This window comes from Miniopterus schreibersii (genome assembly GCF_964146895.1).
Source record: "Miniopterus schreibersii genome assembly, chromosome: 22".
NCBI classification, from domain to species: domain Eukaryota; kingdom Metazoa; phylum Chordata; class Mammalia; order Chiroptera; family Miniopteridae; genus Miniopterus; species Miniopterus schreibersii.
The window spans coordinates 14,672,606-14,802,041 of NC_138124.1; the positions used below are offsets into that span (position 1 = coordinate 14,672,606).

The window sequence follows — 129,436 nt, forward strand, 5'->3', positions numbered from 1 at the left end:
CCGAATTGGCGCCTCCCTTTTTCCCCTCCTACCTAGCAGGTCTACACCTCTGCAGGCCACACCTTCTACGTGGCATTGTCATGTGAGCCCCGCCCCATGGTATTAAAGTCCTTTGCAGACTCTGGTTTCACATGGTCTATTGTCTGTCAGGCGTGTCAACCAGAACCCACAGCCAAACGTAAAGGAATAAATCCCGAAGAACAAAGAGGACAGGAGAGGAAAGGACAGTGGGAGAGGCGTCCAGACCGAGGACGTCACCATTTGGTTCCAGGTCAGGGCACAATCCCCTCGATGCCCAGCAGGGGGCGCGCAGGAGGCAGCTGATCAATGACTCTCTCATCATGGATGTTTCTCTCTCTCTCCCTCTCCCTTCCTCTCTCTGAGATCAATAAAGATATATTTACATTTCAAAAAAGAACAGAGAGCCCACAGAGCTCCGTCTCCCAGGGGCCATCGCCAGCTGGCAGCAGGGCCGGGTGGCCGGGTGGCCGAGCACATGAGCCCTGCAGTCGGCCCGGCCCCTCGGTACCTGCATGGGGCTGTAGACCTCGGAGCTGTCGAACATGAGCTTGAAGTAGTTCAGGCTGCTCAGGGCCGCCTGCCAGGGCAGGTATTCTGTCTCTTTGCTCAGGAAGAGGGTGTTGTTCAGCGCCAGGGTGACAGGAACCATGCGGGCACTGGGGACAAACAGAGGGGCTCAAGTTAGCAGCCCCAGCCAGTCCTCCCCGGAGCCTAAGGTCCCGGAGCCCCAGCTGAGCCAGCTCCAGCATTCACCAGGGTGGCGAATGTGGGTGCTGGGTGCTTCCACAAACAAGGCCGGCCCAGGCCTTGCCCTCACCCATTGCCAGTCACAATCCTTTGCTTATTACCACCATTTTAAAGATGCGGAAACGGAGGCCCAGAGAGGTGAAGGGACTTGCCCAAGGCCACACAGTTCTTTCCTTGGCCGACCTCTTGTCTGATTGTCTTGGCCACCTGGGCCTTTCTCCCTCCCACCTCCTCCTCAGGTTGCGTGAGCACATCCGGTTCATAAATGTCCATGTCTGTCAAAGAGCTTAGCGCCGTAGGCGGTCCCTGTTTGTTTACCCATGCTGTTTGTCACCTGTCCTGTCCTTCCCAGATTGTTCTAGCACCTAGCACAGCAGCCCGGCTCTGTGGAGACCAGGAAAAGCGCGGTCTCCAGAAGGGTGGGGACCACGGGAGGGGTGCACGGAGCCCACCTCCCTTGCGCTGTGTGCCTGGCTCACCGTGAGGACAGCTGGTTCTCACTATGGAAACCCACTTGCTCAAGTCACGAGGCCTCCCCGGCAGAGCCAGTCTGGGCCCGAGGATGTAAGGGGACACTCACCTGGCCAGGTCAAAGGCGTCGTGGATAACCTGGGCCCGATTAAGGACCGGGATGACCTACAAGGGGCAACAGAGGGTGTGACCTCAGGGTGCGGCCTTAGGCTAGGGCTGGGGCAGGGGACAGGGTGGGGGTGGCAGGCACCCACCGACAGGTCTGTCTGCAGCTGATTCTGAATCTTCTTCCAGTTTTCCTCATCATAGTTGACCTGGTAATAGCCGGTCACATTGACGTTCAGTAGGACCCACTCGTTGGGGGAGGTTTTGAACATAGGCTCGACTGTGGGGAGAGACCAGAGCTGGGGTGGGGTTGCCCGGGAGAGCCTAGGGGAGACCCTTGGCCCTCCTGTCTCCAGGCCTCGGCAAGAGCAGCCTCCTGCAGCCTGGCAACAGCTGGCCCGGGAGCCTCTGGGGAGATGCCGAGGAGAAGGGGCTTCCAGAAGGCTGCCCAGCCGATCTCTGCCTCTGGCTGCCTGGGGACCTCAGTGCCTGGCACTGTTTCAAACATTTCAAGTGCACGGTCCCCTTTAATGCTCACACAATTCAAATGGGGGAGATATTGCACTCAGCCCCATTTTAGAGGCGAGGAAATGGAGACCAGAGAGGGATGGTAACTTGCCCAGGGTCACACAGCTGGGCAGCCGCAGCAGAGGAGAGGTTAGGGCCCAAGAAGCCAGCTCCATTTGGGGAGTGAAATGATGAAGGGAGCCCCTGCCGAGGTTGCCACAACCCCCAGGACATGGGCCGGGAGCTGGGGGGGCGGTCGAGGGGAGGGCCTGCTGTCCACAAGGACGGGGCTGAATTACTTTTGGTGGCATTCTCCAGCCACATGTGATTCTGGCTAGCGCCGTTTTTCAGAGATGAGACGGGAACGATCCACAGGTACCTGCCACGAGAGACCCGAGGTCGGGGGGTGAGAGGCGGCAGGTCGAGGCTCCCCCCTTCTGCCTGCCCCTGGCACCAAGTGGCCCATCCTCCTGGCCCACGAAGGGGAGCCTGTCGACAGCCACTGGGGCTGGGACCACAGCAGGCCAGGCCCCTGGGAGCCCTCGCTGGGACACCTGCCCTGGGACCCCACCGTCTGCTCACTGGAAGGCTGAGGGGCGGGTGACGTTGGACTCGGGGTCCAGGAGGAAGTGTTTCTGAGAGATGTTGCCCGTCTTGGTGTCCACGGTGACGACGGGGAAGCCCATCTGCAGGATCCAGCGGTCCATGATGGCACTCACAGGCTGAGGCAGCTGGACCTGTGTCTCACTGTCCACGGCCTGCACCAGGACACAGAGGCCAGGGAAAACCAGTGTCACAGTCAGAGCCGGGCGAGAGCCGGGGACACGCACAGGGGGCCTGGGGACAGGCTTAAGGTGGTCGTCACTATACTCCTAGGTCTTTTTTATCTTTTTCCATGCAAATACATTACTTTTTTTTTTTTTTTCTTTTAATCTTCCCCCCGGGATATTTTTTCCATTGCTTTTCAGAGAGAGTGGAAGGGAGAGAGAGGGAGAGAGAGACAGAGAGGGAGAAACTTCGATGTGAGAGAGACACATGGATTGGTTGCCTCCCACACGCGCCCTGAGAGGGGCCCGGGATGGAGCCTGCAACCGAGGTACATGCCCTTGGCTGGAATCGAACCCGGGACCCTTCAGTCCGGAGGCCGACACTCTAACCACTGAGCCAAACTGGCCAGAGCCAAATGCATTGCTTTTTGTAATAACAACAAAACTCCGACGACATCCGTTAATGACTGAGAAAATAGAAACAAGAACAGGGCAAGAGCCCGGCCGGCGTGGCTCAGGGGTTGAGCATCGACCTAGGATCCAGGAGGTCGCGGTTCGATTCCCGGTCAGGGCACAGGCCCGGGGTGCAGGCTCCTCGATCCCCAGCAGGGGGCGCGCGGGAGGCAGCCGATCCATGACTCATCATTGATTTTTTTTTCTCTCTCCCCCCCTCCCTTCCTCTCTCTGAAATCAATAAAAATATTAAAAAAAAAAAAAACCTGCACAAGAAAGCAGCCAGAAGAGCATGTGAGAGGGTGGGGCTGAGAAAGAAGGGGCTCAGAGAAAGAGGGAGTTGGCGGGGCAGCCGTCATGGAGGAGGGCTCACCTTTGCAGGGCCGCAGGAGTGGGAAACTGAGGCAGGGCAAGGAAGAGAGTGGAAGTGGAGGGGAGGGACTGAGCCAGGGAGGGTGGAGGGGGAGGCGCACCAGGCTCATGGCAGGTGGAACGTGGGCTGGAGGTTGGCCAAGGGGACACTGGAGCCCAGCTGTGAACTCTGTGATAAAGCCCTGGGTCCCCCCCTCAAGCCCTCAGACCAGACCAGCCTTGGGCACCTGGGGGCTGGGGGGCTGGAGGGATGACAGTGGGGAGCAGCTGGCCGGGAAGCCTGGGGCGCGGGGTTCTGGAGGGGCCCTTGGGGTTGAGGAGGGCCTCAGGGAAGGGCTGGGGCAGCTGGGAGGGGCAGGAAGAGATGGGGAAGGAAGGAAAGTGGGCAGACTCCAGGCCAGGAGAGGCAGGGAGGGGAGGCGGGAGGGTTGGGGGCTCTCAGAGGGTTTGCCCTACACACAGGGGCCGCTCCGGGCCTGAGCAGACAGGAATGCAAGGTGGGGCCAGGTGGGAGGGTCCCCGGTTCCTGCTGAGGGTGCTGGGGTGCAAAGTCGTGCCGGGGAGGGGCCGGGAGGGCACAGGGCAGCCAAGACTGCTGAGTAGGTTGAACGACTGGCTCCAAAGTTCCCGGCAGAGGGGGGGCTTGGGTGTGGGAACCGGAAGGGGCCCGTTTCCTCAACACTAAGATGAGCGGCTTCTTGGGCTCCCACCGTAGAGCTCACTACAGGGCAACCGAGGTACGTGCCCGTGGCCGGGGCCGGATTCAAACCCGGGACCCTTCAGCCCGCAGGCCGGCGCTCTGACCACTGAGCCACACTGCCTTGGGCCTGACTCATGGTTCCTCACACCACCTCCTTCAAGGGACCATCACAGGGCCCATTTTACCGATGACCAGCCCAGGCTCCAAATGTCCTGGCTGGGCTGGTGAGCAATGGGGCCGGATACATTCCCTTAGGCAGGCACTACCCCCAGGGACGTCCAGCATCTCAGGACCCCCAACAAGATGGCTCGGGGGCGGGGGGGCTGTTACCCACCTTCTGTAGGTGCTCCCACAGGTCCTTGTAGGTGGTGCTGTTGTAGGCAAAGGTTTTGAGATAGGACTGTGGAAAGACAGGCCACAGTGAGGGCAGAGCTGGTGTCCCCCAGGCTCTGCCACTCCAGCTCCGTGGTTGGCTGGGCTTGGAGACAAGGGGCAGGGGCTGGAGGGAAACCTCCCCACCCGCACCCCCAAAGGCTGGCCAGGCCCACTCACCGCCAGGCCCTTCTTGAACACGTCCTCGGACAGGAAGCTGGACAGCATCCTGAGGACAGAGGCTCCCTGGGGGAGAGAATGGGGGCTCAGAGAGCTGTGCTGAGCCAGCAGGGGGACCCTGTGACCCCTTAGGGCTGGGACAAGTGCTCCCAGGGCCCCGGCTGCCGTGGGGGCCCTGCCTGGGGCCTAGCAGGGAGGCTGGGGCAGCACCTTGCTGTAGGAGATGGCGTCGAACATCTCGCTGATCTGGGCGGGTGTGTTGACCTCCTCAGCGGGGGTGGACAGCGGGTGGGAGGAGGCCAGGGCGTCCACGGCCATCACGCGGTAAACCTCGTTCTGCACTATGATGTCTTTCTGCAAATCCCCGACGGCCATCAGTTACACTGCCCTGGGAGGGGTGGCCCAGGGCCTCCCCCAGCCCCACCCCCAGGCCCCAGGGCCTCACCAGGTTCCAGCTGGGCTCGGCGCGGTCGGCACCCAGGTATTCCACGTAGGAGGCGAAACCCTCGTTCAGCCACAGGTCGTTCCACCAGGCCACAGTGACCAGGTTCCCGAACCACTGAGGGAGAGAGAGAGAGAGAGAGAAACATCAATGATGAGTCGTTGATCGGCTGCCTCCTGCTCGCCCCCTGCTGGGGATCGAAGGGATCGAGCCCACAACTGGGGCCTGTGCCCTGACCAGGAATCGAACCCAGATCTCTTGGATCTTAGGTCGATGCTCGACCGCTGAGCCACGCCCACCGGGTGCTGACGACTCTTCTGACATTATGATGACCCCCCTCAGCTACCCTCCTCCCAGGACCTGTGCTGTCGGTTGCCTCCCAGAGCCCCCCTTTCTTTCTCTGCACTCCCCATGCTGGGCGGGCTACCTGGTGGGCGAGCTCATGCGCGATCACGGTGACCACCCTCTCCTTGTTGCTGCTGGAGGAAGACTTCGGGTCGAACAGCAGGGAGTTCTCCCGGTAGGTCACCAGCCCCCAGTTCTCCATGGCGCCAGCGTTGAAGTCAGGCAAGCCGATCTGGTCTGGGGAGGCCAGGAGGTTGGCAGGATGGCCTCTGGATGCTGAGCCCCCTCCGTTGCCCCATCCCCCCCCACCGAGAGGCCCCTCACTCACCAGATTTTTTGAGTGGGTAGGGTGTGTTGTAATGTTCGGCAAAGAAGCTTAGGATGAGGCCTGTCACGTTCAGGGCATACTGGCCATGACCCGCCTCAGTTGCACTCGGCCGAGCCCAGATCCGGATCTGCAAAGAAGATGGAGGTAGGTCAGGGGCCCCTCTTGGGTCCTGGTGTAGGTGAAGGCCGAGTCCCAGGGTTTGGACCTGGTTAAACTAGGAGCCTGGTCAGCAGAAGAGAAGGCCGGAGGGGCAGAGTGTCTCTGAGGGGCTTTGAGTCCTAAGGAGGAGCCTTAGGGGGAGGGTGGCAATAGTCACAGCCACGGTCTGCCTGTCTGTCTGTCTGTCTGGCACCCGTGGGTTGGGAACTCCCTTCACCAGGAGGGACCCATTTTTCAGATGCAGAGACTGAGGGTTAGGGAAGTCCCCGAAGATGATTCGGAGCTGGGATTCAAACGCTGCTCGGACAACTCAGGGGCTGGGACACGGATGGACACACACAGGGCTGTCCCTCAGGGGGGCCCACCCCGGTAAGGACAGGGGGGCCCAGCTGCTTACCAAAACATCCTTCTCGTTCGTCTGCACGTAGGTGAATTCGCTCACGATGTAGGCCAGCAGGTAGGTGGACATCACAGGTGTGGTTTGGAACTCGGTGACATTCCAGGTAGGGTCTTCGTTAAATGGGACACTCTCGCCTGGGCGTGGAGCATTCAGGTGTATGGGCCATGCGCCCCCTCTCTCCCGCCCCGCACCCCAGCCGGGGGCTCCCCAAGGCTCTGTGATCCCAGGACGGGCCTGCTCACCTTTGGGCAGCATGTTGGACAGGGCCGTGAGGTTATTGGGGTGAATGAGGGTGATGTTGAACCTGGCTTTCATAGCTGGCTCGTCAAAACAGGGGAATGATTTCCGGGCATCTGCAGACTGCATCTGTGTCGTGGCCAGCACCCTGCCCAAAACAAGGCGTGAGAGGGCTTGCCGGTGGCACGCCTGTCCCCGTGGGGGGGGGCAGAAAGGGTGCACGGAAGGCTGGTCGGGCCTCATCCAGGCAGCCTCCGGGCCCCGATAGGTGGGCTGAGTGGGAGATCAGAGCTCCCCCTGGACTCAGGGTCAAAGTCCTAGCAGGCTCCATCCCTCTATTAGCTGGGAGACCAGATTTCTCTCCTCTGAGTCTCAGTTTTCCTGTCTACACAAGGGGCACTTTCATCAGTCACCCCTGACTCCCTGAAGTGGGGTAGGGAGGCCACCCGGAAAGGGTTCGCTCTCTCGGCAGACGCAGCTCCCGGTTACTTTTTAAAATTTAAAATATGGCCCGGCCGGGCGTGGCTCAGCGGTTGAGCATCGACCTAGGATCCAGGCGATCAGGGTTCGATTCCCGGTCAGGGCACATGCCCGGGTTGTGGGCTCGATCAATGACTCTCTCATCATTGATGTTTCTGTCTCTCTTCCCGCCCTCTCCTGTTCTCTCTCTGAAGTCAATAAAAATATATTAAAAAAAAAAAATTTTAAATATGTCATTATTGATTTCAGAGAGAGGAAGAGAGAGAGAGAAACACCCATGATGAGAGAGTCATGGATCCTGCACACCCCCTGACGGGGATTGAGCCCCCCCTCCCATCATAGGTCGAGGCTCCACCGCTGAGCCGCACCGGCCGGGCCCAACTTACTTTTTGATGTTTCCGTCCATGTACTCGCTGCGGTAGAAACCGGCCAGGTCATCGGCCAGCTCTCCCTGGAACGTGCTGTTCATCTCGTACATGGTGCCTTTCTGCAGCGGGCCCTTCAGGTGCACCACCAGGTACTCGGTGACCTCCACCAACTCAGTCTTTTCGATTTCAGGGGCTGTGGTGCCCCCCAAGGCTTTCAGGGTCACCTTGTGCCCCTGGGGGGTGTTGGTGTAGTTGAGCTTCTTGCTGTGGATGATGATCGTGCTGGTGGGCTCCTCGCACATGAAGTGGACAGTGCTCCAGCCCTCGAAGATGTACAGGCCTTGCCCATTGGGGGTGAGGTGGGGCCTCAGCTTCACCTGGTAGGAGTCGGGCACCAGGGACTTGGGGAGACGGTATCGGTTCCACGGCTTGCTCTGGTCCAAGGTGGTGGTGGCTGTGGTGGTGGCCGTGGTGGTGCCAGAGGGGGCAGCGGTGGTGGGGCTCCCGGCGGAGACCTCGGCATTCTTGTTTTTCTCTTGGGCATACACCACGGACAGGGCGACGATGGTGCACACGGCCGCCACTCCCAGGACGATGCCCAGGATGCCTAGGCCCTTGGAAATGTAGAAGCCCTTGGCCATGGTGAGGGTGGGGAGGGAGCTCGGGAGGCTCAGGGTAGGCAGAGAACAGGGCAGCCTGGGGCAAGGCTTATATCCCAGAGGGGAGGAGCCCCGCAGCCTGCAGACTGGGCAAAAATTAACCAGGGCTCAGGCTGCCGAAGGTCACTAGGCTGGGCAGGGGGGTGCTCTGCCCAGGCTCTGGAGAGGAGATCCAGGAACTGTGCACCTGCTGGAGGCAAAGAGTATCCGGTTACAGGCTGCTGGCCACCCCAGAGCCCGGCCGTCTGGCCCGCCTGACCGCTGGTGAAGGGTAGCCGGCAGGCCTTAGGCCAGCGGGCAGGGGAGCAGCGCTATCTAGGTGCCAGCTGAGTGATGGGGACAGAAGCGGGGCGGAGGTTAGAGTGCGGGAAGGACTTCCCAGGAGCGGGAGGTGGGAGAGGCCCTTTCAGGGCCTGGGACACACTGGGTCTGCCCTATGGCCGGGAGCTGGAGGGATGCCCGGCTCCTCGGTGCCTTGCTCCCAGCCTCCCCGCATTCCTCTGGGGCAGGCAGAGGCCCCTCCTCTCTGTCCGTTTTCCTCAATTCTCAGCTCGCTGAGTAGAATGAAACAATAAGTCGTTTTTGCCTTTTTAAGAGAGGAAGCTGGGGGAGGCTTAACCTCTCGAGCGGCCGTGACCTTGGGTAGGTAGCTTTAGCTTCCTGAGACCTCTGTCCTCATCACGATGGCGTTCACCGCTCTCATTCGCTGGACAGATTTAAGGAGGAAAGATAGGAAACGCCAGGCAGCAGAAGCTGAAAGTCATCCCCTCCTTTCTTTTATTTTTATTTCAGAGAGAGGAAGGGAGAGGGAGAGAGAGAGAAACATCGATGGGGAGAGTCATTGATGGGCCGCCTCCTGCGCGCCCCCTGCTGGGGATCGAGGAGCCCGCACCCCGGGCCTGTGCCCTGACCCGGTCAAGCCCCTATCAGCTCCGTCAGCACCACAAACCTCCTCCTCAAAGCCCTGTAACTCAGTGAGTTTTCCACCTGATCCCTGTGGTTGATGATTTGGGCCCTGCCTATGATTTCCCCCCCAGGCTGGAGGCCCCGCGAGAGCAGGGCCCGTTGGGCTGCTTCTGCCGACCAGCACTTGGCGCATGCCTGGCCCATAGTAGGTGCTCAGCACGGACTTGTTCAGTGAATGCACACACGGGCGAATGAACAAATGAACGGGTCAATTCGGGAGTCGCCTTATCGAAGTCTTTCTGGCCCATCTCCACTGGTGTCTCTGCCCCTATTCTTTTTTTTTTTTTAAATATATCTTTACAGAGAGAGAGGAAGGGAGAGGGAGAGAGAGATAGAAACATCAATGATGATGAAAGAATCATTGATGGGGGGCCTCCTGCATGCCCCCCGATGGGGATGGAGCCCACAGCCCGGGCATGTGCCCTAGCAGGGATTCGAACCTTGATCTCCTGGATCCTAGGTCGATGCTCAACCGCTGAGCCACACCAGCCGGGCTCTGCCCCTACTCTTTCCCTGGGAGAACTGCCTGCCCTTCTGTGAGCCCACCTCCGCTCCTGGCTGTCAGGCAGGACTCCTGCAGGGGCCAAACGGGCCTCAGGACTCACATCTGTCAGCTCCTCGAGGACTCCATTCATCTGCCACTCCCTGAGCCCGTGCGAGGGCTCGGTCAGTGTAGTCACCGACGCGGACATGAATTCATCCAGGCCCAACTGCCAGAGTGAGCAGCTGCCACCCGTCACCCGGCCAGAGGAGGCCAGGGTCTGAGTGCTGGATCTTCAGGGCAATCCTGGGTGCCCATTTGTCAGAGGGAAGGTGCTCCAAGCCCTCAACATTTCCCTCTTTTTCTCTAGAGACCTGGCCCCAGGACCCTGGCTGGTCCGGGCGGCGTGGGCTTCCCACTGCAGCGACGGGCAGCCACCCCCATCAGGCCTGGGCCGATGGCCAAGGGACACTAGTGGGAAGCCAAGTGTCCAGGGCAGGGCCGCAACTTGGGCATGGTGACGCCCAAGGGTGACGTAGCACGTGCTCCCAGTCCCCTCCATCAGGGCTAGAATTGGCCAAGGAAGGCCATCTGTATGGTGCCCCTAAGGGCTGGCACCCGGGACCCGTGCAGCCCCGGGAACTGCATCTCACCACGGCCCCGACGGGGCCTGCAGCCCCCTCCCACCTCTGTGGCAGAAAAAGTCACAGATCCAGTTGTCCTAACCCGTTCTCCAAACAAAGAAAGAGGCACAGCCTGGCCCACCATAGGTTTTCCTGTTTGCTTTGGAAGCGGATCATGGGCCCAGCTGGCCGGATCTCTCGTCTCTGGGAAAGAGTGTCTGGTCTTCAAAGGTGGCCCAGCAGGCAGCCCGCTGACCTGCAATGAGAGGCCCCTGATCTGGGCACCAGGCCAGCCCAGCTGGGGGGGCGCAGAGAGGGGCAAGTTCCACAGCCCCTCTTCTGTAATACTGAAAAGGGACCCCCCCCTCCTTCAGTCCCTGCTGTGGCCAGGCCTGGCCATCTCCACACCCCACAAGACAAACCTTGGCACAGAAATCTTCCTCTCCTGCTCGAGCCCGGTCTCCGGCTCCTCACTGCCTGCAGAATGAAACCTCCACTCTGGCTTGAGCCTTAAGCCCTTCTGTGAACTTGACCCCCTGGCCTCTATTTCCAATGCCCGCTGTGGCCCCAGCTGCCGAACCCTCTGGGAGTTTTCACATCCTTGCGCCTTTGCTCATCCTGTCTCCACTGCCAGGGATGTCTTTTCTCTCTCTCCTGTCAAACTCCTACTCATCCTTCAAAACCCAGCTCAGACGTCACTGCCACCCTCTCGTCTGGGAGGCTCACTTCAGTGAGGCACCCCCGAGGGCCCCCGAGACTCTGAGCGCAAGGAGGATAGTATCTTCCACCCCAGGCAAGCGCCTAGCACCCAAACGGTGGGTAACTTGTGCTTATGGAACCGATGCTTCAAGCAGACAATAAGAGACAGTGGTTAAAGATGGATGGGATTCAGGGTAATTCAACCCCTTGGTCCCAGCGGCAGGTTTCCCTTCCATCTCCCACTCTCCTTGGGGTCCCAGACTGTGCACACAAACTACCTTTCTGAGTTTTGCCTTATCTGTGAGTCTCCTGTACATGATCTAATAGTTTTCTTTAAATCAACTCAGGACTCACTCTCCTCCTGAGCAGTACTGACCATGAATTGATGGCTGTGTGTGTTAAATTGCATTTCTTTCCGATACACATTTCAGTTCAAGACCCCTGACTTTAAAAACATTCAACTGAGTAGCCCCTAAAATAGTCCTGCCTGGCTACACGCACTCTGGGAATCACTGCTCCATCCCGCATGATGCTGGGGGGGGGGGAAGCATCTGTCTTTGGAGACAAAAGTTCCTCTAAATTAAAATATATATATATATATTAAGGTCAACAATGGTCATGTGAGAGAGTGTTTAAGGCAGAGCCACACCTGCAGAAGACATCAAGGGAAGGGAAAAGGCAGCTTCATCTCAGGTAGGGGGGCAGGTTGCCTTCCGAAAAATGCCAGGAGCCTGGAAGGGGCGACGGGGGAGGCCCAGCAATCAGGCAAATGACGGTGAGACACAGGCTCTCTCACGGACCTACTGCGGCCCTGGGTGAGCTAATCACGCTCACTCAGCCCCCGCCCGGCCTCCCAGCCTCTCAGCTGCAGGGTTAGGTGAGCTGGGAGCACGGGGACAACTTGAGGCCCATCTGTCTGCTCTGAAGGAGCAGCGAGTTGGGGAGGCAAAGACTAGACTGGGCCTGGCTGGCGTGGCTCAGGGGTTGAGCATCGACCTAGGAACCAGGAGGTCATCGGTTCGATTCCCGGTCAGGGCACAGGCCTGGGTTGCAGGCTCCTTGACCCCCAGCAGGGGGCGAGCAGGAGGCAGCCGATCAATGACTCTCATCATTGATCTTTCTCTCTCTCTCCCTCTCCCTTTGTCGCCCTGAAATCAATAAAAACATATAAAAAAATCAAAAGGACGAGCCTGGGGCCCCAGCACAGGGTACACACTGGCTCCTCTGGCCTCTGACCTTCTCCAGGCTTCTGAGGCCTCCACCCACAGCTGTAGGAGGCTGGGCCTGGGCCAGTCCCCAGGGTGCTTCCTCTGGGAGCCTGGACACTGTCCACCCCGTGAGAACCTCGGAGGGCCCCTGACGGGAAGCCAGCTCCTGTCTCAGCCTCGGAGGCCCAATGCGGGGTGCTCAGGAGGGAAGGAGCAGAGGGAGCCTCGTGGAATGGGGGTGGGGGGGTGCGCCAGCCATGGAGGAGCCATTCTGGGCTGTCAATCCTGCCTGGCCGCTCCCATCTGTTTCACTGAGCACCTACTATGTGCCCTACCAGGAACAACCACCACCAGTTGGCAGCGGAAGAAAGCCAGGCACAGAGAGGTTAAGTGGTTTGTCCAAGGTGCACAGCTAGTTAGTGGCGGGTTCTGTAGGCTTAACTACACACGCTCCCCAGAGCATCTTCCTATCCCGCCCCCCCTCCCGTTTCTACTGTGCAGAGCCCTTGAGGTCTAGAGACCACAGGAGGCGGTCACAGGCCTTTCAGTGTCACAACACTGGAGACCCGTCCCCGCTTCCTCTTGGCCACGCCCTCCTATCTTCCCACCGGAGCCCCACGTGTCCACTGCCCCACCTCAAAAAACAACAGATGACCTCAGGGCCCATCCAGTCCGACTCCCCTTTCACAGGTGAATAGACTGAGGCCCAGGGGGGCCCAGGCCATTAGACACTAAGCCTCGGTCAGATCTCAGGACCGACTGGGACTAGAGCTCTGCCCACCCGGGGATGGTGCCTGGCGGGCGTGGTGGCCCTGGGGCCGGGGTGGCGGGAGGAGAGGGCCCAAGTCACAGAACCCAAGGAAGGGCTGGCTCACCTGGGCCCCCTGCCCGCTGCGCGGCTGGGGGTCTGGAGGTGCAGGGTCAGGACCCCACGGGCCCCATTGGGAGGACCCCTTCCCAGGACAACGGCGGGCACCGCGGGGGCTTTGATCTGTCTCCCCAGCGAGTGCCCCGCAATCCCGGAGCCTCCGTCTGCTCGGGGGGAACCCCCCCCCGTGGGGTGCTCGGAAGGGTGGAGGGAGACCAGGGCTGTGAAACGGGTGCTTAACAACGGGAGTGAGTGTCTCTCCTCGCCCGGGGCCAGGGAAGGGCTTTGGACGGAGACAGGATTTCAAAGATTCTTGAAGAGGCCCCCGGGGCCATCTCCTCTGGCGGCTGTCCAGGTCCCCAGGGACTCTTCCCTCTCCCGCTCCCGCTCCTGCTCCCTGGGGACAGAGAGCCCAGCCTCAGTGCCGGTCCCCTCTCGTCCCAGCCGCAGACCCCAGCAGGGCGCAGTCCCCCCTGCCAGCCCGGGCTCCCCACCTTCGCTCCCCCAGAGGCTCCAGCAGCCCCCACCCTGGGCCACCTCTCCAGGGGCAGGTCGCCTGCCCCAACTGGCAGCAGAATCTTGGGCAAAGGAATTTTGGGCTCTCCCCAGGCCTCAGTGTGCCCGCCCGAGAAGGGGGCGTGGGCAGCAGACGCGGGGCTCCCTGCACACGCGCGCGCGCGCCTGGGCCCCACTCACGCCCGCTGTGGCTCCCCAGCACCCCGTGCCCGCTCCACGGCGCCCCACTTGCCTAGGTCCCCGGAGCCTCCTCTCTGAGGATGTGCGACCAGCGACCCGCTCGCCCCACGAGGGCCTGACTCCTCCTGTCTTAGGCTTTTTAAAGGGAAGTAACCTGACCCGACCACTACTCCTCCCAGGTTAACCCTTTCAGGCCCCCTGCCCACAGATGGCGCCCGGATTTGCCTGTCCGGACCCGCCTGCCCGCCTGCGGCTCCCTGACTGCCTCCCATGGGGCCCCGAATGGCTCCTGGCTCTTGGGTTCCTGGTCTCCTGCTCCCCCCCCCACCCCAATACTGAGTCCCCCTGTGGCCGCAGCCCAGGGCCCGGCCCCTCTACATCTGGACAGCATCTGACACTGGGGGAGGGGCACAGAGCCCAGCCTTTCCAGCTGGGGTGGGGGGAGCCCCAGGCATCCAGCAAAAGAACCCGAGCATCCCACCCGCCCCGAAGATGGGTGTTCCAGACAACTGAGTCTTGCCAGGATGTTAAACTGACTTTCATGACTCCCAGGGGAAAGGGGGGTGGCGGGGAGCGGTCATCAGAAAGAAGGCAGGGAGAGCGGAAGCTGGACTGAGCAAATAAAGTGGCTGGAGCCGGGGGACGTGCTTCTCACCCCAGATTCTGCTTGCAGACGGGGTGCGGGCAGGCCAGGGGCAGGGGCCTCTTCTTCTCTGAGCATCTTTTAACTGGGCACTACCCGATCGTATCCGTATTTGCTTCCTGCGGTTGCTGTAACAAATTAACCCAAACTCAAAACACATCTGGCCGGCTGGTGTGGCTCAGCGGTTGAGTGTCAACCTAGGATCCAGGAGGTCGAGGTTCGATTCCCGGTCAGGGCACAGGCCCGGGGTGCAGGCTCCTTGACCCCCAGCAGGGGGCGCTCAGGAGGTGGCCTATCAATGACCCTCATCATTGATGTTTCTCTCTCTCTCTCTCTCCCTTCCTCTCTCTCAAATCAATAAAGACATATATTCAAAAAGAAACAAAAAAACCCGCATTTCTTAGCTGACGGTTCTGTAAGTCCAGCCCAAAGTGGGTCTCAGGGGCTACACTCAAGGGCGTCCGTAGGGCTTTCTTTCCGCCACCCGCGGAGCACCTGGGTTTCTCTTTTCTTGCCCTTTTCCAGCTCCTGGAGGCTGCCCCCCGCATTCCTTGGCCTGCGGCCCCCGCCGTTTCCAAAGCCAGCCAGTGGCCCGTCCAGTCTTCCTGACATCACATCGCTCTGGCCCCAGCTCCTCTCCTGCCCCCTGCTTCTGTTTTTGAGGATCCTGGTGATTACACCGCCTCCGCTCGGAGGGTCCGAGATAACCTCTCGATTTTCAGGCGGGCAGATGACAATTCTAATCCCACCCGCGACTTTAATCCCCCTCCTGCCGCACAGCGCATGTCACCCGGGGGCCTGGCAAAAGTAGGTTTACAGCTGTGAGGATGCGAGGCACAGACTTTATTCTCGTGTTATCCTGTGTTAATTGTTGTGTTAATTTTCCGTACGAGCAACTTGTAAACCTACATTTGCCCCACTCTGTCTAGAATGACTAAACTTTATTATTATTTTTTAAAAATATATCTTTATTGATTTCAGAGAGAGGAAAGGACAGGGAGAGAAAGAGATAGAAACATCCATGATGAGAGAGTCATTGATCGAACCCGAAACCCGGGCCTGTGCCCTGACCGGGAATCGAACCACTGATCGCCTGGATCCCAGGTCCACGCTTAACCGCTGAGCCACGCCCGGCCGGGCATGACTAAACTTTAGACACAGCAGAAACGGATAGGACACCAGTGTCCCCCGGGGGCGGGGGGGACTGGGCCCTCAGAGAACAGGGTGGGGAACAGATTCATTGTATCCTTTCATGCTTTTGAATGTGAATACAAAATATAAATACAATTAAAAGTGTAAAACAGAAAGGTCAGAGGAGTCACGGATTTTTACGACATAAGAATTTAAAAGCTTTTATGTTTATGGATGAAACGATTTCATCGCCTGGGGTTTGCTTTGAAATAATCCAGGTGAGGTGGGGAAGTCAGGGCTGGCTGTTCAATCCAGCACGATTTCAATTAGGGGAGCCCTGGCCCGTTTGGCTCCTTGGTCGTCGGACTGAAGGGTCCCGGGTTCGATTCCGGCCAAGGGCACGCACCTCGGTTGCAGGCTCGATCTCAGGCCCTGGTTGGGGCGGGTGATGGAGGCAGCCAATCGATGTGTCTCTCTCACATCCATGTTTCTCTCTCTCTCTCTCTCTCTCCCCCTCCCTCCTGCTCTCTCGAAAAACAATGAAAAAATATCCTCAGGTGAGGATTTAAAAAAAAATATATATAGGGGAAAATCAGGCCCTGGCTGGGTAGCTCAGTTGGTTGGTTGGAGTGTCGTCCCAATATGCCAAGGTTGAGGGTTCGATCCCCAAGGAGCTGCCAATGAATGCATACATAGAGTGGGACAACTAATTGATGTTTCTCTCTCTCTCTCTCTTTCTTCCTCTCTCTAAAAGTCAATTAAAAAAATAAAACATAAATAAAATAGGGGAACATCAGAAACCACCTTATGGCTCAGTCACTGGGGATCATGTAAATCATGTTTTACAAGCACTAGGAGAATCCGATTTCATTAAGTATTTAATAAGACCTTTCTAAGCATTACACAAAGCCCAGCAACCACAAAAAGAAAGATTGAGGGATCTGACTACACAAAAGTAAAAATTTGCATTGCAAAACCCCACCACAAACAATATCAGAAGAACTTCCTACTGGGGAGGGGCGGGGACACATGCCTTTTCCTGGTCACTGCTAGGGCTCCGAGGTGGGGACGGTGTGAATTCATTATGCTGCTCTTATTAGTTGCGAGCATATTTTCAAATTTCTGTAATGAAGAGCTAACAATAATTTTAAGTATAGCCCGGCCGGCGTGGCTCAGCGGTTGAGTGTCGACCTAGGATCCAGGAGGTGGTGGTTCGATTCCCGGTCGGGGCACAGGCCCGGGGTGCAGGCTCCTCGGTGCCCAGCAGGGGGCGAGCAGGAGGAGGCCTATCAATGACTCTCATCATTGATGTTTCTCTCTCTCCCCCTCTCCCTTCCGCTCTCTGAAATCAATAAAGACATATTAAAAAATAATTTAGGTATATACAAGCTTCTCTATGGCAAAAGACAACTATCACACTGGACTATAATATTTGCAACACACAAAACAAAGGATTAATACCAACAACATTCAGCAAGGTCCTACAAGGCCACTTAAACAAATAAAAGACGCCACAGTTGAAAACTGGGCAGAGGATTAGATTTAAAATCTCACGGGAGAGGAAATTTGAAAAAAGAAAAAGAAAAAAAAAAAAGGCCAGTCAACACATGAAAAGATGTTTGACCTTAGTCACATTCAGGAAACAATCGCAAAAACAGCGAGATGTCAGCGTTGGCCCTTGACACTGGCAAGGGTTTAGCTGGCTGGTCACACCCAGCGTTTGGCCAGGGTGTGGGCCACCGGCACGTCCAGGGGCCCCTGGACCGCTCGAGAATTGCTCAGAGCCCTCGGCAAAGACTGTTAAGAATTTAAGTGCCTCGACCTTTTGACCCAGGGGCCCCCCGCTTTGGGGGAATTCACCCCGATCCCAGGGGAACCCGACCAGAACCGAAAGCCCCGCGTGTCGGCCCACAGGAAAAGCTACGCGCCAGTTGGGACGAGTTAATTCTGTCCCTACTGCGTTGGGGTGGTGTCCGTAGCCCATTGCTGTCTCACAGCAAGTGCCAAAGTAACACACTGACTGACGATGGCCCTGTCGTCGCAGGACCGCCCGGGGCACTTGTGCGGTGTCACCGGGGTTGGGGTGAGCGCAAGCTTGTGCCCAGCGGTGAACCGAGCTGCCTTGTACCTGGGAATTTTTTGAATTGTTAGAACAAACATATACTATTTTTGTAGTAACCAGCACCAGCACCAAAAACATTACGATACTATTTTTTTTTTTTTTTTTTAAATAAAGAGACCAGGCCCTGGGGGCGGGAGGGGGGCCGGCGCTGCAGCTGTGGGCGGAGAGGACAGTGCCCCAGTCTGCGCTTCCCGGAGCGGAGGTTTTATTTTTAATTTCTTATTGCTGTTGTTTTCAAGACTTCAGTTTGGGTGTTATGAAATTAATTAATAACATTTTTTTTGAAGGGAAAAAAACACCCCCGCAAAGCAGCTTTTATTTTTATTTTAAATCCTTACCCGAGGATGTTTTTTCCATTGCTTTTCAGAGAGAGTGGAAGGCGAGGAGGGAGGGAGGCCAGTACCCCGGTGCTGCCACTTGGGCGAAGCTGGGGACTTGGGGCCCAGAGCGAAAGCACCCGTGAGGACCCGTGAGAACCAGGGCAGCCTGGAGCAGGGCTGGGCCCGGGCTGGGTGTCGGGGTGCTGGCAGGGCGTGACCCGGGGCCCTGTGGCTCAGGGAGGGGCCTGCCAGGAACGCCCGCTCAGCTGTCCTCCCGGTCCCCGCGCAGCTCACAGCTCAAGGCCAGGCGTTGTCACCCAGATAGACACCCGCCCGTTTGGCAGTTTGGACCCAGAGATTTCCCTCCAATCAGCGTGAACTTTAAACAGCTGACCGGCCGCCTGGCACTCGCCGGGGCCCAGCTGGTGGAGAGGAGGCAGGCGGTGGCTGGGGACCCCGTGGCGGGAATTTCAGAAAATGCCCCAAGGGGCTGAGTCCAGCAGCATCTGCGAGGGAGCCACCGCCTCGGAGGGCCGGTGCTGAGGGAGCGGGTCCGGCCACACTAACGAACAAAGTTCCAGAAACGTTTAGCAGGTGGCAGCTGGCACCCCAGCCTGCATGTTACACAGGCACCTCCCTGGAGAGCAAGGACGGCACCCTGGCCGGGTCACACGAGTTGCCCTCTTCACGCCAGACAGGGCGAGATTCAGGCGGCCTGTGACCACTGGGGAGCCACTCGGCGCCTTGGAGAGGGGTCAGGCTGTGCCCACCCGCCACGGGCCTGCTCGTCTTCAAACTCCTCTTCGTCAGGGAAGCTTCCAGACTCTACCACCCCCCTACAGCTTTACCCAGGGGTGGCCTCCATAACGGGCCTGGGACCCCACGGGTGGGCCGGGCCAGCAGTCACTGTCCCTACCATCCCTCTGCAGACCTAGGCTTTGAGGCCCACCCGGTCCCCTCCCCCAGGACTTGAGATCCACGTACCAATCTTCTCCCAGGGCACTGCATCTACACCGACTCCCCTTCCTCCTGCACCCCCCCCAGCAGCCAGTATGGATGGAGCCCTCCGCGGTCCACACCCACTCTCCCAGTTAATCCTCACGACAGCCCCGAGGCAGGAGTCGCAGAGGCTGTCCCAGAGCTGGAGGGTGACGCCCCCCTTCCCCGATCCCCACTGGGCCAGACAACCCCTCCACGTCCCTTCCTTTCACCGCCTCAGTTGGGGGGCCTGGTGGGGGCAACTGCAAGCCCAGGCCATGTCTCCTTAGCTCCGGGCCCTTGGCCCCAGCAGGGGCGTCCAAACATGGAAACTCCTCCCTGGACTTGAGATCCCTCCACTGTCTAGACTCTCCTCTCACTTCCCTGTCCACGGGCTGGGCCAACCGTCGCCTCAACCCTTGGTCACAGCGCTCAGCCCCTGGCTCCCACCGTCTCTGGGACGATGCTCATTTCCCCTCCTGCCCACTCCCAGGTTCCCAGCAGACGGAGGACCCACAGATCTGAGCACAGCCTCAGCGGTCCATTCATTCAACAATTGTTTATTGAGTGCCGAGTCCCAGGCACTGCTCACAGCAGCTAGGACACGGCACCGACAGGAGCCGCCTCCACCCCCACCCCGAGGGGCACGCATGCTAGCAGGGGACAGACAGTAACTGCAACCCCAACAGCCAGGGTGTGAGCATCTGCGGAAAGGGAGGCGGAGCCAGGAAGGGCAGGGGTGCTGAATGGGGTGGGGGTGCCACTTCGTTCACACGGGTGGTCTGGGAGGCCCCTGCTCCCTACTGGAAGGTAGCTTTAGTAACAAAACCCAGGAACTTCTTAAATCCTCTGAACTGAAAACACTTGTTTCTACCAGGAACAGGGGAGGGGGCTCAGTGGCTTAGAGGAGCAGGGGGAGTCTCACTGAACAGTCTTTATCCTTAATTTTTGAACTACGCGAACTAATTACCCACATCTCTGCTGGGCCTGGTCACGGCCCTGTGCTTGTCACAATGAGGAGGAAGTCGGCACTGCATGTCTCAAGTTCCTATTAACCAGGCCTCTGCCACATTAAGACCCAGCCCCACTCCCCTCCCCCCCTCCGTTGCCCTGGCTTCACCAGAAACGAAACCAGGGAACTGTGACTGAGACCAGGCTGCTGGCTGAACCCTGTCTTGTGCACCAGGCTTTGGTGGGGTTTTTCCTTAGTGTGGCCACCTGTCCATGGCTTTGCAAATAGGATGTAGCTGTGACCAGTGCCCCAAGTGAAAGATGAACCACTTGAGACCCAGGGGGTGTCGGCTCCTAGCAGATGTCCTGGTCTTCAGCCTCCCAAGCCCTCCAATCTTCTGCCAAGGAGGTCCCCATCTCCTCGTGGTCATTGTAACTGAATGTCCACCGGCGTGTGGTCAGTGCTCACAGGCGCCGAGTGCTGTCCTTGTGGCCCACACCTTGGCCCTGATCACAGCCTGCAAACAGGACCCCTTTCAAGGAAGTAGTTCCATGAAAATGATTAACCTTTTCCAAAAGACTGTTTCAACTCTTCCCCATTTCAATGAGTGTTTTAAAAAGGAAGCGCCACCCAAAGAGAGAAGAGGCCCCAGCCAGGTGGCTCAGGGGGTTGGAGTGTGGTCCCAACACGAAGTTGCGGGTTCGATCCCTGGTCAGGGCACACATAGGAATCAACCAATGATGCATGAATGGGTAGAACTGCAACCTGATGTTTCCCTCTACCTTGCTCTTCCCAAAAATCAGTTAATTGAAAAAATTAGAAAATAAACAAAGAGGGAGGAGAGGTGGTCTGGACAGGTGGCCCTGCTGGGGATCATCTCACAGGGCTCCACAGCAGCATCGGGAGGCCTGAGAACACAGCCTAGTCTCCAGGCAGCAAGCTCCCTATTCTCACAGCAGCTCGATGCCGTCCCTGAGGCCTGGCTGTGCTGGAGAGATGGCTGTCGGGTGCTCTCCTGATCAGCAGCAATGTGGTGGGCGTGCACCAGGCCTGTGATCGGGATTGCTTCCTGCACCTAGTACCCGTGAGGGCAGAGCTGGGGCGAGAGCGCTGGGAGATGTACTCTGCAGGAGTGGTACTTGGAAGGCTTGGCCACACGAAAGGATTCTGGGGATGACAACCTGGCAGAGCCAGGTCTGAAGGGCCAGCCCTTATCCATCACCTGCAGGAGTAAATGCTATAGGACCTCAGGTGGACAAGGTCTAGTGGGGTCCTGGGAAGCAAGGGGGCCTCTCCATAGGCCCCCAATCCTTGGAACAGCTTCATGCGGGAGGGAGAGAGGGCAAGTGGCTTGGACACATTGACCCCTCACTAGGGAAGCCAGGGCCCCCTCACATCTGCAGTGGTAACCTGTCAGAGACTGGCCCGGTGGCACATGTGGGAAATGAGCCCTTGCCAGCAGGGACACAGGACTCCCCGTCTGGGCCCCCAGACAGCGCGGGTCAGGTCCCAGGCTTCTCTCCCAGGGCTCAGAGTGGGTTCAGCTGCAGGGGTGGCGTGGATCTGCTTGTTTCACGGAGTCCAGTTCAGCCCAGTCTTCAAGCCTCAGACAAACTGGGACAAATTGGGGACCTTGATGTTGAGGTCGCCGATGTTGATGTTCCGTGGAATCTCTGGCAGGTTGATGTTTTTCACGGCAGACACAGCCCGGGCAGGGGCCGCTGAGAGGCCACCCTGAGGAGAAATGAGAGGTAGGCGTGAGATGAACCCCCAGTGTCACCAACTTAATGCTCAGAAACACCAGCAACGGAGGCCTCAAGAAAGTCCAACCTGAGCATGCACAAGGCCAGCTCTGCCTCCCTCCTCTCTCATAAGCCAACAACTCCATCTTCAGGTGAGGTGGGGCAACAGGGACTAGACCCCAGCTCCTGAAGGTCATGGCTTACGCTGCTTTATTGGTCCAGTTCCTCCCAGCGCCCAGCCCACAGCCGGTGCTCAACAAATGCTTGTGAAAATAACACGAGACAGTTTAATAACCAAGCTACACTCAGTATCAGGCACTTTTAAGATTACAAAACAAAGCAAAACCCTTTCCTCGAGACTGAGGGATCTTATAAACAAGCGCAGTCACGGGGAGATTTTTACAAGGAAAACGAATGTCACGGCTCAGGGCACCTGCTGGCCAACTAATAGTGTGAGATGGAAAAGAACAGACGGTCTAAATGTCATGTGGCAACAAGGTGGGAGGAAGGACCAGCAGGAGGCTGGGTGGACCCAGACCTGCAGGGACTGGTAACAGACTCAGACGGTCGAGGCGTCTACAGCCAGCCAGCACCCTCTAGGCTCTTGCCGCTGTGCAGAGGGGGAGATGCTGTGCACAGAGGGGGAAATGTTGACAAGGACCCTCAAAATCCTTCCCTCCTCCCTGTCCACCTTCTGGATCCTGAGCCCGATCCAGCCCTCACCCAGCAAGTCTCCATTTCTTCTGGTTTCCAGCCCTCTCGCCTGAGTCACTGACTATTTCTGGAAGCCTCCCAGCCCGCGTTTTCTGGAACTGCAGTTGCCACAATAGCTGTGGTCTGGAAGAGCTCTTCAGCAGGACTGCCAGTCCTCACTCACAGAAACAAGCACCCCTGCTTTCGCAAGACCAAGTTCCGTTGCAGAGCAGGGAAGCTGTTCAAGGCACTGGAAAGTTAAAGCGGCAACTTGTTCTGCGACTTTCGCAGCATGGGAAGGTGGCCGACCCCTGTAACCTCTCCTCGCCAGCGAGGCTGATGAGGTGACGGAGACCCCGGGGGAACAGGACGGATTCACTGGGAGCTCCTGCACTATGTGGGAGTGGCGGGGGGTGTTATTGTCAGACCCAGCCCAAACTCCACAGTGGCTTTTTATGAGGCTAACTGGAAACAGGAAATTGGCAACTCCGAGGTATGAAAGACGCCACAGGAGTGGCTGCTGGGAGATCAGGCTTGTCTAGCACATAAACTGGAAACCACCCTACAATCAGAGAAGGGCGCTGGGCCCTTTGTGTGGCGTGGAGAGGAAGAATTACAAGCCACAAAACACGGCCATGTGTCGTGTCCCGCCCCCCTCCCCGAGCTGCTTGCCTTCCCCACCATCTGGCTTTCCCATGCACACTTTCAGCCTCATTCCTACCTGGCCTTTAAATCTGTGAGCTCTGAGGGACTCAGGGAGGAAAGAAGGTGAGTGTGAAACATCCCTAAGGCTCCACAGCAGCACAAACCAGCCCTGTACCTACCCACGCCCCCTCCTGCCCAGCTGCTCCTGCACCAGCCAGGGCCGAGTACAGCTGTGCACTCACCTCCGACTTCTCCAGCCTGTTCTGAGCCTCAATCTGAGCCACGATCTCATTCATGTTTGTCTCCAGCACCATCCCACCCATCACCACCTCCTGCAGGATGTAGTGCACCTAAAGGGAAGCAAAATAGGAAAGGTCAGAGCACTGTGGCAGGGAGTGCGGCCCATAGGGTACCTTGCGAGTGCTCCCACAGCAGCAGGGCGTGGGACCTGACACAGCTCCCAATCCACAACGGACATCCAGGCCCCTGGATCATCCACCTCTCACGTGACAGGCGGGCATCATTTCTTTGAGTGGAGACAGAGGGGACCTAAGAAAAGTTGGGGGTACCAAGCGCAGGTGTGGGGAGAGGGCAGCCAAGAATCAACAGTAAACTGTGTCCCTAACAAACTGGAGATGCAGCCAGATCATAAGGATGGTCTTGTTCAGTGACAGCCGCTGATGGATGGGTGATCTTGACGGGTCAAGAGGAATGTGGGTATACACCTCAGAGAGCCCCGAGTTAAAGGACCAATGTGAAAAAGGGAGGCAGGGGAAAATGAAACCTGAAATCTGAGTCGGGTGGGTGGCAATAAAAACCACACAAGTGGAAGAAAGCCACTAGGTAAAGGTCCTCAGAAGCCCTAACCCCAGCCCAAAACAGTGCACACTGAGCAAGTACAAACTGCTGAGCAATAATAATTCACAACATTTGCTATTCCAGCAAGCACCTAAAACCGTGACACCAGCAAAACTCGTTCAAGTGTCCAGAGAACAGAGGAGCTACACACGCCAGAGTTCCTGGCAAATGCACTGGAGATTCGGTCCAGGAATAATCACAACCAGGAACAGCTTCATTTGAACATAAAGATGAGATAATCCCAATAAACTGCAGGTCACCTTGATGGGAGGCGAAGGCAATGGGGAAAATGCTCTCGGTGACAAAGCTGAAATCTCAACAGGGGAAATGCTGGGTGGAAACTATGTTTTACAAGCCCAAAGTACATACATTTACAGCCACACTTCATGACTGAAAGCGGGAGTTTATAATTCTGTCCTAATAAAATGTTTCTCTTAAAACCCTTCAAAAGTAGGAATGATTGCTAGAGTCGAAACGTCTACCCCGCTGCAGGCAATCTAACCCGTTCAAGCCTCTATCCCCTCCTCCCCACACGTCTGGGCAACTGGTGTCCTTCGTGCTTCTTTTCCAGGGAGCTGTCCCGTCGTCTCCGTCTCAAAGGTACCTGCTTCTATAATCGGGTCTACCGGGCATCCACCTTGGCCCCACTCCTCTTTCCTGTCAACAGAAGGCAACTGCTTGAGCCCTTCCCCGCCTCACCCCCTGGAGGCAACATGAATGTTCTGACCAAGAAGGGGACCTACGAGCTGGAGCCCTGGGCTCTGTTGTAGGAACAGAGGAAACAGGGAGCGAGCGTGGTGCATGCCGAGGAGCTGATGGTGCTCAGGCCCAGTGGGGCTCCTGCAGGGTGTGCCTCACCTATTCGGAGGAGCTGAATCAAACAGCAGGTGCACTGTGAGCTCACGCACATGGAAGAGAAGGACCACACTGGGAGCCACTGGAGGAGAGTTATGTGACCAGGTAACCTGCTGGGACTTCCCAATGGAAAGAGCGCACCTCTGCAAACTGAAGCAGGGCCAGTAGTGCGGCTGACTCCGCCGCCAGGGCCAATCCTAACCCTCACACCTCCTACCACTCGTCAAGGGGATCTTACTGAGCAGTTCTGCAAAAATCAGAGACCTCATTCCAGGATGAGGTGCTAAGCACCCAAGGCCTGGGCCAAGCAAAGTCAAGAATGGCTGAGGACAGGCTGAGACGACTGCCCTCCTCTCAGCGACGCTGCTGTGCCTGTGATCATCTCCACGCGGCACTCAACCCAGGGCACTGCTCTATTTTCACCTGTCTCTTCTCTGCCACCTTGGTTTTCTTGGAGGGCAGATCTCAAGTTTAACAAAGAGCCGGCGACCACTAATAGAAGATCCAGTCTCCCATATAAACAGCCAAGTGTGGACAATGTTTCTATCCCCTACTGGCTCGGTGAGTTTTATTAATTCCTAGGAAGGGGCTCCTGAGAGTAAGGGGGGGAATTTGTGGTAGGGGAGTACAAACCACCTCCTAGTCCTTGCTAGAGGGTGTGGTGGTTTGTTAATAATCCAAGGGCACCGGGGACCCTTTAAGAGGGAACAGTGGCAGGGGAAGAGGAAATTATATGAATCATCTTGGCTCAGAGTCGGTCTCTAGTTCCCACATTATCCGTTTTTGAAAGAAATGGAAGAGGAAGAGCATCGAGACGCCTCCAGAGACCAGGTAGAGAAGCCTCCCCCACACTCTCACTCTCGTTCCAAAGTCCAATGTCTTATCAGTGTTTCAAGTCATGCTGAGGACTGCCTGTCCCCACGTGTCGCCCTTTATCTCACATGAAGATGTGGAATGAGATTCAGGCCCCGTCGGCCGAGTCTCTGCAGGCCCAATTACCATGAACAAAACGGGTGCAGAGAGCAGCGCCCAGCACACCTGGTCCCGAGAGGTTGACTTTCTAGCCAGGGACGAGTGACACGCTGAGATGCCCTAGGGAACTCGAGCATGCGGGGCTGTCTGGCCCCCAGCAGCTCTGCCAAAGCAGAGAAAACAGTGTGCTGTGTGTGCAAAGCTCCATCTTTTCTTTTTCCTGCTGTCAGTGTCTCCTGAACTACGTTTATGACCTCCCCTGGTCTTCAGGCTGGACACCTCCACCATCTTCTCCAGATGCCTTCTTGCCATGAAATCCCTAAGACTCCATCCCCAGCTCCTGATATTCTTTCCTCTCTGTCGCTCACGAGGTTGTACATTCTTTCAGTGCAGCGCACACGAATCTAGTGGAGCCGTCTCACATACAATTGGGTTTTAAAGTCACCAAGTGAGAAGAAATCAGCCAGGACCCCTTATGTCACCCACATGGTCCCAGCGGCTCATTTTCCCTCCATCAAGGAAACTGCTTCTCTTCTCCAGCTGAGCACTAGACGGAGCGAGTGGTTTGTCCGGGGACCACACAGATGGAAAACATGCCTTGTACCTTTAAGCACTAACATTGCAGGCACAGTGTCATGCTCACGACAGGCAAGTGACAGGCAAGTGACAGGCACGGGAGAGCAGAGGCGAAGAGCCCATTCAAACCTCCCGTCTCACTCAGGCCCATGCTGAATGAGTAGAGCTGTGGGCAGAATCACTCTATATTTAGAATTTTTAGACTCTCTCTTCTTGCCGAGTGACTTGAGCTGAATCTGCACGAGTGAAATCATACACGTAAGCCCACTGGACCCACCAGACACAAGAGAGTGGGTCAGGACCCAGGCTTCCACTCACTTTCACCGAGAGAGTGTGACATGCAACAACGTCTACTGTGAAGTGTGCTTCGCGTGGCAGGGTGGTAAGGGCTGGAAGGATGTGGAGATAAGAGGTGGACCTTGTCCTCCCAGGGCTTACACTCAAGTACAGGACATAAAGCCTGTGGGGCATTAGCGGTAATAAAAGGAAGGCTGTGATATGTGCCGTGGCCCAAGGACAGAATGCTGCAAAAGTCCAGAGAAGGGTGGGCCTTAGCCTAATGGTCCATGGAGGAGGGAGTGACCGGTTTCCCAGCAACTCATTAACTAACTATTCTTGGGCCCTGGTAACAACTTTATTGATAAAAGGCCACTTACTCCCCCCCTCTGCATAAGGACAGCTGACTGTAGCCAAGTGCATTCGCTGCATAGCATTCCTTCCTTCTTAAAAAACAAACAAATGAACGAATTCCTATTAGGAGCCCGAGTTCCCTGAAGCAGGACTTTTTTTTCTTGTCTACTGTTCCACCCGCCCTTGCTTCCTGCCTGTTTGCCGTGCTGGTCCCAAACGCCAAGCACAGCACCGGGTAAGGAACGCGACCCAGGCCCTGTTCTCCTGAACCCATCCTCTCTCTGGCTGCCTGTGCACTAACAACACATGGTCCCAACCACCTCTTTCTACACTGAGGATGCAAAGGCAGGAGAGGACACCCAGGGCCCCGCACAGGCATGGAGCCCTGCGTCTGAATTCTGTCTCTGCTACTTACTAGTGTGTGGCCTTAGAGAAGCAAGCGTCCTGGCTCTAAACCTCAGTTTCTTCATCTATACAATGGGGAGACTTGAGTCCCTACCCAATGCCAGTTCTAAAACTAAAACAGGATGGTGCAGCTATTATGTGCCTGACACTTAAGTACCTGATGGCTACTAGTTGATGGAGTGACTGCAATCAGTCTTCTGGACCAGCCTCCTTCCCAACGCAGGGACTTATCCTTTGGCTCCTTCACCTCGGTGTAGAGAGCTCATGCTGTTCCCGAGCTGCCTGGTCTACTGAGCAGCAGCAGTGACCATCGGGAAGCTTTCTACTGAGCTGCAATGTGCACGGAGCCATGTCCATCCCTGGCCAGGCCTGTGCCCTCCCTACCCGCCATCCTGTGATCTACATCCCAGGATGCCATCACTCACCCTAATCTGACCACAGGGCAGGCAGTCAGGGAGGTGAAGCACAATTCATTTGGCCATCAAAAAAAATTTCCAAATGCCATAAAGCTGTTTCTGAAGAGATAATCTCCATTCCATGCTTCTTGGAAAAGCCTGGGGCCCACCCCGCCCTCTCTAGCCCTTCACTTGAGGAATCGAAACCTTACAAAGCTGTGCCCTCCTTGCAGACTATAAATAGTTCAGTGTTTCTGCAGCACAAAGTCCAAGGCAGGGGATATCAAGTGGTGAGCGAGAGGTGGGGGGTGTACAGAGAGGCTCGGTGCTGGGGAGAGAGCTGGTGAAAGTGTCCCCGCTTTGGGCCGGAAAAGGAGCAGTGGGCTAGAAGCCCAGGGGTCAGGCCCCATCAGCAGGGCATCTTCCCCTCCTTCCCTGAGGTTTCCACAACCAGCATTACACATAACCCTTGTGGGTAAATTCAGGTGCACTGATTCTGAAAACCTAAAGGGACGTACTTGTTTAGTGACTGGGGGGGAAACCCAGAAAGTGCTCAGCTCCAGGCTAAGACGTGACTTCCCTTCAGGGCTGCCAGCAGTTAAATCACGGGGTCAGGGGCCTGGGCATCCTTCTGAGGTAGCTGCTGACAGTGTCTCCTGACAGTGTCTCACGGTGCAGACCCTGCTGGCTTCAGAAACAGGCTCGGCAACTTCTCTACAGAATGCGAATCTGACCTCAAGGTCACAGGCAGATATGCTGCCAAGATTTATCGACTACGGAGACCTAATGCAGTGTGTTTCCCCCAACTAACAGACCCATATGCTTCCAGACTCCTAATAGTACCCAGAGGCAGGCTCCAGGTCATTACCAGCGCTGTGCAGCGGCCTGCCATGAGACTCTGGGAGTTAATGCAACTCCTGGGCCAGGGTGGAGGGATGACATGCAGACAACCTATCAACATATCTGGCTTCCAGCTCAGACTTTGCCTTGGAGCAGCAGGGAGATTTACTCTGTTTACTGTTCTAGGCAATAAAGCTTAGGGAGAGAGGACTTTCTGCACTCTGCAGTCAGTGGGCCTAGAGGACCCAAGGTGGTAAGCACGCAACAGATGCATGTGGCACGTACAACATCTCTGAGTCAGTTCCCACGTTTGCCCAGCCCCCTCCCTAGAGACGGGAACACTTATGGTATTGCAGGAGATTTTCTAAGAAAACACCTGAAAAAGGAAGACAAGAGAGACCATTTAAGAGGCAGGAAAGGCCAGGTGGAGCAGCCAGAAACACAGATGAAACACTAGGTACATACACTGTGGGGTGAGGAACAAAGGCTGCTTTAAGAATGAGGACATGCCCTTCTGTGCGGCTCGGCTGGCTGAGCATCTTGCTGATCTGTCACTTGGTGATATTATCACTCACTTTATTTTATTTAAATGTTTTTATTGATTTCAGAGAGAGGAAGGGAGAGGGAGAAAGACAGAAACATCAATGATGAGACTCATTGAACATCTGCCTCCTGCTCGCCCCCTACTGGCGATCATCCCGGAATTGAACTGAGACCTGGTTCATAGGTCGATGCTCACCCACTTTAGTAAGACTATTGGACATACAGTACCCAGCACAGGGCTGGCACTTGGCAGATCACCTGGCTCCCCTGCCCTTGATGACGGCTCCACTCAGGAATTTATACAACCCTCCTTGCTCTCCTCCCTTAGCACCGATCATCTCAAATTGTCGTCACACCTTTGTACTCACCCAGCTTGCTTAGGTTGGGACACACACAGCACACAAGGGCCATCAGTGCTGCATAACATGCTCCCACACCAAGGAACCCAGACTCTCAGCCAAAAGCTGCCGAGGGCCCCCGTCTACCCCGCCCCCTGCACTTCAGAGACCAGCCTCAGAAACTGTTTCTTCAGTCCCATTCTTCCCTCTCTGCCTCTGATCAAATATCCTTAAACGAAAGAGCCCATGAGTAGAGAGTGTATCGTTCTGTATAAATACTTAGATGCAGTTTTATGAAGTGCAATGCGCAGATAAACTATATATATTTGACTAAACTCAGTGCTTGTGATGAAACCTGCAAGAGAGAGGAAGACAGAGTGCCCTCAAGGACTGCCATGCCGCTGGAAATCTGCACTCAACTTGTGGGGTCCTTCCTGAAATGCAGCTACTCCCAGACCAGGGAATTCTCCCTGGGACCCATCTTGCCAGCTGGGCGAGGAGCTTCCTGAGTGTAGGACGGGTTTCCTTTCCATCTTTGTATCTCTGTATCTAACACAGTGTCCTCCTCATTAATAAATGCTTATTGTTTCTCTGATTATCAGAGAAAAAAGGACAAAAACTCTCTCAGCAGACATGAGCTCTCTGCCAAGATCAGAGAGCCAAGGTCAGAACAGACAACTTGAGAACAAGCTCTATAAGGAGGGAGGCAGCTGGTACCTCCCTCCCAGCTATGGCAGCAATTCTTTGTTAGGGAGTAGAATGGTGCCTGAATTAGAAACAGCCCTACATGAGGGCAAAGATAAGCTAGAAATCTCACTAAGAGAAAGTCACCTGCCAGAAAACACCTTTAGACATTGTAAAAGTGAGCAGAGTGAGAGTCCAACTCCTTGCACCATCCCTTTTCGGAAACCCCAGGACACAGGGAGAGTGGTTTCCTGGTGTAATTACTGCTCTATGAACTGTAAAAGGAATCTGCAGCGGCCTCGAAACACTGCGTGGAACTTACAACATTTTTATGGTCTTTTATTTCCTTTTAAAGCCATGTCCAGTCAAGCACTGGGACCTGGAATTACTTTACTGCTCTAGCAGGCATCCCCACAAATATGTAACAAACAACATTAGAGCGATAAGGCAGAAACTCACAATTATCTCAGAAGATAAGAGAAAAAGCTCTTTAAAAAAAAAAAAAAAGATTTTTAGAGAGAAAGGGAGAGGGGGAGAGAAAAACATCAATGATGAGAAAGAGCCACACCTCTCTGTGGGGACAACGGCAGGACTGGGGACTTGTGCCCTCTCCCCCCTTGCTTGGGAAGTTCCCCTTTCTCTAGTAAACTTACCCCTGAATCCACCCTTTGAGATGTGAATTCATCTCTGGACTTGTAAGCAACAGGCGGCCTCTAGGAAGGAATCAGCTCTGAAACCAGGTGGTGAACCCCAAAGTTCACCTTGTAGTCCACAGTTTTAAAAAATTGTTTTAAAATAGCCCGGCCGGGCGTGGCTCAGCGGTTAAAATAAAAACAGTAAGACCTTTATAGAACACATTCCTCCATTTGCTCTGTAGTCTCTTTATCTTAACCTTTACTCTTACACTGAATTTCTTTAAATTAACTGAAGTTTCTTGAGCCATAACCTTTTTTCCTTACTGCTGCAGTCCAGAAGGGAACTAGATTAGAACTAGGGCTCTCCCTGACAGGAATGGAAAGACCGCAGCACCTCTAACAGCTGGCACGCCTGAGACACTCTAAGTGCTGGCACAGGGGGGCCCGAGGTCTCTGAGGTTTCTAAGACCCTTTCCCATGGAAAGGGAGCATGAGTGTGTCGAAAAGGCTAGTGAGCGCCAGCAGCCTCACGAGGCTCAGGGAGCCCCAGGCCAGGGACAGCCAGTCCTCATCCAATGTCCACGGAGGTGCTGCAGCTTCAGGTGAAATGACGTATAATGGAACCAACTCTGCCACGGGCTCACTGCTATAAACAAAAGTTCCCACACTGTCTCATCAATGTGATAACGCAACAACAATGAACCAAAGGGCCTTATTCGGGGACCAGAAAGAATAGGGTTCTGTGATCCCCGGTGCCAGGCTCCTCGTGGAGCAGCAGAGTCAAGCTAGATGCTGAGAGGAACCTCACCGCACCTCTGCAGCCAACCCTGAGAGTTAGCCTGCAAAGTTCCACCTGAGAACCCTGAGAGTTCACTGGGACTGAAAGTCGCCTAGGCAGCAATGCTGGCAATGGTGCATCTAAAAACACCTGCCTCATCATGATGGCAACAGACTAATAAAGGATCATGGCTTAGCAATGAGCATGTAGTCTCCTAAAAACCACTATCTCCCGCCAAGGGCCAAGGGTCACAGTGACAACAATCAGCTGAGGAAAAACCAGGACTGCGCAAACCTGAGATGCACCTGCCTCCACCAGCGGACGGCACTGGGTGGGGCATGTGCCCAGTGGGATAAAATAAACTGGCAGGTGCTCTGCCCTTGCTGGCTGCCGCCCACATCTAATCTGGCGCCTGAGGACAGAGGCCATGCCTGAGGACACGAACTCTGAACCACTTCAATTCTGCCTGGAAGCTTCCCCACAGAGCGTCACCTGACTTTAGAATACACTACTGATGTCTTAGTGTATTACTGTTCAGGAAAAATATAAATTTCACCAGCTAAGTCAAAGTTCTGGGTCCTGATTATTCCGAAGCTTCACTCTCACTGGACTGTTGCCGGGGAAACTCATTTTACAATCAGCATAAAACGATTCATCTCACTTTTGGCCTGACAGCCAGTAGTTCTAGGGATGTCATTGCCGAATGTCAGAAAGTCTGTCTGAAAAGATGAACCGTGATACAGGCCCAGTAGTAATCTTTGTGTGTGGAAACTGGTAACAGATCTTAGCAAAATACCCCAAAACTATCACACCTAAGTTATTAAATAAAAACAGGTTTTTAGGAATGTCCCCAGACTAAACAAACAAACAAAAAACAAAAACAAAACAAAGAAGATGAAGGCAGAGAGGAGGCTAGAAATGTTCGAGGCTCTTAGTTTTCTACAAACTCTGGTTTGGGAGAGAAGGTACCTTATCCATATGGAAGATCAAATCCAATTCACAAACGTTTTCGAAACATTTATCCAGGGTCTCCACGAAAACCTAGGAAACATAAAGAGAGGTAAGGAAGAGAAATGGGGAATACTCCTATCTTCATAAATATCATATCTGAAAGTAAAAGGGATTGTCCTCATATTATTTACCTTATGGTAAATCTCAAACAAAACAAAACCTCTTGGTTTTCCTCTTTTCTCTCCCACTTTCCTCTCAAGTTTTTAATTTCTAAGAGATCATTTTGTTTGTGTTCCTTGTTTGTTTAGCAGCCAGTGTTTGTCTTCTTTTATTACTCTATGGTTTAAAGATAAGGGGTTGTTTCTCTCTCTCCCTTCCTTTCTCTAAAAAAAAATTCAATAAAAAACATTAAAAAAAAGAGAAAGGGTTTTGTTTTGTTTTTTTTTTTTTAAAAAAAAGAGCAGTCATATGTATCTGTTTTTCCTAGAGCCTCAAAACACCATTATTCAAGATAGTGAAACTGAAGGAGTCGGGAGAGAGCTTCGGCAAGGCAAGAAACAGAAAAACAAATCCAAGCCTGCTCAAGTATGGGATCAATTGAATTCTGAAAACAAAGACCAAAATGTCAAATTTAGAAAATGAATGGGTATTAAGAGTGCAGATAAAGCTGGAGGTAGCTCAGTTGATCAAGAAAAGTGACTAGACTTGGAACAGGAAGTGCTTGGAAATCGAGAAGCTCAGTCTCATGGCACCACCTGGTGGACATCTGGCAACTTTTACCAAGATCACTAAAGAGACGGACAAAAGGATCTGCCTACTGGCTACTGGCTACTCAAAAACCCAGTGCAAACTAAAGTGCCTGCCACCGTTAGCTGACTACACATACCTGGATGAGGTCCAAGATCCCGAGCTCACTCTCCGACGAATCCACGCAAAATACAAAGTAGAGGGTAGCGTAGTGCCGATAGATCAGCTTGTAGTCAGGGCCACCAATCAAACTGTGGGGGACGGGAAACGTCTAACTGCCTGTATCTCAGCTGAACACATCAAAGAGAAACCCTGTCCCAGGGAATGAGAACGACCCAACAGAAAAGGGGAGGACAGGCCAGAGGACAGGGCGGTTCTACGAGGTGAACGCAACCAAGTTTGGCAGTGGTGCCTAAAGCCACTTTACCTCTGCCCATTCTCCCAGGAACCAGACCCCTAAGTGAGTAATATCTGAAACACAACTGTCTAACAACTTCCAAACAAAATCGGGTCTCTCCCTCAGCCGACAGTGCCAAGGTCAGCTCCAGGTGCATTGGGTACCCTCCTGACACTTGAGTACTGTCCCAGGAAGCAATGACGACGGCCACCCAAAAGTGGGTATATGCGGAGAAAAATAAAGCTGATCATTTACCTTCCACCCTCCAGGAAGTTACAGATGTTGTCATCCCTTTTGAGGACTAGATGGAAGGTCTCACGAACAATCTGCTGTTGAATTTCTTCTGGCTACAGAATAAAAGAAAAAAGGCGAATCAGTGGGGACAACTGAAAATACATCCCACCGATGGAGATGGACAGGGAGAGATGTGCTTCCAAGCTGGGAATGACCTGAACACTTGGCACCAGTTTCCAGAAAAGATAAAAATTATGAGTTAGAAAAAATAAATAAATAAAAGGGGAACCTCTGAAAAAAATGGACCAAGGCTCCGTTATAGGAATTAAGGCCCTATTCTCCTGGCTGTGTCTGGTCAGTAGCCATTATCACTCTGAGAGGTAAGCTGATATTTCTTCACAGTTAATAACGAAAAAAAGGAGAACTGACAACTCTCAAGTAAGGTAAAAGGAAATCTGGAAGGCCTGGTCCTGGAAGTCTGTGCTCCCGTAGAAAACATCTACAGCAGGGTAAATAACGTCAATAGGTCTAACAATGCCAATCCAAACGTGGTATATCCCTACGGTGGAATATAATTTGGCAACAAAAACGGTTGAAGGACTGATACATACTACCGCATGGATAAACCCTGGAAACATACTGTGCTAAGTGAAAGAAGCCAGTCACAAAAGACCATGTATTATATGAGTCCATTTATATCAAATTCCCAGAATTGGCAAATGTAGAGAGACAAAGTAGATTAGTGGTTGCCTAGGGCTGGGGCACGTGAGGGGAAAATACAGAATAATCGCTAATGGGTAGGGGTTCCTTTTTGGGGTAATGACAATGTTCTAAAATTGTGGGGATGGTTGCATAACTTTGTGACTCTACTAAGAAACCACAGAATTGTACATTTTTAAATAGGTGAACTGTACGGTAGGTGACATAGCTCAGTAACACTTTAAAAAAACTGAGAGAGCCCGGCCGGGTGTGGCTCAGCGGTTCAGCAACGACCTTGGATCCAGGAGATCGAGGTTCAATTCCCGGTCAGGGCACATGCCCGGCTGCAGGTTCGATTCCCGCTCAGAGGGTGCGAGAGGCAGCCGATCAATGACTAATGACTCTCTTATCATTGATGTTTCTCTTTCTCTCTCTTCCTTTTGCTGAAATCAATAAAGATATATTTAAAAAAACAAACAAAAAAAACACAAACAACTGAGGGAAAAATTCACACACACACAAAAATGCCAACACAGGCTGAGCGGATATACCAAACGCTAATATGTTTTTGCCTCGACATAACTGTTTAAGAAAGTATAATCTAGCTTAAAAAAGTCCTATGAAAACGATAGTTATGTCTTTCACTTCTACTTGGCAGAAGAGGAAATAAAAAAATGAAAAATGAAAGAGGGTTGTGAGACTGTCCACGGACACAAAGGTTTTGTTAAAAAAAAAAAAAGAGAGAAAAAAAAGGGGAGTGGAGTTAAGGCTTGAACATAAATTTCCTCTTTCCCTTCTCGGACTTCACGGGTCCACGCCCATCACTATGTCACATGATAACATTACGGGGCGTTCCGGGGCAGGAGGCGAAGGATGAAGCCAGTGTTTTTTTTTTTGTGTGTGTGTGTGGGGGGGGGGGTGTGTTGTTTTTATTTTTGTCTTTTTCAGAGAAACGCTTTTGGAAAAAACCAAGCTCCCATTCTCACTGACCGAGCAGCCACAGCGTCTCGTTCCCCACTTGGAAACCGACTTCCCCGGGCCCCTGAACCGTCCCCGTCAACATGGACACGACACGCCTCCAAGGGAGCCCTTCTCCTGACTCTCTGGCTTAAAGCAAAAAAAATAAATAAAAATAATAATAATAACTTTCAGAGGCTGCATATGCCTTCCTCCTCGGGAAACTGAGTTTAAAGGAGAATGAAAGTGACTTAAATCTGTCGTTTCCCCCGCGAGGCGCCCCCGCCGCGCCCCTCACAGGCCCCTGAGCCCCGAGGAAGAAGAAGCGTCATAAAAAATGGCCCAGAAACGCCGGGTCCGGGAGAGCGGGGGCGCGGGGTAGGAGGCCGGGCACCGGACCGGGCCGGGAGAGAGGCTCTGGGGCGTGAGGGGCCCGCGCGGGGCCGGAGCCCGAGGCGCGAGGGGAGGTCCGCGGGCGCCGTCGGGGCCTCAGGGAGGGGAGGGGAGGGGACGCGGGGGCCCTGAAGGGACCCTGGCGGGGCGTGAAGGAAGCTCGGCCGCACTCACGAAACGCTGGTAGAAGCGGACGAGCCGCGGCTTCCCGTGGTTGTTGAAAACCAGAATCGCCTGGATCATCTTCGCCCGCCACGCTCCTCTGGGCCCCGCGGCGTCCAGACGACATCAACTTCCGCCCACAACACGGGCACTTCCGGTGGGTGCGTCGCTGAAAGGGTCCGGCGGAAACGTAACACCCTCCCGTCCCCGCCCGCTTGCCTGTCCCCGGCGTCCATAGGGCCGGATCGCGAAGAGTCCGGCTCCCCGGCTGCAGAGCGTGGGGCGCGGGAGGGCTGGTGGGGACCCCGGGACATCGAGGCTGCGGAGGACCGTCACCTCGGGCAGCGTTGGCTGGCTGGTCGCGGACAGGCCAGGACGCGAGCCCGGAGCTGTGTTCTTCGCCCAGATCCACCCGCAAAGCCGAGCACGTGGGGCGGAGCGGGGGGCAGGTCCTGGCTGCAGCCGCGCCCCTGCAAAGGGGCGTCCGGCCCCCCCTTTCTCACGCTCTCCATCAACACATCACGTGCTGCCTTCCCGCTGGGAGGTGCCAGCTCGCTTAGCCTTTCCTCATTTGGGGTGCATTAAGGTCATTTTCATGCTCCTGCGTCCCACCCATGGTAGCTAGTGAGTGGTGGGATCCAGAGATCTCTAAGGCGACCCCGCATTGCTACAATTTATTTAAATTTTTAAAAAATTTTTTCCGTTTCATGACTTAATGGGGGTGAGGTGGAGCACGTCCCTATATTGCAGCTCAAGCTGCAGACTGCAATCTGACCCAGATGACTGGCAACATGTATCAAACGCTTTCAAAATATATAGAATATTGATTAGGCCCAGCATGCCCAGTTTCAGAATTGATAATAAAAACGACTGTGGATGTGTGAAAAAGATTCAGCTGTTCAGAGCGCACGCCTCAGGAGTGTCGTTATTATTACAGGGGGAAAATGGGAAGCAGACGAATTATTTCCAAAAGGAGGAATTGGTTAAATGCATTGATCCACGTGCATCTGAGAAATGTTATAATACGTATTAAAAAGGGAAAGATTTATGGTATAGGGAAGCTTTCAAGGCATATTTGTAAGTGGGAAGGTGACACAAGTATGTACAGGGACACCCCACGTTGTAAAAATTTGTTGGATGCGAATGTTTGTGTCTGTTAGAGGTGACCGGAGCCACAGTGCCTGAGCCCTGGCTCTGCTGACACCCGGGCACCTGGGACGAGTGTCTTCATCTGAATATCAGTTTCCTTCACTGTACACCTGGGGGTTTTCTACTTGGAAAAAAATCCATTCAGCCAGTTGTATGACCCCAAAAGGAGTTGCAAGCACTCCAAGCGAAGTACATGGCATATAATGGAGTACCACCTAAATGATTTTAAAAAAGAGGTGGTGGAATTCTATTTCTATTTTTAAAAAATTTTTCTAGAATAGCCCAGCTGGTTGGAGCATTGTCTCAATATGCTGCAGCTGCAGATTCGATCCCAGGTCAGGGCACATACAAGAATCAACCAATGAGTGGAACAACAAAGCGATGCCTCTCTTTTTCTCTCTCTCAAAATCAATCAATACAATTTTTTTTTTTCTAAAATAAATATGTATTACTTTTGTAGCCAAGTTTTTTTTAATTTAAAAATACCCAAAGGCAGTAAATAGGCACTGAAACTTGACAAAATGTTTTAAATGTTGAGAGGAGTTCCAAAGATAATTCTGAAGCAGAAGAATGGGGGACCAGGCTCGACCAACTATCAAAACCTACTATGATCGTTCGCATTGTCCTTGTAGGGGGACCTACTGAATTATAAAGGATAATATAAGTATAAAATAATTTAATATGCGATGTAGGAGACAGCATAGCTTGCCAGTATGAAAAAATTCAATAAATATGTTGGGATAACTGGTTAGCAATTTGAAATTAAGCAATTTAGTGATCTCATTTCATATGCTTCTGCAAATTAAAGGCAGAGTGGATGAAAGAGGTAAATATAAAACCAGATAATAACCAAAATGGAAGAAAATGAAGTTGAATAACATCTGAAAAGAGACTATCTCAGAAGCAATAAAAATCACAAAAAGTCAACAGCTCTATATAGACTTTATATATCTGTAAAACCAATTTTTAAAAGTGGGAAAAAATAAACATGAACAAATAAAAATGGAAAAGAAGTTGTTAAAATATGGCAAATGGTTATATTTAAAAATATAAACGACTGTGACGAACCCAAAAGACCCACCCCCTCGGTAGATTTAAGGGCAAAGAAAGAAACTGAGTAACAGAAGAAGAAATACAGCTGGGCAATGAACAGGAAAAACAGTTCAAGCTCACTATTAATGGGGAAAAGGCTAAGTAAAGTATTAACTTTAAAGTATTCTCACCTTATCATTTTCTGAAGATTTACTCACTTATAAAAAAGGTCTCCAGGTACAAAACAATAACAAAAAAAGATGTTATCAAACAAAGTGGCCTGGCAGAGTACGTCTGAGAGATGGGGACCAGCTGGCTACACCTGAGCACAGCATCCCCAGGAAAGCAGCCAGGGAGGCCAGGAGGCAGGAACCCCCAAGGTGGCAGAGAACCAGAGGAGGTTTGTAAAGAACTGGCAGCTTTAGGGGAAAGAAAGGGTGCAGGAGACAAGGAGGACTGAGCAGGAGAGCAGAGACCGTGGCACAGAGCACCAAGGAGGGGCAGGTGTGGCAGGAAATCGGGAAATACAAGGACAGAGGAAGGAGCCCAATAGCTTCTCTTCTGAGCTGTTTTGCATGTAGATGAGGGATGTTCCCTAATTCTACACCAAGCCCAAGCCCAGTTCCTCTGACAGCCCTGGGGCACCTGCTCACCACCTGCCTCCAGGAACAAAGCTGCCATCAGGGCAGGGTTGGCATGAAACTGTCTAGGAAGGCTACTGTCACATTCAGAGAGGGGCCCTCCGTGATCCATGGTCCTGGGCCCCACTAATGGCGTGGTCGTGGATTTGATCTTAGCAGGGCTTGTTTGAAGTGTCTTCTGTGGCGCCGTGGGGAAGAACCAGGTAAGGCTGCGTGGACGGCTTCCCTGAACTCTAGAGTGGACGTCCACAGAAGAAATTCTCAACAGTGCTGGTGGGCCCCGGGGACACTGCATCTCCCAGAAACCTCAGTCGTCCTGGGGATAAAGGAAAGAGATGTAAATGGAGCACATTTCATAAAAATCTTCAAGTCATCAGACAACAAGGGCTTGACTGAGTGGTGCCAGTCACTCAGTGGGGCCCTCGGCCACCTGACTCAGCCTCACCTCCTTAGAGGTGGCCCACGGAGCCAGCTTGGCGTCTCCAGATTTTTTTTTAGTCCAAGACTCACTTTATTAAGACAACTCCCTTAATAGAACCCCCTGCTTTCTCCAGCAAAGGTCATCATCTTTATCACCTGGATAAATAGCCCATTTTCCTGTGACTTTCTTTTTAAAGGTTCAATTTGGGGCCTTCTGACATCCATTCACATCTTGAGGTGAGATACACTTCAGAAACACAAATCAACTGTGAGTAGGCTGAGGCCAACTAGGAGGCTGACTCTTGGCAAAAAAAAAAACACCCCAAAACCTACTAAGGGCCAAATCAGCCATTTCCCAGCCATTGTGGGCACAGAGCTCAGAACAAAAAAAAAAAAAAAAAGCTCATTCATTTGCTCGATGTCTCAGCATGGCTAACACACAGTTGCTTGATGTGACAGTGTTTGGAGACTTGATATGAAGCCAAGTCTGCTGTCCATTCTTCCCGTCCCTTGCTTTTAAAATCTCTGGGGAGCAGAAAAGAAAGGTCCCAGCCCCACCTGCATGGCTCAGAAGTTGAGCTTCGACTAATGAACCAGGAGGTTGCAGTTCGATTCCTGGTCAGGGCATAGGCCCGGGGTGCAGGCTCCTCGATCCCCAGCAGGGGGCGAGCAGGAGGCAGCTGATCAATGACTCTCATCATTGATGTTTCTCTCTCTCTCCCTCTCCTTTCCTCTCTGAAATCAATAAAAAAATATTTTAAAAAAGAAATAAAGGTCCCAGACGGTCACCTCCACACCTTGAAGGGATTTTCCTGATGCTAACACACCCTCGGAACGCCACGGAATCCCACTAAGGCTGGAGGGTCAAGTCTACATGGCTGTTTCTTTGTCCTACACACCACCACCACTGGGAGGTACAAAACCCCTGCCAAGAGGTAAACCACATCAATGCCAGGTCCATGGCCATCACCCTTGACCTGCTGACCTACCCACTCCGCGTCCTCTGCTCCGTCCCCCTGCTCCCGGGTCTCCGCCACGGCCCCCTCGGAAGCCTTCCGGGCCATGATATTGTCTGTCCACGATGCCCCCGTCTTTGCATCGCCAGCGAAATTACACTTGGTCACTGTTCCAGCCTCAAGTTTGGCTAAAGAATCTGAAAGAAGGAAAGGAATTGAGTGGCGTCTCTCTGTGGCGGAAATGGAGTGGGGGCTGGCTCATTCCGCGGGGGTCCCTGCAGCCTGGAGTTAAGTCATTGCTCTATTCAGGCCTTGGGTGTGGACCTCAGGGAGACCCTGGATGGGACCCCCAAGGCATCAGATGGGAGAGGCCACCTCCAGGCACCATGGGATTGGGCAGCACCCCAGGATCCAGGATCCAGGCTATTGGCCTCAGGGCACTTGTCCAGGGACTTAGGAATAAATCTCAAGGGGTCACATCCCCAGGGAGGCCAGCTGCTCCCATGAGCTCTAAGCAGGTGGGGTGAGGGAGCCCCAGGCAGGAGGCTGGGAGTCCCCCCAGGCTAAATGGGAACATGAGGCCCCAGTGAGGGCTGAACTGCTCACCCAGAAAGGGGCCGTCACCTCGGGTTTTCAGCCGTACCCCGGCCCCCAGCTCCAGCTCCAGCGCCTCCATCTCTGACTCGGGCATCCAGAACGCCACGGTCTGCTCGGGCGTGAGGCTCTCGGTCAGGGCGAGCAGCTCCGGCTTATTTACCAGCTCCTTCAGTGCCTCGGGCGTGAGTCTGTCCGTGTCCCCCTTGGCCTCCACCTCTGCAGGCACACAGCACAAGAGGATGGTTCCCTCTGTGACAGGAGCACTGAGGGAGAGCCGGCCATCGCAGCCAGGGGAGGGCTGAGCGCCCACCCTTCCAAGACTCATCAGGGAGCTCACAGCAGAGGAGGTTCGGGCATGGGCTCTGGGCCTGGCTCATGCTAGATGCTCATTAAATGTTTAGAGAATTAATGAGCCCCAGAAAGCATGAATGAATGCAGTGGTAGAGGGACACATTCATTCCCCCTCAACCTCAAAACCTTCCCACACGGGGGCAGATGGCAGAAAGGGCCCAAGAACCAACTGAGGATTCTGGCAGGAAAGTGGAGGCCACAGGGACCCTGGCCTGGGCTCCCCACAAAGGCAGTTAGAGCCCAGAGCCAGGTTCATGGGCGATTCTGCCAGACTGAGGTGGGGCACTGGGGTCCGAGTGAATGGGGTACAGGAAGGAGTCCAGCCAGGGGGCCCTCAAGCCAGACATGGACCTTAAAGCCAACCATGCTGAGAAGATACTTTCTAGGGGCCAAGAGACCCCTGGAGCCCGGCTGGTGTGGCTCAGTGGTTGAGAGTCGCCCCATGAACCAGGAGGTCACGGTTCGATTCCCAGTCAGGGCTCAAGCCTGGGTTGCAGGCTCCTGGATTCCCCAGTAGGGGGCGAGCAGGAGGCAGCTGATCAATGACTCATCATTGATGTTTCTCTCTCTCTCTCCCTCTCCCTTCCTCTCCCTCAAATCAATAAAAACATATTTAAAATAAGTAAATAAATAAAAGACACCCCTGGAGATGAAGGCCAAGGTGCAGGAGGGTGGGAGGGAGGAAGGGCCGAGGTACCTACTGTAGGAGGACATGAGGAAGCCCGTGTTCACCTTCTTGGTGGCGCTGAAGTTGGGCTCGATTTCATTCCCCTTGGGATCGAACTGACGGCGATGGATGCGACTGGGCCGGACATACAGCACATAGTAGCGCTCCTGGGGGGCAGGCAGAGGGAGTGAGGGGGCTGCTCCCCTGCCCCCCACCCTCTAACACACACACACACATACTTCCCACAGGGCTCCACGCAGCCCTTGCCAAGCTCACTCTCTACCCCAGAACCTCACGCTCAGCTCCAAAGATATTCAGCTCGCCCAGATCCCCACTCCAGCATCCATCCATCCATCCATCCATCCATCCATCCATCCATCCACTCATCCAGTGTTTAATAGAGCATCGCCATACACTGTGAACCATGCTAGACGTCCGTGAGAGGGTGGGCCCACGGCTTCACCCCAAGATCGCCCCCCCACAGCCAAGACAGAAAGTATATACATGCCCTGGCCAGTCTGGCTCAGTGGTTGGAGCGCCAGCCTGTGGACTGAAGGGTCCTTGGTCTGATTCTGGCCAAGGGCATGTGCCTTGGTGGCAGGCGCGATCCCCCTGCCCCAGCCTCGTGTAGGAGGCAACCAATTGATGTGTCTCCCTCATATTGACGTTTCTCTCTCTCTCTCTCTCTCCCTCTCTGTCTGTCTGTCTCCCTTCAACTCTCTCTGAAAAGCAATAGAAAAAATGTCCTTGGGAGAGAATTAAAGAGAAAGTATAGGGACAACCCTAACCTGCAGCCATGGAAGCAGCCAAGGTGCCCTGGAGAGGTGCTGGCAGGGGATTCTGAGTGAGGGCAGCCGCTGTGCCTCCTCCAACAGACCTGGGGCTTGGGGCGAATCCTAGCCTCAGTTTCCCCTGTCCCACGGGGACAAAGTGATGCCCCCAGGTCGTCAGAGCTCAGCAAAGGAGCAGAGCAGGAGGCACCAAGGGCGCTGTAACGCCGGCTGCCAGCTGTTCTCATCCGAGCAGGTGGCGAAATGCTCCCAGGGACGGGAGGAGAGGAGACCCCCTCCCAGGAGAAACAGGGAAGGCGAGGCCTTGAAGGCAGAGAAACCAGGAAGGCACCAGGCTCACTAAATCTGCACCATCAGAAGGCCGCAGGACCTCTTCCGAGGGCCTTCCAGGCCCCTCTGCACCCACAGCCTTATTTCCAAACCGCTCACCTCACCCCCTCCTGCTCTGAACCCTCTCAATCTCCACTCCAAACACACACACCACTCGGGTTCGGGGCCTGGTCTGTCTTCTTAGAAAAAGACCCTCCCACCTGAGCCCCTCAAGGAAAGAGCTAGACCCCAAGACTTGGCACTGGCAGAGCCAAGCACAGGGAGAGGCCTTGGTGGGTGAGGACCGTGAGGCCAGTGTGTGTCCCTGCGGGGGGCCCCCAACATCCTCACCTTCCTGCCACGGGCGTCCGAGATGTTGTGCCGAGACACATCGACCAGTTCTCCCTCCAGCAGGACACCGTTTCCCCTGGGGAGGGGAGGAAACGGAGGGATCAGCTGCTTCTGCCAGGCCTCAGGCAAGAGCCACAGCTCCGTGGCCCAGGTCAGAGCCTGCCCTGGGACAGAAGCAGCTCCTACATGTATCTCCTGGTCACCTGGCCCCTGAGCAGGCCCGGTACGGAGCAGCCCCCTTCTCTTGTGCTTCCCACATGGGGCCTCCATTCCTTTGAGGGTCCCAAAAGCTGGGGTGCTGCTCAGAGGGTTGGAGGGAACCTTGTCAAGCTGCAAGGCCACACTGTGGCCCCTCCTGCAGGGAGTACAGTAACCAAGCCTCAGTCGTCTCATCTATAAAATGGGAGCGTAACAGCCCTCTCACTCTAATTCTATGATGAGAATCATAGAATTCTGTAAGATCATGTACCATGAAGGTGTTTGGTAAACTGATCGGGGTTTAATAAATATAAAAGATTTTACTTTTTTTTTTTTTTTAATTTTCACTGGAGGACATTTTCTCCATCGATTTCCAGAGAGAGTGGAAGGGAGAGAGAGAGAGAGAGAGAGAGAAACATCGATGGGAGAGAGACCCCTCCATCGGCTGCCTCCGAAGCACGTACCTTGACCGGGGCCTGGGATCGAACCTGAAACCCAGGGACAGGCCCTTGATTGGAAACCGAACCCGAGATCCTTCAGTCCCCTTAGGCCCATGCTCTAACCACTGAGCCAAACCGGCCAGGGTGATTTTACTTTTTTATTTAACCAAATTAGGAGGGATGTCTAAGTTGCTAAAAGGATCTTTCCTGCCCCCTGGCTGGGTAGCTCAGTTGGTTTGTTGTCCGGATGCACCAAGGTTGCTGGTTCGGTCCCCAGTGGGAGCACATCAAAGAGTCAACCAACGCATGCAGAAGTAAATAGAACAACAGATCCACATTTCTCTCTCTCTCTCTCTCAAATTAATCAATCAAAAAAATAAAATAAATAAAAATATCTTTCCTTTCACCTGTCTTAAAGCTCTCACATTCCTGTTCTCAGAGCCACTTGGGGGGTGGAGGAGCCCCCCCAGCCCAAGATCTTAGGGTCCCCCCTGAGAGGAGCTGGACCCCACTTCCCGGTTCCAGTTTTCACTGAAAGCTGACCCCGTGGGCTTCCTGTTTTGGAGCCACAGACGCGGGAGAGGGAGGAGTGGGGGTGGGGGTGCCAAACGTGCCAACCGGCTGTGCCTATGCGCCCCTACCCACCCAGCCCCCCTCAACCCTCCACGGTCCGCTCCTAACAACCTCTGGGTCCCTGATCCCCGACCGCGGGCCCGGCCCCCCCCCGTCTCAGCCCTGCCCCCCGCTGGCGGCTCCGACAGCAGGGCTCCGGAGGGGGCGCGGCGCGTGCCAAGCCCGGAGGAGAGGCGGGCCGCCTGGCGAGGGCGGGGCGGGACGAAGGTCGCGAGAACCGAGCTCCGGCCTTCGGAGGGCGTTTGGGGATCGAGACCCGACCCTCCCCCACGGGCCTGGAAAGAGCAGGCGCGTCCGACGCCGATGGGGCGTCTCGGGGCGCGCGCTCCGGGCGCAGGGCGCGCCGGATGGAGCCTGCCTTTCCCTGCCCCGTCCCCCCACCCACCCGGGGGACCCCTCCCCGATCCCGGATCCTCGAGCCCGGGTTCCCGGCGGGGCGGGGCGGGGCGGCGGGGTTACCCCTGGTGCGCGGAGGGCTCCCAGGCCCCGGGCAGCCGCGCGCTGCGCACCGCCCGGGTCCGGAGCGCGCTGTCCTGGTAGATGCGGCTCATCTTCCTCGGGCCGCGGGGGACCCAGGAGCCCCAGGAAGACGGCGGAGCCCCGCGATTCCCGGCGGCGGATCCGGGAAGGGCGTGGTGGCCCCGGAGTTCCTGGGCGGGACTTGCAGGGGCTGAGCCGCGGCCAGGGCGCCGGGCGCGCGCGGGGGGCGGGGGCCTGCGGGGAGACCCTTGGCTGGGGCCTTGACACATCCTTCCCCTTTCTGTCCCTTTTCCTTTTGCGAGAGAGATGATAGATGATAGATGATAGATAGATATAGATAGATAGATAGATAGATAGATAGATAGATAGATAGATAGATAGATAGATAGATAGATAGATGATAGATAGATGATAGATAGATAGATGATAGATGATAGATAGATAGATATAGATGATAGATAATTAGATAGATAGATAGATAGATGATAGATAGATGATAGATAGATAATAGATATTGATATATAGGTAGATGATAGATAGATAGATAATATAGATAGATAATAGACAGATATAGATATATAGATAGATGATAGATAGATAAATAGATATAGATAGATGATAGATAATAGATATAGATAGATGATAGATAGATAATAGATATTGATATATAGGTAGATGATAGATAGATAGATGATATAGATAGATAATAGACAGATATAGATATATAGATAGATGATAGATAGATGATAGATAGATAGATAGACAGACACCCCCAGGCCCCCACATAAGCACAAAGGGGAAATTGAGGCCCAGGGATCCTCAATAAGACCAGCTCTGAAAGAACAGGTTTCCAGGGGACAGGAATGGGGGGAAAGCGGAAAGCCCTTAAGGGAGCCTGGCCCGAGGCCCCACAGGGGCTGAGGTTCCAGGGATCTGCCACAGAGGAGCCTAGGCTTGGGTGTCAGCTCAGGGACTCACCGTGGTTTGGAGCCCCAGCTGTGCGCGTGACCCGGCACAAGTCCCCCAATCCCTCTGAGCCCGTGACGCTTCCTCTGTAAAGTGGGGTTCGTATCCTCTACAGAGGGCCTGTAGAGGAATGAACTCGCTCAGGCACACCCCTCTCTGCTCTCCCTCGCAATTCTTGGGCCCCTGCCCAGGTCCTTACTGCCCTTTGTCCAAATATGTCCCCCTTCTAGGGTGCACCGATGATTCCACCAAGGGAGTCACCCCCGGGGCCAGGGCTGCCGTCTTAGGTTTTATGCATTAGATCACACCTTGGCATATCTGCCACGTTCTGTCCTGACAAAGTCTGGCGGTTCCAGATTGCTACAAATGCAGTGAAATTACCTGAAGAAAACACACGCGCACACGAGCAAAAGACACAAAACAAAGGAAGCACTCAGGAGACAAGGCTATATAATTTAAAATAAGATGCCAGAATAAAAACTAAACCTATCCATCACGTGGCGTCCGTAAATGCAGCTAGGGCAAGCCTTGTTTGAAAAGAAAATCTCTGGCATGCCTTTGTATCAGATATCTCTTAATATGTTTTTATTTTTATTTTTTATTGATTTCAAAGATAGGAAGGGAGAGGGGGAGGGGGTGAGAGAGGGAGAGAGAGGGAGAGAGAGAAATGTCAATGATGAGAGAGTCATGGATCAGCTGCCTCCTGCATGTCCTGGACTGGGGATCGAGCCCGAAATCCGGGCCTGTGCCCTGACCGGGAATTGAACCGTGACCTCCTGGTTCATGAGTCAATGCTCAAGCACTGAGCCACACTGGCCGGGCTCTATGCCATTTTATATAAGGGAACTGAGCACCCTCAGATTTTGGTATCCTCGGGGGAGTCTTGCAACCAGTCGCCCTCGGACACCCAGGGGATGACTGAATTAATTGAGCATTTCCTTTATGCTGGGAACTGTCCTAGGTCCTGGAGGAACAGAGGCAAACAAAACCGCTCAGATTCAAGCTGCCAGGAAGCCTACCTCCTGGTGGAGGAGCGTTGGGGCGGTGACCACACAAAACCACCCAGAAATGAGACCACAGACAGGCGACAGTGACTCAGTGGATGATGCAGTGAGTGTGCTTCAGACCAGGGGGTCGGGGAAGGCTTCTCTCAAGGTGCCGTTGGAGTTGAGGCATCAGGGTGTGGGAAAAAACGACCAGAGGCAGGAAAGAGCTTAGTGCACCAAGGGCCACATGATAGCCCGACCAGCTGGGGGGGTGGCCAGCGGAAGGAGCAGTACAGATGACACTGCAGTGGTAGGCAGGGCTTAGAATTTGTATTTTACTTTAAAAACATGTTTTCACCTGGCTGGCGTGGCTCAGTGGTTGAACATTGACCTATGAACCAGGAGGTCACGGTTTGATTCCTGGTCAGGGCACAGGCCGGGGTGCAGGCTCCTGGATCCCCAGCAGGGGGCGAGCAGGAGGCAGCCGATCCATGACTCTCATCATTGGTGTTTCTCTCTCTCCCCCTCTCCCTTCCTCTCTCTGAAATGAATAAAAACATTGAAAAATAATAATAAAATAAAATAAATTTAAAAAACATGCCTTCGTTTTGTAAAAAAAAAAAAAAGGTACAGATATACATAAATGCATTTCTCCTTGGGAACCGTGCTTGTTTGTGTACCTAGCATAATTTCTGGAAGGAGAAACAAGCGGATGGCGGTGGCCACCTCGGGGACCGGGGCTCCAGGGTGGGAAGCAGGCATATGTTTCACAGTGTATCTTTTTATGCTCTTTGATATTTTCCCCATGCACATGAATTACTTTTTCAATTAAAAACTAGTTAATTTTTTAAACTAATGGAAACAGCTTAATATTAAATCTCAGTTGTAATCAGAGAGATGCAAATGAAAACATCGTGGAAATAACATTTTTTAGGAAGGGCTTAAAAACTAATAAAGCTCACAGTCGATGAGATATGAGAAAATGAATTCCTGTACCGTCCGTATGTTTTATTCATGCAAATGAGCGTGTATGTAAGGCATGGAGTCCACAGTTATCAAATAGGAGCTAATTCTTGTTCATCTATAAGAGCTCCCCAGATGCCCCCACCCCAATTTATCATTATATTCGGAACTAAATACATCCCGACACACCAAGGTTGCAGGTTCAATCCCCAGTGAGGGCACATACAAGAATCATCAATGACTGCATAAAGAAATGGAAAAACAAATCGATGTTTCTCTCTCTCTCTCTTCTCTTTAAAATCAATACAAAAATTTAAAAAAAAAGATGTCCCCGTGTGGTCATCTGAGACATGCATTTCTTCACTCATCCTTTCATACCGTCTGGATTGGAGGTGGTTGTTGCCTGAGCCTAATGCTTTCATTTTCACAGCTGTATGGCATCGTGTTTTTTGAACACATTAAAGTGTATTCATTCATTCATTCATTCATTCATTGTCCTCCCTCCTACCAGCTCAGGAGGTTGGGAAGGGGTGTGTGCATGAGTGTGTGTGTGTGTGTGTGTGTGTTTGCTCACGCACTCTGGCAGCGAGAGTTCAATCTTCATCCTGTCCAGTGGAAAGTCAACAGATAAGTGACTAAAACTGAAAAACCCAAGAAGGAGCGATATGTGCATACGGGGGAGAGATAAAGGAGTCAATAGGGCCACGATCGGCTACAGGAATAAAAGTGGTTTCCGCTGGGGAGAAGGAAATGAGGGGGGGAGGTGGAGATGTTACTTTTCTTAACAAAAGACTCACCCAGTGATTGGAGGCTGACACTAAGAGCACACAGCACACTGCACAAAAGGGGGGACCGTCAAGGGTGACGCCAGAGCAGAGAGCTTGCAAATTAGGGGTGTAGCACCCAACGCATTCCTTGGGAAGGCCCTGAAAAACACAATTGGCCAAAGCTGGCGCAAGGAGAAACAGGCAATCTGAACAGGCCTGCATCTAGTCAGGAAATTGGATTTGTAAAGGATTTGTAATGTAAAAGCAAAAATCTTCAGCCCTGACCAGTATGGCTCAGTGGTTAGAAAGTGGGCCCCACGGACTGAAGGGTCCCAGGTTCGATTCCCGCCAAGGGCATGTACCTCGGTTGCAGGCCCGATCCTTGGCCCTGGTCTGGGCCCATGTGGGAGGCAACCAATGGATGTGTCTCTCTCACATCGATGTTTCTCTCTCTCTCTCTCCCCCTCCCACTCTCTCTGCAAAGCAATGGAAAAAATATCCTTGGGTAAAGATTAAAAAAATTAAAAAAAATAAAAGCACAAAATCTTCACAAACACACACACACACACACGCACACACACGCAACATTCTTGGGAAGAAGTCTATAGCGGTGCAAATATTTGTATTAGGAAAGAAGGAATTTTTAAATTCCTCCCGAAGTCACTAGAGAAAGGAGAGCAGATTAAACGCAACGTAAGTGGAGAGAAAGAAATAAGATAAGAGCGGAAATCGATAAAATAGGAAACGGGCAAACATTAGAGAAAAATCAATGAGGCCGAAAGCTGGTTCTCTGAAAAGGTCAATAAAATTGATCGACCTTAAATAGACCAGCGAAGGAAAAAAAAGGAAGGGAGGCACAGGTTGCCAATACGTTTGGATTTAAGTTTGTTTTAGTCTCTGTTAGATGTTCCCATAATTCCAGAGTCAAATCTGCACCACCAGGTACCTGCAGGGGAGTATGACTTCTACCCCTGTCCCTTTTAATGTCTCCTTTCTCTCCTACACGTAATTATTTTATGTATTTGGGGGCTTATTTGTTCCACATTTGCGCTCACGAAAACACACATATAGCGAATGCATTTGTGCATTGTTTTAAGGGATGTTCTGTTTCCCCCATGGGGTGATTTAAGAGTCTTGGGAGCCCTAATCGGTTTGGCTCAGTGGTTAGAGCATCAGCCTGTGGCCTGATGGGTCCTGGGTTCGATTCCAGCCAAGGGCAGGTACCTCGGTTGCAGGCTCGATCCCCGGCCTGGGTCTGGGCATGTCCGGGAGGGAACAAATCGATGTCCGCCCCCCTCTCTCTCCCCCTCCCACCCTCTCTGAAAAGCAATGGAAAAAATAGCCTCAGGTAAGGATTAAAAAATAATAAAAAATTTAAAAACAAATAAGAAGAGTCTTGGGAATATAGTCACGTTCAAATAGAATCGATACATGCAAACAAAAGCTTTTAGTGCATTCGAAAACACAAGGAAGACTGTGTTCGATAGATCCGTGGCTATAGTTACAGTCCCTAAATATCCACAGAGTACCAAAGAGGCGTCTCCTGACTCTGTGGGCCGAGAGTTCCAGCTTTTTGTCGCCCCCGAGGGACAAAGCATCTGGCCGTCTGAATCAGGTTTCTGCACAAAATCTGCCCAGTTTTATTTTTTCCAAATTCTACTCTGCACCCCCCCAAAGGTACTGCTTATTCCAAGGGACACAGGGTCCCTTTATAACTGGGCAGGTCCAGTTCATGGCCCTGAGACCATCGACAGACAAGTGCACCCTGACTGAGGGATGGGTCTTTCAAAAGTTTTTTGTTCCCTGGCCGGGTAGCTCAGTTGGTTAGAGTGTTGTCCTGATAAGCCAAGGTTACTGGTTCGATTCCCAGTCAGGGCACACGTGGGAATCAAGCAATAAATAAAGAACAATTAAAAAAGTCTTTTGCTGTCAGTGTTTAAATGTTACCCTTTTACTTTTTTTTATTTTTTATTTTAATATATTTTTATTGATTTTAGAGAGGAAGGGAGAGGGAGAGAGAGAGAAACATCAATGATGAGAGTCGCTGATCGCCCCCTGCTGGGGATCGAGGAGCCTGCACCCCGGGCCTGTGCCCTGACCGGGAATTGACCCAGTGACCTCATGAATCCTAGGTCAATGCTAACTGCTGAGTCATGCCCAGCTGGGCCTCTTTTACTTTTTTAAAGGAGGAACAGCATGTTTAATGCTTTTGCTGTTGAAAACACAGTAAAAATGCACTTTCGAAGTCTACGGGGATGTATTAGGAAGGGGCACGGTGGTTACCTCAGGCTGGTTTTCCCAGGGGCAGGCGTGGGGGACTGGGGATGGGGCACTTTCACTGTTTGCTGTAGGCTCCTTAGTGTTGTTTAGGTTTTCCCAGCAGCCATGTGCAACATCGGCTGTTAAAAAGAAAGAAAAGATTTTTTCCCAACAAATATCACATCATAGGGAAATATTTACAACACTTAAGTCAGACAAAGGGTTAAAGCAATATCTCTAAGTGTTTATGAACAGAAAAACGTAGTGAAAGAAAATAAAACAGCAACAGTGGTTATTCCTAGAGGAGACTTAATGGGATATTTTAATTTTATTCTTTATACCCTTTCCGATATTCCCCAAACATTTAGTAATAAAAATTCATTACACTTTTCTAGTCGGAAAAATACGATTTTTTTTTTTTAAGTTGAAGGGAACTATAACAATAAAAACAGATAATTAAAGAGAGGCTAAGAAAGGAAACCAGAAAGCTAACAGAAAGGTTTGAAAAGATAGAAGGTAAAATGAGAACATTTACAAAGGCAAGATAGCCCTGGCTGGGTGGCTCAGTGGGTTGGAACATCATCTCAAACACCCCTGTTGGGGTGCAACCAATTGATGTTTCTCTCTCTCAAATCAATAAGAACATATCCTCAGGTGAGAATTAAAAAAAAAAAAAAAATTGAAATCATAGCAAGTATTTTTTTCCCAGTGAGAATGGAATGAAGCTAGAGATCGGTAGCAGAGGGAAGACTAGAAAAAAAATCCACAAATTCATGGAAGTTAAACGACACGCTTTCAAACAACCAACGGGTCAAGGCCTAAATCACAAGGGAAATCAGAAAATACCTCGAGACCAATGAAAAGAAAAACACAACATTCCAAACCTTATGAGACGCAGCGAAAGCAGTGCTGGGGGGAAGCTTATAGTTATTAGATGCTCACATTATAAAAGGTTTCAAATCAACAACCTAACTTCATACCTCAAACAACTAAAAAGAAAACACACAAAACAAAACCAGAGCAAACGAAACCCGAGCAGCAGAGGAAGGAAATAATAAAGATTAAAGCAAAGATAATAAATCAGAGCACAGAAAAACAGTAAGAAAAAAAATCAATGAAATAAAGAATTCGTTTTTTTTAAAAGAGCAACAAAATTGACAAACCCTCAAATAACTAAAATTAGAAGTGAAAGAGGAGGCATTACGGCTGACTTTACAGACATAAAAAAAGATTATTAGAGGATATTGGGAAGGATTGTACACAAATTGGATAACCTAGAAGAAATGAGTAAGTCCTAGAAATACACACCTACCCAGAATGGAAGACGAAGAAACAGAAAATCTGGGGAATGTAATGTAGAGCACGCAAGGAAGGGAAAAAAGGAAATTAAAAAATATATATCCGCCCGGCTCGCATGTCTCAGTGGTTGAGCATCGACCCAGGATCCAGGAGATCGAGGTTCAATTCCCCATCAGGGCACAGGCCCGGGGTGCAGGCTCCTCGATCCCCAGCAGGGGGCGAGCAGGAGGCAGTTGATCAATGACTCTCATCATTGATGTTTCTCTCTCTCCCTCTCCTTGAAATCAATAAAAACATATATATTTTTAAAAGTGCCTATCATGTGTTGGGCATGTGGTTCATACATGTCCTCCTATGTGTTCTCTCACTGAATCCCCACAACAGCAACTGTGTGAGGTGGGGGAAGTCCCGGCTGAGCCTCCCTGCTCTGCACCAGGGTGGAAGCATCTCCCTCTGCCCCCGACACTCCCAGGCCTCCCCTCTGAATAAATGATCCATATCCCCTGGGGCAGCAGGACTCCTGGGACCCGCCCTGCTCTGGCTGAATGGGACCAGATGGGCCAGGGCTGCATCCCCCTGCAGGTGGCTGGCACCATGGGCATTGGTTGGCGGGGGGGGGCACCTCAGGTCCCTGTGAGCGCCCTCTGCTGGAGCTCCTGGCCTGGCCAATGTCTGCAGCCTCTGGGCACTGGGCCCAGTTGGCTTTCATTTTCCATTAGAATGATGGGTTGTCTTTCTGAGCCTGGGTGATATTAATTACAGCCTGTTGTATAACACCCTAAGGTTTCACAGAGGACAGAGCTCTCTATCCCAGAGGCGTCTGGTGCCCAGGAGTCCCCCCTCCCCGCAAAAGGACTGACTTCTGAAAGATTTTGGACTCCATCCCCCTTCTGTTGCTCAACATGAGCCTTCATCTCCCCCACCCCCCACCTCGAGTCCATCCTCAGGATGGCCCATCAGGTAGAGCCCTGAAGCTCCCGATTATTCTGGAAGCTGCTCCTTAAGAATGGAAAATTCTAGAAATCCGATCTAAAAGCTGGACACAGATTCCTGCCCCGGTAAAGAAATGTAGTGGAGTCCACTGTTACGGGATTCTTCTAAGAAGGGCCTCAGCCTCGCTCCCACCAGGAATGGATTCATAATGGATTCATGCATTGAGCTTTGGGGTTTGCAAACCTCTTTGAGCAACAAACCCTTGGGACCCTTCCTACTGGGCCTTCCTGGCACTGAGGCAGCTGCGGAGCCCGGGATTCCATGGAGGGAGCGGGGAGGGGAGGGGTTTTTGATTGTGAAGTTCCCGAGCTAGCTGTAATTTTTTATTTCACCCATGATATAGTGGAAATGCTTGGATGTCTGCCATGGAAAATACAGGAAAACTTACAACCGTGGGTGATAAATAAAAAAAAGATTTTGGATCTGAAACCTTGTCTGCATTTGTTAAGAGTGCGGATGCTCGAGAAAAAAAGCAAGTTTAACTAGTGAGAATCAGAGGGAGGTGCCAGTGGAGAGCAGAAGGGGGCCTCTGAGCATCTCAGGGGGTTACAGTGGGGCTCTCAGTGATGTGAATTTCCTTTCCCAGGCTATGGTTTTCTTCTTTCTTGATATAGGTGTATCAAGGAGAACACCCCTCTTACATCTCCTTTTTACAAATGTACAAGACTTGAGTCTTTGCAATTCCACCATGACCCACAAGGGAAAGAGAGGAGAGCAGGAGACGGTCCCTCAGCCCCTGAGCAAGAGGTGGCAGGGGAGGGGCAGGAGTGGGGCTGGGATGGAGGAAAACTTGCCTAAAGTGAATGTGAGAGGCAGGACCTGCAGAGGAAATTACCTGCTGGAAGGAGTCCATGAGAGCTGCCACCATTCTCTCCCCATTTATAGCAGCCACCAGGTGCACTGGGACCCCTCTCAGACCCTCTAGAAGTGTGGGGACAGTAACCAAGCTAAGCGGAGGCTGAGGCTCCCTCTGCTGGCCGCTGGAGGCAATGGTCTGAATGCACATGTCCTGCTTCCCTCTCCCTAAACCAAGCCTGCTGTATACATGCCTCCCTCTCCTTTCTCCTGTGCCTCTCCCCAGGCTGGCAACCCGGCCACAGACTGTCTTAGCCTCTTTGCCTGAAACACAAATCTGATCCCATCACTTTGCACACACCCCCCCCTCAACCTACTGAGCCGCACAGGCCGGGGCTATTTAGAAGCATTTTCAATTGTCGGTTTCGAATATGAGTTTCTCGTGTTAGCATATCGTGAACAAAGAATGCGGCCCCCGTAACATCTGCATTCCAAATGTATTGGGATTTTTCTTTATGGCAGAAAAGAGGATCCATTTTTTTAAAATTATGTTGAGGATCCCGGAAGGTAGGCTGAGGACCTCACAGCCCGAGCTAACAGTCACTGTGTCCCAGGGACAGGAGGGGGGGGGCGAACAAAATGTGAACAGGAAGTAAGTGTCAAAGAGGAAGTGATTTTGATGCAGAGGGGCGATGAACTGGTTTTTCAGTCCCCACTCAAGGCCGGGCCCCATGCTAGACACTTGACATGTGTTATCTAATTCAGAAGTCAGATAGGGGTCATTGGAGCAGGAAACCAGGGCTCGGGGGTTAACTTCCCGAACTCTGTCCCCTGCTCAGAGCCCTGGCCCCCTTGATGGCTGAGCAGGTTCCCACTTTTCTTTCAAGACCTGTTTTAGCCTGGCCAGTGTGGCTCAGTGGTTGAGTGTTAACCTATGAACCAGAGAGGTCGCCAGTTCAATTCCCGGTCAGGGCACATGCCCGGGTTTCGGGTTGGATCTCCAGTAGGGGGTGTGTGGGAGGCAGCTGATCAATGACTCTCTCATCATTGATGTTTCTCTCCCTCTCTCCTTCTCCCCTTCCTTTCTCTGCAATCAATAAAAACGTATTTTAAAAAATTTTTTTTAAAAATTAAAAAAAAAAGACAATCCATTTTAAATATCACCTTTTCTAAGAAGGCTTCCCAAAGGTAAGAGCTGGGCATCCCTCTTCTGTTCTTGTATAAGCCATCGCTAGTCTTACATTGTCACCCTTGGTTGCCTGGGGGACCCTTGAGGGTGACCTGGGCATATTAAGGGTCCTCGATAAATGTGTGGTGATGATGTGAAGAAGAAAGGGAGGAGACCACAAAGAGAACCCCTGTCTAAAAATTCAACACAGCAAAGCCATCACCTGATGGCACCCCACCTCCGCCTCTGCCAGGCAGGTGATACCTGGGGGTTTGCAGGTAATCTCAGTAACGTCAATAGCTCATTCCATTTTCAGTCTACACGGCATTGTCCTACATGCATTATCATTTGATCTCCTCGACAACACAGGCGGCCCCGACCCCAATCTCTAGGGAGTGAAGGGCTCAGAGACTGAGTCTGACCAACGTCCACAGCTGGGGAGTCGAAACAGCCAAGAGCTCCTTAGACTCCAGCCATTGCCACATTCAGACTTGAACCTGGGACCCTACTGACGTCAAAGCTGATACACACACACACACACACCTACCTTGCTCCTTCCATCCTCACAGCTTCACAATGGTGTCTTTTTCCTCTCCAGACATGTTTAATTAATGCCTTAAAAGAAATTCATGAGAGTGATCCCTGAGGTTACATGCTGATTCATTCATCTATTCTTATGAACAATACACATTTACTGAGCCCCACCCCCCACCCCCACCCCGGTACTGGGCTGGCCCTGGACACAGCAGCCCAGGTGTAGGCTGGAGAGGGCACCCCGGAGAGACCTTCAGGGCAGCCCTGCCCACGATCCACCCACGGCATCCAGGCCTCCCAGTTCCCACCCCACAACCCTTTATCTCCCTTCACAAAAAACACCATTCTCTCTCTCTCTCTCTCTTTTTTTTTTTGCACAATACACTTTCACAATAGAGAGACTATTCATCCCAGAGCCCAGATCATCAGCAACCAAAACACTGGTTCCTCTTTCCTCCTAGGCCTTCAAGCATCTCCAGGGCGGGAGAAATAACTGCAGAGATAATTCTGCAGCATAGCTTCCTGTTTGCTCGGCTGTTTGGGACTATAAGCTCCTTGAAGGCCTGACCTGGGCCTTTGACCGTGGAGTGAAGAAGCAGCCTAGGTCCTGTTCTCTGACTATATGCCGTTGCTTAAAAATAATATACTTGTTATAGGAATTTGGCAAATAAGCTAAGAAAGGAGAAAACAAAAATCATCTATAATTCCAGAAATCAGCAATAACTTTTTAACGTATCTGTATTTCCTTCTACGTATTTTATATGTATTTTTCAGGATAAATATACAAGCATATACAAAATCGAACAAAAACAGCTCTGGCCCGTGTGGCTGAGCTGGTTGAGCGTTTTGTCCCATGCACCAAAGGGTCGCCGGTTCGAGTCCCACCCGAAGCAAGCTCCATCCCCAGTCAGGGTGCGTGCAGGAGACAACCAATCGATGTCTCTGTCTCTCTCTCTCTCTCTCCCTCTCACTTCCTCTCTCTCTAAAAAAAAACAATAAAAACATATTTAAAAATAAATAAAAACATAGCATCATTCTGATGCATATGAAATTTTATAACTCAGTATATTGCAAACACTTCCCAATTCATTAAATAGTCTTCAAAAACATGTTTTTTTTAATGGCTATACAATATTACATCAAACACCCACACTGTCACTTCTTTAACTATTTCCTCACTGTGAATACTTCGTGTTTTTTTTCTTGGTTCCCTTTTCTTTCCCTTTTTTCATTTGTACTTTTGGCCACCATAAATAATACTTCGATAAACATCCTTCACAACGCACCATGGTCCACATCACTGATATTTCCAAATAGATTTCTAGAATAAAGTTACAGAACCAAAGGGCGTATACACTTTTAAACTTCTCTTGATGGCTCATATGAAATCCCATCCCAGGCTTTATGCCCATGAGCTGTGTGGCCACAGCAACAGGCGTCATCATGTGTCTTTTATGTATTTATTGGTTTCGAACGGGTGAAGTTGGCAGTTTCCTGTTTACGGTCGATGCCTACGTTTCTTGGGGCGTATTTTTAGTCTTATATTTATGCAAATACGGCCGGTGAAGTTCCCGGGAGTAAAGCAATACAAATATACACCCCTGGTCTCAGGGGGTCTTTAGAGGTAGACAATTGGATGCTCCCTGGCATTACTCCTGGAAAAATAATTCACAAATGTCCGATGCCCCCCTGTCACAGACTTTTGCTTTCCCCTCCAAAATCTGGGTGATTCCTAAATTTTTCTGTACTTCTGAGAATTCTCAGGTGCGGCCCAACACATCGGTGGGACTCTGGCCATCACCTCAGCTCTCGGTGACTCTCTACCAGTTCCAGGTCCCCCCCGGCCACCTCCAGTGAGCCCCAGGTCCACCTCTGTTTAAGAAGGATCATGCGACTGTTCCTAGAGAGGGATAGATATTCGTGAAATATCTCTCTGCAGCCCCTCCTGATTCAATCCTGGGGCCCTAGACTTTTCCACTGGCCGATTCCAGTTGGGAAGTTTAGCACGAAAAACCTCGAGCATTAAAAACTGCAAAGACACCGATGCTTTTTAAAATGTCTGGCTGGTTCCGTCGATGAGAGAAACAGACCTTAATAATCACCTGCTAATCTCCCAGCAGTTACTCTGGTGAACACATCAATCGAAACGCTGAAGGGCCGTGTTTCATCTCTCTTCTCAGCTTACAAGACTCCCCAGATTTCCAGAGATGGATATGAACATTCTGGAAAGTCTGTGGCATGAATGCATTCTCCCCCCCGCCTGGGGAAATCCTGAGGACTCAAAAACCTTATAATAACCAACTTCCTTCCCGTATCAGCTCTAGAGGGGGCAGCTGTGGGGCCTCCGACCTGCCCAGGGGAGGCCTCCGTTGGCCACCCTATTTCTTTCTCTCTAGTGTGAACCCCGAGGCTTCCTCCCTGGGTTTGGGCAGGTCGGGGCCTTTGGCTAAACCGTGGTGCTGTCTGGCCGTGACTTCAGGCCTGACGTTCACACAGATTTCACAATTTACGAAATACACTCTCACGCACTGTATGTCACGTTACCTGCCTCATTCCCCCCAATCGCAGGAGGTGAGCAAATACAAGTGAAGTTAGAAAGATGTGAGAGCGGGAGGTGGGTCACCTGCCCAGACAGGTTCCCCCCAGGGGCCAATCTGTAAGAGAATTAGGGGCAGAGGGGGCCAATTCTTTCCTTTTCTAAAGGAAAGAATAAAACAGATGCTGGGAGGAACTCCTGACTGGAAACCGGCTGCAAACTCTGGCTGGGTCACGACCTAGCTGTGACCTTGGGAAGTCTTTCAGATTTCTATGCCTCAGTCTCCTCGATCTCTAAAACGATTAGAATATGACATCTACCTGGAGCAAAGGAGAGTCCATACCGTCGTGGGCCCATGAAAGTGAAAAACTGGAAACATCCCACCAGTCCAACAATTTATTTAAACAAATGACGCCGCGTGCATGCCGTGGGGTGATATCATTCGTTAAGAACAACAGGGCAGATGTTTATAGAGAGGGAAAGAGATTTGTGACATATCGCTGGGCGAAAGTGGCTGCAAGGCAGCAGGTATAGGGTTATGCTATTTTGGTTAATTTTGTAAAAATAACATATTTAGCCCTAGCCGGTTTGGCTCAGTGGCTAGAGGGTCGGCGTCAGCCTGAGGACTGAAGGGTCCCGGGTTCGATTCCGGCCAAGGGCACGTATCTCAGTTGCAGGCTCGACCCGTGAGGGAGGCAACCACACATTGATATTTCTCTCTCTCTGCCTTTCCCTCTCCCTCTCTCTCCCTTCCACTCTCTCTGAAAAGCAATGGAAAAAATATCCTCTGGTAAGGATTAAAAAAATAACATATTTACAGATATAGTCATTCGTTTGTTTAACACTATTTACCTCGTCTAGTTTTATTATTATGGGCATTTCCACATAAATACGTGGATATAAAACGTCCAATATACCCCAAACTATAATGTCTCTATGGGGGGTTCCTTTTCAGTTTTGCTCAGCTGATTTTCAAACTCTTTCGCTGTGAACTTGTGTCACAAAGAAATAATAGGAGTGTTAAATGTTTCAAATGCTGGAACTGGAACGCTGGTGCGCCTGGGCCCAGGGGGCATCTGGCTGGTGCCCAGTTCCTCTGCTTGTTGCTTAGGGAGTGAGGCACTCAAGCAAAGGACTAAGATTCAGGCGGGACTCGCCATCCCTTCTCCCCCTGGCTCCCCCGAAGTGTGACCCTCTGCGTGCACCCCTCTCCACTGAGCAAACTCAGCCAGGTACCTGCTCCCAGGGGCCCACTCTCTCCGGACTCCTACGGGTTCTTCAGGGGGGGATACAGCTCCGCCGACCAGGCCAGGCCCTTGGAATCGGGCTTCACATTCCAGTCACGCTCCTGAGATAGCACCTTGGCCACCTGGATGAGACAGCAGGTGTTCCCAATCCAGGCCACCTGTTGGGACACAAGGCACCTTTCAATGACTGCTTCCCACACAGCCAGTTCATCGAGTTCCTGGCGTGGCGGGTGAGTCATTCGGAGCAGAATCTCATCTTTAGGTGCTAAGGGCACCACCTCGTCACTCCCCGATGTAGAAAAACTAATGCATAAGAGCTCCCGTGTATTATTGGTATGTACCCGGTGGCATGCTATGCAATGGGCTCATTTAAGCCTCACAGTCACCCTGGGAGATGGGTGTTTTCATTCCCATTTTACAGATGAGAAGACAGAGACTCAGAGAAGTCAACTTGCCCAGGGATGTGCAACAAATAAACCCGGGCCCTTAATCGTAAGACTCTCGCTCTCTCTGCAGCCCACAGATCTTCTCACCCCCACTTTAAAAGTGGGGAAACTGAGTCTAAGTTATTCACAGAGGCTGCTATGCACCCTACTTCATGAAGTGAGCAAGTGGGAGAGGCTACAAATCTGAAAATCTCCCTAACGCCCGCTGCCCTCCTTCCCTTACGCCCTGTCACAGGCCACGCTCTCCCCTCCCTCACCCGGGCCCTGACACTGTGCTCACTTCCCACTCCCCCACATGCCCTCCGCATGGCAGCAAATACTTCCTGCTGTTCCAAGAATATTGTGAGAATGTGCTCTCTTGCCCGGGGGCTTGGGACAGGCTGTGCCTTCCCATGCATTTGCTTGGCACGGGCCTATTCATCCAGGTGTAACCTCCTCCGGGAAGCCCTCTCTGACCACCCTAGTCGGAGTGCCCTCTTAGCGGCTTCCTTGGCTCGTCTTTGCACGCATCGCCTGGCACTGTGGTTGCCTGTCTTCCCCTACCCGTCCGCAAGGCCTCACCGAGGACGGCCCTTAGCACCCAGCACAACAGCAGGCACCCAGGAGGTGCCCAGTAAGCATCTGTTAAATGAATGCTTGACTATCAGGACTGCGTTTTGCTTTGTTCGAAGGATTCCACAGCTTTAGGGGCACGATATAAGCGGGAAGATGACAGAAACGTGGTTTCCTGTAAATCCTATGAAGGGGACCTACTGGGCGAAGGCTCTGGGGTCACTCCGGGGTGGGGTGGGAGGGGGTGCTCCGTGGGCTGAGATGAAAACCATGGTGTCCTCCTTGCTCAGGCCGAGTCTCAGGCCTGTTTTCTCTCTCCCGGTCAGAAACAAATCATGTTCTGAGTGACTGGAGTCATCGCTCACATCAGGAGCTGGTTCAGGGTGGGGTGAGGGGCAGTGGCCTTGGGGGCTCCAGTCTCTAAAGGCCCAGGCCTCTTGGCTGGGGGGAGGGGGGAGGAGTCAGCAGGTCGGTCCGGGGAGGCCGCAGTCACTGGGGGAGAGACAATGGGGCTCAGCATCTGCTCCTCGCTGGGAGAAGGGACCCTCCAGTGAAAAGCCGGGGAGAGCAGGGAAGTGTGGGAGGAATTGATGAGGAGGGGAGGAGCCTTGGAAGGAGATGCAGCCCGGAGGAAGGAAGAGAGACAGGCGGGGGGCCCAAGGATCCAGGCTCTCCTTCCTCTCCCTGACCTGGCCTGGAGCTGCAGGCAGCCTCCTCGGGCATTGTTTCCTGCGGAAACTTCAGGGGTGGGGGTGAGGGTGGAGTGGGGGGGCACGGAGAAGACCTCACGTCCCCCACCCTCACCCCCCCTAGCCCCTTGGCAGCAGCCCCAGTCCAAGTACCAGGCATCCAGCAGGTGCTCAATACTTACTTGGGGCCATGCGCAAATGTGGCCAACTTTTACTCTGGCAACTTTTCCCCTGTCTTCTCCCCACTTGGCCCAGAGAAGCCGAGGCCAGGGCAGGTCTTGGGAGCACGCCCAGGCGCCCCATGAATAATTGACCCTCCGCGGCCGCTCTGCCCGAGGACAGCGCCGGAGTGGAGACGCGGCTCTCCAAGGGGCGGGCTCCCTGGAGGCTGGAGGCCGAGGGTCCGGCCGGCATGGGAGCTGGGGACGGGTGAGGGAGGGGGGCCGGGCGGTGCCAAGCCCTTCGCGGGGAGGCGCGGAGGCCTGACCCCGCGTTGCGCACGGCCACGCCTCGGCGCCCCCAGCAGTGCAAAGCGGGGCGGAGGGAGGCCTGGGGCCCTGGGATTGGAGAGCCCACGAGGGGCCGCCCCCCGGCCCCTGCGCGCCTCCTGTCGTAGCCCCTGCCCCTGCCCTGCCCCGCGTGGGCCTGGGGCGCGCGCGCGCGCGCACGGAGCCCGGCTGTCCAGGGCCCTGCCAACAGCTGTTGGGAGGCTCTTTTACAGTTCAGCGCGGCGCGGGGACGTCTGTTCCAAGCCCATCTGCCTACTTTAGAAAATACCGGAGTCGGGAACACACCCGGCCTCGCCTCTCAGGCCGGGGAGGGGCGGCTGGGCCGCACCCGGAGCCGGGCGCACACGGGCACACACACGCGCGCACACACCCCCCTCCTGCGCCCCGCTCTCCACCCCGCGCCCGGCTCCCCTTCCCGAGGACGCCCCAGGCTTCCCCGGGGCCGGGGCGCGCGCAGTCCCCGGACCCCTTTGTGCCGGGGCCGGGCCGGGCCGGGCGCCCCCCCCCGTCCTGCCTCCCCCCCATTTCCAGGCGAGGCGCTGCCGCTGCCCCTCTCCCCCGTTTCACTTCATCTTTGTTCCCCTTTTCTGAGGACGGGAGAGAAAAAAAAAAAAAGAGACAGAGACACAGAGAGAGAGAGAGAGAAAGAGGGAGGGAGGGAGGGAGGGAGGGAAGGAAGAAAAACAGGCGTGACTTGATTTTCAAACGAAACTCCCACAGCCAACAAAACCCTTTTAGAGAAATAAGAAAGGAGGAAGGAAGAAAGAAAAAAGAGGGAAGGGGGAGAGAGGAAGAAAAAAAAAAAAAAAAGAGGCGGCGGGGAGGAGGGGTGGGGGGGCGGCGGCGGCGGGGAGGGGAGGGGAGCGCGAAGCCCGCAGGCTTTCCATTCGAGGGGGAGAGTTGAACCGAAAGGCTCGAGGAAACGAGGGAGAGAGGAAAAAAGAAAAAAAAAAAAATCCTGTCTGCGGTGGAAAGAAAAAGAAAACTTGGGCTGACAGGAGGGGGTGGGGGGGGCGGTGGAAGGAAGTGAGAAAACAAAAGAGAGATACAAGGGCAGCTTTTCTGCGTCTCTTCCTCTGCGCGCCGGCTCGGGAGGAGCTGTTTTGCATCCCTCCGCGTCAGCCCTGCCTCATTCCCTTCTTCCAGGGAGGGAGCGAGCGGAGAGGAGGAGAGAGGGGGAGAGAGGGAGAGAGGAGGAGAGAGAGGGAGAGAGAAAGGGGAGCGGAGGGCGGGCGCGCGTGGAGGCGGCGGCGGGCGCGCAGCGGCGGAGCAGCGGCGGCGCGGGCGGTGGGCACGCAGCCCCCGGCCCGCCCAGGCCCCCAGCGCAGGAGCCGCGCCCGGACCGGGGTGAGTGTCCCGCAGCCCCGGGCGGGCGGGCGGGAGGGCCGGCTGGGGCGCCAGGGGGAGGAGGGGGCGGGGGAGAGGGGGGGCGCGCGGGGGTGGGTCGCCGCAGCCGCGGCCGGCCCGCCCCCCGCCTCTCCCCGGGGACGGGTGCGCGCAGGCCCGCGCCGCGCCGCAAACATGTCGTCTTCCCCTTTCGCTTCCACATTCCCTCGTGCCGGCGAGCTGGAAGGAGGAGAGCTGGGGGGTGGGTGGGGGGGGAAGAAGAGACGGAGAGATGGCGTCTGGGGTGCGGGGGGGAGGGGAAGAAGGGAGGGCGGGGAGAGCGCGCGCGAAGGAGAGGACGGTGCAGGGAGGAAGAGAGACAGAGAGAGAGAGAGAGAGAGAAGCTGAAATGAAAGGGAAGCGCCGTGGTGGCGGCGGCGGCGGTGGCGGTGGCTGCGCGGGAGGCCCGGGCGCTGGTGGCGGCGGCGGCGGAGGCGCTGGCGACTCCCGGGGCCCGCACGTGGGTGTCCCGGCGCCGGGGCGCTCCCCCCGCCGCGCGCCCGGGACTCAAAAGTTTCGCCCCCTCGCCGCGCTGCCCCGCCCCTCGGCTGCCCACAAACTTTATTCTCCGAGCGGGTGGGGTGGCCGCGCGTCCCCGGCACCCAGGGTGGGGGCTTGGAGGGGGTGGGGGAGGAAAGGCGGGCGCAGCTGGGAGCGCGCCTCCCCGGGGTGGGGGGGATCGGCGGTGTCCCAGGCGTCGTCCCCCCCCCTCTGAGGCCGGCTGCGCGCCGCGGGGACCCCCGCAGGGTCTGCGTCCCCGCGCCCCAGCCCCCGGGGAGACCTGTTGAAGACGCTCGCCGGCTGGCTCGGTCCCCACGGCCTGTCCGGAGCCTCCCGAGTCTCAGTCCCCCTGTTCCAGGGCGCCCACTCTCAGCGTCTCCAAGGCGGTCATTTTGCTAATTGGACAGAACTGGGGGGTGTGATCGTCGGCGTCAGATCGGGGGGGGGGGTGGGGTGGGGAGCCTCGAGGCTGCCGGGTGGGCGCGGGGGCCCGGGGACCGTTGGGGCCACCCTGCGTCTCCACCCCGGGGCGCGCAGATCCCGCAGACCCGGCTCTCTGCCGCCGCCCCCCCCCCCCCCCATCCGCGGACTTGCTAACTAGTGCGTATCGGGGTGTTTTGTGCTTTTTTTTTGTTTGTTTGATTGTTTTTTCCTTCCAACTTGCCTTTTAACATGACTTTTATGGTCCCTGCCCCTGCTTGCCTCCAGCCTGAGCAGTAGTTTGGGGAAGATTTAAGAGGCCAGGGAGGTGCTTGCGTGGGTTTTAAGGAACCCAAAACGGTCATTAATGTGAGCCTAAGCTCCGCGATGGTTCCGGCGAGGCGCAGCCTTAGCCTCAGTGCGTTTTCTTGGGGACACTCCGACCAGGTGCTGGACCTTCCAGGGAGGGACCGTCCTCCTGGGCCTCCCTGGAGTTGCAGGCCGGGCGCCCTGAGCGCCTTGATTTCTGTGCAAAATGGGAACCCCCAGCCGGCGTCGACCTGGAGGGGACAGAACCAGTTCCAGTGGGCTCCTGGGAAATGTGCAAAATTTCCCCACAGGTGTTCCGAGGACTTTGCACACCCTTGAGGGGTCACCCAGCCAACTTTGAAGCTACTCTTTTCCACCCTGCCTTTGAGTACATGTAAGTAAAAACAGTCGAGCGTTCACGTCTGCCAAGTAGAAGGCCTTCAAAGGAACCCGCTGGGCCAGGTGGGGAGGGCAAGGAAAACCACCTCTAACTGTCATTAGACATTAAAAAAAAAAAAAAAATGTATCCCTCGTGTTGGTGATCAAAGCCGTGGGCCTGTGTGGTTTTGATTTTGGACACTCGGTCTGGCTGTCCCTTTCTTGTTTGTTTTTAAGCGAATGTTGTTCTCTGGTGGTTTTGTCGGGTGGCCCTCCCGCCACGTGTCACCCTATGCCAGGCACCTGCCGGTCTTGGAAGGGGACCTCTTAATTGATCACCTGTAGTTCCAGCTGAATTAGTGCTCCAGTAACGTGCAGGACCTGGCTGTCCTGTGTGGGGACAGTGATGCGGAGCTGTTTTCTTTTGGGTAGGGGGAATTGCACATTCGGGTCACCTTTTCTTTCCTCCAGGCTCCCCCTTGTGCGGTGGAGGGAGATGCAATGAGTTGAAGTGGGGGCAGAATCTCCCTTTTATCCTCAGGACAGACCTCCCCCCCCCCGGGGCGACTCTTTGTCCTGTGGTGTGTGACCAGCTGGTCACTGGTTCTGTACTTGGGTCACTTCCATTCCACCCAGCGAGACTTGGTTTTTAGGCTGGTTTTCCAGTTGGAAGAACGGAGGTAAATGGGCCCACCAGAGATTTTGCGCAACAACTTCTATTATTTAGACTTGCCTTGTGGCCCAGAGATCATTTCTTTCGGAGTTGCTCCTGGGATGCCTGAGTTTGACGTTAGCAGGGAGGCAGTCAGTTCAGTTGGGAGTCAGGTGCATCTGAGGGGATGCCCTCCGCAGGCTCCCCATCTGGGCTCCCCAGTCCCAGAGCAAGCAGCTCATTTTGTTGAATGAAGGGAGCCGGGCATCTGCTGAGTCTCACATTGATGGTGGTTGATCCCAGTCCTTGGACCTCAAAGTCTAAAAGAAACTGAGGCATGAGACAAGCTCTGTGCCTGGGGTCCCACAGTAAGTGGCAGAGCCAGCGCCTGACCCTGAGCTTCCAGAATTCATCTCCAGTGCTCTTTCCACAAAGCCTCTGCCTCTGTCCCTGCTGGGGAGCCCTTCTAAAGAGCGTGACTCGGAGAACGTGAAACCACGGGCCTGTTCTCCGCGCATGAGACGGGTAAATGGAGCCCCATTTCCCCCGTGCGTTACACACACCGTCCTAGAGGATTCGATGGGCCCGTGTGGCTGCTAGTGGGACCCGGGTGCTTCTGGCTATTTTAACATGGACATCCTCAGAGTCTACCAGTTTTCAGTGTGCTGTTCCCAAACCACACTTAGCGCTTCCTTTTAGGCCCTGAATGCTTTCTTCGTGCTTTGGTCCTTTGCGATTTATTTAGGATTGGTCTGGGGAGAGGGTGGTGATGTAAGAGCCAGAGACCTGAACTCTCTTGGTGGATTAGAGCTCCTCGTTTAACATCATTGCATGAGGATCGGGGTCTTTTTTGGTTCATTGCCAAGCCCCTGTGCCTAGGACAGGGCCTGGCACACCGAGGGCCCTCGATAAATGCTTGTTGGATGAATGTACTGGACATTAGACAAAAGATTTCCCTCCCAGAAGCAGCCCGTGAGTGATATGAGGAGGCAGGGACAGCAGGTGATTGATGGGAGCTGCAGAGTTTTGCAGTGAGTCATTGCTTCATGCCAGCTCCAGGCAGGTAAACCCTGCATGGGGTGGGGCCGCTGGGTGGAGGCCTGCGCAAAACAATAGCGAGGCCTCATATTGGACAGGGCATCGGAGAATAGGCGTAATTATATATCTTGGGCCAGGCTTGGCTACGTTCTTTATGAATATCATCTGTTTTAGTTCCTGGCAGGCGCCAGCCACGACATTGTATCCCCATTTGGCAGATTGGGAAACTGGAGCCCAGGGGAGTTAAGTAACTCATCCAAGGGCACACAGCAGGCATCTGAACCCAGGCTGGCTGACTTCAGACTTTGCCTCCCTGGAATGAGGATGAGGTCAGATACCTCTGTCCACTCCAAGGAGCTGGGCGCTCAGAGCTTTGGGGCTCCTCAAAAGGATGGGAGCTGAAAAACTAGAAAAGACATTGTTGGTCTGCAGGGGAGTGAGGCTGGTCAGGGAGCAGCGTGCCTCCTGCCTTGGTTGCCAGGGTCTGTGTACCCAGAGAAGACTATAAGGGGATGTGTATTTGGGGGGCTTACCTGTTCCCCAAGCAGAGTGGCTAGTACCAGATTGGGACTGTTTTCCTCTTGGTAAAGATCTAGGAGACGCTTTTTGGGGGGAAAGTGGGGGTGGGGGTGGGGTGGAGTATGCTTTTTAACTTAAATTATGTATTTGAAACTGGTGGGAATTTTGAAGCTAGATATGTCGCTGTTTTCCTTGAGGCCAGCAGAAGGTGTTTTCCACGTGTGTGAACCACACCTTCCTCCTCCAGGGTGCTAGTTATTCCAGACTCAACAGCTACCCATATACTGACCACGCGTGATTTCCTAGTTGCTGAGCTGGTCCTGTCCACGTGGAGCTTGCAGTTTCCCCGGGAGGTGGACATTAAACTAATAATTGCACAAATACTCTTTAATTACAAGTTGTTATGAATGCTTCAGAGGCAAAAGTACAGAGGCCATGGGAGCGGACAGTCGGGGAAGATCGGGAAGGGAGGCATTGCAGAAGGAAGGGCACTGAAGCAGCCACGCGAAGGGTGGGTGGAGAGGCTTTAACCAGGGCAGGGCAGGGCAGGGCAGGGCAGGGCAGGGCAGGGCAGTCCATTGCCCTTGACATAAACCCTTACTACTCCTAGTGGTCTGTGCACCAGCAGCATCACCTTCTCCTGGGAGCTTGCTGGAAATGCAGGATCTGAGGCCCCTCAGCAGACGGGCCAAGTCTGCATTTTTAATAAGATTTGAGTGCAGGGCACAGCCTCAGAAATGCTGATGGAACCAGAGTACTGAACGGAGAGGTTCTTGGCTTTGCCGTGACTGAGTTGGGTGACCTTGGGCAAGTCACTTCTCTGGGTAACAAGGAAATCTGATCGACTCACAAGTTCCTTCTGGCTCCTCTGATCTTCAGCTCTTGCTGGTTGGTGCAGCCTCTGAGTTTTTTGAGGACCTGGGCTTGCACAGCACCCACCTCTGAGGTGCCTTTTGTGGGGGGCACGGCCGCTCTCCTCCATGCTCTGGTCTGACTTTGGGAAACGAAGAGGGGAAGACCATTAGAGCTTTGGAGAAGGGAAAGAATCATTGTCAAAACGCGTGTGGAGCTTTGTTGCCCACGGAGGGAGTGAGAGGAAAACTGGCGAGGGTCAAAAGGGCCTTGGGAAAGAAAAGTAGAACATTTCTGCCCAAAGGGGGAACCCAGAACGAGGGTGGGAGGAACCTGCTTAACAGTCGTGCGTGTGAACATGATACTTTAAGAATTGCCACGGAGTTTTGTAACACAGTAGAGGGGACGCGAGGGCTGGAACCACGGGTCCTTGAGCCTTGCGGTCTGTGGGTAGGCCGGGGTTGCACCTACAGCTGTGCAAAGAATTGCATGTGTGTGCACTTTTCTAAGAAGACCCGTAGCTTTCGCCGGCCTCAATGGGGCCTGTCTGCCGCCTTCTAGAACAAGGGGCCGGTGCACTTACTGTGGGCCAGGCACCATTCTAAGCACTTTCCATATATTCGCTCATTTTCGTTGAATAACTCTCCAGAAGTCACACACCTAGTAAGTGTCAGAACCAGGTTGGTACCCAGGCAGCCGGGGCCCCAGAGTCCCTGCTCCCAGGGCCTACCTTAGTAACAAGGCAGGTGGGACTAGGGGGGAAGCTCTTGTTGGTAGAACAGAAATTGAGATTACAGAGGCCCCTGCTTTGCAGATAACAGAAAGGATTTTCCCAAGGAAACGTGTTGTGAGTAGCACCAGGTTGCCGGGTTAGCCCACGAGAGCCTCTGTCATGGTCGGGCCTAACTCGATGCTTATTTGCAAAGATAAAGGGGGGGGGGGGGACAAGACTTGTGCAGTGCTGCAAGCTAAGTTAAAAATTCTAGAATCGGATAAAAAAAAAAGTGCTGGAAGGTTCTCAGTGTCAAATAAGGGGGAGGTGATAGCAGGAAATTGGTGTAGATTCTGAAAGAGGGGATTAAAGGTTAGAGGCCAGAGCAGGGCCAAATGTATGTCAAATCCGCCGCTTCAAAAGGTAAAATAACTGGTTTTTATTACCTGCTAATTAATGTGTGCAGCTCACAGACCTGACCCTTCCCCCATCCCTGGTGCTGTACCCCAAGTACAGAGGCCTTTTGTCTTCTCTTTCATTCATTTCCGTGCTATTTGAATTTTTATCAGAGCGTATTATCTTTAAAATCTATATATTCGTAAGGGGAGTGAAAGGACTGTTAGAAGAGGGTTGACCTCTAAGGGTTGGCGGGGGGGGGGAGGTTGGTTCGTCTTCTGCCACCGTCCTCGTAAAGGAGTTTCTGATATTAAATATATATGCTCTATTGTGTGTGTATTTTGGGAGTGTGGGGAGAACTATTGGAAACGTGACGGTTTTCAGTGCAGTCGGAAGCCGAGAATAAAGGATCGCATTGTGGCCCGACAGCCTTCCTTTTCCTGCCCCCCCCACACCACCCCCTGGGTAGGTAATAAACAGGGATCCATAAAAGTCAGGTAAAAACGGTCACTTCGGGAAGCAGGGATGGCCACCTTCCGGATTGACACGGGAAACTAGCTTCCTGGATGACTCTCGGTTGGTGCGTTTTTCCTTTCAGGTGGTGCCTGGATGTCATCCCTGACCCCGTCTCATTCCCAGGCGGCGTCAATGGAATGGGCTCTGGGTGCATGTGTTGGGTATAAAACAGTTGCTGAATTTTGATGGTGGTTTCGTGCGCCTCTTGAGAACGTCCTCGCAAGGACCCCATCCTAGCTGGCCCCTTGGTAAGCATCAGGTACCCTTTGGAGGCATGCAGGCTCAGCCCTGGTCGGGGCACATGCGGGAGTGAACTCATCGATGTGTCTCTCACATGGATGTTTTTTCCTCTCTCTCTTCCTTCCACTCTCTCTGAAAAGCAATGGAAAAAATATCCTCAGGTGAAGATTAAAACAAAACAAAAACAAAAACTGTGTATCTCCTGTGCCTTCCTTCCCCATGCCATTCATTGCAGAGTTAGCCTCTCCTTCCAACATTCCTGGCCCACCATTGCCTTACCTCTTAGTCTGTAGATGTATGTGTGTTCAGACTCCAAACTGGACCCTGAACTCCTTAAAAACTCAGAGCCTTGTAATTTATTTCTGGAGTCCCTGTGCCTGGCTCACTGTTGGGCAGAGTAGTTGCTTAATAGATATCTATCGATTGAATAGAATTTATGCCAAAATCAATACTCTCGTCTTTTTGAATAGTAATAAAAATTTTAAAAAATCACAAGCACTAACCTGCCCCATGGTCTGGGACAAGTCCAGTTCATCTTGTTGGACCTCTGTATCCTTAGCTGTAAAATGACAGGGTGCTTCTGAGATCTCCACTTGCTCTAAGGTACTGAGATTCAGCGTAACTTGTGTGACAGTTGGTCACGATGACACGGATCAACTCTTGGGTCCCAATTGAGATGAAGGGATGAGGGGCTGTGGAGAGAAAGAGCATGATTCTGAGGTAACTGGGCATGATTTAGAAGACAGGAAAGAGAAGGGACTCAAAGGCAGATTAATATGAAATAAAGATGGCATTTAAAAATATGCAACCTGAGACAACTTGGTGTCTGTCTGAAAAAAAAAACGAGCATGTTTATCACAAAATAAATTTCAGATGGATTAAAGATGGCAAATATAAAAATAAATAAAAAATTGAACTCGGGAAAATACTAAGTATGGCTGAAATCCCAGAAGCCATAAAAGAAAAGATTAATATCATCGACCCTATACAAGTCAAAAGTAATCATAACCAGAGTCCAGGAGTCTCCTAGTTCTCACAACTCGGAAAGCATCTTTGCAACCTATAGGAGAGAGAGAGAGAGAGAGAGAGAGAGAGAGAGCTCATGTCCTTCATATGAAAAGAGTTTCTACAAATCAATAAGAAAAAGACCATCGACCCCTGGACAGTTTACAGGAAGGGAAATGTAGATGGTTTTTAACCATATAAGACCGTGCTCAGCCTGCTAGTAATAAGAGAAATGCAAGTTAGCTCTGCATTGAAGAGGTGACAAGAAGAACAGATGCTTATGGTTGTTGACAGAGCGTCAATCGGTACAACCTGCACAGAGAGATGTTGGCAGGACTTACTAAAATTAAAAGTGCCTAAGGAATTCTGGGAATTCCTCTCACAGACAATGTTGTACACATGTGACATGATACATTTTTCAAGATAGTTCATTGCACCATTGCTTATAAAAGCAAAGGAAACAAATTTAATGCCCATCCATTGGTTGCCTCCTGTATGAGCCCCGACCAGGGCCTTGGATCAAGCCTGCAACCGAGGCACATGCCCTTGGCTGGAATCGAACCTGGGACCCTTCAGTCCTCAGGCCTAGGCGCTAACGACTGAGCCAAAGCTACCAGGGCTTATTTTAAAAGGGGGTTAGGGTGGAAAGGTGGGAGGGAGGGTCTCCCCTTTGCGTTTTTGCCCAGGCTATTTCGAGTGCTCACCGACCAAGCAACTGAAGATCTGAAATAACTTGGCCAGGCTCCTGGAGAGAGCCCTGGCACCTGGCACCTGGCATTGGAGATCAGTATTTTCTTGTTTCCTCTTATTTTTAGCTGACATCTCCTAGGTTAAGGACCAATGGCTGTGCTGTACACCTTGGCCCAGGCCCACCCCTCCCAAGGAAGCGAGTGTAAGGTTTCACCTGGCTCCACCAGCTGGCTTGCTGGCTCGCTGGTGCCTATAGGGCGAAGCTCAGGCGGCCGCAGGTGGGGGAACCAGCCCAGAACCCCGGCAGCCACATCAGACACAATGAGAGGGATTAGGGATGGGCTTTGAGTCCTGCATTTGAAGCTCCCAGCTTTTATCCGAGTATCTGAACCTTAACATTATTTCAAGGGAGCTTTTATTACTGTCTGTGAACTGGCCTCAGGTAGGTACCAGCTGCCGCCAGGTGCAGAGGGGAGCACGTCCCGGGGCCTGAGCTGGTGCCTTCACTTTGTTTTGTGGTGGGGACCTTTTCAGGACCCAAGGCACTTGGTACTTGGAAGGTTCTGGAAGACTGACTTTTTCTATTTGTCTGTCCACAGCTGTGATCAGATGGCATCTCTTTAATTAAAGGGAGGGAGAGGCTTGGTTTTTTGGTTTTTTTTTTGCTGTTGTTATTTTGTTTTTGTCTTTTTTGTCTCCCAGGAACACCTGTGTGGTTTTCAAAGTCGGGTGCTGGCTGCTTCCTCTTCGCCGAATCAAAATGCTATAGAACAAAGCTAAAGGTGTCGGCCTATAAAATACGAGGCTGGAGCCTACGGGGCACAGCTTCAGCCAGGGGGAAGACTGATGTCTTATTTAAGAGACAAAATCCTCCAGCATGGCCTGCCCTCATGTGCGGGGTCATATTTTCTTTTCTAAGTTGGATTCAGCTGGGTGGCTCGGTTGGTTGGAGCATCGGCCCGAACACCAGAAGGTTGCAGGTTCGATTCCCGGTCAGGGCGTGTGTGAGAAGCAGCCAATTGATGTTCCTTTCACATGCATGTTTCTCTCTCTCTCTCTCTCTGAAAATCAATAAAAACATATCCTTGAGTGAGGTTTTAAATAAACAGAGATAGAGGCAGGGTCCTTGGAGGCTGAGGTAGGAATGCTCGTGCTGGTAGGAAGACCCCAGGAGCCATGGGCCTGAGCCAGCACGTCCAGTACCCTGTCCAGGGCCTGTGCTGCTGGCACCTTGAGGACAAATGCATCCTAATGACCCTCCCTGTCCCTTTTCGTTTGTCTGGCGGATGGACCTGGGAGTGCTTGAAGCTCACGGAGCTGCACCGTGTAAACTTTGCATCCAGCTCTTGGCTGAGTGCAGGAGTGGACAGGAGGCGCCCCAAAACCCTGAGCCGGGTGGGTGAATTTTGATATGTGAGATGGACCTTAGAGCTTTTGATCGGAAGGAGAGCCAGAGAAGTGCAGACGGCTCCCGTTGCTCCTCGGTTTTCCTGTCCCTTGAATAATTAAGTGGAGTTTTTCCTTCCTTGGGCGCCAGGCCCGCTCTCACGCACAGGCCGGCCCCTGTAAATGGTACACTCTGAGCGTCTTTTTAAAAATATAAATGTTTTTATTGATTTCAGCGAGAGGAAGGGAGAGGGAGAGAGAAACATCAATGATGAGAGTCATGGATCAGCTGCTTCCCGCATGCTCCCTGCTGGGGATCGAGCCTGCAACCTGGGCCTGGGCCCTGACTGGGACTCGAACCCCGATCTCCGCTGAGCCACGCCGGCTGGGCCATTCAAAGCGTCTTAACTCTTGTCCTGCATGGTCCCCTCTGTGATCAACTTGTGTTCTAGCTCGTTACTCGGAAAACCTTCCCAGTCCTATCAGCTGGTTTATTTTGCTTCCGTGATAACTTGTCAGAATTTCTCTGTCAAACTTCGATTTGGGGGCCTTGGGGCCTTAGTTGTAAAAATTCATTCCCTGTCTCCAGGTAGATGAACAACCTGGACTCAGGAACTCGCCTCTTTTTAAAATTTTTTCTCCCCTTTGAATTCATTGGCCATTGTCCTTCTGTGGATCAAGGACACAAGTGACATTTATTTTGCTTTTTCACATCTGGACCCCTCTGCCGGCTCCCATCTCCCTGCTTCAGGGGCAGAAAGTTGGGTGCTGGGTTCCTGGGGATGTGGCCCCCCAGCTGGGGCCTCGCACCCTCCCTGCCCTGACTTGGGCCCCCTTCCAGGTCTCACTTCCCCACCCCTGGGAACCGCCTCTTAGTCCCTGAAGTAGTCTTGGGTGGTTTCAAGAAGCCCCTGTCCGGTTCTGTTTGGGGCTGTTTTTTTTCCAGAGCAAGTTCAGATTCGAATGTCCGAGGATTGAACAGTCTCTTGGATCGCTTCCTTTTGTTTTTTTAGAAAAAAGCTTTTATTGATTTTTCTCTCTCACTCTCGTTACAAAGAGATTTATGGTTGTTGCAGAAAATTTAGGAAACAAGCAAACAGGAGAAAATAAAAACCACCTATCGTTATGAATATTTTAATATACTGTATATGCTTTTAGCGTATATTTTTTTAATTTTAAAAAATCAGATCATAACGGATGGACCATTTCGTTACTTTTTTTTTCCCCCTTAACAATGTTATTAAAAATTCTATTGGGTTAAACATGCTCTGGCAAGTTAGTGTAGAGGGTTGCCCTGGTGTATTTTTAAATATGTCTTTATTGATTTCAGAGAGAGGAAGGGAGAGGGAGAGAGAGAGAAACATCAATGCTGAGTCATTGATCAGCTGCCTCCTGCTCGCCCCCTGCTGGGGATCGAGGAGCCCACAACCCGGCCTGTGCCCTGACCGGGAATCGAACCCTGACCTCCTGGTTCATAGCTCGATGCTCAACCACTGAGCCACGCCGGCTGGGCTGGTTGTACATTTTTAAGATGTCACTTTTCAAATGTTTCACCCCTGTCAGTTAAGAGTGACCGGCAGGGAAAGGGACCCAGGACCCAGCTGGCCTGGGAAAGAGAACCTCCCGCGCTTTGCCTTTGTTCGCAGGGCAAGTCGGCCTTTCTGGCCTCCTCTGACTGCAGGTAGCTGGGCAGGGGACCCTCGAAGTGCCATCCTTAGGGTGTCTGGGGCAGAACTGGCTCCAAGGACTCCAGAGTCTCTTGGGGAACTCAGGCTGGTCTTCCTTCGAAGAGGGTGCTCATGAAACAAGGACCCTTAGTCCCAGAGACTTCTGCCTGGCTGTGCTGGTGTTTGCAGGGACTGCTGTGGGGACAGAGGGCTTCTTGTGCAGACCTCAGACTCTGTCCCCCAGGCCTTCCCAGGGCAGCGCCTCTGCCCAGAGCTTCACCCCTTGCAGCCCAGTTCCTCACTCGTCACCTTGGGGTGCTGGGGGGACACACAGGAGGGAGGTTTGATGGCATTTCGGAGGCAGGAGCATTTGCTTAGGCTAAGCCTGTCTCCCTTACTGACACGTGCCTCCTGGGAGTTGGTGAGGCCTCCCAGGGGCCCCCCTACTTCCTAGCTGCCTTTTTAATCTCTTCCCTCCTGGTGACACCTAGGCCGGTGTCCGCCTTCTGGACCTGGCCCATGCCCATGCGTCGCTGCTCTTTTCCCTGCTCCCACTCCGCTCTGGCTCCCAGCTCCTGTCACCCTCCTGTCCAGGGGGCCCGGTCCGGCCTGCGCAGCTTTCTCAGGCCCGGTGGGCTCGTGGAAGCCCGAGCTGCCTCCCCCCAGGGACCCCGCGTGCCAGCTGCTGCCCATTGGGTTACAAAAAACGAAAACACAAAAACCAGCCCCTTGAGATGAGGGTCGTTTCGGTTTCTAGGAGCCAGATGACTCATGTGTTGGAAACGGGAGGCGCTGGTTGGGAGAGGGAGGCCGGCGGTTCCCCCGGGGTGGGCTTTGTTTAAAATTTAATATGCTCTTCCTTTCTCTCAACACGCCAGCCACGGCTTCTGGCTGCTTTGTCATTTTAGCCCTGTTACCTGCCTGGTGGATGCGATCTCCTATCTGCAGGGTCCTGCCTCTGTTCCTTGAGTGGCCTGTCCCCATCGCTTACCCTCCTGCCCTTCCCCCTCCGTTTGTGACTTGATGTTACCGGTCCCATTCTGCAACCTTAGATTCCCCCGGAAACTTGTCCCTTTGTTCCCTAGGCCATTAAGAGTTTGGGGAAAACAGGGGTCCACTTTGAATGCTGTTGGGCCCACCAAGGGCACAAGCAGTAGGCAACTTGGATGTCCTGTGAGAGACGTGGCACCTGCTCCTGGCAGTGTGGGAAGTGTTGGGTTCTAGGGTGAGGGTATCGGGCCTGGGTGGCCTGAGGTGGAGCTGAGTGTTTTTCCTCCTATGTGTGTCCTGGCTTCTGACCTGGGGACTTGGCCTTGGGGACTCCAGTAGGATGGAAATTGCTCTGAACACAGAAACTCCCGTTTCCTTAAAGGCAGGTCTGGATAGAAAAGATTACTCCCCGCAGAAGTGGGTCCAGAGGCGAAGGGTGGATCTTATTTTAAGCCACAGGACTTTAAGCCAAGACTTTCCACCTTGGCTTTCCATCGCCTAGCCCAGATGAGCCGCAGCCCTCCCATCCGAGCCTCGGTTTCACGGCCTGTGAAATGGGTTCGTGAACCCGCTTTCCGAAGCTGTGCTCTGTGCCGTGTCATCCGTGGTTAGCATCACCTGCTCAGTCAGGGGAGCGGCCTGTGCCAGCCTGAATCTTTCTTTTTTTTTTTTACAAATCTCCTGTAGTCATTTCTTTATTTCTTTATTCAATCAGCACACATTCATCAAGCACGTAGTTTATGCTCAACTCTGTGACCTAATAGGGAATGACATGGTCTCTGTCCCCAGAGGGGGATATCAGATGTGTTAACAAGAGCTCAGGAAGTGAGTGAGCTCTTGGAACATGGTGAGAGCAGGGAAGGAGGACTGCCTGGTGGAGGTGGTTTTAGCCAAGGGGAGCAAAGGCAGAAAGATGAGGCACGTTTGAAGAGTCGGTGGTTTTGTAGGATTTGTAGGTAGGATGGTAGAAGACGGAGCTGGAAGGGTCGGTAGGGGCCGGTCTGGGAATGTGTCCAGAGGCCTCGACTTCATCCAGAGGCCTGCCTGCGGGAGCTGCCGGTGGGTCTCAGCAAAGAAGCGACAGGACAGATCGCTCCGGCATAAGTCTGGGGCCTCGGGACTTGTGTTGTTGACTCCACACGGAGAAACCCCCTCGGAAATGTGGATCTGAGAGTTGAGAAACCCTTGAGAGGAATAAGTGTAACACTTCTGCTTGAATTCCTTCCCATTTCAACGGAAATGTCTGCTCTGCACCAGCTGTTGACAGATAATTTGCAAAAGTATGTTTTCTGTGCTTGGTTCTGTGTCTTCAAACTCCCCAAGGAAATAACCCCAACTGAAATGTTTCCACCAGGGTGGGGGGGAGAGAGAGAGAAAGAGAGAGAGAGAGAAACATTGATTTGTTGCTCCACTTAATGATGCATCATTGGTTGGTTCTTGTATGTGTCTTGACCAGGGATCGAACCCCAAACCTTGGCGTTATCGGGACATTGCTCCAACCCACTGAGCTACCCGGCCAGGGCCCCCAGGGTGTGTTCTGAGTACGTAGGCATAGCTCCTGGGTCAACTTCAGAATTCTGGAAGGTCTTTCAAAATGTCGAATGAATGTGAGAGGTCTTCAGTCTGGGTTCCCCTCAATCCTGGAAAGAGAAGGGGAGCTGCTGATTGTTGGCCACCTGCTCCGGCCAAACACTGGCTAGATTCTTAAATCAGTGACCCCGCAGGAAACCGCATTCCTGGCCCATTTTAGAGACGGGGAAATCGATTCAGGAAGGTGGCCACTTTCCCAAGGCCTTGCCCCTGGGAAGGGTGGTGGTGGGATTTGAACCCGGGTGAGTCCAAAGGACTCAGTCCCTAGGACGTACCAGACGGGAAAGCTGAAGTGGGTCCCATGAGCCGCATTTTGACTTGTAGATCAAAATTGCAGCTAAAACACTTGCCTGACCGGGCGGGTAGCTTTGGGGAAATACGGGCCATGCGTTCTGGGTCCAAATCTCATTATTTCTCTCAAGTTGTTCTTGGTGACTTCCTTCACTTTCTGGCCAGGGAGAACCTTTGCAAAGACAAAGATTACAAAACCTTAGGCAAATAAACATTTAAAGAAACCTTAGCGTTAAAGCAGTGAATCTTATGCTTATATGGAAAATTTGAAAATATGGGGAAGTGTAAAGAAAGTCAAAATTGCCCATAATTTCACCAGTTAGAATTGACCAACACGGCTTAGTACCTTTATATATCTCCTCATAGTCTATTTCAGTGCTCATATGTAAATAGACTGTATTTTAGACACAATTACAAGCCCTTTGAGCTTATATACTTTTTCATTTGCCATAACATGATTGTAAGCAAATACTTTGAAAAAGCACTTGGGTTTTTGCAAGTGAGCTTATGGTTTGCATACGTTTCTGTTAGGCACCGGTCACCAAGTGCAGCGATGTACCTTCTACCCAAAGCAGAAATGGTGCCAACCAGGGAGTCCCTCGATCAGTTACGCAGTAAATCAAACTATTGTGAATTTAAACAGACTGAAAACAAAAACCCCACCACTTGAAAAAAAATTTTAAGACACTCTCCTAAATTGCTATTGGATCAGGGAAGGAAGACATGTATATAGGGACAAATATTTAGAAAACATTGAAAACCAGAATGCCACATAACCAAACCTGTGGAAGACATCTGGCACTGGTCTCGGCCTTAAATGCTTTTATTATTAAAAAGAGAGAGAGAAAAGGAGACTAAATCATGCATTTAGCCTGAGATCGCAGGGAAATAAAAAACCCAAACAGAATAAAAACAGCCCCTAAGGAAAACAGGAAGCAAAAAATAGCAAAGAGAAAAGCAGAAATAAATGAATTAAGAAACAGAAACAGTGAAATTAGCAAATATATCCAAGAGCTGGTTCTGTTTTTAAGCGAGCAATAGAGTAGACTAACTTCTGGCAAATCTATTTGAGAAATAAAAGAGAAAGGAGATAGAAATAGGAAGAAGACAATGCAATAGATTTTTTGAAAAATATGTTTTTATTGATTTTAGAGAGAGGAAGGGGAGGGAGGGAGAGAGAAACATCAATGTGAGAGAGAAACATCGATCAGTTGTCTCCCATATGCAGAACCCGGGTATCGAACCCACAACCTGGGCATGTGCCCTGACTGGGAATCGAACCCACAACCACTTGGTGCACCCGACGACATTCACCCAACTGAGCCACACCAGCCAGGGCTGCAATAGATTTTTAAAAATAAAAATGGCCCGGCCGGGCGTGGCTCAGCGGTTGAGCGTCGACCTAGGATCCAGGCGATTGGGGTTCGATTCCCGGTTGGGGCACATGCCCGGGTTGTGGGCTCAATCAATGACTCTCTCATCATTGATGTTTCTCTCTCTCTCTCCCTCTCCTTTCCTCTCTCTGAAATCAATAAAGATATATTTTAAAAAAATAAAAATAAAAAAAATAAAAATAAAAATGTATGCACAGTAGGCCCAAATTTAAAAACCTCAGTTAAACGAACGCTTCTCTGAAAATGTATATGTTGCCAGTTGAGAAAAGAGTTGCGATGTTTATCAGAGCATTGCCCCCTGTATTATTTCCAGTTGGATCATACTAATGATCCAACTGGAAATAATAACGCTGAGCTGTTCCGTGGCTTTAGCAAAAGACGGAGAGGCCACCAATTCATCCTACAAAGCAAAATAGGCCTGATATTAAACATGACCAAGAGACCATATTAAAGAATGGAAAGCTACTTCGGAAATAGAATTCAATATTATATTAAACAAGGCATCCACCATAACCCCGTGGGGTGACCGGGGAGGGGCGGGGGCAGGGGATTGTCGATGTTGGGAAAGCTTAATATAGTAACCACGTCATCACTAATGGGTTAAAGAAGCAAGACCGATGGGTTCCAACATATGCAAGGGGGAAATTGATTAAAATCGAACAACTATTCCTACCTAATCAATACACCAAGAAAAGGGACAGAAGGGTGCATTCTTAGCGTGATAGGAATATCTATTTCACACCAGGAGTCAATGTTGTAATTAACTGTGAGAGAGTAGAGCCATTCGCCCTGGCCGGTGTGGCTCAGTGGTTAGAGTGTCAGCTCCCAGACTGAAGGGTCCCAGGTTCGATTCCAGACAAGGGGACCACCTTGGTTGCAGGCTCGATCCCCAGGCCATGTGCAGGAACAACCAATAGATGTGTCTCTCTCACATCAGTGTTTCTCTCTCTCTCTCTTCCTCTCCTTCCTCTCTTCCTAAAAATCAATAAAAACATATTTTTTTAAAAAAAGACTTAAACTTAAAGACAAAGGTAAGCTCCACGAAGTCTAAGACTAGGTCAGCTCACTGAGCAGCAGGTACTATCCTGAATTAATATTTGTCAAACACATGAATGAAGTGTGTGTCCTTAGAGTATGACACCAATTTTTTTTCCCTTTTAAATCGGCATGAGGTGTTTTCTCAAGCTTTCATTTTGGAAATTTTCAAATACGTTAGAAAGTTGAAAGAACGCTACCGAAAATACTCGTACACCCATGACTGGCTGTAACAGAGGCTAAATTTGGCCATATCTGCTTCCATCGGTGCACGCATATATTCTTGGGGTGACTCATTTTGAAGTTGGCTGCGGAGCACACCACTCTTTGCCCCCCAAATGCTTGAACTTGAGAATCCTGGACCTCCCAGAATTTAGCGATCTGTGCAGAGGCTTTGAGAAGCTGCTGCCCTGTGCCCCAGGGTATCTCTGCAGATTGTCCATGCCCTTGAGAAGGCATTCAGGAGTCATGGTCATGACCTTCGGATATGTAAGAGAAAAGAAAGTTTACATTTATGGAGTGTCAGGCCCCGTGCTGGGTGGTTTTCCAGCGGTCTCCTGTTTGACCCTCTCTGCGGTGGTATGAAAGGAGCCTTATGCCCGGCTTGGGGGAAGTTGAAGTTCAAAGAGGTTAAGGCACTTGCCCAGGTTCTCACAATGGCGTTATTCAAGCCACCTGACACCATCAAATTACACAACGTGTGCCTCTTCCCTTGATCTCCTCTTGGCATCAGCGCATGGAGGCGTTTCGTGGGCAGGGTGGACAACTGAGACGCAACCTGAATGTCCTAAATCACAAGGATGGGCAGGCAAACAGTGCTCTGTACACTCCTAAGAGCTGTGTTTATGGACGTGGATTATTGATTACTCGTGTCATCCAGCAGGACACCAGATTGTACACCCCCTGACCCAAACCATGCAAAAACCACATGTTTGCAGACACCCAGTAAGAAACACACAAGAAGTGGTTGGGTTAGCGTGGGAAGGAGTATTCTTTTATCTCTTTCAAACTCGTTGCAATGGATGGTTTTATTAATTTTGTAATAGAAATTTTTTAAAGTTGATTTCAGAGAGAGGAAGGGAGAGGGAGAGAGAGAGAAACATCAATGATGAGAGTCATTGATCAGCTGCCTCCCGCACGCCCCCTACTGGGGGAGGAGGAGCCTGCACCCCGGGCATGTGCCCTGACTTGGAATCGAACCGCAATCTCTTGGATCCTAGGTCAATGCTCAACCGTTGAGCCACGCCAGCTGGGCTACAGCAGGGGCATTTTAGTGGCCGCACCATGTGTTACTCCCTGCTGGGGAGGGGTTATGAAAATGCAGTTCCCTGTGTCCAGCTCCAAACCCATGGGATTTGGCAACAGCCCAACACTCAGCATCTTAGAAGGCCTTCCGGGGGTCCCTGGCTGTCGGTCTTGTTGTGACCAACTTGGGCCAATCGTGAGCTGTTACCATGGCCCTTTTCTTCCGACTTAACCTTGACCGGAAATCGAACCCACGACCCTTTGGTACACAGACTGAGCTCCAACCACTGAACCACGCCAGCCAGGCCTGCCTCAGAATTTAGGAAACGGGGCATGACAGTCCCTCCGGGAAGGGCTCTCGTGGGAGGTGGGAGCGAGATAACACGCTCAAGGGTTCTGCGCACATCCTCACGGGGAAAAGGGAGGGCTCTTCAGGTTGCTTTGTGTTATTTGAAAGAGTGGATTACATTGTGGGTCTCCAGGAAGTTGCCAGCTGCCCTCCCATTTCCGAATTCCTGTGTGTGTGTGTGTGTGTGTGTGTGTGTGTGTGTGTGTGCGCGCCCTTGGTGGTGGGGTTGTCAGGAAACCGCCGTTGACTTCCTGCTGATTAACTCAGTTCCTGGAGGATCCTCCCCAGCAGCCAGGGAGGCCCGGCCTCCTGCCTCACGGGCCTGTTCTCAGGGCCCCTTCCAGGAGGCCCGCCCGCCCTCCCAAGGTCCTGGGCTCCAGGACACCCTGGCAGGCCTGCGGGTGGGAATTTCCTTTGCACGCCTGGCACCTGTGAGGACCTGGGCCTCTTCCAAGTCTCCCACAAGTTGGGCCTGAGAGGTGTTGATCATCTGAAGGGTAAACCCTTGGACACGATGCTGTGAGGGTCCTCTGCCCCTTCAGAGGAAGCCTGATGGGGGGAAGGGGCCCAACCTGGGGCAGCAGACCCCAAGATCTACCTGCTGGTGGAAGGGGATTCTGGAGGGTTTGGTTTTCAGAAGGAAGGTTCTGGTGGCTAGAGAAGCCAGTCTAGTGTTGGGATTTGGGGTCCCTGGCCTGCACCAGGGCCCTGGAGTGAAGGACCAGCAGAGAAGGGGAGCACTGCCAGGGGAAGGGGCTGGGCTTGGCACTGCCATGAAGCTGTGGTTTTGGTCCCAAACACCCCTACTCTGACTGCAGGGTATGAGCAATGAACTGAGGCTCTCTGCTCAGACCCCTCAGCTCCCACAGAAGCGACATCTCTGTGCTGCTCGACCCTGGCACCTGCAGGTCTCCCAGGCCTGGGCGGGTGTCATCGGGCTGGCTCTTGGACCTCAGCAGGACCCACGCTTTTTGCACACAGGGCCAGGGCCAGCACCCGCTCAGCTCCTCACGCATTTCCTCCGAGCCAGGCCTGGCTCTCCAGCTGGGTGGGACGGCCCTGCGCTGGCTCAGCCCTAATGGCTGAGTCAACACCACCAGGGGGGACGGTGTTTGGTTAGCAAACAGGGAGCAGCCGCGGAGCCAGCCCACTGCCTTCCTGCTCTCCCCTTTCTAGCAAAAGGCCCTCTGCAAAAAGTCGGCCCGGACCGGCTGCTTCCCACGTGCGCGGGACCCGGTGCAAAATGAAAATGAGGCCTCAAGAATTTCAAGGACACGGGTGGCTCCTCCTTGGCTTGGGTCCTCCCCAGACCACGGGGGACGGCACCCTGGGCTCAGCCTGTCCCATGCCGGGAAGACCCTGCGCGGTGGCAAATTTGGGCTTCTCTTTGGTAGAAGAGGGACTTGACATCCAAACCAGCCGAGTCCCGGGACGTGCCCTGTCCCACGGGCAGCTTTGCCAAGGGTCGGAGCGACTGCGGCAGCTTCTCTACTTTGCCTTTCTGTCCCCTGTCCCCCCTCTCTACAACTCAGGAAGCCTCCAGCCCGCCCCTCCCTCCTTCCTCCCTCCCCCGTCCCCCAACCCCATCTCTCCCCCTCTTCCCATTGCGTTTCAAGGAGGAAACCCCTTCCCGGGTTTGCTGTATGACATTTCTCAGCCCTTCGTCTGGTCCTGTTCGAGTTTCGCATCCCGCCTTGGATCGAGCGAGCACCTTCCCCCACCCACCGAGGGACGAGGGACGCCCCTTCGGTGGCCCCTGGCTCCGTCCAGATGGTCTCTGTCCGGTGGGAGCCTGGATTGAATTCTCATTGTTGGCGTTCGTCACTCCCCGCCTCCAGCTGTCAGCCCTCCTGGCCACCGTGGAGAGAGAGAAAGCCGGTTTCATTTTTCCCTTGTGACACTCCATGGGTCCTGGTGGCAGACCTGGCCCTGGTTCCCAAAGACGGGGGCTCTCGTGAAGACCTGGGGCTGGGGGGGACGCGAAGAGGTCACATAGATAAACCCAGGGGATCGGGCCTGTAACCGAGGTACGTGCCCTTGGCCGGAATCGAACCTGGGACCCTTCAGTCGTCAGGCTGACGCTCATTAACCACTGAGCCACACCGGCCGGGGCTCCTTAGCTTCCTGTGACCCAGAGCAGCCCCCCTGCTCCGTGAGTGTGAGTGTATCGGTGAGTGTGTGCAGCCCAGCAGGCCAGCCGCCTTCCAGAATAGACTCTGGCTTTCCGTGCCTTCCAGTATCTGAAGAAGTCCTCAGGCAGAAGGCATCTCCTCTGTCCCCTAGCCCTGAGTGAGTCAGAGGATGTCCTGTCCAGCCACCAAGGAAAAGAGGTGACTTCAGTCACATCGTAGTTTGAAAATGTCCCGGCAGATGAACTGTTTTGCTTGACCCGCAGCCAGGCCCGCTGTCCCGCTTCGTCCAGGGGATGAGATTCTGAGTGGCCGAGGGCCCGGGTCCATGGCGTTAGACGGGACCAGAGCCCAGTCCCTCTGACCCTCTGCAGGGCGATGGGGCAGAATCGGTTCCTTTGGTGTGTTTGTGCTAAGCTACAGGGTGGTGTCGCCGAACCTCGGCCCTGGACCCGCCACCCGCGGCCCCCGGTGTGCTAGGCGGAGAATGTAGGATGTTCTCTCGGCTGTGATCTGACCTGTCTCGGCAGCTCTGCCTCCTGGTTAAGGGGTTTACTCCCTGGACTGTGGACCGAGGTGTTGGAATGGCTCGCCCCACCCAGAGTGCTCCCAGCCCGCCATTGGCCTATTTATTTAAAACTGATCTCAGAGAGAGGAAGGGAGAGGGGGAGAGAGAGAGAAACATCAATGGTGAGAGTCATGGGTCGGCTGCTTCCCGAGCGCCCCCTGCTGGGGATCGAGGAGCCCGCACCCTGGGCATGTGCCCTGACGGGAATCAAACCAGCGACCTCCTGGTTCCTAGGTCGGTGCTCAACTACTGAGCCACACCAGCCGGGCTGGGTCATTTTTTATCCTGCGCCCTAGCTGTCAGCTAGCTGTCACAGCCTCCAGCACCCCTCCTCCCTCCCCCTCTGCCTCCTTCCAGGGGTCCCAGGGCTCAGGCCCGTGCTCTCCGACCCTCTCCGACCTCCACTCTCCTGCCTTTTGCCAGGCCGGCTGTATTAACAGCCCCCCCCCCCCCCGCCTAGGATTGCCGAGGGTCCGGGCCCCTGCGTGAGAGCTCTGGGCAGCCCTCACCCCTGGGCTCCCAGGGAAAGGTCCCCGGTGCTTCCGATTTTGCCATTAAAGCCACATGCTAATAGTCTGCAGGCGTCTCCCGGAGGTACTTTCCCTCCATTCTCTTTCTGGAATTGTGTCTGTTCTTCCCCTAAGAAGTTTCTGTCCCCATAACCGGATCCGCTCGGTTCCCGTTCTCTTTCTTGGCTGAGCCGGCCGGGCCTGTTCTCAAAGAGGGACTTGGGCTTCTCAGGGACACCTGTGTGTCTTGTCAGCGTCGGGTCTTAGCTAACCCAGGGAAGTGTCCACAGAGGCCCCTCCCTTGTGAGGACAATGACGGGACAGTCGGCAGCCAGTGAAAAGAACCGACCCAGCCTGTCCCCATCCTGGCCTGAGGGCCTGGCCTGAGCCGGCAGCCCATCCCATTCATTCCACATGTACCCGGTGCCCCCCCAGGGGCCCTGCAGCTGGATTGCTGCGTGGACGTAGCCCGGGCCAGCCTGTGGTCGCCAGGACAGCTGCTGGGCCCAGACCCAGACCCTTCTCCGGTGCCCACCTACCTGGGCTCTGGGCTGGCAGCCAGAACATACCCGAGAGAGCCAGGCCCTGGAGGGGACCAGGCCTTACCCACAGTGTCCCCGTCGGGGCTCACCCAGGGCCTGTGTGAGGAGGCCACAGCCCTGCGGCCGGGGCCAGGGCATAAAGCCGATGGCCACCAGCCCGTGCCCCTCCTCCCCGAGCGGGGAGCCCTTCGCGTGGACATGGAGTGGCTTTCAGGGGAAGCTTGAGTGGAACTGCATTTATTTTCTGTACTTTTCGGAATTAACTTGCCATCGGTTCTCAGCCTCTCCCTCCCTCTCTCCGCCGAAAGGAGAGCTAGAGAAAGGAATAAAGGGTCGGCATTGTCGCCGTGATTGGCATCTCCTGTGAATGAGGGGTCACGGCGCCCCCGGCTGCTCCCTTTCGAGCTCTCCTCGCCCCCATTCGCTCGCTCCTTCCAGGCCCCTGTCTCTCTCTCCCCTTTGTGCCTCTGCTCTCTCTCCCTCCACTCTCGCCATCTCCCTCGGGGACCACTCCTCCTCTCTCCTCCCCCCCCCTTTTCTTCTGTTCAATTCATTTTTTTCTTCTCCCTTCTTCTTGCCTTTTTTTTTTTTTTTTAACTTCTTTTTTTCTTTCCCTTTTTGAATAGTGCTTCTGTTTTCAAGGGACCCGGCCAGGAGAGAAGTTGTTTATTTGAGGAAGGGAGAATTGAATGTTTGCGTTTCCCCCATTGCTCTGAATGTGTTAAGAAGGGGGGGGACGACCAGCATGCGGGACGCTGGTTTCCTTTGGGCCCCCAAGTCCAGAGGGAAAGGAACGGGTCTCCCTCGGCCGGACAGGAGGGGCCTGTTTATCACAGGTGAGGGGGTGTCTCGTGGAGAATGGGTCACCAGGACAGTCGGCGAATGGCCTGGGGCAGCCGCCTGCAGGATTCAGGCATCGCCTTGGGAACGGCCTCCCTCTCTGCCTGGGCTCAGGGGGGCCTTGATGTGAGGGGCAAGGATCAGAGGGGGATGAGGTTCCCCCAAAGCTCCCTTCTCTGTGGGAGCCGGGCCTTCTCGGCCGTGGGAACATCGTGCAGGGGCTGAGCTCAAGGGGAAGGACAGGGTCACACACAGCACTGGGCTTGTCTGGCGGGGGCCCTGTGGTGGGGACAGCAGGCCCTGGAGCCCTGGGGAGGGGGCAGGGAAGCCGGATCCGCAGAGAGGAGGCGGCTGGAAGTGGTGATGCCTCCAAGGAGGCGGGTGGTGCTTGGAGTTTAGACGGGTGATGACTGATCCACGGTTTGGCATCTAGGAAACATCGAAGGGCCTGGGTAGCGACGTAGGTCCGGTGACATCAGCTCAGAGGTGAGAGGAAGCCTCTCGGAGGGGAGAGGGCTTCTTCCAGGGAGCACCCACAGGACACGAAAGCAGAGGCCAAGGCCTGAGCCCCGGGGCCTCTGGGATGAAGTAGGCAGAGGAGGGGCAGAGAGGGGCGCAGGGCAGCTGCCGGGTCAGGGAGGAGGCCGGAACCTAAGCCTCTGTGACTTTGAGAGGACAGTTGAGCTCAGTGGAGGGCGTAGGGATCAGGGGTCCAGGAGGCGGTGGACATGGCACTGGACCCCCCCCTCCCATTCAGGGAGCAGAAAGAAGGCAAGAAATTAGGCACTGGGGGGGGGGGGGGGGGCTGGGGCATGAGTGGAACAGAGCAGGGCAGGCCTGGATGAGTGAGGGACCCAGGCTGGGGGCCCAGTCTTCTCTGGGACGGAGGGACCTCAGGCCTGGGGGACCCTTTGCACCTCCATTATAGCTGGTGACTGGGGACGAGGTAGGAGAGGAGTGTCAGGGGAGTGGGTCTGAAGCCCCGTTAAGAGTGGTTTATTTGGGACACCTGTTGGGCACCTTACTGGGTGCCGGTTTTGAGAATGACACCCTCTCTCCAGAGGACAGCCGGGGCTCAAGGGCCGGGCAGGAGGCTCTGCCCTCCCTCTGGGTCTGGGTGACCGAGGCAAGGTGAGCTGTGGGACAGGTAGGGTAGGGAGTGTGGCTGGTTATCTGGGGATTTGTACTCCAGGGGGCAGAGGGAGATGGCGGGGGGCAGGTCCACCCTCGCTGAGCCTCCCTGGGCCGGGTGGGGAGGCACCGCGGCTCTTCCTGGCTCTACCTGCTTCTCAGGCACCTGCTGGCAGACCCAGAGCCTGCCAGAGCCGGCCTGGCTGCCTGTCAGGTTTTTCCGGTTTGGGCAAGAACTACCTCCTTACACCCCATTAAGGCACCCACAGCCGCCCTGGCCCCGAGATGAAAGGGAAGCCTCCTCCCCATAAGGGCAGCTCCCCTCCTGGTGGGGGTCCAGGGTGGCAGAGGACCCCGGGGCTCCATCCCCCTTCAAAAACTGGCATCGCGAAGCCTGGCTCCTCTAGTAAGTAGCTTTGTGGCCCCCGAGCGCGTTACCAATGCTGCCAGGTTCTGCTGTGAGCACTTTGCATATTTTCACTGGTAAGGCCCTTGCCAGCCGCGCTTGGCACCAGCCCCACCGAGCAAGAAGAGAAAGTCACCCTTCCGAGGCAGCGGAGTTGGGATCTGAACCGCGGGCCTTCAGATTCCAGCGTCCGGGCCCCAAAGCGCCGCTTCTAGTCCTGTTTCTTAAATTACTGTTTCTAACCCTTGCTGACCAATATCTTATCAGCTGTGCCCGGATGTCACAGCCATGTCAAGTGGCTATAAAAGTTTCTTTTTTTAAAAAAAAAAAAAAATGTTTTTATTGATTTCAGAGAGAGGAAGGGAGAGGGAGAGAGAGAGAAACATCAATGATGAGTCATTGATCCGCTGCCTCCTGCTCGCCCCCTGCTGGGGATCGAGGAGCCTGCACCCCGGGCCTGTGCCCTGACCGGGAATCGAACCGTGACCTCCTGGTTCATGGGTCAATGCTCAACCGCTGAGCCACGCCGGCCGGGCTCATCCTGTTTCTTAAATTAGTATCTCTAATCCTCGAAGACCAATGTTTTATCAACCCTGCCCGGGCGTCACAGCGATGTCAAATGGCTGTAAAAGTTTCTAAATGATGCCCTTGTCCATGTGGAAGCGGTCCCAGGGGGCCCTGCTCTAGAGGCGTTCTTAACCTTTCCGTGCCTCCGTTTCTTTATTTGTGTGAGTACCAGCCACACACACACCGTGGTCGGTCAGTGCTAAGTTGGATAATGAACTTAGAGTTGGCACAGGCCGGCCGGTCTCCTGGGGTTGGGCTTTGGTGATCTGCGGAACGGGAGCAAAAGCACCACCCACTCAGTGGCATCGTGCCAGGAAAGGGCTTTGCAAACTGTAGAGGGCTGTGCCCGGGAAATGGGCCTGCTTGTTTCCCTGCCTGGCCTGCCTTTCTGAGTCCCCGAACAGCTTGTGTTTTATCCTGCTCTTTGGCACCCAGATCTGGCCCCGAGTGCTCCGGGGCCGCCCAGGACACTGCCCGCCTGTCCCTGCCGCCACACAGGTGTGCACACAGGGCTTCCACCCCTCCCGTGCGTCCTGTCGCTGGACTTACTGCATGAATGTATCGCCTGTTAGGCGACTGAGAAATGGAGCTTCGCGTCACTCCTCCTGCTGGTGGCGGCTTGCAGCCTGTGTGTGTGTGATGTCTGCATGCGTGCGTGCGTGCGTGTGTGTGTGCGTGTGTACTCTGTCAGCCCCAACGTTCCGCCAGCTGTCCCTCCCCCCGCCCCCCGGAGATGCACCGAGGCATTCCGTGAATGAGAGAGGCATTCTTGACTCCTCTCCTGGCACAGATCCGTACTCGAGGCGGGCGTGTGGGTGACTGTAAAATAAATGTTGATCACCACGGCAGCTTCGGGAGGCGGGGCTGCCAGGGGCGCTGCTGGGATGGAGGCCCGGGATGCATGCAGGCTGGCGGCTGAGAGACAGGGAGAGGGCTCCGTGCCCAGGCCACACTCCTCGCCCGCTCCGCTTGGCACCTCTTCTGCCTACTGCTCTCCTGTGCCTCCAGCTGGGGCAGGCCCCCTTCAGCTCCCCCTCCATATGTTGAGGGAGGGGGGTCCTAGCCAGGCTCTCCCATTGCTAGGCCTCCCGGTCCCCTGCGCCCGACTTTGGGGTGCTAAGCACCCCCGATGACCACGCTCACTGGGCTGATGGGCTCAGTTGACCCTCCCAGCGGCTCTGGGAAGTGGGGGCCGTGATCCCATGTCCCAGAGGGGGAGACGGGTGCACACAGGCCTATGGGCAGGGGTGGGTGGGGCTCTGAGCCTCTGCTGCCTCCTAAGTGCCAGTTCACATGGGACAATGTTCCTGACCCCTGACGCTTAAAAAGAAAAAAAAAAAGAAAAAAAAGCAAAAAAGCTACGGGACGCCGTCCACTTGTGGCACCCCACATGCTTAGCGCTCGCTTCCTGTCTGGTGTTTTGCTCTGCTGTTTCGTGGTTCTTAGTCTTGTCTCTCTAAGCAAACTGCGAGGTCTCTGGAGGTGGAGATCTCTGTGTCTCACCTGCAGCCGGCACCAGCCCAGCCCAGTAACAGAGTCCTCACTATGCACCAGCCTTGATATCTCTTTTAGAGTAAAAGCAAAGCATTCAGCCCTGGCTGGGGCTGCTCAGTGGTTAGAGCGCCGGCCCCAGCATCGAAGGGTCATGGGTTCGATTTCCGGTCAAGGGCACACGGACCTGGGTGGCACGTTGGATTCCCCAGCCCGGTCAGAGCGCATTTAAGTTAGATCCAAGAACTCCCACCTGTCCTCTGGTATGTCTGTGACCTTGGGCAGGTCACAGCTCCTCTGTGCCTCGGTTTCCCTTCCTTCTCTGGAAAGCGGGTTTTTGTTTTTCAAGATCCCACGCTTTCTATCCATGGTCTCCTCGGATACAAGCCGGGCTGGAAGGACGAGCTCGATTCTTGGTAGACGCTTTTTATGTCACTATCCCTGGCTCACAGATAAGGAAACTGAGTCCTGGGGAGATTGAGGGACTCACCCGAGGCCCTTCAGCTCAAACTGGCAGAGCGGGGTTTGAATGGAGGGCTGTCCTTCCCCATCTCTGCCTCCCGTTTCTACCTCCTTGTGTCCTGCTCCTGGGGTCCCCGAGGTGCTAAACCAGCCTTTTAGGAGAGAGGAAGAGCTGGTGAGCCGTTGGCCACCCATGGGCTCAGCAGGCCTGGACCCTGGGCCCGGCTGTATCCTGAGGGACCTTTGGATCCCAGGACTTTGGGGTAGACGGTAAAGAGCGAATTGTGAAGCCTGGATGAGTCTCACCATCCTGTTTGGAGTGTGAGGCGCCGGGTACCCTGAGCAGCTGCTGTGTCTCATTCCCACCAGGCGGGTGGGGCCTGGAGGGGCCCTGGGTGGGCTTCCCTGGGCTGCTGTGAGTTCCTGCTGGGTCAGCACCGAGGATGGAGCCTGGGCCCCGTTCATTTACCATCTAGGTCCTGTGCTGGCTTCATCCTGAGGGATTCCCAGCAGTGGATCCTCAGCCCAGCCCCCCAGGGTGTCTCCCCCAGTGATCCCTCGCCCTGCGGGTGAGATCAATAGCGAGCCTGCACGGTTCCAGGCAGGGGGTCCATTCTGGGACTTCCAAGTTGACCCTCAGAGATGACCCGAGAGAAAGGAGCCTGGGACTGAACTATAGAAGCAGGGTTGATGAAATGGGGTTTCTTTTCCCTCCTTCCTCCCTCTTTTTTTTTTTTTTTAAGCAAGAGATAAATAAATGTCGCCCTGAGATGACAAGAGAGCACTGAAGGAGATAAAAAGGAGCCAGAGACCAGAAGCAAAGGACAGGGGGGGTCCGGGACAGGGACCATACACTGCGACGAGGGAAGAGATGAGAGAGGGAAAAGATGGGGAGGCAGGACCACGGAGCGGCGGAGCGGAGGGTGGGAGGGTGGGGTTGCCAGGGAAACGGGAGGAGGGAGGAATGATGGAGGGAGAGGAAGGCGGGATGGAGGGGGCTGAGGGCTCAGCGAGGGAGGGGCCGAGGCCCGCTCGCTGAGCAGGAAGGGAAGCCGTGAGGGGCTCCCAGGGCTGGATCAGGCCCCAGTGTGGGGAAACTGAGGCTGGCAGGGGAAGAAGGACACGGCCCAGGAAACTCATCCCCGCCTGGACCTGGCAGGGTGGAGGGAGCTGCCTGCAGGGACGGCCTCTCCCTGAGCCTCAGTTTCCACACCTGCGAAATGGAAGTGGGGCTCCCCACCCTGGAAGCCTAGAAATTGCGTGCGCTCGTCACAGGGCCTAAAAATCCAAGCCCGATAAACGCCCCTGGGGTTGGTTCCTTCCCGGTGGTGCTTATATCTGTCCCGTGAACTTGAGAGGCCGGGTTTGGTTTGTTTGTCTGTCCCTGTCTGGTCAAGCTGGTGGTCTTTGGGTCCCGAGTAGTGAACCTGCACGGGACACGGATGCGCTGTTTTGCTTGTGGGGTTGAAGGAAAGGCGCCGGGCCTTCCTGAGACACGAGGCCCACTGTCCCTGCCCCCGCCCCTGCCCCTGGGGATGGCACTGGTTCCGAAGCTCAAGGGAAGGGTGTCCAGAGGGTGCCTGGCGGGGAGAGTCGGAGCTCCTAGGCCCAGCCCTGGGCATGTGCCAGAGCAATTCTCCTCTGCAGCCTGGAGGGTGCCCTGGGGTGGAGGCAGGTCTGGGAAGGAGGCGAGCACATTTGTAAAGCGCTCAGGCAAGGATTTCCCCTGTGTCTCATTCATTCACTCATGCTAGGGCCCCTCGGTGACTGCATTCCGCCCCCCTCCTTCTCTTAGGCCCAGTATGCTCCCCTGTGACCCGTAAACAGATAAGATTGTGAATCGGTGTGATTGTATCGGGGTTCTCCAGAGAACAGAACCAGTAGGATATATATACACACACACAGAGAGAGAGGTTTATTTTTAGGCATTGGCTCGCGCGATTGTGGGGGCTGGCGAGTCCAAAACCTGCAGGGCTGGCTGGAAGCTCAGTCGGGTTTTCCATGGCGATGTGGTCTTGAGGCAGAAATCCTTGTCTGGGAACTTCAGTTTTGCTCTGAAGGCTTCAGCGGATTGGGTGAGACCTGCCCACGTTAGGAAGGGTAATCGGCTTTCCTTGAAGTCGATGGGGGTAGACGCTAATCCCACCGACAAGTAGCTCATGGCGACCCCGACGTTAGCCTTTGACCAAACAGCTGGGCACCACGGCCTAGCCGAGTCACACATAAAATTAACCTGCCGTCCTCAGGCTGTGGGAGAGGCCCCCGCCCTGCCCCACGAGGATATTCACCCAGTGCATAGAAGGGCGGTCCTGGCAGAGGGATCAGCCTGTGCAAAGGCCCTGAGGTAGGAAACAGCTAGAGAGGGGCAGCAAGCTTCATGGAGGGACAGGCTGGAGAACTTCACCCTATAGGACCTGTGGCCGAGGGTGGGCGTCTAGGCCAGCACCAGGCCAGCACCCTGCATTCCAGTCCTTTGCTTCTCCATGTCACTGTGCAGCCTCGGACCTGTCCCCTTCCCTTCCCTGAGCCTCAGTGGCCTTATCTATAGAAAGAAGTGGCCGGCAGAGCGAACACCAGGCCCCCCGTGTGGTTTGTGGGCGGGTGGCCCTGCCTTGGTGGCTCAGCAGATCCGTCCGCAGAGAAAAGGGGAAGCTAGCTGAGGCAGAGAGAATCCTCTAAGGAAGAGACTCCCACACTTAGCCCGGCCCCCCTCCCCACGGCCCCCCCATCCGCTGCAGAAGTGAGACTGCAGCAAGGAGCCTGGGGTTTGCGTGGCCGTCAGCTTTCGCTTTCACTTCCTCTCCTGTCACCGTTAAGTCGTTGAAGTCCCACGAGTGGTTTTTTTACAGCCGTGTCCACTCCCTGCCCACTGCAGGTTCACCTTCTCTGGGAGCCTGGGGCCGCTGGGGGACAAAGGGCCCAGACATACCCCCCCCAACGCCAACAGGACAGGTGGTGCGGCTGGTGACAGGGCAGAAAGGGCAGCCGGAGCCAGACCCCAGCGCTCCTCAGTGCCACTTGGGTTTTGAGATGGTGGTGGTGGGAGTTAGTCTACGATTCAGGCAGGTCCTGTTGGTTCCTCCTTCAAAAGTGGGTCTAGTCTCGCCAGCCCCGATCAGACCAGGCCTCGAGCGCGGACACCTGAGCTCGGCGCCCACCGTCTGTGATCCAGGGACGCCCAGGTTCCCTGAGGCCCTCTCCTGCTGTCAGAGCAGGGATGCCTGGAGGGTTGCAGTGACGAGACCAGGAGCTTTTTTAAAAAGAGCATGGGGTGGGCCCTGGCCGGTTTGGCTCAGTGGTTAGAGCGTCGGTCCGAGGACTGAGGGGTCCTGGGTTCGATTTCGGCCAAGGGCATGTGTGGGAGGCAGCCAGTCAATGTGTCTCTCTCACATCGATGTTTCTATCCCCACCCACCCCCCACCACTCTTTCTGAAAAGCAGTGGAAAAAATATCCTCAGGGTGAGAGGAGGTGCTGTCCCTTCCTGGGGAGGGGACTCCCATGACAGGCAGCAAGGCCCAGGATTAACCCGCCCTCAGGGGTCCCAGAAGCCCCTTGGGCCCCATTTACAGATGAGGAAACCGAGGCTGCTCCGACGGATTGTCCAGGCTCACCCAGCCAATCAGTCATTGGTTCATTTGGCAGGCGGGTGTCAGTGGTCATAGAAGTAGCTGAGCAGCAGTGAGAGCTCTGGGTCCCTGCTGGGCCTCAGCCCCGAGACTCTGGTCCCTCCCCAGGGCCTGGCCTCTGCTGTCACCCCACCGCCATTTCCTCCCCTCTCCTCTCCTCTCCTCTCCTTCCCCTTCCCCCTCTGCTTTTGTTTGTTTCTCTCCCTCGCTCCCTCCCTCCCTCCTCCCCTCCCTCCCTCCCTCCCTCCTCTATCCCTCTGGCTCCCCTCTTCCCTCCTCATGCTCTCTCCTCTCTCCCCCCCTTCCCTCTCCCTCTGCTGTGTCCTTCCTTCCCCCACTCCCAGCACAAGTCTTTAAACGATAATCAAGCAGCTATTCGGTTTCCTCTGTTTCCCTGCCTTTGCCGTCTCCTTTCTGTGCGCCCCGGGGACCGTCCGTAGGGGGCCGAGCTGCGTCCGATGGGCATCCCTCCATGGACACCCCTCGTCTCACAGCCAAGGGCAGCCTGAGCTCCTCTCCAGCCTGAGCCCCTCTCCCCCTTGGACGTGGGGCAGAGTCTGCAGCACCAGCGGTGGGGGGAGGCCTCGCCCCGAGAAGGGAGGTGCCCCAAGGGGGCCCCCAGGCTGAGGACACCCGGGGCCCTGCCCTGGCACACGGGGTGGTGAGAACCTGGCAGGCTCTGCAGGGCCTGAAACAGGAGGGTTGTAGCCTGTGAGAAGGAGCCAGATGAGGGGGGCGTGGGGGGGACCAAAAGGATGGCCCGGGAGGAAGGGGGAGAAGAGGGACGTCAGGGCTGCAGGGCCCCCAGCTTCCCGCTAGTCATTTCCATGCGTGACAGGCAGAACACGCATGCGGAATGCAGGCAAATTAGATTCCCCTTCTTTTTCTTGGCCTCTGTCTCAGCAAACAGCCCTTCCTGCACACGCACACACGCACACACACATGCACACGCACACACACACATGCACGCACACGGCCTGCCTGGCTGCACCAGCAAGCCCGGCGACGTCACGGGGGGCGCGCCTGCTGACCCCTCAGCACCTGCGGGGAGCAGGGTGTGACCTCCCAGGTCACACAGCCGATGGGGCCGACGGGGCCGGGCCTGGCGCAGACCCCGCTCTGCCGGCAGAAAATAGGGCCCTGTGAACACGTGAGCAGGCCCCTGATCCCTGGGTTGTGAAATGGGGTACACCCCCCCCCCACCCTCAGCCCCATGGGGTTGCTTTATGATTAAATGGCTCACCTAGGGCGAGCACCTGATAGGGGAAAGCTAGCTCTCCCGGCGATGGGATGTGTCCCGGCTACAAAAGGGCAGAGTCTGGATTTGAACTCAGAACTCGGGGCCAAGTCCCCACCATAGGAGCCTCCCCTCCCCTCCCCCTGGCCTTGACACTGGGGGAAGTCTTGAAAAAAAAAATGCCGAGCTCGTTGTCTGCGTAAACCCACAGCGGATATGAGGGCCGCCCCAGGTGGGTGCTGCCGGGTGCTGTGTCATGCGGGTCGCTGTGACCGGAGGCAGTGACGCGCCCCCACCGAGGGGCTGTCTTGGGCACAGGGGTCTTCTCTGTGGTCTCCGTGAGGACGCCCGGGGCCCCTCCGCCTCTCCACCTGCATCTCCAGGCACAGGGCCTGACCCCGAGCAGGGACTCAGCAAATAGTGTTCGTTGCCCGAATGGGCGAGTGACTCCTCCGTTTCTCGAGGTTGTCCGCAGGGTGACCCCAAACCTTAGCTGAACTCTGGGCCCCAGAATGGAGAAGTCTCTCAGCTCTGTGGCTTTTTTCAGAAAGGACTCCTTCCAGAGATCTGGGCAGATAATCCGAGTGATTTTTGTATTTTTATTTTTTAAATTCTCACCTAAGGATATTTTTTTCCATTGCTTTTCAGAAAGTTGAAGGGGGTGGAGAGAGAGAGAGAGAGAGAAACATTGATGTGAGAGAGACACATCAATTGTTTGCCTCCGGCATGCACCCCAACCAGGGCCGGGAATCGAACCTGCAACCAAAGTACGTGCCCCGAGGTACGTGCCCTTGGCTAGAATCGAACCTGGGACCCTTCGGCCGATGCTCTAACCACTGAGCCAGACCGTCTAGGGCAAGAGTGATTCTTGATATCTGCTGAGGGCTTTACAAGAAGCTGAGCCCCTTCACCTGAGTTACAACCTGGGTTCCCACAGCCCTTCCACGGGCAGGGTTTTCATTCCCATTTTCAGATGGGGACACTGAGGCGCAGGAGTGACTTTGAAATGACATTGCTCAGTCACTTGTAAGTGACACAGCTGGGACTTGAGGCTAAGCTGCCTGACTTTCCCACGGGGGGCTGGGGGTGGGCTCTGAACCACGTTTAGCCCCTCCAGCCTGTTCCAGGTAGGCCCTGAGCCCCAAGCCAGGGGATTGTTCCTTCTGAACCCCCTCACCCCCCACTTCCACGAGAGCCCCACTTTAAAGCTTAATAGTTTAGTCTCATAGTGTCCGTTTCAAGGAGGCTGAATTCCTGTCTGGGGTATTTTATTTTTAGCCGGCTTCAGGAAGGGGAGGTTCCACTGGCCTGTGGGGGGAGGGAGACACCAGACCAGGGCCTGTTTCCTGAGGAAGGGCCCCTCGCTGATGGGCCCTGCGCCAACCTGCCAACCGTGGCCCTGGGAGGGGTGCCGGCGAGGCAGGCAGGAGCCACCCCAGCAATGCCCTTCTGTCCCTATGGCGCGCCTCCCAGGAGCAAGGCTCTGAGCTGGGAGCGGGGGTTTAATTCATGAGTGTCCAGCTCAGGCCGGGGTAGAGGCCCTCCCACATCTGGGCACTGCCCCCTCGGAGCCACCAAACGCGTGGAGAGGCCTGGAGAGGGCACCGGGCTGGCGGGGGGGTGGGGGGGGGCCAGAGGAGCCCCAGGAACAGGTGGAGTTTTGGGAGGCCCGTGGGAGGAGCCAGGAGCTCGGCAGGTTTGGGGAAAGGGCACCGAGGGTGGGAGGCCCCGCTGCTGGGGCTGGTGCCCCTGGGAAGGTAGGAGGCCCATGCATTCGGGGTCTGGGGGCCACGCCGGCTTTTTAAAGAGCCTGTAAATCAGAGTATGGCTGAGACGCTGGGGGCCAGCGCCTTCGTTCCAGACAGTCGTTTCAAACACATCAGCCTTCCCCAAACCCTTCTTTCAACTCTTACAAGGAATTCCAACGTATAAATGGGATTATCATTTTAATCGGTATACATTTAGCTATTTAAATGTGTCACACGTAGCTAATCAGGACCCACGACCCGGGGTGGATCCGTCATTTAGCACGAGGGGCGCCCGGTGGGAGCCACTGTCTGAGGTCGGCCTTGGCCCCTCATTTATTTTTGTGCGTTGCCTTGTTTTTGCCCAATATGTATTCTTGGCAGAACCAAAACGCCTCATTCATATGGACAAGCCGTTACAAATGGTGACAGTTGTTTAGCACCTCGCTGTAGTCTCAAGGTCTGCGCAAAATTAATCACCCTGGCAACAAAGCCGGTGGGGCCAGCGGGTGTGTTGGAGTGAGGAGTGCTGCCCTGTACCTTTGAGAAGATGGGCTTTTCTAAAAAAAATCTACTTTTAAAAACAGAAGGCGCTTTGGTGGTCGCCGTTTTCGAGGGAGATCTTGGAGGAGCTCGGAAGGGCGTGCGGGATATAGCTGGGGAACCGCAGAGGAAATGTAGCCTCCCCGTTTTACAGATGGGAAGACTGAGGCCAGCAAAGGGGGGCGGGGGGCGGGGCTTACGCAGGGTCCCCCTGGGAGATGGAGGAGATGGGCAGATCCACAGAGGGGGTGGCTGCCCCCCGTCGTCATGTGTGTCCTGTTCCCAAGGCAGGAGTAGAAAGACGTCAGGGCCCCACGCACCCCAAATGAGCCACCGCTTGCTGACTGTGTGTCCGCCTGTCGCCTGTCTCTGTGCCCAGCGAGCCCGCAGCACTAATGTTCCCTTCTCCCCCTTGCCCGCAGCGATGCCCTCCTAGCCAGCCGCCCAGGGATGGAGGGCTTCATGGACTCAGGGACACAGACGGACGCCGTGGTGGTGCTGTCCTTGGCTCAGGCCGCCGTGCTGGGCCTGGTCTCGGAAAATGAGCTCTTTGGAGCCACCATAAGCGCCGAAGCCTTCTACCCGGACCTGGGGCCCGAGCTGTCGGGGGCTTCCATGGGGGAGCCCGGGCCCCCGGGCCCCGACGTCTACCAGCTGGCCTGCAACGGGCGCGCCCTGGAGGAGCCGGCGGAGGAAGAGGTGCTGGAGGTGGAGGCGGCCCTGGAGAAGCACACCCGGCGGAAGACGCGGCCCCCGGTGCGGCTGGTGCCCAAGGTCAAGTTTGAGAAGGCGGAGGAGGAGGAACGCGAGGTCTACGAGGTGTCCGTGCCCGGCGACGACGACAAGGGCGCAGGCCCGGCGGAGGCCCCGGCCCAGGCGGCCGGCGGGGGCTGCGAGGCCCTGGTGCAGAGCAGCGCCGTCAAGATGATCGACCTGAGCGCCTTCAGCCGCAAGCCCCGGACGCTGCGGCCCCTGCCCCGAGCCCCGCGGCCAGAGCTGGACGTGGCCCCCTACGACCCCCACTTCCCGGCCCCGGCCCGCGACGCTTTCCCGGAGCCCAGCATGGCCCTGCCGGGGCCCGAGGCCTTGCCCGCCGAGTGCGGTTTCCAAACGCCCCACCTGGCCCCCCTGAGCGACCCCGAGGCCCCCGCCTTGGAGTCGCCGGAGCCCGTGAAGCCGGAGACGGGCCTCGCGTGGCAGGAGGCGGGCGAGTTCGAGGCGGACGCGGGCGGCTCCACGGCGGAGCGTCACAAGAAGGCCCAGCTGGACCGGCTGGACATCAACGTGCAGATCGACGACTCCTACCTGGTGGAGGCGGGCGACCGGCAGAAACGCTGGCAGTGCCGCATGTGCGAGAAGTCCTACACGTCCAAGTACAACCTGGTGACGCACATCCTGGGCCACAACGGCATCAAGCCCCACTCCTGCCCCCACTGCAGCAAGCTCTTCAAGCAGCCCAGCCACCTGCAGACGCACCTGCTCACGCACCAGGGCACGCGGCCCCACAAGTGCCAGGTGTGCCACAAGGCCTTCACGCAGACCAGCCACCTCAAGCGCCACATGCTCCTGCACTCGGAGGTCAAGCCCTACAGCTGCCACTTTTGCGGCCGCGGCTTCGCCTACCCGAGCGAGCTCAAGGCCCACGAGGTGAAGCACGAGAGCGGCCGGTGCCACGTGTGCGTCGAGTGCGGCCTGGACTTCTCCACCCTGACCCAGCTCAAGCGCCACCTGGCCTCCCACCAGGGCCCCACCCTCTACCAGTGCCTCGAGTGCGACAAGTCCTTCCACTACCGCAGCCAGCTGCAGAACCACATGCTCAAGCACCAGAACGTGCGGCCCTTCGTGTGCACCGAGTGCGGCATGGAGTTCAGCCAGGTCCACCACCTCAAGCAGCACTCGCTCACCCACAAGGTAGCCGTCCGTCGCCGGGCCGCGTCTCCCTCGGCCCCCCGGGTCCCTCCCTCTCTGCCTTCCCCTGGGGCTCTGCCCGGGCCTGAGAGGGTAACCCTCAACCGCTGAGCCACACCGGCCGGGCCGAGCTTCCTCTCTTGGTGGTGGTGCCCTTAGGAGACTTCTCCAGGTCAAGCTTGCGTCCGTATCTCTCACGGTGGATGCGACCGTTGGGGGGGCCGGCGGGGGGCGGGGGGGGGGACGGTGCTGCAGAGACGGGAACCCAGCCCCGGGAAGTTTTTCCGCTTAGAGCGGAAACGATTGGCAGGCTTCAGTGCAGGGCACTGGTGCTGGCGTAGCTGCCAAGAGCATCGCGGTGAGAAGGAACCTGAAGCTGAATCCGGGCTCAGCCGTAAACGTGGAATGTGCCCGAAGTAAAAAAAAAACCAGATGTCTGATGATTAGGGTCTGTCTGCGGGGGCGGGGGGGGGGCGTGAGGAGCGACAAGCTCAGGGGCCATATATTTGCCGTCTTTCTCCTCTGTTGAAAGCCCCCACCTGCCTGCAGAGTGTTAAAGGATAAATAATACGGTGAAGAAAGCTGAGAGCAAAAAAAAAAAAATCAAAGGCTAATCCGATTGGAAAGCGTCCCTCCCGTCGGCTGAAATGCGTACAATTTCAGCTGAGCGAGCTCCCAAAGGGCGGGGCCCCCTGCTGGTCACACGCATCCTGCCGACTCCAGCGGGCATATGAGACTCGAGACACGCCCCTGCCTGCTTGGTAAGAGAAACAGGCCCGGGAACCATTAAATTACTAGACGAAACTTCGTCCCCAACAGCAGTTGGGATAGCAGCCGTGACCGCGGAGACATGACTGTCCAGCTGGGAGTCTACTGAATTACCGGGGTTCTGGCAAAGAGGTCGGCTCCCCAGTTTTTGCCCTCACATTTCTCCCCATACAATGAAGGGGACTCCCTGTGCCCACGGCGCCCTGTCCTGCTCTGGGGCCACCTCCAGACCATGGCAAAGCATGGTGGGTGGCTGCCCGGACCAGAGGGTTTTCCCTGGAGTCTTTGTCTCTTGGCACCGACTGTCCCAAACCCCATCAGGGATAGGAATTGCATTGGGGAATCTATTGAAACCAAAAATCCCACTGAGTGGGAATCTCCAGGGAGCGGCCTGAGTGGGGCTTTTGGTTCACCAAGAATTCCATGCGGCCCTTATCACCAGGGACAGCTGGGAAACTCTCTCTTGGGAGGCAGTGATGGGCTCTGAGAGTTTGAGGGGTCTCAGTTCTACACAGGCCCGAGTGTCATTTTTTCCTGAGGTGTCCATAGCTTTCGTCGTAATTCTCGAAGGGGCCTGTTGCACGGAAAAGACCCCGAGAGATGCACTGAAGACAAAAACACATCCTGGATCGGAGGAAGTGATCCTCGGCCACCAGGCTACGGCTGGGTCCTCTTGGCTGCAGGCCCTGGGCCCTGGGTGCCTGGCGTGATGCCGGTGCTTTGTGGCAGGTGCCTGGTGATGGCTGCTGAATGAATCAATGAGTCGATGAACTAAATCTGTGAATGAATGAACTAAAGCATTTGCCTGGTGAGCAGGAGACAGCGGGTGTGTAGGTAGAAACAGTAAGGCCCAGCCAATCACTGCCTAATACTGGAAGGCTTCCTGGAGTCAGTGGCCCTGTCCCGGCATTGTGCCGGGGTTTTCTTTTTATTATTTTTTAATTCTCACTGGAGGATGTTTTTTTCCCATTGCTTTTTCAGAGAGAATGAAGGAGAGAGAGAGAGAAACATCGATGTGAGAGAGACACATCGATTGGTTGGCTCCCTCAAGCACCCCAGCTGGGGCCAGGGATCGAGCCAGGGATTGATTCCTTGGCTGGAATCGAACCTGGGACCCTTCAGTCCGAGGGCCGACGCTCGTTAACCACTGAGCCGACCTGGCCAGTGGATCTCCCAGTGCTTTTAAACAAGTGGTGCCTGTTTGGAACACCCCCAGGAAGTCATTTCCCAGGATCTGCACAGAGGCTGTGCCCTGACCACTGCTTCCCCCCCTCTCCCCCCCACGCAGGGCGTGAAGGAGTTCAAGTGCGAGGTGTGCGGCCGGGAGTTCACGCTGCAGGCGAACATGAAGCGGCACATGCTGATCCACACCAGCGTCCGGCCCTACCAGTGCCACATCTGCTTCAAGACCTTCGTGCAGAAGCAGACTCTCAAGACCCACATGATTGTACACTCGCCGGTGAAGCCATTCAAGTGCAAGGTACCAGGCCATTGGGCCCCAAAGCGGCGCCGTCCCCCGGGTGGCCCGGAGTCAGCAGGACTGCAGCAGCTGAAGCCCACCGAGAGGTGGCCTGGACAGTGCACACAGTCGGCACTGGCTGGGTGAAACAGCCTGGGCTTTGGGGGAGCTGGACTGGGCACTGGGGGTTCAGATCCTACAAGCTGCTGAAGTTGTTTTTTAAATATGTCTTTATTGCCCGGCTGGGCGTGGCTCAGCGGTTGAGCATCGACCTAGGATCCAGGTGATTGGGGTTCGATTCCCGGTCAGGGCACATGCCCGGGTTGTGGGCTCGATCAATGACTCTCTCATCATTGATGTTTCTGTCTCCCTCTGTCCCTCGCCTTTCCTCTCTCTGAAATCAATAAAGATATATTTAAAAAAATAAATAAACAAATAAATAAGTCTTTATTGATTTCAGAGAGAGGAAGGGAGAGGGAGAGAGAAACATTCATGATGAGAGTCATTGGTCGGCTGCTTCCTGCTCGCCCCCTACTGGGGATCGAGCCCAAAATTCAGGCGTGTGCCGTGATCAGGAATCAAACCGAGATCTCCTGGATCATAGGTCGATGCTCAACCGCTGAGCCACGCCGGCCGGGCTGAGAGTTGGGGAGGGGGGTGAAGCCACAGGGAGAGAGCCCAGGCTGGGGACTCGGTGCAGCTGGAGATCTGAGCTGTGATATTTTGGCCACTCCAGCTCAGAGTGTGGGGCAGACCCCCAGGAACAGTGACCAGCGAGGAGGCTTCATTCTCTGCCTCTCGGGCCTCTCTCTGGGGTCACACAGGAAAGAACGAAATGAGTGGGATCCATAGTGAGGGGGACGGCAGCCCAGCCAGGGAGGTGGACAGGGGGCCGGGGTTCTGGAAGGCGGGCTCGCTGTGGGCTGATGGTGCCGGCGATGTGTTCCAGGTGTGCGGGAAATCCTTCAACCGCATGTACAACCTGCTGGGCCACATGCACCTGCACGCGGGCAGCAAGCCCTTCAAGTGCCCCTACTGCTCGAGCAAGTTTAACCTCAAGGGCAACCTGAGCCGGCACATGAAGGTCAAGCACGGCGTCATGGACATCGGCCTGGACAGCCAAGGTGGGTGGGCCACGCGCAGCGGACGGAGCAGGAGCGGTCCTCTCCTGGCACAGGCTGGAGCCTCCTGTCCAGTTAGGGGAGGCGGGAGGCTGGCCAGGCCTCAGACTTCACTGGGGTGGGCTCAGGTCTGGAGAGGGGGCACCCTGGAGGGCCATCACGGTGACGATGGGGCGTTTATGTATTCTTCAAAGGATTTAAATGGGCTCACGTGAAGAACATAATAAAAATAATACCGTGTATCGAGTGCTAACTGTGTGCCAGGCCTTTATTAACTCATATGACCCTCACGGTGAGGTTGGCTCTGTTACTATCGCCGTTTCGCGGATGCGGAAACTCAAGGACAGAGAAGTTAGGTAGCTCATGCCAAATCACAACACAGACAGCAAGTGAAAGAAACTTTTTTATTCATTCCCGAGAGATGCCATAAAATGAATGGGAAAGAAAGGATCAGATGGGAAAATGGCAATTGGAAAGGTGAGGGAGAGCCAGGTGAGGTCACAACTGCACATGTACCGTGGGAGGGAGGTCTGATAGGCACGCAGAGGGGAGCTCTGAGCTCCCCAGTGGCCAAGGCAAAAAGAGTGCTTGTCCTCACGGTCCCAAGGTGGCTGCCAGTGGCCTTCAGGGCAATGTGTTTCCTTTGCACACCCAGTGGGAGCATAAGAGCCTGTCCCCCTTTGCTCTAGGAAACCAACAAGGACATTCCAGGGATTCACAAGGCAGCCTTTCCTCATCAGCCAGAAGTGGGTCCCATGCTTATTCCTGAGCCACTCATTGGGCAAGGGGTGGGATTTGCCCTTAGACTAGGGGTTCTCAACAGAATAGTGAGTTTACCCCCAAGGGACATTTGTCCCGTGTCTAGAAACATGTTTGGTTGTTACAGCTGGGGTGATGCTTAGTGGCATCGAGCTGAGAGAGGCCGGGGATGCTGCTAAACATCCTACGATGCACAGGATGGTCCCCACAACAAATAATTACGGCCCCAAATGTTAAAAGGGCCAGGGTTGAAAGCCCTGCCTTAGACTTCTCAGGGCTACACCCCCTGTCTGGGATCCATTTCTTCCCCCAAACACATTCCATGTCTTAGGTGGACAGGGGCAGGATGCACACTGAGGCCTAGCTCCAGCCCCTGGTGGCCATTGGCCCAGGGTCCCCAGATCATCCCTCAGGATCCCCACCCTCCGGGTCTCACTGGAAGGCAGCCCAGGCCCCCTGTGTGGAGTTTTCTATCTGGCTTTTGTCCCAACCGTAAGAGTGTAGAAGGTGATTTCAGGTTGACAAAGTTACAAGAGGCCTCTTAGAGTTTTTGCCTCATCTGTGTTGACCTCTCTTGGGTGTGTATTTGTCCTTGGAGAGCGAAGCCCAGGGAGGCCCCTGGATAGAACTGGCTTCAAGCACAAATGCTGGCCCTGGCCGGGTAGCTCAGTTGGTTAGAGTGTGGTCCCGATATGCCAAGATTGTGGGTTCAATCCCAGGTCAGGGCACATACAAGAATTAACCAATGAACTGCATCAGTAAGTGGAACAACATCTCTTTTCTCTCTCAAATCAATATAATAAAGTAAAAAAATAAAAAGCATGGATGTTGCAGGAGGTCAGAGGAGATCAGCAACTCCCAGCCGGGGGAGACAGAGCAGCACAGTGGATGAAACTGGCAGCACTTGCTGGGTGCCTTTTGGCAAGCTGATGCACCTCTGAACCTCCCTGTGATCTCCCGAGTTGCTATGAGCATGCAGGGGCCAATGTCTGTGCATTGCCTGGCATGCAGTAGGTGCTAAATGAGGGGTGATGCAGGGACAGGAAACAGTGCAGCAAGCTTCATGTGGCCATTGCAGAGAAGAAATAAGTGGAGTGACTTAGGAGGGACGACAGAGGCAAGACCCAAAGAAGAGGCCAAGGCCAGGCCTTCGAGCCTCCCCCCACATGCACAGCCCTAGGGCTCAGGTCTGCTGACCCATCAGAGCAGCCACAAGGGCCTGGGGACTTCCCGAGGGGGAAGCCTGAGAGGCAGCTGAGAATCCTGTGGAAGCAATGACTGGGTAGTTACTTCTTTATTTTTATTTTTAATATGTTTATTGATTTCAGACAGAGGAAGGGAGAGGGAGAGACAGAAACATCGATGATGAGATTCATTGATCGGCTGCCTCCTGCTGGGGATGGAGCCTGAAACCCCGGCATGTGCCCTGACCGGGAATCGAACTGTGACCTCCAGGTCCATAGGTTGACGCTCAACCACTGAGCCACACCGGCCGGGCAGTTAGTTCTTTCTTCAGAAAGCTCATTAGGTTCCTATGTGGGGCTGACGGACTCCTCCCAGGAGGGGTGGCATCTGGGGCTAACCGTGCCCCCCTCTCTCTTGCAGACCCCATGATGGAGCTGACGGGCACCGACCCCTCCGAGCTTGACGGCCAGCAGGAGATGGAAGACTTCGAGGAGACCGCCTACGCCTACACCGGCGTGGACACCGGCGCCGAGGCCAGCGTCCTCACTGAGCAGGCCATGAAGGAGATGGCCTACTACAACGTGCTATAGCAAAGCTGGGCCACCCGGCACCGGGGAGGGGGCCTGGGCGTGGGGGTGACACCCGCTCCTGCAGCTGGGAAACAAGCTACTGCCCCACTGTCCCGAGCCCCCTCCCCCAATGAGTCATTTGCACCACTAGGGACTTTTAGACCAAATGGACTGTACCACTGGCCTCAGCTGTGAACCAGGCCCAGGCCCCGGGCATTGCGGGGGAAGGAAGGGGAAGGCGGAGGCCCAGGTCTGCGTCTCCTTGGCCTGCTCCTGTAGGGGGGGGGGGGGAATGCTGGTGGGGGCTATTTAGGGACAGGTCACAACGGCACAGGTTCTCAGGTGTCTCCAGGCCTGGCAGAGCTGGGGCAGCCAGTGTGGGCAGGGCCGTGCTGATGGCCCCTCAGGGGTCCTGACACTGGAAATGGGGGATCACTGGAGCCAGGCCTTGTATCTCCCCTGCCAGCCTCTAGGGAGGTTGGAGCTCCGTGCTGGTCAGCACTTAACCACCCCAACCCACTAGCCCCCGGGCTGGGAAAAGCCCAGGCCCCAGAGCCGTCTTCCCCACCCTGTCCACGGACAGCCAGGCAGGGCCTCTCTGCCTTCTACCTCCTGGTGCCTCCCGAGCTCTCCTGGAGCCAAGTGTGCATGCGGCCCCCAACCCGGCCGGCAGGAAAGCAGGGTGCAGCCCAGCCCCCCAGCGAACGCCTTCTCCAGCCAACCCCCAGAAGGCCCCCATCTTACAGCAAACGCCACTCAATTCTGTCTTGAGCCGGGGGCACCACTCCAGGGTCCCCCACGTGAGCCACACTGACACAGATAGATGGACGCCCCTAGAGCAAGGAGCCAGGGCACCGTGAAGAGGTCACCGGGGACCCAAGGGGGCTGTCCTGTGGGTGGGGGAGGGGGGGACAGCGTTTTTCTTATTTACGGCGTAACAAGTATCCATTTTGAGGACAGGGACAGGCCAAGAGTCAGCAGGCTCCCGGGAAGAGCAGCATTTAAAAAAGAAATGAAGACCATAGAGGGGAAAAAATGATTTTTTTTTTTTTTTTTTTTAAAGCAAATGGGGGTAATTTGGAAGGTAATTTATGACTATTTTTTTTCCTTTCCAACTGTGTCGCCTATTACCTTTCCTAACGGAGATCATTTCCTTTTTCCCAACGGAAGCTTTCTTACGTGCTGTGTGCGCTTTGTGACCCCCCAACCTGGAGCCGCCTGGCCCAGAGGGACACGGCAGGACTTGGGCCTGGAGGGGCTGCTGCTGGCAGGAAGCCTCAGGAGGAGGGTAAGAGGCAGGACAGACAGAGGGACAGGCCCTCCACCCCCTGCCCAGCCCCTCGCCAGTGACTTTCATCACCCACCAGAGGCCAGAGCCGCTGACTGCTCAGCCAGCGGCTTGCCCCTCACCAGCCCGCTCTCATCGCCTGTCCCCACCCCGGCTCCTGCCCCTGGAACCTAAGGCTGCAGGCCCAGGGCAGGGAAATAGCACGTTCAGGAACCCAGGGCACCCAGACTCCTGCCCGCCAGCCTCCAGAGGCCTAAGTAGTGGGGAGGGGCAGGCAAGGTTGTCCCCAAAGGCACAGAAGGAGGTGAAGCCACCAACTTCAGCCCAGAAATCAGGTTGGGGGGGAAAACATCTGGGGGTGGGGGGGCCACTCTGAAATGCAGCTCCCCCCTCCCCTCCAAGGCTGTATTCTCAGTGAAGGACCAAGCCAGGCCTCAGGGTGGCTGCGATCAGGACCACGGGGTGGACACGGTGGCCTTGGGATCAGGCAGCCGGGCGCCCCTTCTCGGCCACAGCTCGCACTAAGCAACAAATGAGAGGGCTGGGGCCAACGGGGGCCCCTCCCCAGGTGTGGCTCTCCAGACCCGAGGCCCTCCCTGCCCCCAGCCGCCCAGGTGCCCGCCATGATGACCCTCAGGTGGCAGTGACCTTGTCACTGTAGAAGACATTTTCTCCTGCTGAGCAGATGCACCACCCCCTGCAAACTACCTCTTCCCACAACGTCTTTCTCCCCTGGTACCAAAAAGAACCCTGAACCTCCTCTTTCTCTCTCCTGCCAGCGCAGTGGCCTTGGTCTTGGGGACCCAAGGGAGGAGGTCTGGGCCCCGGGGTGGGGCTCTCCTTCCCTCCCCCAGCCCCGCCATCAGCGCCGGTCCTCCGCAAGATTCGATACTTGAACGCCCCTGCCCTGTGCCTTGGACCTGGGCGAAGCTAAGAGAAGGGGATAGCACAACTCACGATTTGAGCTGGGGGGGAGGGGGGGGCTGGGGGAGTGGTCTTGGCAAGGCTCCTGTCCTCACCCCTCGCCCCCAACCTTTGCAAAAGAGGTGTTGTGTGGCCTCTCGGGTGACTTGGAAACTCCTGGATGAATTCCATTCTAACTTATTTTGACGTGTACACAGACCAACTGTTTAGAAATCCCACTCGTGCAGAGCCCTACTGTGTTTTTATGTTCCCGTTTAAAAGAGAAGTTTACTTAGCAATAATTATAAATAAATGAATATTCTTTAGTGAGGCGACTGCGAGTGCTTCTTTCCATGGTTCTGGGGGGACCTGGAAGGAACTCCCACACGAAGCTTTGCAGCCCTACCCAGCAGGGGCATCTCCCTCCAAGGGCCTGAAGGAGACCCGGACCATCCTTTGCACCGAGTGGCCCCCCCCGCAGGGCCAGGCGCCTACAGGGAGCTGTGCTGCACGAAGCCCAAGAGAGGGGGACAGACCAACGTCCAGAATTCCCACCACTTTCAGAGAAAAGCGGCTACCCCTCCTTTCCCACCAACATGGCCCTGGGACAGAAGCCAGCTCACCGTGCCAGACTGGGCTTCCGAGGCTGTGCGTCCTGGGGGGCTGCCAGCTCTTTGCTACTGATGGGCAAGAAGGAGCTGGAAACCTTGAGCTTCCTCCCAGGAGCTGGGCCTAGCAGAAGGAGCTCCCCAGCTTTTCTTCCCAGCACCCTGGGGGCTCAGGGTGATGACCCAGGAAGAGTGGTCCTCCGAACAGAAGGGGGCGCCAGTGTGGTGGGCGGCTAGGGCCCATCTCAAAGCTACTGAGGTTCCCAGCCACTGGGTTTCAGGATCTGGGAGCGTCGCCCCCGCCCCCTCGTGCCCCAAAATTTGAGAAGTGGACTTCGAGTTGCCAACCATTTATCAAGTGATTATGACACAGTTCTTTCCCAGGACATTTTAACACCTAAAGTGTATACTACGAGGACAGCCTTGTATATTGGATCTATTTAACTCTAGGGCAACCTCATTACTTTTCTAGTTGTGCTGAAGAATGGAGAAGATGAACCCAAGGCTGAGACCCACCTTCTGTCCACTCCCCCCACCCCCCCAGGCAGCTGTGAGCGGAGAACCAGAGTCAGCTGCCAAGCGGGGCCTGTTTTTAGTACAGAGAAAAGAGGAAAGGGGTCTGGAGATGTTTAGAAGATGAAAACCAACACAGAAAGAAAAAATACTGATAACCTGAATCTATCAAGACATGATAACCCCCAAATGGTCAAAGAACCATGCTAGGAAATTCTAGGGGACCTCCAGGCCACTCGGGTGGTTCCCATAGAGTATTACCCAGTCCCTCCCACCACGGTGGCCCCGCTTGGATGGAGCCTGGGACAGAGACCTATGTGGCCTGAGGCTCCAGACTGTCCCTCGGCCTCCGGGCCCCAGCTGCCTCCTTCCCCCCGAGGGACAAACACAGCAGACGGTTTTGTGAAGAGATTTTAGTAGCTAAATATGGCACGATGTGTTCCAAAGGCGACATAAATTACAGTATGCAAAACATACTGACGGCTGAGGTAAAACACACTGTTCCTGCCTCACGTCACCGCGAGGGGAAACGCAGATACTTTTAAAAACATTTTGCTTATAAAAAAAAAAGAACGTCCCCTAGAAAGGCCTCCGGAGAGGGCTTGAGGCTCACCCTCCACCGCGTGGCCTGGGCGTCCGTCGGGGCGGCCGGGTGCGCGCTCTGCCCCGCGGTCCCACTACTTCTGGGCCAGGGCTTTGTCCAGGTTGCTCTTGATGGTGTCCAGGAAGTCCGAGGTGTTCAGAAAGTGTTCGTTTAGCTTCACGCTGCCGAGAGAACAGCACGCGTGTGAGGGGCAGATGCCCGAGTGGTGGCCCTGTTGCTCTTGGGCCCTGTGTCCTGGGAGGGGCATGGCCAGGCTACCTGCAGGTCCCAGGTCACCTGCAGCCCATTGCCAAAGGGCCGCAGCAGGAGCCTGGGAAAGTCGGCCTGTTCTTTTGCAGGTGAATGGGCAGCTGGGTCCAAGCTCTCCTGGGACAAGCTCGGGGATGGGTTCGGGATGGGGTGGAAAGGCTCTGAGCTGTAGCCTCAGGGCTGGGGACCTGTCCTGCCCCAGGCGGCTCCTGGAGGCAAGGCTGCCTCGGGAGGGGGCCTCTACTAAGTGTCCTGGGCTTCTTCCCACATGTCCCTGAGGTCCCGGAAGGCCAGCCCCACCCCTCCCTCCACCCAGGCCACGCACTTGCTGAGACCATGGATGCAGCCCGCCAGGTCCTTGGTCATGGCTCCGCTCTCCACCGTCTGAACACACACCTTCTCCAGGGTCTGGGAAAACCTGCAGGGGGAGGGGCAGAGTGAGACCCCGGCTGTGCAGGGTCTGGGCCCCGAACCTGCCCCGGGCCAGCTCAGGCCCTTCCTCTGCGCTCACCTGATGAGGTCCTGGTTTCCGTCCAGCTTTCCCCGGTGCTCCAGGCCTCGTGTCCAGGCAAAGATGCTGGCAATGGGGTTGGTGCTGGTGGGCTGGCCCTGGGGGCGGGGACAGCAGGGGGATTAAGAGCCAATAAGCCAATAAGGGATGCAAGCTGGTGGGTTCTGGGCTCCGGTGGTAGATGGTGTGGGCAGGCCCCCCACGCTTACCTTCTGGTGCTCCCGATAGTGGCGGGTGACTGTCCCATGAGCAGCCTCGGCCTCAATGGTCTTTCCATCGGGGCAGACCAGCACAGACGTCATCAGGCCCAGGGAGCCAAAGCCTGAAGAGTGGGAAGACCCACCTCTAAGCATCAGTGCCTCTCCTCAGACCACCTGGATGGAGCCCACCTCCCTTCTTGCTGTCACTCAACTTAGGACTCCACTCACCCACCCCCAGCTGTACCTGGGAGGACAGGAGCCGTTTCTGGTTTGTCACCCTCGTCGTGGGTCTCCAGGGCCCAGGACAGGGCAGGGGAACACTGAACGTGGCTATTGGCCTGTGAGCATACACCTGTGGCTTCACCTCTGAGTGTCCCAGAGCCCCGTGGCCCCCAGGTCCCAGGACCCCACAGAGTTCTGTGCACCCACCCAGCCTGGCTCGTGGCCAGGAGGCACATTCGAGCAAAAAGAATAAAGCCTGTTGCCAGCATTTCCCAGGGATCGCTTTATTCTCTGCTCTTTTCGGCTATGGAGAAGCTTCACGATATATTTCCAATTTCTCCCAGATCCATAAGTCAACCTTTTCTGTTGCCAAGGTCTCCTGGGCTTCCGAAGCACCAAAGTAAGAACTGTCAAGTCCCGCCTGGCCGGCGTGGCTCAGCGGTTGAGCGTCGACCTGTGAGCCAGGAGATCTCGGTTCGATTCCCGGTCAGGGCCCAGGCCTGGGTTGTGGGCTCGATCCCCTCGATCCCCTCGATCCCCAGCAGGGGGCGAGCAGGAGGCAGGTGATCAATGACTCTCATCATTGATGTTTCTCTCTCTCTCCCTCTCCCTTCCTCTCTCTGAAATCAATAAAGAAATATTTAAAAAAAAAATTGTTTAGTCCCAAAAAAGGAAAACTGAACAACTCCTCTGGAAAAACTGTCTACGAGTTTTTGCCGTTGGGGCAGGGAGCGGGGCGCCCCTTCTCCACGGTTCCCTGAACCTTCCCTGAACTCACCAATTCCCTATCTGTTTAGGGGTCATGGTCATGCCTTTCTCTTGTCTGCAGTCTTTGCAGCCTAGATGGGGATTGCTCTAGTAAGAGGACCACTGAACTTTTCCAAATAAAACCAAAGGTTTATAAAGCTTCGAGACCCTCTGCCTTCTCGTTGCAGCCTGGCCTGGGCTTCTCATTTGTCCTTCTCGGGAGCTGGGCCTCACCCACCTCACACAGCCTTGCTCCTCCTGCATTCTCTGTGCTCCACACTGCCTTCTCCCACCGTCTTCCCTGCACCCGTTACCCACGTAATTGGGCTATTTCTCACCGTTCCCCTCTAACAGCCTACCCAGGCTCTCCGCTGGAATCTGATTCACTTTTCGGGACACTGTAGGGCCTGGGGTCTTTTCTGCCTTCTCCGATATTTTCCTACCTCCAAAAGGCTTGCCGTGCAACCTAAATTCTCTGCGATGTAAAGGGCACCCAGTTGTGCTCAATCCTATGTTTGGTTCCACTGGAGCCAAACGTCCTTCAAATCTGGAGCCAAACCTACCAGTTGCTTGGCCCCTTCCTGGACAGGAACCTCAAGGCCAACACACCTAGCCCTTGAGAACTTGAATTCCTGTGTCCTTTCGCTTCAACGGGTGGCCTCAGTAATGCACCAGCCCAAACACTAAAGTGTGACGCTCACTCGGCTACCAGGGAGCTCCTGCCCCTTGCTGTCCACAGGGGGCTTTGCAATCAGCCGGCAAGCCCGAGGCCACTGCTGCTACACTGGAGTTTTCTACCAAAAGGGGTCTGAAAATGACCCCCAGCCAGAGAAGCCGAGCAACCCATCCCCGACAGGGAGCAGGGTGCTCCCGGCGTACCCTGGGCCAGGATGTCTGACTGCACGTCTCCATCATAGTTCTTGCAGGCCCACACAAAGCCGCCTGAAGACTTGAGGACCTGAGCCACCATGTCATCAATGAGCCGGTGCTCGTACCAGATTTTATTCTTGTCGAAGTCCGTCTTATAATGCCTGGAAGCAGAGGGGCCTGGTGTGGGAGGAGGGCAGGAGGCCGGCGGGCTGGGGATCCCTCTCCTGAGCCACCTTCCCGGGTAGGATGAGGCTGGGGGGTGTGGGGGTGGGGGACACAAGGGGAAGGGCTGTGACATCCCGTGAAGGGAGAGGCTGTTACTTGTCAAAGATGTCCTGGAAGATGTCCTTGAAGCGCCCGTCGTAGGCTTTCAAGATGGTGTTCTTGGTGCTCATGTACAGGGGCCACTTCTTCTGGATGGCATACTGGAAGCAGCTGTGCGCGAAACCCGAGATGGACTGCAGGGAGAGAGAGAGAGGTCCTGGCACCGTCCCCCAGGGGCCAGCCAGGCTCCACCCAAAAACAGCACCCCTCCCCTCCCCACGACCCTCTCTGGCAATCTGGGTTAATCCAGCCACCCTAAGCAAGCATCTGCTGTTTCTAGTGGCCCAGCCTCTCCCTCCTGGCTTCTGGGAAGAATCAGCCCCCCAGCTTTGCTTTGGGAAGCTACTTCCCCCTCTGCAATTCTTTTTTTGTTTTAATGTTCACCCGAGCATATGTTTTCCATTGCTTTTCAGAGAGACAGAGGGAGAAACATCGACGTGAGAGAGACACATCGATTGGCTGCCTCCTGCACGAGCCCTGACCAGGGCCGGGGATGGAGTCTGCAACCAAGATCCGTGCCCTTGGCCGGAATAAAAACCCGGGACCCTTCAGTCCCTGGGCTGTTGCTCTAACCACTGAGCCAAACCGGCCAGGGTCCCCTCTGCAATTCTTAGACCCCATGGCTAGGATGGGCCCTGTCTCTAGAGTTGACTGTGTGTCTGGCTCATCCGATCAGAGCTCTTCCTCTCTCTTGGGGGCCTTGGTGACTGGCTCAGAGGTAGTCGTGTGACTCAGGCTGGAACTTTTGCAGAAGCAGTCAAGCCGGCAGGGACCCCAGGCTGGGGGACAGGAGCTCGGGCTCCATGCACCTCACCTCACGCCGGCCTCACCTCGTCGGTGTTGTACATGCCCATGCCCACGCCGCCGGCGGGGAAGTTGAACACCTCCCACTCCTTGGCACCGCTGCCATCCTTTGGGGTGAACACCATCTTGAAGGTGCCGGCCCGGTCCGCCACAAAGTCCGTGGCCTTGTACTGCAGAGATATGAGAAGGTGGCTCAGGCCAGGGGCTCCACGCAGGTGGGGGTCCCAGGCCAGCAGACCCCAACTCCCGCCGGGGCCCACCTGGTCGCCGTGGGCGTGCCTGCCGATGGTGATGGGCTTGGTCCAGCCGGGGACCAGGCGGGGGATGTTTTTGCAGATAATGGGCTCCCTGAAGACGGTCCCGCCGAGGATGTTCCGGATGGTTCCGTTGGGGCTCTTCCACATTTTCTTTAGCTTGAACTCTAGGCAGGCAGAGATGAAGCGGCCCCATTGGGCCCCTTGTCTTCCAACCAAAATTTGAACCCCAAGCAACAACGCAGCCAGGTGAGGGTCCTAAAAAGTGATCCCTGGGGAAGAGTCTAGAACAGGGGTGGGGAACCTTTTTTCTGCCAAGGGCCATTTGGATTATTTATAACATCATTCGAGGGCCTTACAAAATTATCAACTTAAAAATTAGCTTTGAAAATAGCTCCTAGAGTTGTTGAATTTCGAGTCCTGTCTGCAGGACCAGACCTATACAGCCTGTGGGCCAGACGTTCCCCACCCCTGGTCCACAGTGCGAACGAGTGGGCTCCGGAATTACACTGCCTGGCTTCAGGGTCCAGCTCTACCACCTCTGTCCACGATGTTCCTTGTCTGGAAAATGGGGGTATGTACGTCCCAGGGCTCAGGGGAAAAAAAAGAAAACTTGCGAGAAGAGCTTAGCACCGAAATGATCCCAACACCTTAAGGTCAGTACAACCCGAAAGACAGGAGGCGGGGGGGGGGGGGTGTCTCAAATGCTTCCTCTGGGTCCCTGCTACTGTAGGGGGTAGAACTCCGCAAACTCCTACACCACGCTTTCTCGAACCTTCTGAACCTGGCCCCTCTACCCACACATCAGTGCCGTTTCATGGAAGCCTCAAGAGCAGCCCCCAGGACCAGGGGCCAGCAGCCAGTCCAAGCCTGGCGGGGGCACCTCTCTGAGGCGAATGGGCAGGGGAATGGGTTCTGGTCTCAGCTCCATCACTGTGGAAACGGAGGCCAGCGCCTTAAGCGCCCCTCCCCAGCCCCATCTACAGGGGTTCCCAGCCCACCCACCTCCCACGCCCCCGCACCTTCCACACGGGCCTCGTCAGGGGTGATGGTGGCACATTTGACAGCCACGCTGTACTTCTGGGTGGCCAGTGCGGAGTCGATGGTGACCTGGTCGTCCGTCTTGTCACGGTTCGGGAGCCCCAGGTCGAAATACTTGAGCTGGACGTCCACATGGGGCAGGATGAGCTAGGGACAGACAGCCAGGGCCAAGGCATCAGCCCATATCACTGCGACTCAGGGGCACGTGCTGGCTGTGGCAGGGGACACTCGGTAGGGCAGGGACGAGGGAGGGGCACCCATTCCTCCAAGGGGCCCCCCAGCTGGCTGGAGCCGGGGCTCTGGAGAGAGGCCGGCAGACCTGTGCCCCTTTCACTCCCTCGGGGAAGCAGGTTGGCACAGAGGGGGTCAAGATGGGCAGGACGCAGGGTCATCACCGGCATGAGACACAGACAGCTGGGGACAGGACCGCGGCTGCCCACCGGGGGACAGGTCCATCAGGAAGCTGGGTGGGGCCCAGGAGAGGAGCCCAGGGCCTGGACCTCCGCGTGGAAAGCCGGGCCCCCCTGGAGGAAACTACCTTTTCCTTGATGAACTGCCAGATAATACGGGTCATCTCATCGCCATCCATCTCCACCACTGGCTTGGCCACCTTGATCCTCTTGTCGGCATCTAGAAGGGGCACAGAGAGCGCCTGACGCCCCTGGGGAGGAGGGTCGGGGAGCCCCCCTCCTGCCCGCAGGACCCGCCAAGGAGAGAGCAGTGGTCAGCCAGGGCCCAGCCGTCCAGCGGTCACTCCCCTTCTGCTGGGGCAGCTCTCGGATGCCTCGGGGACCTGAATCCCACCTGCCCCCCCACTGGGTATGGCCAGTCAAGAGGATGCCAGCCTGGGCCAGTGAGATCTCCTCCCCGGGACTCTGAAGGCGGAGGAGAGAACACAGGGAACCAGGGCCAGCTGGGGCCCCCTTGTCCAGGAGCAAGTCCAGGGAGGCCGCCCCAGGGGCTGCTCCACCTGGTTCCCCGGAATCCCCGCTAATCCGATCCACGCAGTTCTATGAAGCTACCTTGTGTTTTGCTTTGTTTTAAATATGTTTTTATTGATTTCAGAGAGGAGAAGATAGAGGGAGAGAGAGAGAGAGAAACATCAATGATGAGAGTCATCAGTCGCCTGCCTCTTGCTCGCCCCCTGCTGGGGATCGAGCCCACAACCCAGGCCTGTGCCCTGAGCGGGAATCGAACTGTGACCACTGAGCCACGCCGGCCGGGCCCCCCTGTGTGTTTTTCCAATAACATCCTCTCAAAGCCGACCAGTCACTCACTCGGTCTGTTGCTTGCAACCTGAGAACCTGACTAAGTTGCCGTTGAGGAGAGAGCGTGTTAACACCTCCTCGGTGCTAGACAGTGTACCCCGCACTTCACACGATTCCATTCAGCCCTCCAGCCCCTCCCCGAGGGAGTATCGTTACCTCCACTCTCAACGTGGGGAGGCTGAGGTTCCCGGCCGCCTGCCGGCGGCGACAGTTTGAGGATTTGTACCTTGCAGGAGGGCACCTGGGAAGGGACCTCGAAAGCGGTCTGAGTGGCTCAGGTCGGCCAGTCCTGCCAGAGAGGCATCTCTCAAAAAGAGCGCCACATTTCCCAGACACTCTTCCAGTCCAGCTGCGATTCACATTTTTAACATTTTGGGGAAGTAACTCCTGTGATAAATTAGGAGCGGTATTAAATATGCAAGGATTTTTTAAAATATTGTTTTATTGATTTGAGAGAGAGAGGAAGGGGAAAGGGAGAGAGAGAAACATCAATCGGCTGCCTCCTGCGCGCTCCCTATTGGGGATCGAGCCCCCAACCTGGGCAAGTGCCCTGATGGGGAATCGAACTCATGACCTCCTGGTTCGTGGGTCAACAAAGCTCAACTGCTAAGCCACACTGGCCGGGCTAAATAGGTATATTTATTTACTATATCCCCTAAGCTTTTTACAATTCCTACACTTTACTTAGAAAGTCGATACATTTTAACTTCATATATTTTTAATTTATTGTTGAAAGTATGACAGATGTCCTCTTGTTTTCCCCATTCACCCCCTTCGCCAGGCAGAATACACATATAATGGACTATTACTCAGCCTTGAAAAGGAAATCTTGTCTCATGCCACAACATGGATGAACCTTAAGGACACTAACTGAAACAAGCCAGTCGCCAAAAAAAGACATATACAGTACGATTCTCCTTATATGAGGTGCCCAGAGGGGTCAACGTCACAGACACAGAAAGCAGAATGGTGGTTGCCAGGGGCTGGGGGCGGGGGGAGCCGGGAATTGTTGTTTAATGGGTATAAGGATTTCAGTTTTGCAGGATGAAAAAGCTCCAGATGTTGGTTGCACATAATGTAAATATACTGAAAACCACTGAACTGCAGACTTAAAAATGGATAAGATAGAAATTTCTGTTATGCCTTTGTACAATAAAACATAAGAAATAAAAATTAATTTAAAAAATTAAACCAGTTAAAAAAAAAACACCCTCAGGAGATTGTACATAAAAAATCCAGCCTCTCTGGTGAAGGGATTGAGGACAGATTGGTGGTTACAGAACAGTCACGGGGACGTAAAGTACAGCACAGGGAACATAGTTAATAATATTGTAATGACTATGGATGGTGCCGGGTGGGGCCTGGAAATATCAGGGGGGACACTTTGTAAAGTGTATGATTGTCTAACCACTATGTTGTACACCTGAAATTAATGTAAAATAATATTGAGTGCAAACTGTAAGTGAAAATAAAAATTTTAATTTAAAAAAGTAAAATGAAATACACGAAAATTAAGAATAGAAAAAAAAAGCTGGGCCGGCGTGGCTCAGCGGTTGAGCATCGACCTAGGATCCCGGAGATCTCGGTTCGATTCCCAGTCAGGGCACAGGCCCGGGTTGCGAGCTCGATCCCCAGTAAGCGGTGTGCAGGAGGCAGCTGATCCGTGATTCTCATCATTGATGTTTCTCTCTCTCTCCCTCTCCCTTCCTCTCTTTGAAATCAATAAAAACATCATAATAATTTTTTTAAAAGAATAGAAAAAAAATCTAGCCTCTTTTGAAGAATTAATTGCTTTCAAACTGAGCTCATGGCATGGGGGGGCTGGGCTGAGCAGCCTCTCTCCTCATGCCAGGCCTGCCACGTGCCCCCAGAGCACCCCAAGACATCGGATCGGAGTTTCAGACCTTGTCTGTTGTCCAGCCAATATTTGGTAAAGACACTCCCATCGTCTGCTCCACTGGGAGACAAGTGGTAACAAGCAACCTAAAATCCCAGGAACAGCTGCAGGGCCTCCCCGAAAGCCTCCAAGGGACACCCTGAGATCTTCAGATGAGACGTTGCACAAACACTGTCCTCTGGGCCAGAGCGTGGGATGCGGTTACAGCAGTCGCAGGAGGCCCGTTAGGCCAACTGTCCTCCCCGTGCAGGGCTCCCAGCGCCCAACACCCAGTAAAGATCTCAAACCTGTCCCCCAGTTTTCAGGACCTGCCTGCTGCTGCGAGCTTAAGGCTCAAGGTGCCCCCAAAGCCAGCCGCACCCATGATAACTGCTTCTGCCACATTCCAGGCAGCACAGCTCAGCAGAATGTGGAGCCCTAATTCCAGAGACATTCTAGTATTTTCCCTCCCTTTCGCTCACACCCACATCCAAATCATCAAAAAAATCCTACCGGCCCTAGGCGGTTTTGCTCAGTGGTCAGAGCCTTGGCCCGAGGACTGAAGGGTCCCGGGTTCAATTCCAGCCAGAGGTTGCAGGCTCGATCCCCAGCCCTGCATGCAGGAGGCGACCAATCGACGTGTCTCTCTCACATCCATGTTTCTCTCTCTCCCCCTTCCACTCTCTCTGATAAGCAATCAAAAAAGTATCCTCAGGTAAAGATTAAAAAAACAAACAAAAAAACCTCTACTGGCTCTTTCTGGGAAATGCATCCAGAATCCAACCACTTCTCCCCTCCCCCAGGGCCACACCCAGGTCCCAGCCACCAGCCTCTCTTGCCAGGTGATGCCTCCTCCCAGGTCCCCGAAGCCAGAATGACACTCCTCTCAAAACCCTGGAAAGCCTCTCCTTTCACTCGGAGTAAGGGCCGAGGTCCTCAAAAACAGCCTGCCAGTCCCCCATCCATGGCCCCACGACCTGGCCCATCTGTCACCCACCGAGGTGCAGTCTGAGCCTCACGCACCCAAGCTTTCCTCTCTGCACCTGCGTGCCCCTCCACCATGGCCCTGACCCCTGCACTTCTCTCTTCCCTCGACGACTCAATGGCCTGTTTCTTCTGCTCCCTCAGGGCATCTTCCAGCACCTTCTCCTCTGGCCACCCTAACTCAAACTTTCGCACACACCTTTCCATGTTCATTCTGCTGTTACCCTATATCAGAGTAGCTGACTTCTGCCTTATTTATTATCTGAATTTAAGCTCCATTAAGGGCACAAAGCTGTGCCTCTTATCCCCAGCTCTGCCCCTGGCACCTTGCATGGTCCCTGGCACACCGGAGAAGCACAATATTTGCTGAAGGCATGAATGAACGTCAATTTGCTTATGGTCAGTTCCGTCGGCTGCCCTGCCTTCACCTCCTGTGTGGCCGGTGACTTCTCACAGCCAGACTGCACCAGACCATCAAAAAAATATACACAGTGGCCACTCTGCCAGGCAATGGGCTCCATCCTCCGGAGAAATTCACAATTTATAGTGTGTTAATATTTGCGATCTGTTGGTAGTATTTTAAACCTGAGTTTGCAGGAGTATAAAGTCCAGGGCAGGCCACAGAGCCTGGGTCCAGGAATCAGAGAGCGGTTTCCGGCTCATACCCTAAACGGAATCAGCAATCAGCACACGAGGCCTCAACCTCACAGACGGGATTTGGGGGCAGGATCCCAGGTTTTCCAGAGAGGCCTTTCCTCAAAACCTACTGGTCGCTAAACACAACCGCCCAAAACAGCTCTGAAGCGGCCGCTGCGGTCTTATCTGATGTGGCTGAAACAGGGCTCCGTGGAGAACACGTAAGAACTCTACCGGTGGGTTTGCAAAACCTTGAACAATCGTTAAATAATTTGCCCTGTGACAGCGGGCAAGTCACCAGGATCTGAGGCATTCAAGGGCAGCTGAGAAAATGAAGAAGTTCCCACGCCAGGAGTGGAGCAAAGGAAGGCTAGATAAGTAACGCTCCCACGGAGTGGCAGGCAGAGCCCACCCTCACTCGCATCCCCCAACTCCAGCTTATCAGAACCACACGAGCAGTCGCTGGAGGCTTATGAGTGGCAGAACTACCAAGAGACACACGTGGGGATTACCAGGCAGCAAAGACACGGTGTTTTAGCCCAAAAATACTCTTTCCTTGTCATCAAGGGGAATGCCAACTAGTCTGTCGCTCGCTGGCAGCGTGGCCAGGTATCAAGCCAGCAGACGTCACCACTGAATAGTTGCACGTCCAACTCAAACAGCAGGCATTCTTCTGATCAGTAACCAGTGTACTTGGAAGGCCTCCTGGAAGGACCTGCAACTGCTTGCTCTTTTTATGTGCCACCCAAATTCAGGCCCCCAAATGCTTTTTGTTTTTTTGTTTGTGTGCATGTGTGTGTGTGTGTGTGTGTGTGTGGAGGGGCGGGGTGTCTCTTCCTTTTTAAAAATATTTTTTTAAATTGATTTTTAGAGAGAGAAGACAGGAGAGGGAGAGAGAGAGAAACATCAATGTGAGAGTGAAACACCAACTGGCTGCCTCAGGCCCGCCCCCTACTGGGGATCCAGCCAGCAACCTGAGCATGTGCCCTGACCGGGAATCGAACCTGCAACCTTTCCAGGCCAGGGGGACATCCGACCAACTGCCCCATGTAGGCCGGGACCCTTCATTAATTTTATTTATCATCCATGCAGAATAAAAGGGAGAATTGGAGACCGTATCTAACTTGCCCCCTATGTTGCTGAAGGAGGAGCCCTCTGGGAAACTTGGAGTCTGGGGGCACTTGGAGCCTTGGGATCGCAGGTCTGACCCTTTAGAGACAAATCCTAGAAGTTCCAAAGCAGAAATGCCCTTTCTCCTTGGCAGGTTGGGGGCAGATGTGTGTGTGTGTGGGGGGGGGGGTGCTGTGCTGGGGCCCAAGCTCTAGTCAGCTGCTCCCACACTGGGTTAAAGATTACCTACACTGGCAGGAAAGCCAGGGCACCCGCCCCCCCCCTCACTCTCCTGGCTCAACCCCTAGGGGCTCCTGGCCAGGTCAGGAGAGGGGTTTCCGTGACAACAGGCATCAGACAGACAGGGCCAAGGGACCTACACGGTTCCCCGGCCACGCGTGGCTGGCGATGGAGAGCCAGGGCGCAGGCAGTGCCCGCAGAGCAGCAGGGCCAGCGGCCTACATCGGTCATGGAGGCCCCGGCTGCGCCCTGCTTCTCAGGACCCCGACCTCTGCTAAGGAGCTAAGGAGCTCAGGGGCCCCCCCAGGCACTGGGAACAAAGCGCAAGGGGCCGGCGCGCGGGCCAACGGAGAGGGCCCAGGAGGGCGCCTCAAGCGCGGCGGCAAGGAGAAAGGGGGCAGTCGGAACAAAGGGGGCAAGACGAACAGCACGCTCCTCCAGCTGTCGCGTAAAAGGCTCCAAAAATAGCCGGCGGGGGCCTGGCAGCCACGAGGGGTTCCAGCGCGCACGGCTGGAAAGGAAGGGGAAGTGGATGCGCCCCCCACCCCCACCCCCTTGCCTTTGTCTGAGCGAGAAACAGCTCGCGGCCCCCGCTCGGCTGCTCGTCTCCATCCAGGGTGGGCGGGGTACCACCCCCTGCACCCCATAGGGCCTCATCCGGAGCGCGAGGCAGCCTGGAGCGCCCCCTTTCCACCCCGCCGGCTCTGCGCGCCCCCCCTCCTGCGCGCGCGCACAGGGCCGCGGGGTTGGCATCGCCCGGAGCCACCAGTTGCCACAGTCCTTCAAGTCCCCACCACGGCGCCTGGACGCTGGGGGGCAGGACACGGCGCAGCCAGGCCGTCCCCGGCTCTCCGTGCGCGCAGCCCCGCGGCCCCCGGAGGGCGAGCGCCCGGCTCGCGCTCCCCGATCCCCCCGCCCCGAGGCCGCCACGTCGCGCACCCGCTCGGACACCCCCCCCCCGCCCCCGCTCCCGCGCCCCGGGGGACTCACAGTGGCGCCGCGGCTGCTCCTGCAAGTTGGGGGGTGTCAGGGCTGCGGGCGCCCAGGCCGGCCCCGAGCCCGAGGCCCTGCCGAGCGAGCGCACGACCCGCAGGTAGCCAGCCATCCCGAGCAGGCACGATCCGAGCGCCGGCCGCTGCTCCCGCTGCCTGGCGGCCGGGTGCCCAGACCTGGGCGCGGGGCGCGCAGGCACGGCCGGGGCGGGGCCCGGGGGCCGCCACCCCATTGGGCCTCGCGGGGAGGAGGCGGGACCGGGCCGGGCGGGACCCGCCCCGCACGCAGGGCCGCGCGTCGCCGGCATCGCGGGAAGCGGCGCTGGACCCGCGCCAGGGCTCGGGCGGGACCCCCCCTCCCCCCGCACCCTCCCCGGGGGCGCGCGCTGGAGGCTCAGGGGAGCCGCGCGCCCCTCTCTGCAGGACTACAGGGTGTCAGCTGCCCGCACAGCTTCAACCCCCCAAAAAAGGCAAATCCGGGGAAGCACCTGCGTCCTTCGCGTTTGCCGGGCCGAACCCCAAGGCGCGTTCGCCCAGGGCGCAGTCTGCGCTCTTGGACGCGGGCCGCGGGCACGTCGGGGCTCCTCAGGGTCGCCCTCAGCCCCTCCTCTCCCCTCCACGGGTGGGCTAGACCGGCTGGGGCGCCCCTCTGCGTCTCACCAGAGGTCAAGCTGCGAGTCCCCGGAGTCGTTCGGCGGAGCCAGAGCCTGTCCCGCAGCGGACAGACGGGGGGACTTCTCCCAGCCGCAAGGCCTGGCCGCCCAGCGGGCCTGAAAGGCTGGGCGCGCGCTGTGCCCAAGGACAACCAGCAGAGGCTTCCAGATGGGGCTCAGCGTGCCTCCTGGGCTGAACACACTCAGCGTTTACCCAGGTAAACAGCCCCATTTTTGCCTGTTTTCATAGAAAACACCATGCTGATTGGTTCGGTCAAAAACACCCCAAGTGTGTGTCCCATCCAGTTCCCCCCCTCCTGCCTCCACCCATTTTCTTGAAACGAGACACCAACAGGACTGGAGTTTTATGTAGAAAAATCTGACCCCAGCTCCCCTCTTTCCCAGTCACATCTCACTCCAGATACACCCAAACTCTCTCGGGCCTGTGTTCCCAGCTTTCTGTCCGCGGTCGGCGTTGCCAGCTGGAGCTGGGCCAGGAGAGCGACCTTGAATTACTGACTTCCAAACTTCCCTCTCCCTGGCCCGGCCAGCCAGGCAGAGCTACTGCTCTAGCCCTGAGGTCCAGCAGACTGAGCCCAAAGGGGAGGCTGCTTTGGGGCCCCCCCCCAAAGCCTGAGGCCTCAGTCAAATGCCTGTTCTTGGGCCAGCGTGTCCCGGAATGACCCATTATCCCCTTCACTCTGTTCCCAATTCTCTTGCTCAAAACACAAGCAGAGACCAGGGAAGCCTGTGGGTATGTGGCTCTCATGCCGTCCTGGGTGTTATCCTGCGACACCTGGGCCTTGGGGTCCATACCTGTCAACCGGGAGAATGCACCCGCCGAGGATCCTTCTGACCCAGACATTCAGATTCATAGCATCCAGTGCTGTGTGCCGGACTGAAATGGTCCTAAAGAAATTGCTGCCTGTCCTAGCGGTTTGCTCAGTGGCTAGAGCATCGGCCCGCGGACTGAAGGGTCCCAGGTTCGATTCTGGCCAAGGAAGGGCATGTACCTCGGTTGCAGGCTCCATCCCCGGCCCTGGTCAGGGCTCTCGTGCAGGAGGCAACCAAATCGATGTGTCTCTCTCCCATCGATGTCTCTCTCCCTTCCACTCGCTCTGAAAAGCAATGGAAAAATATCCTCGATTTAAAAAAAAAAGAAATTGCAGCCCAATTGACATTTGCATAACATCTCACCCCAAAACTGCAGAATATACAATCTTCTCAAGTGCACATGGGACATTCTCAAGGACAGACCACATGTTAGGGCACAAGACAAGTCTCTGCAAGTTCAAGAAGACTGAGACCATATCAAGCATCTTCTTGGACATTTACACCATGGAATACTATGCAGCTGTGAAAAAGAAAGATCCCTTACCCTATGAGACAGCATGGAGGGACCTGGGGAGGATTATGCTGAGCGAAATAAGCCAGTCAGAGAAAGACAAGTGTCACATGATCTCACTCATATGTGGAATCTAATGAGCAAAATTGATGAGCAAAGTGGATCCAGAGACATGGAAGCATGGAACAGACTGAGGGATCTCAGAGGGAAGGGGTGGGTAGGTGGCTGGGTGGGTGGGGAGAGATTAACCTAAGAATTTATATGCATATATGTGTAACCCAGGGACACAGACAATGTGGTGAAGGCCTGGGGGGCGGTGCAGGGTGGAGGGATTCAATGGGGGAAAAAGGGGGACATTTGTAATACTTTCAAGAATAAAGATAAATTTTAAAAAATAATAAAAGTAAATTGCTGCTCACCCCCAGGGGCTCATCTGTTCCTCTTCATGGTGGACCAGTGTGTCAGCGGCCTGGCCGCCAGAGGCAGTACTGAAATCTCGGTGTGTTCCAGATTCTGGCCTTTGCCTGCAGAGGGACCAGAGTGGGGGCACCTGTGTCCTTTGCAAGCACAGTAGCGGCAGCCCAGGGGAGTAGAGGCAAAGTCTTCAGGTTAAACTGCCTCTCACTGCCCGCCTCCCAGGCCGCCAGTGTCTGTGTTGGCGAGGCAGCTGGTGTCAGCTCCATTGGCTCAGAGAGGTCAGGACACTTGCTCAAAGTCACACAGCTGGGAGGGAAGTCGCCAATGTCTAGCTTATAGATCATGGCTCTTTTAAGGGGAAAAAAATTAATAAAAAAAGAAACCAGAGCCCCCCTATTTATTGTCCTTTTTTGGAATTCCAAGAAAAGGTGCTTAAATCCTGCAGTTTGGTCGACAGAATTGGGAAGCCCCTCCCTTCCACACTTGTAATCAAATCCCAATTAGCTATTGGTTCTAGATTCCTGTGCAAGACACTCAGTCCCTACCCTTCAGGAGCAATCTATGCAATCACACAGCAAGCGTGGAGGGAAGTGTCCTAAGAGGAGTTTAAATATGTTTTTTATTGATTTGAGAGAGAGGAAGGGACAGGGAGAGAGAGGGAAACATCAATGATGAGAGTCATTAATCAGCTGCCTCCTGCTCGCCCCCTACTGGGGGTCCTGGAGCCTGCAACCCGGGCCTGTGCCCTGACCGGGAATCGAACCGTGACCTCCTGGTTCATAGGCCGATGCTCAACCGCTGAGCCACACCAGCCGGGCTCCTAAGAGGAGTTTAGATGACACAGGAGGCATCTGGCAGAGAGAAGGTCACCTCTGATGGGGGAGACCCTGGTGAGTTTAGGGAAGGAACACCCATCAAGCTGGCTTTTCACAGATATTTAAGATCTGGGGGGGGGGGGGGCTGGACTTACATTTCACCCCCGTGGACACTCCAGGGCATTGGTTCTGTGGGGTGTCGGTAGGCAGGGGGGTAACATCGGGCAACAGCAGTGAGGGGATGTTAGGGGATCAGGCCTGGAAAGGAGGAAGTCAGGCCGGGGTCCCTGAGCCAGGGGCAGGACCCCAAGAAAGGCAAGACTGCGGAGATGGGATAGAGATAGGAGGGGCAGCCCCTGGACCTGTGGCAGGGGGCGGAGTCAGAGTGACTCGGTCGTGCATCCCTGGGGCAGGAAGAATTTTGCTGCTGTTATTAGAAATCAGAGCGCAGGAGGAGAGGAGGGCCATGGGGGAGGTGCTGATGGCAGAGCTATTTATGGTCGTCTCTAAAGGGGTTCCTCTGCCAGCACTCTGTGCTCCCTCCCCCCCATCTGCCCTCCCCTCTGTCCTGCCCAGAGCAGTGACTTCACAGTCAAATACTTGCAGCGGCTCTCCACCGCCTCAAACAATAAAACCCGAACCTCTTATACCATTTCTTAGCTGTCACCTTCCCCATCACCACCCTTCTCATCAACATCTCTCCCCAAGAACCCGAACTTCAGCCATTGCCCGGAATCATCCTGCCTCTGAGCCTTTGCACTGTCCCTTCCTTCCACCTAGTGGACTCTTTTCCACTCCCCGTGGCCAGACCCAGCTCATCCCTGGTGGCCAAGTTCAAGCCCACTTTCTGCGGCCTGCACCGGGGTGGGTATAGGGGTCAGGGCCCAGAATCCATTCACACCTAAGTCACCACACAAGGTAAACAGACCCCCCCAGGCCCCGTCCTGGTAAAAGAGACCAAAAAACGACTCTGATTTTAACTTTGTGAAATTTAAATCTGTGGACAGGTAACAGGCAGGGTCCAGAAACACGTTTGGAAGATTTTTATTTTTTTATTTTTTATTTTTTGGGAAGATTTTTAAAGTACTATTTAATGTCATGGGATTTCCTCATAGATTGCTTAAATTAATCCTAAAAATTCCTAACAAAATGAGAGATTGAAAGTTGGAGCAACAGGGAAATGATTGGAAGGTAATATTACCTTTCTGGAGCTTCAAGTTTGCTCCCTGACGCTGAAATCATTTGTTATGATTGTCTCATTGCCCGGGCAAATCACTATACTTCTCCGAGCCTCAGTTTCTTTATCTGCAAATGGACATAGTAACACCTAACTACCAGTAATTATTAGGACTAAATAGGTTTATGCTGATAAAATGCTTAGAATGGTACCATCGAGACACGCGGTGGTGTTAAAATTATCCATTCATGCTCTGGCCGGGTGGGTCAGTGGGGTGGGTGTCGTCCAGTAAACCAAAAGGTCCCCCGTTTGGTTCCCAGTCAGGGCACATGCCCAGGTTGCAGGTTCAGTCCCCAGTCGGGGTGTGAAGGGAGGCAACCCATTGATGTTTCTCTCTCCCATCGATGTTTCTCTCTCTCCCTCTCCCTTCCTCTCTCTGAAATCAATAAAAACATTTAAAAAAAAAAAAAAGAAAAGATATTTGCGAGGCGCCCTTACACGTGGATGTAAGATTTGCTGCGTCTTGGGCGGCAGTGGCTACTTTGATGTAAGAGATAAAGAGAAGTGGGTCCGGATTTTCATGGAGAAAGGAGACATGGAAACTTCCCGCAGGATTTAATCGCCGCTTCACACTGGATGGCAGAACCAGGTGAGGGCCGGGTGGCTCTTTGTGGGAGAACCAGCGCGGGCCGCACGCAGCCAGCCACCTGACTACGTCCGTGCTCAAGGACAGGACATGACGTTTTTTGGCACACAGAGCCTAGCTCTGCTCCCCGGGAGCTGACACCCTCCTTGGCATGATCCTAAACATCGTAAGGGAGCAGAAAATCGGTCATTCCCTCTTGGCCTTTCTATCGTAGACTTGAAGCTAAGTTATCTTTCCTTTGCAAGATTTGTTTGATCAGAATCTTTTTTATTAAATTTATTCAGGTGGCATCAGTTAATAAAATTATATAGGTTTCACCTGGCCGGTGTGACTCAGCAAGTTGAGTGTCGACTCACTGGTTGGATTCCTGGTGGGAGCACAGGCCTGTGTGCAGGCCCCTCGATCCCCAGCAGGGGGCGCGCAGGAGGCAGCTGATCCATGACTCTCATCATTGATGTTTCTCTCTCTCCCTCTCCCTTCCTCTCTGAAATCAATAAAAACATATTTTTAAAAAATTAAATAAGTTTCAGGTGTACAACTCTATACATATCATCTGTATGTTGTATGTTCACCGCCCAAAGCCAAGTCTCCTTCCATCACTATTTATTCCCCCTTTACCATCTCCTACCTCCCCCACCCCCCTTTCCCCTGGTAATCACCATACTGTTGTGTGTCTATGAGTTTTTTTGTTGTGTTTTTTCTGCTTTTTTACCTGGAAATGATGAGTTTTGAGTCTTTTAATGCAATGTTTTTCATTGTAAGTTTATATAACTTAATTTTTAACCTTTAAAAGACGGCATTTAAAAGACGGCATCGTACAAACTCCACATATTTTCCAGAATCAACTGTACAAATAATGGTTTCTTTCCTTTTGCCTGTAAAAAAGAATGTAGATGCTTAGGTTTCTGAGTATTTAACAACGGGTTTGCAGAATCCCTGACAAGGTAACAGCTGGCCCCGTGAGCCTGGACGAGCCGTCTGAATGAGCCCCCCGGTCCCCTCTTAGAGCCCCTCCTGACGGACAAACGGCCCTCACGTTTGGGTCAGGACCCGGCAACTGGACAGGTGCTCAGGACAGGGTCGGTGTCCTTCTTAAGGACCAGCGCTTGTTCCCCTGGTAACTGGGTCCCCTCCCCCAGGACACAGCCCCAAAGCCCGGCGACCTTTCCCCTCCCTGGCTCCGGGCTGTTTTTCATGCCGATCCACCAGCACCTGCCCCCGCTTCAGGACAGACTATGTCAGGAATGCCCAGGACGTGCAGCGACTGCAGCCAGCTCGGCCAGGGCCGGGTCGCGTCAGGTGCTCCCAAGGGCATCCAGACGGCCAGAAGGAGAGCGGGCGCCTCGGGGAGCAGCGGCCTGCTCCTGGGCTCTCAGATGCACAACATCTGCATTCTCAGGTTTGGGGGAGCCCAGGGCAGTCCACCGCCCCCCCCCCACACACACACCCCAGTCCACTGCCTTCATATGTTTCAAAACCTGGGTCCAAATGACCATTTCTCAGTGTAACCTCACTTCTCCCCATTGCTGCTCTCCCCTCGCAAGTAACAGGCCGTCGTGACGTCGGCAACGACATGCTCTGGGACTTGCTCTAGAATTAACCCAGTCCACTGTCAGGACAGGGATTTGTCGTTCCACTGAATTCATTGGTTGATTCGTCCTTGCATGTGCCCTGACCCGGGATCGAACTCGCAACCTTGGCGCGTCTGGGTCATGCTCTAACCGGCCCAGCTACCCGGCCAGGGCCGCTGGTTGATTCTTGCATGTGCTCTGACCGGATGGATCTCCTTTCTTTATTGCTTTTGCCACCAGGAGGCGACACTCTCTCCAGTTTCAAAGGACAGCTCGCCGTGGGCCCCCCAGTAAAAAGGGGCGTGAAGATGTCTCTGGGTGGCTTCCCAGCCTCTAAGGCGACAGGAGACGTCGGCCGTCTGCAACCTGGGAAAGGGCCCTCACCAGGCACGGAGGCGACCAGCACCCCTCGATCTTGGATTTCCCGGCACCAGGTCAGCGATTTTTTCACTGTGTCACGGGATGTACCACCAGGTGCCGTGGGCTCCTCGGTCTCTCCCCTTTCTTGGTCAGACGGAAACTCCGGCCTAGGAGTCGGCCGGCCTCCCTGGACTCAGCCTGGCCGTAGGAATTCGTTGCAAGCATCGGCCCTTTGCCCGTGAACCTGATTTAGTGCTTCTATCATTCAGACCCGAGTTTCAGGAGGAGGCAGACAGGCTTCCTCTCTGGTCTCTGGGTGGTGGTTACCCTGGGCGCTAAGTAAGGGCCCAGGCTGCTCAGAGGTAAGGCAGGCGCTGAACCTAAGGAGGTGCTCGTCAGAAAAACTTGGAAAGGGAAGAGACGAGAGAGTCTACAGAGACCTCGGTTTTTCCGTTTTTGTTCCCTGAGTAGTTTCTCTTTTAAAAAAAATATTGATTGATTTTAGAGAGAGAGGAGGGGAGAGGGAGAGGGAGAGAGAAATGTCGATCGGCTGCCTCTTGTACCTACCTCGACTCGGGGATCGAACCCGCAACCCGGGCATGTGCCCTGGCTAAGAATCGAACCCGCAACCTTTTGAGGTACAGGATGACGCTCTAACCAACTGAGCCACACCGGCCTGGGCTCACTAATTGATTGTCGTATGTGCCCTAGACGGGGGATTGAACCTGCGACCTTGGTGTACCGGGAGGGCCCTCTAACCAACGGAGCTCCCTGGCCTGGGCCCTCGCTGGGTGTTTCAAATGCTACGGCTGCTGACTGGGAATGTGTATGTCTATCTGGGGAAGTCAAGGCAGGGGGAGAAGTCAGCAGCTCTCAGGGTCTGTAGACCCCCCACCCCTGTGTTGAATTCAGGGCACACTGAGCGGGGCAGTTACCAAGGTTTCTGGGCAAGGCTGCCTCTTGGCGCCCAGATCTGAAGAGTTGGGGAGGCCAAGGGCCTGTGAAAATAGCCTGGCGGGAGGAGCGCTGGAGTCTGTCTTCCTGCCAGAGGCGGGCACAGGACGTCCCAGATGCAGCCTGGGCCCGTGCTCTGGGTACAGATGGATTTCGATGGGGTCTGAAGCTTACACACTGGGGCTGGCCCGGAGGGGAAGTCCTTTTCAAGAATAAAAATTGGAAGGGGCCCATGCCTGAGAGAGGCCCTGAAGCCTCAGAGAGGGCTGTGTGTTGAGAAGGAAATAAAATGCCATGAGGATGGAGGGAACATCAAGGACAGGGGAAGCTACTCCAGAGTGGAGGAGTCCGGGGAGGTCGGTCAGGGCACGTGCCTGGGTTTCGGGCTCGATCCCCAGTAGGGAGCGTGCAGGAGGCAGCCGATCCATGACTCTCATCATTCATGTTTCTATCTCTCTCTCCCCCTTTCTCTCT

The 129,436-nt window shown here is 54.6% G+C and overlaps 5 protein-coding genes across 5 annotated transcripts in view; 1 reads left to right on the forward strand and 4 right to left on the reverse strand.

Annotated features, from left to right (window-relative positions):
- The window catches only part of ANPEP (alanyl aminopeptidase, membrane), an 18,011-nt gene extending 4,234 nt beyond the window's left edge, over positions 1-13,777 (reverse strand). The window contains exons 1-15 of the mRNA XM_081124627.1: positions 13,707-13,777; positions 7,473-8,303; positions 6,612-6,754; positions 6,367-6,503; positions 5,811-5,937; positions 5,565-5,719; positions 5,141-5,254; positions 4,906-5,049; positions 4,696-4,761; positions 4,478-4,543; positions 2,434-2,609; positions 2,151-2,230; positions 1,494-1,624; positions 1,349-1,404; positions 530-677 (exon numbers count right to left, since the gene is read on the reverse strand). Of these exons, the coding sequence (XP_080980753.1) occupies positions 530-677; positions 1,349-1,404; positions 1,494-1,624; positions 2,151-2,230; positions 2,434-2,609; positions 4,478-4,543; positions 4,696-4,761; positions 4,906-5,049; positions 5,141-5,254; positions 5,565-5,719; positions 5,811-5,937; positions 6,367-6,503; positions 6,612-6,754; positions 7,473-8,095 (2,166 nt within the window). The 5' untranslated portion in view covers positions 8,096-8,303; positions 13,707-13,777. The remainder of the gene's footprint in view (positions 1-529; positions 678-1,348; positions 1,405-1,493; positions 1,625-2,150; positions 2,231-2,433; positions 2,610-4,477; positions 4,544-4,695; positions 4,762-4,905; positions 5,050-5,140; positions 5,255-5,564; positions 5,720-5,810; positions 5,938-6,366; positions 6,504-6,611; positions 6,755-7,472; positions 8,304-13,706) is intronic.
- A 5,611-nt stretch (positions 13,778-19,388) lies between these two features.
- Positions 19,389-36,411, reverse strand: LOC308550488 (AP-3 complex subunit sigma-2). Its single transcript, XM_081124371.1, has 6 exons — positions 35,942-36,411; positions 33,740-33,831; positions 33,227-33,338; positions 32,359-32,430; positions 23,123-23,230; positions 19,389-21,534 (listed from the first exon to the last, which is right to left on the reverse strand). Exons 1-6 carry the CDS (start codon positions 36,008-36,010, stop codon positions 21,406-21,408), a joined length of 582 nt encoding a protein of 193 aa, XP_080980497.1. The 5' UTR covers positions 36,011-36,411; the 3' UTR covers positions 19,389-21,405.
- Positions 36,412-38,003: 1,592 nt separating this feature from the next.
- LOC308550487 (arpin) lies at positions 38,004-45,235 on the reverse strand. Its single transcript, XM_081124370.1, has 6 exons — positions 44,924-45,235; positions 43,194-43,269; positions 41,777-41,909; positions 40,734-40,940; positions 40,161-40,324; positions 38,004-39,067 (listed from the first exon to the last, which is right to left on the reverse strand). The coding sequence occupies exons 1-6, from the start codon at positions 45,211-45,213 to the stop codon at positions 39,059-39,061; spliced, it is 879 nt and encodes a 292-aa protein (XP_080980496.1). The 5' UTR covers positions 45,214-45,235; the 3' UTR covers positions 38,004-39,058.
- A 19,359-nt stretch (positions 45,236-64,594) lies between these two features.
- Positions 64,595-104,887, forward strand: ZNF710 (zinc finger protein 710). The gene is made up of 5 exons (XM_081124529.1): positions 64,595-64,663; positions 97,434-98,922; positions 100,976-101,167; positions 102,096-102,270; positions 104,632-104,887. Exons 2-5 carry the CDS (start codon positions 97,462-97,464, stop codon positions 104,799-104,801), a joined length of 1,998 nt encoding a protein of 665 aa, XP_080980655.1. The 5' UTR covers positions 64,595-64,663; positions 97,434-97,461; the 3' UTR covers positions 104,802-104,887.
- A 3,603-nt stretch (positions 104,888-108,490) lies between these two features.
- Positions 108,491-121,226, reverse strand: IDH2 (isocitrate dehydrogenase (NADP(+)) 2). The gene is made up of 11 exons (XM_081124530.1): positions 121,023-121,226; positions 114,457-114,548; positions 113,900-114,065; positions 112,884-113,044; positions 112,650-112,793; positions 111,817-111,953; positions 111,505-111,656; positions 109,666-109,778; positions 109,457-109,554; positions 109,271-109,363; positions 108,491-108,857 (listed from the first exon to the last, which is right to left on the reverse strand). The coding sequence occupies exons 1-11, from the start codon at positions 121,135-121,137 to the stop codon at positions 108,770-108,772; spliced, it is 1,359 nt and encodes a 452-aa protein (XP_080980656.1). The 5' UTR covers positions 121,138-121,226; the 3' UTR covers positions 108,491-108,769.
- Positions 121,227-129,436: the final 8,210 nt, after the last annotated feature.

What these genes read in the sequence shown, in the direction of transcription:
- LOC308550488 (XM_081124371.1), bottom strand. Translation starts at nt 36,010, where the DNA reads ATGATCCAGGCGATTCTGGTTTTCAACAACCACGGGAAGCCGCGGCTC. An exon ending in AACTTCCTGGAGGGTGGAAG is followed by an intron (nt 33,339 to 33,739) that starts GTAAATGATCAG and finishes CGTCCCCCACAG; the next exon opens with TTTGATTGGTGGCCCTGACT. An exon ending in GGATCTTGGACCTCATCCAG is followed by an intron (nt 32,431 to 33,226) that starts GTATGTGTAGTC and finishes TATGTTTCCTAG; the next exon opens with GTTTTCGTGGAGACCCTGGA.
- LOC308550487 (XM_081124370.1), bottom strand. Translation starts at nt 45,213, where the DNA reads ATGTGTCAAGGCCCCAGCCAAGGGTCTCCCCGCAGGCCCCCGCCCCCC. An exon ending in CGGACGCCCGTGGCAGGAAG is followed by an intron (nt 41,910 to 43,193) that starts GTGAGGATGTTG and finishes CCTGCCCCCCAG; the next exon opens with GAGCGCTACTATGTGCTGTA. An exon ending in CTTCCTCATGTCCTCCTACA is followed by an intron (nt 40,941 to 41,776) that starts GTAGGTACCTCG and finishes GTGTGCCTGCAG; the next exon opens with AGGTGGAGGCCAAGGGGGAC.
- ZNF710 (XM_081124529.1), top strand. Translation starts at nt 97,462, where the DNA reads ATGGAGGGCTTCATGGACTCAGGGACACAGACGGACGCCGTGGTGGTG. An exon ending in AGCACTCGCTCACCCACAAG is followed by an intron (nt 98,923 to 100,975) that starts GTAGCCGTCCGT and finishes CCCCCCACGCAG; the next exon opens with GGCGTGAAGGAGTTCAAGTG. An exon ending in CATCGGCCTGGACAGCCAAG is followed by an intron (nt 102,271 to 104,631) that starts GTGGGTGGGCCA and finishes TCTCTCTTGCAG; the next exon opens with ACCCCATGATGGAGCTGACG.
- IDH2 (XM_081124530.1), bottom strand. Translation starts at nt 121,137, where the DNA reads ATGGCTGGCTACCTGCGGGTCGTGCGCTCGCTCGGCAGGGCCTCGGGC. An exon ending in TGACGAGGCCCGTGTGGAAG is followed by an intron (nt 113,045 to 113,899) that starts GTGCGGGGGCGT and finishes CTGCCTGCCTAG; the next exon opens with AGTTCAAGCTAAAGAAAATG. An exon ending in GTCAGACATCCTGGCCCAGG is followed by an intron (nt 109,779 to 111,504) that starts GTACGCCGGGAG and finishes CCCACTCTTCAG; the next exon opens with GCTTTGGCTCCCTGGGCCTG.